The sequence below is a fragment of the Pristiophorus japonicus genome, chromosome 8, assembly GCF_044704955.1.
Source record: "Pristiophorus japonicus isolate sPriJap1 chromosome 8, sPriJap1.hap1, whole genome shotgun sequence".
Classification (NCBI taxonomy): domain Eukaryota; kingdom Metazoa; phylum Chordata; class Chondrichthyes; family Pristiophoridae; genus Pristiophorus; species Pristiophorus japonicus.
In genome coordinates this window covers 199,434,378-199,578,556 of record NC_091984.1, presented here as the reverse complement: position 1 = coordinate 199,578,556, position 144,179 = coordinate 199,434,378, and the positions used below count along the sequence as shown (strand labels likewise).

The 144,179-nt window shown below is 44.2% G+C and overlaps 1 protein-coding gene across 1 annotated transcript; it reads right to left on the bottom strand.

The window, feature by feature from the left end:
• Positions 1-58,323: 58,323 nt before the first annotated feature.
• On the bottom strand, positions 58,324-118,770 carry LOC139268279 (calcium-binding protein 7). Its single transcript, XM_070886331.1, has 5 exons — positions 118,662-118,770; positions 117,457-117,600; positions 83,371-83,483; positions 63,585-63,738; positions 58,324-58,451 (listed from the first exon to the last, which is right to left on the bottom strand). The coding sequence occupies exons 1-5, from the start codon at positions 118,768-118,770 to the stop codon at positions 58,324-58,326; spliced, it is 648 nt and encodes a 215-aa protein (XP_070742432.1).
• Between the last annotated feature and the right edge of the window lie 25,409 nt (positions 118,771-144,179).

The following is a 144,179-nucleotide window of genomic DNA, read 5'->3' as shown; positions in this document are numbered from 1 at the left end:
TGCCTCAGTATTTACCCGGGAGATAGAACAGATTGACATGACATTGGATCATAAGATTAGTAATGAAATAAACTGCATTTAAAATAAAAAGATGAGATATATTAAATAAACTAATCAAACTCAGAGAAAAAAACCTTGGTCCCAATGGATTACATCCACGCATTTTAAAATAATCTAGGGAAGAGATAGCAGAGGCATTACTACACATATTTAATAATTAATTAGAAAAACTAGTAACTAGTGGGGTGCAGCAGGGATCAGTGCTGGGACCCCAACTATTTTAAATCTATATTAATGACTTGGAAGAAGGGACTGAATGTTACATAGCCAAGTTTGCTGACGATACAAAGATGGGAGGAAAAGCAATGTGTGAGGAGGACACAAAAAATCTGCAAAAGGACATAGACAGGCTAAGTGGGCAAAGATTTGGCAGATGGAGTATAATGTTGGAAAGTGTGAGGTCATGCACTTTGGCAGAAAAAAATCAAAGAGCAAGTTATTATTTAAATGGAGAAAGATTGCAAAATGTCGCAGTACAGCGGGACCTGGGGGTACTTGTGTATGAAACGCAAAAGGATAGTATGCAGGTATAGCAAGTGATCAGGAAGGCCAATGGTATCTTGGCCTTTATTGCAAAGGGGATGGAGTATAAAAGCAGGGAAATCTTGCTACAGCTATATAAGGTATTGGTGAGGCCACACCTGAAATACTGCGTGTAGTTTTGGTTTCCATATTTACGAAAGGAAATACTTGCTTTGGAGACAATTCAGAGAAGGTTCATTAGGTTGATTCTGGGATGAGGGGGTTGACTTATGAGGGAAGCTTGAGTAGATTGAGCCTCTAGTCATTGGAATTCAGAATAATGAGAGGTGATCTTATCAAAACATATAAGATTATGAGGGGGCTTGACAAGGTGGATGCAGAGAGGATGTTTCCACTGATGGGGGAGACTAGAACTAGAGGGCATGATCTTAGAATAAGGGGCCGCCCATTTAAAACAGAAATGAGAAATTTATTCTCTCAGAGGGTTGTAAATCTGTGGAATTCGCTGCCTCAGAGAGCTGTGGAAGCTGGGTCATTGAATACATTTAAGACAGAAATAGACAGTTTCTTAAAAGATAAGGGGATACGGGGTTATGGAGAATGGACGGGGAAGTGGAACTGAGTCCATGATCAAATTAGCCATGATCTTATTGAATGGCAGAGCAGGCTCGAGGTGCCTATTTCTTATGTTCTTAAAAAGGCAATAGTGCCAGAGGACTGGCAGATAGCTAGCATAATACCTATATTTAAGAAGGGAGATAGAACATGTCCAGGGAACTATAGACCAGTCAGCTCAATATCGGTAGTAGGAAAAATAATGGAATGCCTACTAAAGTAGAAATTAGAACATCTAGAAACCAAAAATATAATAATGAATAGTCAGCATGGATTTCAAAAGGAAAAGTCTTGCTTGACCAACCTCATTATATTTTTGAAGAGGTAACAGAGATAATAGACCAGGGTAATGTTGATGTAATTTATCTAGATTTTAAAAAGGCCTTCGATAAGGTACCCCATAATAGACTGATGAACAAGATCAGAGAATGCGGAGTCAGGGGACAAGATGCAGAATGGAGCTAGCTGGCTTCAAGACAGAAAGCATAGAGTAGGGGTAAAGAGTAGCTATTCACATTGGCAGAATGTGGGTAGTGGTGTTCCACAAGGATCAGTGCTGGGACCACTGTTGTTCACAATTTATATTAAATTATCAAGGAACATAAAACCACAATTTCTAAATTCACGGATGACACCAAATTAGGAGGATAGTTAATACTGAGGAGGACTGCAAGAAATTACAGGAAGACATTAATAAAGTTGCAGAACGGGCATATAATTGGCAAATTAAATTCAGCACAGATAAATGTGAGCTTTTACATTTTGGTAGGAAGAATAGGGAGGTTACTTATTACTTGAAGAGTGCAATTCTGAGTGGGGTAGAGGAGCAAAGGGAACACTAAGTACAAATACACAAATCACTAAAAGTAGTAACGCAGGTTAACAAGGTCATAAAAAAGCAAACTAAGCACTAGGGTTTATTTCTAGAAGGATAGAATTGAAAAATAGGGAAGTTATGCTAAACTTGTATCGAACCCTGGTTAGGCCACACATGGAGTACTGCGTACAATTCTGGTCACCATATTATAAAAAAAAATAGAGGTACTGGAGAGGGTACAGAGAAGATTTACAAGAATTATACCAGAAATGTGATGGTATACCTATCAGGAAAGGATCAATGGGCTAGGTCTCTTTTCGCTTCAAAAAGAAGGCTGAGGGGTGACCTAATTGAGGTCTTTAAAATTATGAAAAGTTTTGATAGAGTGTTTCCACTTGTGGGGAAAAACATAGCTGGAGGCTATCAATACAGGATAGTCACCAAATAATCGAATAGGAGTTCAGAAGAAACATCTTTACCCAGAGAGTGGCGAGAATGTGGAACTCTACCAGAGGAAGTAGATGAGTCAAATTGTATAGATGCATTTAAGGGGAGGCTAGATAAGCATATGATGGAGAAGGGAATAGAGGGTTATATTGATAGAGTTAGATGAGGAAAGATGGGAGGAGGCTCGAGTGGAGCATAAACGCTGGCATGGACTGGTTGGGCCAAATGGCTTGTTGCTGTGCCGTATATCCTATGTAATCCCCTTCAGGTGTTCCATGGTACATATGACTACAATGATGTTGGAGATGTACATTCTCTGCCAGATGCTGCAGGCTGCTCATGGCTGATTCAAAGGATGTCAGAAAGGCCTTTTGGTCCTCCATTAACTCCCTCTAAAGACCAGTAGATACAAATCCCTTGCCAATACAACAGATATATGATACAGACGCTTGCTCTAGCGTGCTCTGTCGTATTCCTCTCTCACTACCGCCAGTTGCTGCTCATCACTTCTGAGTTGTACCCTCCTCAAACTCCTGGAGTGCTAGGATCTGTGCTGGTCCTTGGGATGGATCGAATGCTTGACACAATCTGCTGTGATGTGCCAAACTCTGTTGTGTCACTTGCTTTCCCTATTGGAAGAGGAAAAGAAAGATGAATTACTATGCATCCCTAAGACAAAGCCTTGAGAGAATAAGAGCTCCAGTATCCAACTCCAATTTGCTGATGCATGAGGTGGTTGTGAGGAGGGTAGTTGCCTGTTGCTGTCCAAAGCACCATCTCCATAGGTCAGCATTACAGAATGACTGCAAGGAGTTGGAACCAAGCTTCAGGACACTGCTGACCATTACTGCCACCAGATGTACCAGCCTCATGCTGCATTATAGCAGCCAGCGTACCTGCATCAGATGGCACATCTGTGCATCTGGCTCTCAGCTGACCCAGATCTTTAAAGGAAGTGGCCCCTGGTCATGGCCAGATAAGTGTCTCAGGTTATGTAGATATGGTTGCTAGCATCTTCATGGATTGTGGCAAGTCAGCACACTGGCTGTTGATCACCCTGGCATACCTTTTTTCATGCCGAAAGTACATGTACTGTGATTGGGGTGCTTCTTAGGCAATATCTAAAAGTGCAGTTAGTCAGGTTTCACATATCTTAGTGATCTGCTGTCCCAGTTTCCTTTGGGAACAGGACTCTCGTCCTGCTAATCATCTACTAAAGCGAGGTATGTTCATTCTGAGTGCAGAGGTGGCTGTGAGGATACTGATAGGTGGGCACAGAGCACCTTGCATGCAGCCTGAATTGCCTGGCATCTTTTCATTGGTCCTAATACCTCAGATAGTGGATCCTCATTAAGAAACCCAATACGTGCGAGGGAAAGAATAAATCATTTATAACAACTGGCACAAGGACACAGGAGAATTAAAGTGCCACTGGAAAAAAAATGAAGAAAACAGTTAAAAATGGCTCACATACATTTACCTTGATATTACTGTGCTCTTTCCGTGATCTTTTGCAAACATACCGCTGTAAGCAATCCTTGACAGCCACTTCACAAGGGCATGGTTTGGATCTGACATCCTGCACTTCAGAACAGCGGGAAATGGCACACAGGACATAAACACCCAGCAACTGCACAGAGACATTCATTCCCATACACAGAATTTATGCTCTGAGCTGTACATTTAATCATCAAATACTAATCCATGCATAAGTCTGCAGATATAGGTTCATGACCAGCACCTGTGCACAGCATTCGGGGCATGATTTTAAATGTTATGTAATAGCTTAAAGGACTGTCTATCAAAACCCATGGAACACTTTGCCAGTAACATTAGCCATTCTTGTCATTTATTCAACCCTCATTGCAGTTAACAGACAAAAAAGAAATGAAATGTGTGTGCATTTCTCTCATTTAAACTCTGCGAATGAATGTCCCACCATTTATAGTAGATTACACAGATTACATTTTATATATAGATGAGCCAATTCAGTTATTGCAAAGGTTTCCACATACTTGTTATTTGAGTATTAAAAGTGATCCTGCGGAATCGATCCCTTCCTGACTTTCTTACACGTACTTTCAGGCACAATTAAATGTTTCTCACATCTGTCACTGCTGCATCCAGAATTCATTAATGCTCAATAATTTGTAATAATCTCAATGTTTCCATCTTATAAATCTTATAAGGTTATTGCTATTCTTTTATGTAAAAAAGACCAGAATATTGATCCACGAAAGGTGTTCTGCAGTGAATTACTTGCAGATGTTTTCTGGAGGACAATTGTATGATTACATATGGAAAACTAGTAGTGATTATATCACTGTTACTTCCACTATGAATACAGTGGGATACCTCTCTTTTTATAAAATCTTACTAAATTTTTCAAAGTTAGCTTCTTAATATGCTTTTCCACAAGGTGTTTTTGTAGCTGTTATTGATCATTTATTACATTGATCTAGACAGTAAGTTCTGGCGTCTAGTTTAGTTACTGACTTTTAAAGACTAATGGAACTTATAGGTGCTTGGAGGGTTGTCCACGTTACACTGAGAGGTTTATATGAAAATATTAATATTCTTGAATACTTTAATATGTACCTCAGCAAAGTGGAAAACTAAGAACTGGCACTGGGTGGGCTGTGCCGTATATCCTATGTAATCCTATATAGTTGGGAATAAATCTACTTGTTCCTTTTACACACTAACTTTGCTTCCCTGTCTCTTGCTCTCTAATCTAATTTTTTTCATCTGTCCTGTAATTGTGTAATATTGCTGTTCTTCATTCTCAGCTTGCTGCACATACTTGTACACCAACCTTCTTCATCCATCCTTCTTACAATAAAGCTTCAGCCTTAACTGGGTCTTTGCCAGTTGTGCCCTCTGCCATATCACCTGTATCTGCTCTTATACAACCTGCATTGCCACTGAAAGTCTTATGCATGTTTTTGTTATCTCCAGATTTGACTTCTTCAACACTCTCCTAGCAGGCCTCCTGAGATTCATTCTATACAAACTCCAAATAATTCAGAACACGATTGTCTACATCCTGTACCACACTAAGTCCCATTAATCCCTTACCCCCATCTTTGCTGACCTCCATTGACTCGCTATCCCCCAATGAATCAAACTTAAAATCCTTTTTGGAATTTGCTAGTCCTTCCTCTGGAACCTCCTCAACTCTACATCCCATCCCATGTTGTTGAGTCCTCTGACTCTGGCCTGCTGTGCACAACCCCCACCCTCTGTTCCACCATTTTGGTCCTGCTCTGTGGAACTCTTCATAAACCTTCCACCTCACTGCTACTTTTTCAATCTCTAAAAGCCTTCTCAAATTCCTTTTGACCGTGCTCTCTCTTAACTCTTCCACTGTTGCTTGGCCTCCATTTCTCTTCGGTGAAGCAACTTGGAATGTTTTCTATATTAAAGACGCTATATAAATGAAATTGTTGTTGTATTGCAATGTATTACATGGATTTAAAACTTATTCACACCAAGTTAGAGGCAGGGAGGGTTGACCTACAAAATCGTGAGGCTAGCTGCTTCCACTCATTGTGATAAGTCACCAGTGCCTAGAAATAAGTTCTCAGAACAAAGGCCAACAATCACTAAATGGTAAGAAAAGTTGGTAAAGAAACTAAGGGAATATGCAAAAATGACAGCTGTCCCTTCAAAATAACTTAATGTAGGCAGCAAAATATAAGTCAGTATGTGTGCTTACATCAAAACAGACACAAATTCCAATGTACTTTCAGAATGGAGAAATAGCTTTAAGAATCCAGCTACAGCAGGCTAACTAATTCGCCCATCTTTATATGGGCACAAGAAATGAAGCTTGGCTGAACATTGTTAATTTTTGCAGTGGGACCTCATTAATGGTGCTTGGCAAGGAGACTGATGGTGGCCAGCATCACAGCCTCACTTTGTACCACTGTTTTTTCTACTCTGAATTCTGATGCACAGTGACTCGGGCATACACCCAAAATCCCAGACTGCACTTGCTCATGATGTAGTCCCGCACTGCTCATGGAGCCTCACAATTTCAGGACTAATATGTTGCAAATAGCGTAGATGCATTGAAGGGGAAGCTAGGTAAGAACATGAGGCTGAAAGGAATAGAAGTTTTTGCTGATAGGGTTAGATGAAGTAGGGTGGGAGGAAGCCTGTGTGGAGCATAAACACTGGCATAGACCAGCTGGGGTGAATGGTCTGTTTCTGTGCTCTTTAAATTCTATAGAACAAATAAATACCAACATTTTAATTTGGGTTAATTACATTTGAAGAATATTTTCAAATTTAATTGTGACAAAAGTGTACTTTTATCGAGGGTTGAATTTTTAACTTGTATTTTCTATTGCTAGAAACTGCATGTAAAGGTTTAAGACTCAAGATCACAAAAATAATTTTTCAACTGAAAGTCATCACTTAGACCAGACAAGTTTGCTGGAGAGGGCTGCACAATGTGTGGAGCCGGAGTGGAGCTAAATTCTAGAACAGATGGGAATCTGTTCAACCTCCGCCGTCTCCAGGCCAGATCCAAAGTCGTTCCATCTTCTGTCATTGAACTACAGTACGCAGACGATGCTTGTGTCTGCACACACTCGGAGGCCGAACTCCAAGCCATTGTCAACACCTTCACCGAGGCGTACGAGAGCATGGGCCTTACACTAAACATCTGTAAGTCAAAGGTTCTCTACCAACCTGATCCTGCAACGCAGCACTTCTCCACGATTATCAAAATCAACGACGAGGCTTTGGACAACATGGACCACTTTCCATACCTCGGGAGCTTACTGTCAGCAAGAGCAGACATTGACGATGAGGTCCAACATTGCCTTCAGTGTGCCAGCGCAGCCTTCGGTCGCCTGAGGAAGAGAGTGTTTGAAGACCAGAACCTCAAATCCGGCACCAAGCTCATGGTCTACATGGCAGTAGTGATACCCGCCCTCCTATATGGCTCAGAGATGTGGACTATATACAGCAGACACCTCAAAATGCTGGAGAATTACCACCAGCGCTGCCTCCGCAAGATCCAGCAAATCCATTGGCAGGACAGACACACCAATGTCAGTGTTCTCATTCAGGCCAACATTCCCAGCATCGAAGCATTGACCACGCTCCATCAGCTCCGTTTGGCAGGCCACATCGTCTGCATGCCCGACACGAGATTCCCAAAGCAAGCGCTCTACGCGGAGCTTCGACACGGCGAGTGAGCCCCAGGTGGGCAGAGGAAATGCTTCAAGCCACCTTCAAAGCCTCTCTGACAAAGTGCAATATCCCCACCGTCTCCTGGGAATCCCTGACCCATTACTGCCCAAAGTGGAGGAAGAGCATCCGGGAGTGCTTTGAGCACCTCGAGTCCCATCGCCGAGAACATAGAAACATAGATATAGAAACATAGAAAATAGGTGCAGGAGTAGGCCATTCGGCACTTCGAGCCTGCACCGCCATTCAATGAGTTCATGGCTGAACATGCAACTTCAGTACCCCATTCCTGCTTTCTTTCGATACCCCTTGATCCCCCTAGTAGTAAGGACTACATCTAACTCCTTTTTGAATATATTTAGTGAATTGGCCTCAACAACTTTCTGTGGTAGAGAATTCCAGAGGTTCACCACTTTCTGGGTGAAGAAGTTTCTCCTCATCTCGGTCCTAAATGGCTTACCCCTTATCCTTAGACTGTGACCCCTGGTTCTGGATTTCCCCAACATTGGGAACATTCTTCCTGCATCTAACCTGTCTAAACCCGTCAGAATTTTAAATGTTTCTATGAGATCCCCTCTCATTCTTCTGAACTCCAGTGAATACAAGCCCAGTTGATCCAGTCTTTCTTGATATGTCAGTCCCGCCATCCTGGGAATCAGTCTGGTGAACCTTCGCTGCACTCCCTCAATAGCAAGAATGTCCTTCCTCAAGTTAGGAGACCAAAACTGTACACAATACTCCAGGTGTGGCCTCACCATGGCCGTGTACAACTGTAATAACACCTCACTGCTCCTGTACTCAAATCCCCTTGCTATGAAGACCAACATGCCATTTGCTTTCTTAACCGCCTGCTGTACCTGCATGCCAACCTTCAATGATTGATGTACCATGACACCCAGGTCTCGTTGCACCTCCCCTTTTCCTAATCTGTCACCATTCAGATAATAGTCTGTCTCTCTGTTTTTACCCACCAAAGTGGATAACCTCACATTTATCCACATTATACTTCATCTGCCATGCATTTGCCCACTCACCTAACCTATCCAAGTCACTCTGCAGCCTCATAGCATCCTCCTTGCAGCTCACACTGCCACCCAACTTAGTGTCATCCGCAAATTTGGAGATACTACATTTAATCCCCTCGTCTAAATCATTAATGTACAATGTAAACAGCTGGGGCACCAGCACAGAACCTTGCGGTACCCCACTAATCACTGCCTGCCATTCTGAAAAGTACCCACTTAATCCTACTCTTTGCTTCCTGTCTGCCAACCAGTTCTCAATCCACGTCAGCACACTACCCCCAATCCGATGTGCTTTAACTTTGCACATTAATCTCTTGTGTGGGACCTTGTCGAAAGCCTTCTGAAAGTCCAAATACACACATCAACTGGTTCTCCCTTGTCCACTCTACTGGAAACATCCTCAAAAAATTCCAGAAGATTTGTCAAACATGATTTCCCTTTCACAAATCCATGCTGACTTGGACCTATCATGTCACCTCTTTCCAAATGCGTTGCTATGACATCCTTAATAATTGATTCCATCATTTTACCCACTACCGATGTCAGGCTGACCAGTGTATAATTCCCTGTTTTCTCTCTCCCTCCTTTTTCAAAAAGTGGGATTACATTGGCTACCCTCCACTCCATAGGAACTGATCCAGACTCTACGGAATGTTGGAAAATGACTGTCAATGTACAGACCTCCAAACAGTAGTAGTGATGTTGGGGAGGGCATCAAACAGGAAATTAGGAGTGCATGCAATAAAGGTGCAGCAGTTATAATGGGTGACTTTAATATGCACATAGATTGGGCTATCCAAACTGGAAGCAATACGGAGGAGGATTTCCTGGAGTGCATAAGGGATGGTTTTCTAGACCAATATGTCGAGGAACCAACTAGGGGGGAGGCCATCTTAGACTGGGTGTTGTGTAATGAGAGAGGATTAATTAGCAATCTCATTGTGCGAGGCCCCTTGGGGAAGAGTGACCATAACATGGTGGAATTCTGCATTAGGATGGAGAATGAAACAGTTAATTCAGAGACCATGGTCCAGAACTTAAAGAAGGGTAACTTTGAAGGTATGAGGCGTGAATTGGCTAAGATAGATTGGCTAATGATACTTAAGGGGTTGACTGTGGATGGGCAATGGCAGACATTTAGAGACCGCATGGATGAATTACAACAATTGTACATTCCTGTCTGGCGTAAAAATAAAAAAGGGAAGGTGGCTCAACCGTGGCTATCTAGGGAAATCAGGGATAGTATTAAAGCCAAGGAAATGGCATACAAATTGGCCAGATATAGCAGCGAACCTGGGGACTGGGAGAAGTTTGGGACTCGGCGGAGGAGGACGGGGGGGTTTGATTGGGGCGGGGAGGGTGGAGTACGGGGGGGGGCTTGTGGGGAACATTAAGGCGGATTGCAGGGGTTTCTCTGTGGGTATGTGGGGAGGGGGGGGTTGGTGGAGACGGGCGTGGGTCCCCTGCTGTCGGAATCTGGGGAGGTCGTAGCAGGGGGCGGGGAAGTGGCAGACCGGTTGGGCAGGTACTTTGGTTCGGTATTCGCTGGGGGGGACACGGACGGCCTTCCGGATGTGGAAGGGGTCAGGGGGTCTGGTGGGGAGGAGGAACTGGGGGGAGTCTTTATTGGTCGTGGAATTGTGTTGGGGAGGTTGGTGGGATTGGGGGCCGGTGGGTCCCCGGGGCCTGGTGGACTGCGTCCCAGAGTGCTTGGGGGGGTAGCCTTGGAAGTGGCGGGTGCATTGACGGTCATTTTCCGGCATTCCGTTGACTCTGGATCGGTTCCTGTCGAGTGCAGGGTGGCCAATGTAACCCCACTTTTTGGAGAGGGAGGGAGAGAGAGAGCAGGGGATTGTGGACCGGTCGGCCTGACCTCGGTGGTGGGTGAGGTGATGGAATCAATTGTTGAGGATGTCGTGGCGGCGCATTTGGGGGGTGGTGACGTGGTGGGTCCGGGTCAGCGTGGATTTGTGGAGGGGAGATGGTGCTTGGCGGATCTTCTGGAATTTTTTGGGGGTGTTTCCGGTGGGGTGGACAGGGGAGTGCCAGTTGGTGTGGTGTATTTGGACTTTCGGAAGGCTTTCGACGGGGTCCCACACGGGAGATTGATGTGCGGGGTTGGAGCGCATGGGATTGGGGGTGGTGTGCTGGCGTGGATTGAGGGCTGGTTGTCAGACGGGAGGCAGAGAGTGGGGGTAGGTGGGTGCTTTTCGGGGTGGCGGGCGGTGGCTGGTGGGGTGCCGCGGGGTTCTGTGCTGGGGCCCCAGCTGTTTGCATTGTACATTGGTGATTTAGACGAGGGGATTGGGTGTGGTGTCTCCGGGTTTGCGGATGGCGCTGGGTTGGGTGGCGGTGTGGGCTGTGGGGAGGATGCTGTGGGGCTGCGGAGTGACTTGGGTATGTGGGCGGGTGCGTGGCGGATGGGGTATAGTGTGGATGGGTGTGGGGTTGTCCACTTTGGTGGTAGGGGCAGGGAGACAGACTGTTGTCTGGGTGGTGGCGGATTGGGGGGGGGGGGTGCGGCGGGGCCTGGGTGTCATGGTGCATCAGTCGTTGGGGGTTGGCATGCAGGTGCAGCGGGCGGTTGGGGGAGCGGGTGGCGTGTTGGCCTTCATGGCGGGCGGATTTGAGTACCGGGGCAGGGAGGTGTTGCTACAGTTGTACAGGGCCTTGGTGAGGCCACACCTGGAGTATTGTGTACAGTTTTGGTCACCTAACTTGAGGAAGGACATTCTTGCTATTGAGGGAGTGCAGCGTAGATTCACCAGACTGATTCCCGGGATGGTGGGACTGACCTATCAAGAAAGACTGGATCAACTGGGCTTGTATTCACTGGAGTTCAGAAGAGTGAGAGGGGACCTCATAGAAACATTTAAAATTCTGACGGGTTTGGACAGGTTGGATGCAGGAAGAATGTTCCCAATGTTGGGGAAGACCAGAACCAGGAGTCACAGTCTAAGGATAAGGGATAAGCCATTTAGGACCGAGATAAGGAGAAACTTCTTCAACCAGAGAGTGGTGAACCTGTGGAATTCTCTGCCACAGAAAGTAGTTGAGGCCAATTCACTAAATATATTCAAAAGGGAGTTAGATGAAGTCCTTACTACTCGGGGGATCAAGGGGTATGGCATGAAAGCAGAAATGGGGTACTGAAGTTTCATGTTCAGCCATGAACTCATTGAAAGGCGGTGCAGGCTAGAAGGGCTGAATGGCCTGCTCCTGCATCTATTTTCTATGTTTCTATGTTTCTAATGCATCCGCTATTTCCAAGGCCACCTCCTTAAGTACTCTGGGATGCAGTCCATCAGGCCCTGGGGATTTATCGGCCTTCAATCCCATCAATTTCCCCAACACAATTTCCTGACTAATAAGGATTTCCTTCAGTTCCTCCTTCTTACTAGACCCTCTGACCCCTTTTATATCCGGAAGATTGTTTGTGTCCTCCTTAGTAAATACCAAACCAAAGTACTTGTTCAATTGATCTGCCATTTCTTTGTTCCCCGTTATGACTTCCCCTGCTTCTGACTGCAGGGGACCTACGTTTGTCTTTACTAACCTTTTTCTCTTTACATATCTATAGAAGCTTTTTGCAGTTCCTCTTAATGTTCCCTGCAAGCTTCCTCTCGTACTCTATTTTCCCTGCCCTAATCAAATCCTTTGTCCTCCTCTGCTGAGTTCTAAATTTCTCCCAGTCCCCGGGTTCGCTGCTATTTCTGGCCTATTTGTATGCCACCTCCTTGGCTTTAATACTATCCCTGATTTCCCTTGATAGCCACGGTTGAGCCACCTTCCCTTTTTTATTTTTACGCCAGACAGGGATGTACAATTGTTGTAGTTCATCCATGCGGTCTCTAAATGTCTGCCATTGCCTATCCACTGTCAACCCCTTAAGTAACATTCGCCAGTCTATCCTAGCCAATTCACGCCTCATACCTTCAAAGTTACCCTTCTTTAAGTTCTGGACCATGGTCTCTGAATTAACTGTTTCATTCTCCATCCTAATGTAGAATTCCACCATATTATGGTCACTCTTCCCCAAGGGGCCTCGCACAACGAGATTGCTAATTAATCCTCTCTCATTACACAACACCCAGTGGCCTCCCCCCTAGTTGGTTACTTGACATATTGGTCTAGAAAACCATCCCTTATGTACTCCAGGAAATCCTCCTCCACCGTATTGCTTCCAGTTTGGTTAGCCCAATGTATATGCATATTAAAGTCACCCATGATAACTGCTGCACCTTTATTGCATGCACCCCTAATTTCCTGTTTGATGCCCTCCCCAACATCACTACTACTGTTTGGAGATCTGTACACAACTCCCACCAACGTTTTTTGCCCTTTGGTGTTCTGCAGCTCTACCCATATAGATTCCAGATCATCCAAGCTAATGTCCTTCCTAACTATTGCATTAATCTCCTCTTTAACCAGCAATGCTACCCCACCTCCTTTTCCTTTTATTCTATCATTCCTGAATGTTGAATACCCTTGGATGTTGAGTTCCCAGCCCTGATCATCCTGGAGCCACGTCTCTGTAATCCCAATGATATCATATCTGTTAACATCTATTTGCACAGCTAATTCATCCACCTTATTACGGATACTCCTTGCATTAAGACACAAAGCCTTCAGGCTTGTTTTTTTAACACCCTTTGTCCTTTTTGAATTATGATGTCGTGTGGCCCTTTTTGTTTCTTGCCTTTGTTTACTCGGCCTTCCACTATTGCTTTTTACCTTTCTACCATCTGTTTCTGACTCCATATTACTTCGCCCTGTCTCGCTGCATAGGTTCCCATCCCCCTGCCATATTAGTTTAAACACTCCTGAACTGCATCAGCAAATGTTACCCCCAGGACATCAGTTCCAGTCCTGCCCAAGTGCAAACTGTCCCTCTTGTACAGGTCCCACTTCCCCCAGAACTGGTTCCAATGTCCCAGGAATTTGAATTCCCCCCTCTTGCACCACTGCTCAAGCCACGTATTTATTCTAACTATCCTGCTCCCTCTACTCTGATTAGCACGTGGCACTGTTGGCAATCCAGAGATTACTACCTTTGAGGTCCTACCTTTTAATTTAACTCCTAGCTCCCTAAATTCAGCTTGTAGGACCTCTTCCCGCTTCTTACCTATATCGTTGGTACCTATATGCACCACAACAACTGGCTGTTCACCCTCCCTCTCCAGAATGCCCTGCAGCCGCTCCAAGACATCCTTGACCCTTGCACCATGGAGGCAACATACCATCCTGGAGTCTCAGTTGCGGCCGCAGAAACTACTATCTATTCCCCTTACAATAGAGTCCCCTATCACTATAGCTCTCCCACTCTTTTTCCCGCCCTTCTGTGCAGCAGAGCTACCCATGGTGCCATGAACCTGGCTGCTGGTGCCTTCCCCTGGTAAGTCATCTCCCCCAACAGTATCCAAAACGGTATATCTGTTTTGGAGGGAGATGACCGCAGTGGACTCCTGCACTACCTTCCTGCTCTTGCCTTGTCTCTTGGTCACCCATTCACTATCTGTCCTAACCCTTACCTGCGGTGTGACCAACTCACTAAATGTGCTATCCACAATATTCTCAGCTTCGCGCATGCTCCTGAGTGAGTCCATCCGCAGCTCCAGTGTCGTCATGCAGTCTGACACTGGAAGTGTCCTTGATTTCCCACATAGCACAGGAGGAGCATGACACAGGTCCGAGCTCTCCTGCCATGACTTAACCATTAAATTAATTTACTTACTAAAATTTACTTAAACACCAAACAGCTACTTAGTAGTTCGCTGCCAATTAAACCAATCTAAAAGTCAGTCTAAAAGAGAGTTATACTTACCAGTCGAACAGCCAACCACTTACCAGCTTGGCTGTGACGTCACCTCTCGATTTCGCACCCCTCTATCTTTGTCTGCAGCTGGTTGGGCTGGTCTCTGGGCCTCCATCTCCTACTCTCACACTCCTTATCAGCTGCTCTAGTGTCAGCACTGGTAGGAAAAACAAGACAAAACAGCACCTGCCATCCCCACTTACCCTTAAAACTCACCCACTTACCAAACTCACGAATGCCACTCTATGCTGCTGCACTCAGTGCTCTGCACGAGCTGCCTCTTTTTAAACTGTACCTAGGTCAGATGACTCACTACTGGTCAGTCATTTACAGAACTGGTTTTAACTAGCTGCTAATTGCCTCCTACTGGAGAGTTACTTTGTTTTTCTCTGCCTAAACCTGAAAGATTCCCAACCATTTAACTTTTCCCCTCAATCAGAAACTAAGCATAGACAGCGGAAGGAGCGTGCAGCAACTCAGGCTCCTCAACCACCCTTTCCTTCAACCACTGCCCCACCTGTGACAGAGACTATAGGTCCCGCATTGGACTCCTCAGTCACCTGAGAACTCACTTTTGGAGTGGAAGCAAGTCATCCTCGACTCCGAGGGACTGCCTATGATGATGACAAGATGTGGGTTCCTGGGACAAATACAATAGATTATCGAAAGTATTGCTTGTTTAATCAACCCAGTAGTATCACATTTATCACAAAAACCTTTGCTATTGTCAATAGTTAGCTTTCTATTCAATATTGATGAATGGCTGTTTGATCTAATGTAATTATGAGAGATTCAGTCATCAACTACCTATTTCAGTACAGTTCCAGAGGTGATCTCATGCTATCTTGATACAGAATGATGAATGAGACCTTAGCCTGGGGTAGTGCATTTGATTGACAGATGTGTCTGAGATCCTCCACTGAGAGACAGGGGAAGGTTTGCTTTAAGATTTTGTAGGCTCTTGTTGAAAACCTTTCTTATTGCACATCTTTTGGTTGTTCATTATATCCTATACTAGAACTCAGTCTGGTTGAGGATGTTTTAGAATTATTTGACTTAAGTAAATTCTGAGAAATTCCAAATATTTGACCAAAGATCTTTTTTGATTTATATCCTTTGGTAATCTATGAACTTTTTGTTATAATCACAAAGGTAAGTGTAATGAGGGAAACCATTCAGCCATTTCAGTGCTTCCTTCTACAAAAACCTTAAATCCCTCCCTTCACAGCATTTAACTGCCTCTTTAAGGATTCCAGAGCATTTTCCACCACTACCCTAACCAGAAATTCCTGGTATTAAGCACTCGGAATAAAGAATCAATCCTGAACTTACCTTGTACCTATGTTCCATATCCTGGTTTGTGGTTTAACTTGGAATAGTGCTCAGGAGTAACTTTTTATTCCACCTGATATCATAGATACCTCTAATTTACCTCCTTTCAAAGCTGAAGAGCCCATTTTTCCCTTTAATATTTTCTCATAATTCAGCCTGCTGACATTCAGGATGAGCTTTAAAATTTCAAGCATTTGCAGCTTTTTCTTTTAGATAAGGTGTTAAACTTCTGTCTCAGGTGGGCGTAAAAGATCCTAGGTTCTATTTGAAGAAGAGTAGGGGAGTTCTCCAGGTGTCCTGGCCAACATTTATCTCTTAATTAACATCAATTAAAAAAACATTAGCTGGTCATTATCACAGTGCTGTTTGTGGGATCTTGCTGTGCATAAATCCTGCATTACAACAATGACTACACTTCAAACAGCACGAGATCGGAGGGGGAGATAAAGGGGAGAGAGCCAGGAGATTCAAACAGCACGAGATCGGAGGGGGAGATAAAGGGGAGAGAGCCAGGAGATTCAAACAGCGCGAGATCGGAGGGGGAGATAAAGGAGCTAACTGGGAGCAGCGCAGACAGACCTGTGAGGGGATGGAAGTAAAAATAAATCAACGCGTGACATCACAGGAAAGCATCCATTACAGAGACGTGGTTTCAAGGTGACCAAGTCGGAGGAGCCAGCTGGTGCAGGGGCAGAAGGTAAACAAAGGAGTAAAAAAAAATCGAAGTGTGACGTCACAGCCAAGTGGGTAAGCGATTGGCTGGGATATTGGTGAGTATTTAATCTTTTACTTTTTCTTTTCTGATCAGTAAGAAACCTTTGGCGTTGTTATTAATTCGGTTAATTTAAGGGTTAAGTCATGGCAGGAGAGCCCAGATCCATGTCATGCTCCTCCTGTGCTACATGAGAAGTCAGGGACGCTTCAAGTGTCCCTGACGGCTACATGTGCAGGAAGTGTATCCAATTGCAGCTCCTGACAGACCGCATTGCGGCACTGGAGCTGCGGATGGATTAACTGTGGAGCATCCGCGATGCTGAGGATGTCGTGAATAGCACATTTAATGTGTTGGTCACACTGGAGGTAAAGATTACACAGACAGATAGGGAATGGGTGACTATCAGGAAGAGCAGTGGCAGGAAGGTAGTGCAGAGGTCCCCTGCGGTCATCTCCCTCCAAAACAGATACACCACCTTGGGTACTGTTGGGGGAGATGACAGCAGCAGCCAAGTTCAAGGCACCATGAGTGGCTCTGCTGTACAGAAGGGCAGGAAAAAGAGTGGGAGAGCTATAGTGATAGGGGGATTCTATTGTAAGGGGAATAGATAGGTGTTTCTGCAGCTGCAAACGAGACTCCAGGATGGCATATTGCCTCCCTGGTGCAAGGGTCAAGGATGTCTCGGAGTGGTTGCAGTGCATTCTGGAGGGGGAGGGTAAACAGCCAGGTGTCGTGATATATTATAGGTAATAACGATATAGGTAAAAAACAGGATGAGGTCCTACAAGCTGAATTTAGGGAGCTAGGAGTTAAATTAAAAAGTAGGACCTCAAAGGTAGTAATCTCAGGATTGCTACCAGTGCCATGTGCTAGTCAGAGTAGGAATTGCAGGATAGCTCAGATGAATATGTGGCTTGAGGAATGGTGCAAGGGGGAGGGATTCAAATTCCTGGGACATTGGAACCGGTTCTGGGGGAGATGGGACCAGTACAAATCGGACGGTCTGCACCTTGGCATGACCGGAACCGATGTCCTAGGCGGGGTGTTTTCTAGTTGGGGAGGGTTTAAACTAAAAAGGCAGGGGATGGGAATCTATGCAGGGAAGCAGAGGGAAGTAAAAAGGGGGCAGAAGCAAAAGGTAGGAAGGAGAAAAGCAAGTTTGGAAGGCAGAGAAATCAAGGGCAAAAATCAAAAAGGGCAACATTACCACATAATTCTAAAAGGACAAAGAGTTTTAAAAAAACAAGCCTGAGGCTCTGAGTCTCAATGCGAGGAGCATTTATAATAAGGTGGACGAATAAACTGCGCAGATAGCTGTTAACAGATATGATGTAATTGGGATTATGGAGACATGGCTCCAAGGTAACCAAGGCTGGGAACTCAACATCTAGGGGTATTCAATATTCAGGAAGGACAGACAGGAAGGAAAAGGAGGTGGGGTAGCATTACTGGTTAAAGAGGAGATTAGTGCAATAGTAAGGAAGGACATTAGCATGGATGATGTGGAATCTATATAGGCAGAGCTGCGAAATACCAAAGGGCAGAAAACATTAGTGGGAGTTGTGTACAGACCACCAAACGTAGTAGTAGGGAGGTTGGGGATTGCATCAAACAGGAAATTAGGGATGCGTGCAATAAGGGTACAGCAGTTATCATGGGTGACTTTAATCTGCATATTGATTGGGCTAACCAAACTGGTAGCAATACTATGGAGGAGGATTTCCTGGAGTGTATAAGGGATGGTTTTCTAGACCAATATGTCGAGGAACCAATTAGAGAACAGGCCATCCTAGATTGGATCTTGTGTAATGAGAGAGGATTAATTAGCAATTTGGTCGTGCAGGACCCCTTGGGGAAGAGAGATCATAATATGGTAGAATTCTTCACTAAGAGGGAGAGTCAGTTAATTCAGAGACTAGGGTCCTGAACTTAAAGAAAGGAAACTCCGACGGTATAAGATGTGAATTGGCTAGGATAGACTGGAGAATGATAATTAAAGGGTTGACGATGGATAGACAATGGCAGACATTTAATTATCACATGGAGGTACATCCCTGTGTGGCGTAAGAATAAAAAAGGGAAGGTGGCTCAACCATGGCTAACAAGGGAAATTAGGGAAAGTGTTAAATCCAAGGAAGAGGCATGTAAATTGACCAGAAAAAGCAGCAAACCTGGGGACTGGGAGAAATTTAGAATTCAGCAGAGGAGACCTAAGGGTTTAATTAGGAGGGGGAAAATTGAGTATGAGAGTAAGCTTGCGGGGAACATAAAAACTGACTGCAAAAGTTTCGATAGATATGTGAAGAGAAAAAGATTAGTGAAGACTAATGTAGGTCCCTTGCAGTCAGAATCAGGGGAATTCGTAATGGGGAACAAGCAAATGGCAGACCAATTGAACAAATACTTTGGTTCTGTCTTCACTAAGGAAGACACGAATAACCTCCCGAAAATACTAGGGGACCAAGAGTCTAGTGAGAAGGGGGAACTGAGGGAAATCCTTATTCGTCAGGAAATGGTGTTCGGGAAATTGAAGGGATTGAAGGCCAATAAATCCCCAGGGCCTGATAGTCTGCATCCCAGAGTACTTAAGGAAGTGGCCCTAGAAATAGTGGATGCATTGGTAGTCATTTTCCAACATTCTATAGACTCTGGATCAGTTCCTATGGACTGGAGGGTAGCTAATGTAATCCCACTTTTTAAAAAAGGAGGGAGAGAGAAAATAGGAAATTATAGACCTGTTAGCCTGACATCGGTAGTGGGGAAAATGTTGGAATCAATTATTAAAGATATAATAGCAGCGCATTTGGAAAGCAGTGATATGATTGGTCCAACTCATCATGGATTTATAAAAGGGAAATCATGCTTGACAAATCTTCGATAATTTTTTGAGGATGTAACTAGTAGAGTGGATAAGGGAGAACCAGTGGATGTGGTGTATTTGGACTTTCAAAAGGCTTTTGACAAGGTCCCATACAAGAGATTAGTGTGCAAGATTAAGGCACATGGTATTGGGGATAATGTATTGACGTTGATAGAGAACTGGTTGGCAGACAGGAAGCAAAGAGTGGGAATAAACGGGTCCTTTTCAGAATGGCAGGCAGTGACTAGTGGGGTGCTGCAGGGTTCAGTGCTGGACCCCAGCTATTTACAATATACATTAATGATTTAGACGAAGGAATTGAATGTAATATCTCCAAGTTTGCAGATGACACTAAGCTGGGTGGCAGCGTGAGCTGCGAGGAGGATGCTAAGAGGCTGCAGGGGAACTTGGACAGGTTAGGTGAATGAGCAAATGCATGGCAGATGCAGTATAATGTGGATAAGTGTGAGGTTATCCACTTTGGTTGCAAAAACAGGAAGGCAGATTATTATCTGAATGGTGACAGATTAGTAAAAGGGGAGGTGCAACGAGACCTGGGTGTCATGGTACACAAGTCATTGAAGGTAGGTATGCAGGTACAGCAGGCAGTAAAGAAGGCAAATGGCATGCTGGCCTTCACAGCAAGGGGATTTGAGTATAGGAGCAGGGAGGTCTTACTGCAGTTGTACAGGGCCTTGGTGAGACCATACCTTGAGTATTGTGTGCAGTTTTGGTCTCCTAATCTGAGGAAGGACATTCTTGCTATTGAGGGAGTGCAGCGAAGGTTCACCAGACTGATTCCCAGGATGGCAGGACTGACATATGAAGAAAGACTGGATCGACTAGGCTTATATTCACTGGAATTCAGAAGAATGAGAGGGAATCTCACAGAAACATATAAAATTCTGACAGGATTGGACAGGTTAGATGCAGTAAAAATGTTCCCGATGTTGGGGAAGTCCAGAACCAGGGGTCACAGTCTAAGGATAAGGGGTAAGCCATTTAGGACTGAGATGAGGAGAAACTTCTTCACTCAGAGAATTGTGAACCTGTAGAATTCCATACCACAGAAAGTTGTTGAGGCCAGTTCGTTAGATATACTCAAAAGGGAGTTAGATATAGCCCTTACGGCTAAAGGGATCAAGGGGTATGGAGAGAAAGCAGGAATGGGGTACTGAAGTTGCATGATCAGCCATGATCATATTGAATGGTGGTGCAGGCTCAAAGGGCCGAATGGCCTGCTCCTGCACGTATTTCCTATGTTTCTACTTCATTGGCTGTGATGCATTATGGGACATCCTGAGGTCCTTAATGGTGCTACCCTGTATATCAATGCAAGTTTTTACTTTCTTCTAATGATATACCCTTATTTGTCAGCAATATATGTATTCAAATTCTTCATGCATTTATGCAATAAGCTATCTATTACATTTTGAACCTCATGATCTGTTGTTCTGAATAATTCAGAGACCATGGGCTGAACAACGTTCAAAGAAAAACGGAACATCGACCAATATAGACATTTAATTATTAAAAAAGCAAAGGAAAAAATCTCCTCCCTTGCCTCAAAGTAACACTCAGAATGATTTTTTCCTGGCTTCAGGGTGGAATGTGTCATGAAATGGCAGTTCACTCTGTGATGGTTACCTACTTGGGATTGAAATCACAATACAGTTTCTTCATGTCAAACAAGCTCAAGTAAACACTATAACAGAGTGACTGCTTATTCTGTGGGGGATGACTAACAAGAGTTGTGTCAAAAAGGAACATACCAGCAAACAAACAGCACATTTCTTTTAAGTTGAGCCTTGTGATCAACAAGAAAAAGTAAGATTTTATAGTGGCAGGAAAAATATAGAATGGATATAACTAAAATAGTGTCCTGAACAAAGAGAGAAGCAGTGAGAAGATGATTTGTGAATCTACTGGGAATAACAGAGAAGAGTTATTTTTTTCATAAAAATCATGGATCATTTGTCAGAAATTCTGAAGATTAATCAATTCTCCAATATTGGGAATGTATTACTTTGGCGTTAACTTTGCTACATAATTTTTGACTGAAGGAACTTGGCAGGTTTTCTGGATTCACGGAGAAAGAAGTGAGAAAACAAAGGCGTCAAGACTGATCTCCTTGTTTACTGAATTGAATCGTATCTGACACTAACTTTAGAACAAGCTCCCAAACTCAGGTATAATGTAATCTGCTAAACAGCCATTAAAGTGTTTCCCCATAAAAACACATGTGAAATATGCCACGATCACAGAAGCACTAAAGTACAGTAATTATTAGTGCTCAAGGAGGGCGATTGGAGGTTGTACATCATTGTAGGGTTAGCTGCTGACAAGTAGAAAATTGAAATATTAATGATTCTATCATCAAGTAGTAAAACAAATCAATCCAACCAAGAATTGCTGTTCATCTTTATACCAAGGACAGTGTACAAAGCTATACTTTATTGTAATAATCGTCAGTTGAGATAAATATTTGGAATAATGTTTCAATTATTTGTTTGCACAATTAAAAGTGCAGTTTGTGCAACACAGTTTTAAACATTTGTTTAGGCAGCAGCGTATGCAGAACTTGCTGAAATGTATTTTCCTCACACATTCCCATATTTGGTCAAGCATTTGAAGTAATCATGTAGAAGTCCAGTTATAGTATCAAAAGCAATCTTAGCTCTGTCATGTATGAACATTCCAAAATTAAAGGTTATCTGGAGACATTTGGGTAACCCCCGAAAATGGGAGCGCGATTAACCCGTGCCCGTTCATTGGTGCTGCCTGCTGTTATCCATGATTGTCGTGTGCAGCTAGCACTACCTGCATCAGCAGGGGGCCTGATATTGTGGGTGGCTAATGCTACTTAAATGTAGCCTGCACCTCTTAAAGGAGAGGCGCATTGTGCCTGCAAGAAGTGCTGTGAGTCCTTTGTGAACTGCATTTGTGCTGTACTATATTGAAGAATGGCTGAACAGGCATCAGGTTTTCTGATAATGCACTGGAGGCCTTGGTGCCAGACATGGAGAGAAGGAGGGACATCCTGTATCTGCAGGGAGGCTGGAGGCCCTTAAGACATATGCTTAGGAGGCAGTGGGAAGAAAAGCCTCACACCCACAACTCACAGCTCGAACACACGAGCAGATGTTCAACCATGACAGCCATATCACCCAAAATATTGCAGAACACTCACCAACACACTTCCCTCTTTCTTGCAGGAGAAGGTGGCACATAACAGGAGGCAGAAGAAAAAATTTGGAGCAGGATAAGCGCGCCTGCATGCTTTAATCCCCACGGAGGAGACAGTGCTTGCCATCATGGGAAATGTTGTATCCACTGCCACTGTCCCTTTAATCCTATGGGCTTTAATTTTGCTAACATCTGTTATGTGGTACTTTATCAAATATCTTTTGAAAGTCCATATACACAACATCAACTGCACTATCCCCTCTCCGTTACTTCACTGAAGAACTCAATCAAGTTAGTCTAACACGATTTTACTTTTGCTGATTTATTGGCCCAAAGTGCCAATTAATTTTGCCCTGGATTATTGACCGGAATTTTCAGAGGTAAGAACGAGTGGATTGGCAGCATGGGGGGAAGTGAAAATTTAAAAATGTGAACACTGATCCCAACCCACCTCCAACCCATCCACTTTCACCTTTAACTCCGGCAGGACTGGGGGCAGGCAGCTAACCTGCTGCCAGGAGGCAGATTGTCAATTTAAATATTATAATGAGGCCTGAAGCCTCTACTTTAACCTGCTTTGTAGATTTTAATGCAGGCGGGCGGGGATCCTGGGGCTCGGGATTCCCGGTGGTCTCAGCCTCAGCATGCCGGGACACCCGAACCTCCACGTTTCCCGGTGTCTCCCGGGTCCCCCTGCATAGTGCAGGTGGGATCAGGGACAATCCAGCCCACTGTCTCTTAAAGTTTCCCTACCACTGTAGTATATTAGGTTGGCTTGTCTATAATTGCCGGTTTATCCCTCTCCCTTTTTTGAACAAGAGTTTAACATTTGCAATACTCCAGTCCTCTGGCACCGCTCCCATATCTAAGAAGGATTGGAAGATTGTGTCCAGAGACTCTGCAATTTTTGCTTTTACTTCCCACTGTAAGAATATTGCAAATTTGCTCTAAGTTGACCAAACTTAAAAACTTGACCAAATTCAACAAACCAGCATGCTTTGGGAAGCCAAGGGACTGATTCCTGTGAGAATATTTTTAAGTTGTTGGAGCAGCAAACTGTTTTTTCAGATAAGAAGAAATCGACCTTGAATGGGAAGAGACTGTTGAGCTATCACAAGGCAAAACAAGACCATCTGCAGACAAAGATTTCTTTGAGGCTACTGAAGTAAAACATAAAACATTTAATTAGCTGACTGTTGATAAGGAGAAATGAAGACATGCACGCAGTGGGCAAGTTACCAAGTTTTGGGGTGTAAACAGTGCTGCAAAAAGACATTCTGGGCTACAGTCGCGAGGGCAACCTGATCAGTTGCCAGTTAAAATCGTACGTCTAGTCATCACCGAGCCAATCACTCGCTGATGTTAGTAGAGTGTTTGCTTATGATAGCTTGATTTTAAAGTAAGGGAATAATCCTGTGCATGCTGATAAATTGTTAAACGGGGTGAAGGGTTATTTCCGCAAGTACTGTTGTGTTTCTGTAGGATGTGCGGAAATAACCCCTTGCTTGTAATTTCTTGCTGATTTTTAAGTAAAAAGAAGTTTTTCACAGATTCATTGTTTTTTGTGTTGTTCTGTTCCACGGATCCGAACTCTATAAACTGTTGGATGGGGCGAGGGGTTATCACCACATGATGACCTGTTGAACGCAGATAGTGGCAAAAACAATGGATGAGTTAGTCACAAAACATGTGGCAGGGAAGTTGCCGCTTCGAGAGAGGTGGATACAGGTCATTATAGATGGTAATGATCTGGTTGTGGAGGCGGAGAACTGGACCCAAGGGTCCATGTGTTGGCCGGGGTTGATGAAAGCCATTTGGTTGTTAGTCTATCAAAGGCAGGTTAAGAATGATGAGTGTGCAAAAGATAAGTTATGAAAGGAGATAGAGGATATGACAGAAAAAGCCAATGACAGAGAAGTGGTAGTAAACCGACTTCTAAAGGAACTAGAGGAAGAAAGAGAGAGGAGTAAGAAGGAGTTAGAGGAAGTAAAGGAAAGTAAGAGGCAGCTCGAGGAAAGGTTTGAAAAAGAGAAGGAGAGATGGTGTTAAAATGAACAATAGCTCAAAAGTCAGTGTATCAATAATCAGAATCGGTGCGATACGTGGGGCATGAGGGAAGCCAATCAGTGGCATCGCGCAGAACAGGCAGTAAGGGCTAATGAGGACCTGAAAGCCACATATAGGGTTGCTCAGGAACAGACCCGGGAGGAACAGAGCGCTATGGGGGATCACAACGAATGCAAAAGGAAGATCGAGGGTTTGGAAGCTAAGTTGCAGGTTCAAAGGGATATTGTGTGTGCAATGACTCCTTGATGAGAAGAAGAAGGAAAGGAAAGTGAAGAGAGGGATAGTGAATGTGATGAAGGGAAAGCGGAGGTGGAACAGGGGCCAAGGAATGGCCCACCAAAGGGAGTTTGGCCACTGCCTATGGTCCCGATGTGCCGAAGACAGTATGCGCCACCAGGAGTCCTGGGGCCACTAGATCGGGAATTTGTGATTCCGTATAATATGGAAGATTTGAGAACGATGTCTAATAATATGAAGAAGCTAGAGATGGGAGGGTCCGCCAAAGGCATTCCTAGAGGTAGAACAAATGGCCGCCCTGAACGGCCTGGATGATGAGGAGAAGAAGCGCTTATGAGAGGGTTACCTTATGATGATAGATTGAGTAGACTGGGTCTTTACTCGTTGGAATTCAGAAGGATGAGGGGTGATCTTATAGAAACATTTAAAATAATGAAAGGTATAGACAAGATAGAGGCTTCCACTGGTCGGGGAGACTAGAACTAGGGGGCACAGCCTCAAAATACGGGGGAGCCAATTTAAAACCGAGTTGAGAAGGAATTTCTTCTCCCAGAGGGTTGTGAATCTGTGGAATTCTCTGCCCAAGGAAGCAGTTGAGGCTAGCTCATTGAATGTATTTAAATCACAGATAGATAGATTTTTAATCAATAAGGGAATTAAGAGTTACGCGGAGCTGAGTCCACGGCCAGATCAGCCATGATCTTGTTGAATGGTGGAGCAGGCTCGAGGGGCTAGATGGCCTACACCTGTTCCTAATTCTTATGTTCTTATGGTCTTATTACTATTCACCAAAGTCCCAGTGTTTTTGCCGGCCTCCCACCAGAAAATAAGAGAACGGGTGGTGATTGTGAGTGTCTGAAATTGAGAATTGCTCAAGTTATGGAGGCAGGAAAGGAGGATCCTTTTAAGGCTATAGCGGACATGGAGCATATTCCCATTGAGTCCCCAGCGACATTTGCTGACAGACTTTGGCCCACCCATTTCGCGGCCATGGGAGGGGCGCTGGGAAATAGGGGACAACTAGCAGGAGCAGACTGCCCTATATACAAGTCGCTATGTCAGAGTTTGATCCAGAGGATGTGAGTGACGGAAATACTGAGGCCGGGCGCTTGAGGAAAATGACCCTGCGCTTCGAGGCGCGCCAAGCAGATAAAAAGAATACGGGGATGATAAATAAGCCGAAAGGCGAGGTGTCTGAAAAGAAGGGTGGAACAGCTCATAAGTGGCAGCAAGAGGGAACTGCGCCAGGAAAGGGGTGGGGTCAGGATAAGGAATGCTAGAATTGTGGAGAGCTGGGACATTTTCTGCCTAACTGCAAAAAACCTAAGAAGGGGAAGGCTGAGGCTCCATGATCAGCAGGATCTCAGCCTAGCGCCCCCAGTTATGAGGAGTTGATAAATATGTTGCTAAGCATATGAAAGAGAATGAGACACCTCAAGGGAAAATCCACACGGCACATGGGGAGGACCGTGGGGAAACCCAGGCATGAAGGGGCCGCACCTAGCCCGAGTACCTATGTCCACTCAGCTACGATGATTTCGGAAAACCATGTATAGACATCATAATTGAGGGGACTATCTGTTAGCCACTGGAGCACAGTAGTCCACTCTCCCTCCCCGATGAGGTCACCTTAGTCAAGTGGGGTCCCCTATACTTTAGCCGACTTCACGGGCGATTCAAAGGCCAGGGCGGTGTCAAAACCTTTAAGCTTCAAGGTAGGACCCCTCCAAACAAAGTGGACATGTATATTAATGAATTGGGGCCCGCCAGGAATGGGAGTGTTGGGCTCTGATTGGATATTGGCCCATAATGTGATTGTGGGTATGGATAACAATTGTTTATGGGGCGGGGTGGACCGTAGAGAGGAAATAGTTGTTATACCCCCGTGACATGGAGAAGCGTGGGTGGTAACGCCCGCAGGACCCTATGATTTGGAAACATTAACTGCGAGGGTGCCTGAAAGGTATTAAACCATAGTGCGGGGGTGTCACGGAAGCTTCTGCTACCCATAAACATGATTGTGGCAGGGTGGCAGGAGTTGAGGTACGCGTGGATGGAGAGCCCATGTCCCAGCCCAGAAACAGTACATGTTCCCTAGGGAAGCCGAGAGGGATCTAGCAAAAGCCGTGGTGTCCTTAGTAGAACAGGGGATACTAAGACCTATTGCAACACACGTTAACTCTCCCATTTGGCCGATAAAGAAGCCAGACAATTCTTGGCGGATAACTGTAGATTATAGGGTTTTGAATAAAAACATTCCTGCTTGTGCCCCTATGGTAGCAGCCATGGGTACTATGATCGGCAATATCCCCAGCTCTGCTACTGTGTTGACAGTATTGGATATTTCAAACAGGTTTAGGTCAATTCCCTTGCACCCGGAGGACCAATACAAGTTTGCTTTTACCTTTAAGGGACAGCAGTATGCATGGACGTGATTGCCACAGGGATTCCACAGATTCGTCCGTCTATTTTTCATCAGAATATGGCCTGTCTATCAGAAATCAGTCAGCCAGGACAGCTGATACAGTACGTGGATGATTTGCTGCTGTTTTCAGATAGTGAGACGGAACATGAGGAGTTATTGCAGGAACTGTTAGAACTGCTTAAAGCAACAGGTTTTAAAGTAAACCCCAAGAAGATGCAAATAGGGCAAAGGGGAGGTTCAGTTTCTTAAACTGACTCTTCGGCCAGGAGAGATGAAGCAAAGCCCAAAACAGTGCAGGAGCTGCACCGTCCGGGTTCGATAACTGCCCTCTGGTCATTCTTGGGTCTGACAGGGTACTGTAGGAAATTAATTGAGAATTATGTGGCTCCTTTGCTGAGATTACTTGGCAAAGGATTAGAATGGGAGTGGGATGAGCACTGTGAGGAGGCTTTAGTAAAATTGAAATGGGACCTATAGACGGCCCTACCTTTGGGGGTGGTAGACGCTACAAAAGACTTTGTCCTGGAAGTGGCAGCAACCGATGCCAGCCTGGGCGTTGTTTTAATGCAGGAAGTGAATGGGCATCTAAGACCAGTAGCTTATGCCTCCAGGGTACTAACTATCCGAGGTACTTGTGAGAGGCATCTGCTCACCACATTCTGGGCAGTAAAGCATTTTGCCATAATTATGGGAACTCAACCCATCACTTTTCTCACTCACCACACACCAACCCGTCTCTTGTTAGACGGACGAATTAAAGAGGGAACGGTGTCAAGCATTTGGGTAGCTACATGGACCCTACAGTTGGAGGGAATGGATCTGAGAGTAAGGGCATTGAGCGATCCAAAGCTAGCGGCCAACCTTCAGGGTCTATCTCGTACCTGTACAGTAGAAGCGGTGTGGGAAACGGAAGGCGGATTTAAATCCGGTATCCACCCGGAGGGGAGGAATATATATGTGGATGGGTCTAGTTTTCTAGAGAAGGGCAAACGTAAAATGGGGTGCGGAATTTGTGACCCATAGAAGGGGGTGGAGGTGGCGATTAAGCTACCCACCACTCTTAGTGTCCAGCAGGCAGTATTGGCAGCTGTAAACTATGTAGTAATTCATTCCACCGAATTTCCCACACCGTATACAATATGTTCTGACTCCATGCTCACTTGTAATTCCTTCAAAGAATACTTGCCGATCTGGGCTAGAAGAGGCTTTGCAATCCACAGATGGTAAACCGTTAGTTACGACACCTATGCGGGCACCTATAGTAGAAGTTGTAGAAAAAGGGGGTGAAGGTTATTACATACACAAAGTAAAAGCACATTCTAAAACCGAAGCCAGGTAGGAGGGGAACAGGAAAGCAGATGAACTGGCTAGAATGGGAGCGGAGAGGGGAGCCTTGTAGGACCCACATCAATCAGGAATGATGACAATCATAACCCCAGCAACTGAAACTATTCCGCTCACCCCGGATCTTAAAACGGTACAGTTAGCCGATATAGTGTTAAAGCTCTCCTTAAAGAAAAGGAGGCAGGTCAGTCTGTGGAAGGACTCTACGGCACCAGTGACATGAAGGTCAGGGAAGGCATGTTGTTTAAAGGGGATAAGTGGATTGTCCCCGAGGGATAGCAGAAGGAATTCATGCAGCTTGCTCATGTGGAGGCTTATTGTAAAAACAGTTTCGTGAACGCAGCTAACAATCCTGACCCGCACAAGAGGAAGGCTCCCCTGGGACATACCTGTCGACCAGAGAGGCTGTGACAGTGTGTCCAGATAGAAGGAAGGCTCCCCTGGGACATACCAATCGACCAGAGGGGCTGTGGCAGTGTGTGCAGATAGATTTCATCGGGCCCCTGCCCAGCACTAAGAAGGACAATAAATACTGTTTAGTTCTGGTGGATAATTTCACCAAATGGGTAGAAGCTTTTTCGTGCAAGTTGGCCACAGCATTGTGGACGGCTAAGACTCTAGTCAGGAAAGTATTCTCCAGATCAGGACTTCCTCAGGTGGTAGAATCAGATCAGGGGAGTCACCTTTCAGGTCAGGTTATGCAAGCCACTCTGAAATTCCTCGGAATTGAGTGAAAGTGGCACGTGATCCACAACCCACAATCATCAGGAGTTGTAGAAAGAATGAATGGTACACTAAAGTAAGCCTTGCGATAGTAATTAAATGAACAGCACACAAAGTGGGATGAAGTACTTCCCCTCATCCTGATCGGAATCCGTAGTAATAGATCCAAAGGGACGGGCTACTCCCTTCATGAATTGGTAACCGGGAGCTCCCACACTTTTATTGGTCCCCATTGTAACTAACAACAGATTAAGGATGTGACTCGGGACAAGTTCTTAAGTGACCTTTGGGAAACTTTAAAGGAATTGAACCTGAGGGCTGCCCACCCCATTGGGAGGGTACACACCACCGCAACCGACTACACTTGGCTCCGAGTAAACCCCAGAATTGGGAGGTGGCAAGCCAGGTAATGGTACGAAACTATGCGAGGGTGGGAGTGTTTCAACCCCTGTACAAGGGACCGTACAGTATCGTTGACAAAGCCAGTCCCATGGTGTATGCAGTTCGGTTACCTACGAAATTCAACTGGTTTCATATTAACCAGATTCATTTTTTTCAGCCCACCAGTAGGTCAAGAAGACAGCAAGCTGCGCTCATGAGCGCGATGAGCCAGATTCATTCTCTTCAGTGGGATGATGAAAAAGGGGTGCCTCACGGGACACCCCCACCCAATGAGGTGCTCCCACCTGAAAGGGTGGATCCTCAGCTACAGTATGATTCAAGGGAAGGTGGACAGGACATGGGAGTTGTGGGAATCTCTCAGTCCTCAGACCCGGAACCATCTCCTGTCCACAGACAAGCTCTACAGGTCCTTCCAACTCTACGATGTAGTAAAAGAAAAAAAAGACACCCCGAAAATATTGTGAGTGGTAGAAGTAGGGACGGCCGAGGGTATAGTGTGGATGGAAATGGGATGCAAATCCAGGGGTAAAATTCCGACTTTTTGTCCATTGGTCTCCACAGGCAAGAACATAAATAGCATAAAGAAATTATTCTGGCCCATAATCGGAATTCTGCTTTATCTAGAAGATGCAACACCTGCCTATTCTGCATACTAGGTCCATACTTAGTTACTCCCATTATAACTGCTCAATCACAATTGCCCAGGCAATACTACCCCAAGGTGAGGCCGAGATAATTACTCTCCAGTCCCTCACGGGTAATTGTGAAACCGTGTGCTCGGGTACAGTATGGGTTACCACCTATGAGGTTCAAGAAGGTAGGGGGGGGGTGCATAAAATGCAACAATTGCCCTACAGTATATCCTAATCAACTAAAGGTGTGGTTCGTACAGGCGGAAGTGGGCGATCATTCAATGGAACCACCAAGTAGGCGACCCTAGGGGACCCAATCCCAAGGCACTGGATATACCCAGTTGTGTTGGACCCGCTGATGGAAAACTCATGAGGGAATTTACGGGAGTGATAACCTATGGGTTTAATTCGGAACCGGACAGTCCAGCTGCAGATCAGGAAATCAGGGAGGCGGTGACTAGCTGTAGGATATTTGCTCACAATAGGGCCAGGGAACTCTATCAGTGGTATAGTAACAATACCAGTGTTGCCACCTATCATGTAAAGGGATGTGGTGATGGGAATGCGGTTATACATGTAGTGGTGTTAAAAACTCCTCCGGGAGTTCCTCCCCCTGTGAATAAATCACAATCATGGGAAAAACAACGTATAACTCAGGTTGTTTGCCCAACGCATCCCAGGACCGACAAATGGGCTTGTGGTAATCCCAACTCGGATGATATTGTACCATGAAGTGCATCATGAGGTGGTGCCTGTAATATTGAATCTGACTGAAGTGGGACTACTTGGTTAGTGCAAGACTGAGACAGCATGATTGTATGGAAGAATGATATGGGAATTAATCAAAGGATTTTGGGAGAGGGCCAGTATAATTTTGGCGGAATCAGAATTAGAACTGTTATATATCATAGAATCCAAGGGAGGGGGGGGGGGGGTGGTAACGACACCCTTGAAAAGAATAATATTGAATCTATTAAAGAGAATCATAACATGAGACGGCGAGGCCTGATAAATGATGACGTCACTGCTTTTAATACTCATTTGGCTAGCCTAGATCAGTCCATAAAGGCGGTCAAAAATTGTTTAAAGGAAATTTTGGATGAGATGAATGGTCTGGAACAAGAGGAATTGGAGGAGGGCCAAATTATAACCATTCATCTGTAGGATGTGGTTAAACATTTAGGATCCCATGCTAAAAAAAATAAATCAGATTATAGAGGAGAATGGGAAAATCTCTAATGAGGAGGTGTGAAACGATGTATGTGTAATGTATGGATCTTGGAACAAGCCCGAGAAAACCTGCGGTGTATTGCTGAGGGGAGCTCCCCTCGTGGGTGACTGATCGAAATCTGAGGGCAATGTCCACTTACCAATTTACCATGAGTATGTGCCAAGTCAGAGTTGGTACAGGTGTACCCGGTGAAACACGAGTGCCATCTACCGGAACAGAACATCGTCTTGTTGGGGATAGTATTATATTATCCCATCCTGCCCGAAAGAGCAACCCCAAATCATTTGTTCCATGTGGAGAACATAAGAGGATGTCAGGGAGACAACTTAGTAGAGCATAGTGAACTTCCGAAGTATGTGAACCTGGGTGGATGGGACTACATGGGTGGCCCCAGATCTTACCGGGTGAGCTCAAGCTCGGGACACGTTCATTTGCTCTTACGACGTAGTAGACCATGCAACCCCTGCGTGCGGGTTTGATTGGGATGGGATAGCATGGAACTGCACCATGAAGGTGATTGCTGGACAGCATTTCCCCGTATGATCTGCATACAGAGGGAAGGGCGAATATTATGTCACTACCATTCACTGAGAATATCAGTACGGTAACAACCTGACTTACCTTATCGCGGCAAGAACATTTTGCTTTACCACAGTCCAACTATGAGACTTGGGGTGCAGGTTCTATTAAGCATTTATTCGCATAGGCAAGTAGATATCACAGTAACAGCTAAAAGAGCAATTACACCAGTGTGATCCACAGCAACCACATCTGCAGTAAGTGTCTACAGCTCGAGGAACTTCGGCTCAGAGTTGATGAGCTGGAGTCCGAGCTTCGTATACTGCAATGCATCAGGCAGGGGGAGAGTTACCTGGACACTGTGTTCCAGGAGGCAGTCACACCCCTTATGTTAAATACTTCAAATTTGTTCCGTGGTCAGGGACAGGAGGTTGTGACTATGAGTGAGGCAGGTATTGGGATCCTGAAGATAGCGTTGGCGGAGCCTTAGCCCTTGCACTTCTCCAACAGGTACGAGATTCTTGAAGCCTGTGTGGATGAGAGCAGGGACTGCAGGGAGGATGAGCAAACTGACCACATCACCATGGTACAGGGGGCCGTTCAAGTTGGGGGAGTAAACAGGAATGTAGTTATGCTAGGGGACAATACAGTTAGGGAGATAGATATCGATCTCTGCAGCCGGGGGTGACTGTACAGTCCAATTCAGGAATTACAGTCCCTGTCACAGGTGGGACAGACAGTCATTGAAGGAAAAGAGTCTGATTTGCCGCACGCTCCTTCCGCTGCCTGCGCTGGTTTTCTGCATGCTCTCGGCGACGAGACTCGAGGTGCTCAGCGCCCTCCTGGATGCTCTTCCTCCACTTAGGGCGGTCTTTGGCCAGGGACTCCCAGGTGCCGGTGGGGATGTTGCACTTTTGTTTGCTCTAATGTTTGAAGTAGCTCCTGATACCCCTTCTGTTGTATTTTGTTATGGTTTCTATGTCCTAGTGATGCAGTGGACAAATGATCATTCCAACAAAATGTGCTATTTGTTGTTGCTTAAATCTCAATTGTCTTCATGTGTGGCATTATCCACACATATATCAAACCAACATGCTGCAATCTTAAAAGTGTGCAAATTATTCGAGGGCCAGATAGAGTGAGAGACAAAAAGAAAAGTTGCAGGCTTTCCTCTTGTCAAAGCAAAAGTCAAAGGACTCAATTTTGGCCATGGCTTGCATCAATTTTTTTGGAGTAAGTTGTTTTTTCTGGTGTAAGTTAAAAAATGCCATTTTCCCCCAAAAATTTGCTCCAGAGTAAGTCAGTTAGGTACGATTTTTTTTAGTTCAGTTTTTTTTCCAAAAGGGGGCGTTCCCAGATACTTACGCCGGTTTTGGCCATTTATGCCACTTTGGCCAGCTAAAACTTACTCCAAATTGACTTAGGTCAGCGCATGTAGCCAGCTCTGAAAAACACTGCGGGCAGTTAAGAATTCGGCGCAGGTTAGTACATTTAAAGCACCAAGACTTACAAAGCACTAAACAAACCACAAAAAGTAATAAGCAATCAATCAATAACAAATAAAAAATAGAAGTCCTACCTTTGTGCCAGAATCAAGTTTTTTTTTTAAAGTCCCCCCCCCCCATCAAAACACTTTTTCTCCCCCCGCACCCCCCCAAACTCTCCTCCTCGCCTCCCGCCCCCCCCCAATCAAAACTCTCAAGTACAACCATCAATAAATAAAAATTAAAACTGAAGTCCTACCTCGGTCCGTGAAGTCAGCGGGCCGGCTGATGCGGGAGGCCACTCGGCTGGGGATAGGGTGCGGTGAAGATCGGGGCATCCCTTCACCCGGGGATAGGGGCTGCGAGCATCGGGTCCTGCTCACAGCCCGCAGGACACGCTGGGAGGGCAGGAGCATGCGTGCAGCTCTCACTGAGCATACGTGCAGGTGCCGGCAGTGCTTTCTGCGCCGGCCTGTTGCTCCGCCCCCCCCACTTCACTAGCTATGCCATGCTGGGACACCGGAGAGTCGGCAGAGCGGGCAGGATGGGCCCCTTTTTTTCGGGGCCGTTTCCAGCGCGCAAAGTCGGCGCATTTAAGGTAAGTGCGCCGAAAAAAGGGTTGGGGAAAATTCGGCCCATAGAGTCAGGATTTTCCAAAACCATCCTCTCCAAATTCTGTCAAAAGCTCTATATCCTAGTGCCCCAATTCCAAGCCCCTCTCCAGGTGCCTACTCAGACTGTATTTGACACTGTGCAACCTTAGTGTGCTGTCTGTCCCTCAGCCAACTTCAAATGCATTACTAGGCCTAGCTATTTCACCTGCGTAATATTATCTGTGTCTCCACCTCACTCTTCTATCAGCTGAAACTCTCACCCACACCTTTTGTCACCCCCCCAGCCTCATCAAGTAGTGAGCCCCAGTGAAGGTAGATGCTTTTGTACAAGGCAGAAAGTCAGCAGATGTGTTGCCCTGTTTATATGGTCACACCTCTTAATGGGTAATTACATAGCTGGAATGGCAGGGGCCTTGGTCGGCCAGATGTGATCTCTGCCAACGTTTGTTGTGTGGGAGATTTAGGAAAAGACAAGAGCAGGAAAATACAAAACAAGGCTGGAAATTCCCCAACCTTGTGCCCAGTTTTTTGGCGATATTTCACCGTTTTTGGCGAAAAACGGCTTACTGGGAAATCTGTAGAAGTCTTGCGCCGTCGGTTTTTAAATACTGCTGGGGAGCGGACCGCCAACGTGCAAGCCTAGAAAAAACGCTTTTGCCTAAAATTTGGCTCGCAGCGCACCCGTAGATAGGACCAAAAAAAAACGCCCGGGAAAAACCTGCATTGCAGCCCTTGGAAGAGTGGTATGTATGAAGATCTGCAAAAAAGGTAAGTCAAAGTTTTTATTTTTTAATTCTTTTGCAGTGATTCAATAGTTAAGTGTCTTGTGAATGTTTGGTGATTTTTTATTTTTTGGAATTTTTTTGGGGGGTGTTTTCCCCCCCTCTCCAGGCAACGATGATTTTTACCGCTGGGCGCATTTTATCCCGAATGTTAGGCCTCGGAATCATAGCGGAGTCCTCGTGGTATTTTTGGTGGAAAAATACCGCTATGATCAAAAATGGAATTTCTAGCCCACAGTGAGTGAATGTGTGTGTCAGTGTAGAGCAGCAACATTAGAAGCTGACGTTCTGGATTGTTTCAACTTTCCAGTTGAAGGAGGACATAGCACAATGATAAATGATATCACTGGAAGTTATATGGAGAGAGGCGGAGGGGAGAGAAGGAAACAGGCAGATACAAATTGTATTGCGTTCTCGTTCCTTTTAACTAATCAAAATGTTTGAAACTTCAACCTTGAATTCTCATTATAGTTTGAAAATGACTGTGAACAATACTATAGTATGAAGGCTAAACTCATTTAAATGACATTTCTTACTGTAATTTCCAGGCTAATTTTTTTCAAAATTTGTTCATGGGATGTGGGCGTCACTGGCAAGGCTAGCATTTATTGCCCATCCCTAACTGCCCTTGAGAAGATGATGATGAGCCGCCTTCTTGAACCGCTGCAGTCTGTGTGGTGAAGGTTCTCCCACACTGCTGTTAGGGAGGGAGTTCCAAGATTTTGACTCAGCGATGATGAAGGGATGGCAATATACTTCCAAGTCAGGATGGTGTTTGACTTGGAGGGGAAAGTGGAGGTGGTGGTGCTTCTGTGCACCTGCTGCTCTTGTCCTTCTAGGTGGTAGAGGTCATGGGTTTGGGAGGTGCTGTCGAAGAAGCCTTGGCGAGTTGCTGCAGTATATCTTGTAGATGGTACACGCTGCAGCCACGCTACGCTGGTGGTGGAGAGAGTGAATGTTTAAGGTGGTGGATGGGGTGTCAAGTGGGCTGCTTTGTCCTGGATGGTGTCTGTTATGTATGTAAACATTACCAATGTGTAAGACTTGCCACCAGGGGGCGCACCTGTGGGAGACTCAAGGGTCACCTGCACACCCTGGGCAAGCAGGTATAAAAGGCAGTCTACCATGCTGCCTCCTCACTCTGGAGTTACAATAAAGAGACCAAGGTCACAATGGTTTGAGCTTAAGATATACAGTCTTGTGGAGTTATACGAAACGTAACAATTGGCGCTGAGTAACAGATCACGAACTTTCACGCAGTCATGGCTGCCGTTGGCATTCTTAAGAGATTTGTTGAGGGTTATAATTGGGAAGCCTTCGTTGAGCCTCTTGACCAGTACTTCGTGGCCAACAAGCTGGAAAAGGCAGAAACCGTGATCAAGCGCAGGGCGATTCTCCTCACCGTTTGCGGGTCCACGATATATGGCCTCATCAAAAATCTGCTGGCATCGACAAAACCAACAGACAAGACATATGAAGAGTTGTGTATGCTGGTTCGGGAACACTTCAAGCTGAAGGAGAGCATCTTGATGGCCATGTATCGCTTTTATATGCACCACCGCTCCGAGGACCAGGACGTGGCGAGCTATGTCGTCAACCTAAGACGCCTTGCGGGACCCTGTGAATTTGCTGGATTTTTGGGGGAAGTGTTGTGGGACTTTTTCAAACTTGGAATCGGCCACGAGGTCATTCTTCGCAAACTGCTATCTGCCAAATTGCTAGATCTGAGCAAGGCCATCACGATAACCCAGGCTTTTATGCCCATGATTGATAACACTAAACAGATATCATTGCAGCATCGGAACTCACCGGCAAGTACTGTGCATAAAATAACGCCTTCAGCAGGCAGAACTGTACATACACGCCCACAGAGGCCAGACCTAGGATGACTGAGAGTCCGTTGTGGGGCGTGAATGCGAATCCATTAACACCATGTTGGCACTCCGGGAGTAATCATTGAGCCCATCAATGTCGATTCAAGCACTACATGTGGAAGGGCTGTGGAACAATGGGGCACCTCCAGCGAATGTGTAGACATGCTGCGACTCACCACGTGGCAGAATTGGCAGAAGATGATCGATCCGGGACGGATCACGCTGAACGAATAAGAGTGGCAACTCAACCCGAGGCTGAAGAGGAAGTGTATGGGCTACACACCTTCACCACCAAAAGCCCTCCGATAATGTTAAAAGTCAAATTAAATGGCATTCCAGTTTCCATGGAATTGGATACTGGGGCAAGTCAGTCAATTATGAGCCAGAAGGCTTTTGAGTAACTGTAGGGCAACAAGGCACAAAGGCCAAATCAAAGTCCGAGACTCGGTTGATTGTTACCCTTGTAGTCCCCGCAGATTCTGACCATTCCATCGCTCTTCAACACCAGAACAATTGGACTGGCCCACTCGTTGAACTTGACTGGCGATATGATCCCCTCTTGTTGGAGTGTGTCCAACTCGATCTCGACTTTCTCTCGCATCATGCATGGAACCGCTCGGGCCTTGTGATGAACGGGTCGTGCATCAGGGACTAGATGGATCTGCACTTTGGTACCTGTGAAGTTGCCGATGCCTGGCTCGAATAACAACGGGAATTTGTTTAGCACTTGGACACACGAGGCGTCATCCTCCGAAGACAGTGCTTTGATGTCGTCCCAGTTCCATCGGATCTTACCTAGCCAGCTTCTGCCGAACAGCATTGGGCCATCGCCTGGTACAATCCATAGTGTTAAATCATGCACAGCTCCATCATACGATATCTTCACTGCCGCACTGTCAATGACTTACACCAAGGAGCTCATACCAGTCATTGGCAGTGCGGCAGTGAAGATATCGTATGATGGAGCTGTGCATGATTTACCACTATGGATTGTACCAGGCGATGGCCCAACGCTGTTCAGCAGAAGCTGGCTAGATAAGATCTGATGGAACTGGGACGGCATCAAAGCACTGTCTTCGGAGGATGATGCCTCATGTGTCCAAGTGCTAAACAAATTCCCGTCGTTATTCGAGCCAGGCATCAGCAACTTCACATGCGCCAAAGTGCAGATCCATCTAGTCCCTGATGCACGACCTGTTCATCACAAGGCCCAAGCGGTTCCATACATGATGCGAGAGAAAGTCGAGATTGAGTTGGACAGACTCCAACAAGAGGGGATCATATCGCCAGTCAAGTTCATCGAGTGGGCCAGTCCAATTGTTCTGGTGTTGAAGAGCGATGGTATGGTCAGAATCTGCGGGGACTACAAGGGTAACAATCAACCGAGTCTCGTTACAGGACCAGTACCCACTACCCAAAGCGGATGACCTGTTTGCAACGCTAGCAGGGGTAAGTAGTTCACCAAGCTGGATCTAATCTCTGCTTACATGACACAGGAGTTGGCTGAACCTTCGAAAAAATTGACGTACATCAACACTAACAGAGGACTGTTCATATATCATAGATGCCCCTTTGGGATTCGTTCAGTGGCAGCCATCTTCCAGAGGAACATGGAGAGTCTGCTGAAATCTATTCCGCGCACCATGGTGTTCCAAGACGACATCTTGATCATTGGCCGCAACACCACCGAACACTTGCACAATCTGGAAGAGGTTCTCAAGCGACTAGACAGAGTGGGACTCAGGTTGAAACGCTCCAAGTGTGTTTTCCTGATGCCAGAAGTCGAATTTCTGGGGAGAAAGATTGTGGCGGATAGCATCAGACCCATGGACACCAAGACAGAGGCCATCAAGAATGCACCCAGACTACAGAATGTGACAGAGCTGCATTCGTGCTTGGGACTCCTCAACTATTTTGGTAACTTTCTACCGGGGTTGAACACTTGCTGGAACCATTGCTTTTATTGCTACGCAAGGGTGACGACTGAGTTTGGGGCAAATCTCAAGAGACAGCCTTTAACAAGGCCAGAAATCTGCTATGTTCCAACAAGTTACTTGTATTGTATGACCTGTGTAAACGTTTAGTACTAGCTTGTGATGCATCTTCGTACGGGGTCGGTTGTGTGTTACAGCAAGCCAATGGGTCAGGCAAATTGCAACCGGTTGCATATGTGTCCAGAAGCTTATCTAAAGCTGAAAGAGCCTACAGTATGGTTGAAAAAGAAGCATTAGCATGCGTATATGGGGTTAAGAAAATGCACCACTATCTATTTGGGCTCTGTTTCGAGCTCAAAACTGACCACAAGCTGCTCATTTTGTTGTTCTCAGAAAGCAAAGGTATTAACACCAATGCTTCATCCTGCATCCAAAGATGGGCACTAACGCTATATGCGTATGATGATGTAATCGGCCACAGACCAGGCACGGAGAACTGTGTGGATGCCCTCAGTCGGCTACCATTGCTCACCACCGGGGTGGAAATGGCACAACCCGTAGACTTGCTCCTTGTAATGAATGCTTTTGAGAGCGAGGGGTCACCTGTTACGGCTCGCCAGATCATGACCTGGATTAGCTAAAACCCGGTGCTATCACTAGTAAAAAGCAGTGTCCTCAATGGGAGCTGGTCAGCGGTCCCCGGGGAAATGCAAGACAAAATCAAGCTGTTCCACAGATGCAAGGACGAAATGTCCATCCATTCGGACTGCCTCCTATGGGGGAATCATGTAATTTTGCCAAAAAAAGGCAGGGAAACATTTATACGCGACCTTCACAATACCCACCCAGGCATAGTCATGATGAAGGCTATCGCTAGGTTGCACGTTTGGTGGCCCGGCATTGACTCGGAATTGGAGTCATGCGTACCAATTGCAACACTTGCTCACAGTTGAGCAATGCACCAAGGGAAGCCCCACTGAGTCTGTGGTCATGGCCCTCCAAACCGTGGTCCATGTAGATTTCGCTGGCCCCTTTCTAGGAAAGATGTTCCTAGTAGCAGTGGACGCTTACTCTAAATGGATTGAATGTACAATAATGTTGTCATGTATGTCCACTGCCACCATTGAAAGCCTCCGGGCCATGTTCGCCACCCATGGTTTGCCCGACGTCCTAGTTAGTGACAATGGACCATGCTTCACCAGCTCGGAATTCAACGAGTTCATGACCCGCAATGGCATCAAGAATGTCAGGTCTGCGCCGACTAAGCCCGGCATCCAATGGTCAAGCGGAACGGGAAGTCCAAACCATCAAGCAGAGCTTGAAACGCATGACGGGCGGTTCCCTGCAGACCCGGTTATCTCAGATTCTGCTCAGCTACCGCACGCGACCCCACTCGCTTACCGGGGTTCCCCCTACAGAATTGCTAATGAAGAGATCACTCAAAACCAGGCTCTCCTTTGTCCATCCGGATCTCAATGATCATGTAGAAACCCGGCATCACCGGCATAACATGTACCACGATCGCGCGGCAGTATCACACGATATTGAAGTTAATGACTCTGTTTGTTCTTAATTATGGTCATGGACCCAAATAGGTTGCTGGCACTGTGTTAGCCAAGGAGGGGAATAGAGTGTTTGTTGTCAAACTTTTGAACGGACAAACATGCAGAAAGCACTTGGATCAGACCAAACTGCAGTTCACTGACAACCAAGAACAGTTTGAAGAGGACATTACCATCATTGATCCACCCACACACACCTGACCAGCATCGACCTCGCAGTCAACCACAAGGATGAACCCAACATGCCCGACCGTCCGATGAGACCAGCCACACCGCAGCGCAGCAATGATCTGACCGACTCACCCATGCCAGGACTTCAACTCAGGCGATTAACCCGGGAATGCAGACCCCCGGATTACCTCAACTTGTAAATAACTTGTACATAAGACTTTGGGGGAGGCGAATGATGTTATGTATGTAAACGTTACCAATGTGTAAGACTTGCCACCAGGGGGCACACCTGTGGGAGACCCAAGGGTCACCTGCACACCCTGGACAAGCAAGTATAAAAGGCAGTCTACCATGCTGCCTCTTCGCTCTGGAGTTACAATAAAGAGACCAAGGTCAAAACAGTTTGAGCTTAAGATATATAGTCTTGTGGAGTATTCTAAATATAAGAGTGTTGAGCTGCTTGAGTGTTGTGGGAGCTGAACTCGTCCAGGCAAGTGGAGAGTATTCTATCACACTCCTGACTTGTGCCTTGTAGATGGTGGAAAGGCTTTGGGAAGTCAGGAGATGAGACAATCACTGCAGAATACCCAGCCTCTGACCTGCTCTTGTTGCCACAGTATTTATGTGGCTGGTCCAATTAAGTTTCTGGTCAATGGTGACCCACAGGATGTTGATGGTAGGGGATTCAGTGATGATAGTGCCGTTGAATGTCAAGGGGCGGTGATTAGATTCTCAATTGTTGGAGATAGTCATTACCTGGCACTTGTGTGGCGCGAATGTTACGTGCCACTTATCAGTCCAAGCCGGAATGTTGTTCAGGTCTTGCTACATGCGGGTATGGACTGCTCCATTATCTGAGGAGTTGCAAATGGCACTGAACACTGTGCAACCAACACCGAACATTCTCACTTCTGACCTTATGATAGAGAGAAGGTCATTGATGAAGCGGTTGAAGATGGTTGGGCCTAGGACACTGCCTTGAGGAACCCCTGCAGCGATGTCCTGGGGATGTGATGATTGACCTCTAACCAACACAACCATCTTCCTTTGTGCTAGGTATGACTCCAGCCAGTGGAGAGTTTCCCCCCGATTCCCATTGACTTCAGTTTTACTAGGGCTCCTTGATGCCACACTCGGTCAAATGCTGCCTTGATGTCAAAGGCAGTCACTCTCACCTCACCTCTGGAATTGAGCTCTTTTGTCCATGTTTGGACCAAGGATGTAATGAGGTCTGGAGTCGAGTGGTCCGGGCAGAACCCAAACTGGGCACCGGTGAGCAGTTTATTGGTGAGTAAGTGCCACTTGATAGCACTGTTGATAATCATCAGAAAAGTGATGGAAGATGTCAAGAGTAGACTGATGGGGTGGTAATTGGCCGGATTGTATTTGTCCCGCTTTTTGTGTACAGGACATACCTGGGCAGTTTTCCACATTGTCGGATAGATGCCAGTGATGTAGCTGTACTGGAACAGCTTGGCTAGAGGCGCGGCTAGTTCTGGAGCACATTCTTCAGCTGAGGTGTTGTCGAGGCCCATAGCCTTTGCTGCATCCAGTGCATTCAGCCGTTTCGTGATCTCACGTGGAGTGAATTGAATTGGCTGAAGACTGGCTTCTGTGATGGTGGGGGCTTCAGGAGGAGGCCGATATGGATCATTCACTCGGCACTTCAGACTGAAGATGTTTGCAAACGCTCCAGCCTTGTCTTTTGCACTCACTTGCTGGGCTCCATCATTGAGGATGGGATATTCATGGAGCCTCCTCCTCCTGTTAGTTGTTTAATGGTCCTCCACCATTCACAACTGGATGTGGCCAACTACAGAGCTTTTAATCTGATCCGTTGGTTGTGGGATTGCTTAGCCTTGTTTATAGCATGCTACTTCCGCTTTTCAACATGCTTGAAATCCTTTGTTGCAGCTTCCCCATGTTCGCATCTCACTTTCAGGTATGCCTGGTGCTGCTCCTGGCACACTCTTCATTGAACCAGGGTTGGTCCCCTGGCTTGGTAATGGTTTATATTTCCTCTCAGAACCTGATGAGTAGATGATGACACCAGCACTAATGTCAAACCTTGTAGGAGAGGAGAGAAAGGATGAAAATTGCAGTGAAAAAAAAACTTCAAGTTGGAACATTATTGATTAGGTAACAATCTCATCCATTATCTCTTTTTCATCTGTTCCGATTATTCTTACAAACCAAATCATCTTTGGAGATGTCAAATTCATGTCTGCTCACTCATAACACTCATCTCTAATTAGACTGAGGCCAAAACATTTTCAACCCCAACAGCACTTTTGTTGAAATTCACCTGACAACATGGACTGTTCCCTCAGGTCGGCACCTGTAAGGAAACCGCTCTGACACAGCTGCCATGTTCACACTTTACAGTCCCACTAAACAAGTACTGTACCCTAATTATACATAGGGATAGAGGACAAATTTGACTCTACCATACTGTAGAGCATAAGTACTCTACCAACACTGTTAGGCATATACCATACCCAAGATAGATATTACAAAAAATTGGATTTTATTTAAACTTTAAAAATATTTGTGCTCATTTAAATAAAGTGCTGAGTTACCAACTTTGTGTATAACTTTTTGGACCCATTCTCCAGGCACTTCTCAATTTGGCATTACATTGCTTACCTAAAAGGCAAGCCTCCCTTTACTCCTCCCAGTACTGTGCCTTAATACGAACGTGCAAACACACATACAACAATGTTGGCCAGGAAAATGCCAGCTGGTTCCTCTAGCGTGTCCCTCACCTTATGCATCACAACTAAAGATATTCCCTATTCACTAGGTTCTCAGAGAATGGGAGGTTTAAATGCTTCCAGCTGGCCAGTTTGCTCTTAGATGTTGCCTGTCAGATTAGTGACATGTTCCATGATGCCAACATAATCCTTTTTTGACATTTTATTAGCATCTGTTGAAAGAATGTAAAGAAATACAACTTTGTCAGGAAGTAATTACCCTTTTATTAAACAATTTTCTTATACCAAATTTTGAAACATAAAACATTTTAATAAAAAAATTAAACATAGATATATTTATTCAGTATTGCAAATAATTTATTAAAAATAAGTTCATGCACTAAAAGCAACTCACAAATCAGTTCTGCATATATATATATATATATATAAATAAAATTTAAAATCCAGACTTTTAAAATACATGCATAACAAGTTAAAGAGTAATTTTTTTTGGTCTTCAGGTTTTATTTAATGCTGTTAGAAGTCAAATCTACCCAACATTTTCTTTTTATATATGTGTCAGTTTTTACAATTCATCTACTTTGAATGTTAAAAGTAGCATACAAGCCCGTGATGTTCATTTCACTTGCTATGACTCAGTTTAATGACAATATAGTGGCTTTGACATTATACTGCTTATTAATACCTGTTTGTCTGAAATTCCTCACTAAACTAGCAAAGGCATAAGCCCATTATTGTAAACAGCCTAATGCCCCCATTAGAATAGCAGAGAGTGCAATTTCAGATGAATTCATTAAATATTCACGTGAAATTATCCAACAAAATAATTTCAAGGTTAGGCTCCCAGTACACTATACCACTAGCACAAGGCACACTGAGATTTTAATTGTGTTGGAGCTAGAAACACAGTCTATCATAACCAATGGCAGCAAAATCCTTTAATGTATTGGTGTCAGTGACACTGACTCCTAGAAGTTGCTTTCCATTTGTTCTGCTTTACAGACCTTCCAACTCGAGGAAACTATTAGGAAGGTAATGTTTCAGCCAACTGCCGAAGGTACAAGAGTAGCCAAATTTTCTTGGGGTCCTCAGAAGCCTTGGGTTGCTATATTGTTTGATAAAAATGCACTGTTCAGAAATTAGGCCGTCACCTTCAAAAAGTGAGGTTTTTTTTCTGGTCATGACATGCATGGACACCCACGTTTAAGAATATCCAAATCAAGTTACTGATAAATCTACCACCACCTAAAGGATTTTTGATTGTCCATTATGGAGTGGACACTCCTTTCCTGTAGGGACACATGCACTTACTCAAACCTAAAAAGTTGGCAGAACCAAAGCTTAGTGACCCACACATGTGTGCAGGAGTATTGCTGGAATGTAACCAGTTAAAACTGCACAGCTTCTCTCCACTGTTTGTCCAGCTAGGACCAGCTTACCAATTGGGGCATTGCTTGCAGAGTTATCTGCAATTGAGTGAGAAAAACCTCAGAACAGATCTAACCCTCCATTGACCATTAGCAAACCAGCTTGGCTATCGAGTCATCAACATTCCCCGGGAAGACTGCAGACCCACCAAGTGCAGGTATTGGAGTACTGAATCAGCCACAGAGGGTTGGCTTGCTTCCCAGCTTCTATTGTCAGGCATGTCTCCTTACCCTCTTACAATGAGGATAAGTTGGAAGGTCTGACTTCACAGTGTTTGAAGCCTGACTTTTATTTGAAAACTTTGTTGGTACAGAAGGGCATCTATCTATTAGCCACTAAAAGAGCTGGCTATCCTGTCGCCTCAGTAGAAATCTGATCAGCAGAACAGGAAGCTGTTAAATCGCAGTCACGTATTTTGAGTGTGCACATGCAGAGCCCTCCCCTCAAAGACAGTACAAGTGAACATTTTTGACCAAAAACTGCATGGGACTAGACCAAGACTTGTAAAAAGAAAAGTTGTGTTGTTGATGTTTAATTCTACAATCGAGCCAACCTCAAAGACCAACAAAAACGTTACTGTTTCTTTAAAAATATAGCTTTAAATATTTGAAAATTACATTTTGATATAAGCATTATATTACCCATTAGTTAGCCACATTAAAAAAAAAACTTCTAATACACCTGCCCCTTTATTTATTGAGGGACGTAATAATGCAGAGCCCTTTCAGTACATTGTCCATTTTAGGATATACCATCTATAGCAGCAACTTGCATAGTAAAAGCCCATACAATTTTGAAACACTCTTTGTAGACGACTTGGAATCCATTACTTGTTGACATATGGCTACTTTCAGTATAATGATGAATCACAGTTATTGGAGTCCTACTTAACCTCTGCTTGAAGACGTTATCTGTTTAAAGGCAGCCATCATTGATGAGACCATCAAAGTCTTTGTTGGCGTCTCTGGCGGGATCCAGGCAGTGCAGTGGGAAGGGAAAGCTCAGAAGCTGCCTCTTCGTATAGACTTCAAAATCATAATGATAATTGAAGAAATCTCAGTGGACAGAAATTTATGAGTAAGGGCTGATCTCAATGAAGACAGATCCTTTTTTTTTTAATCAGTGTGTTTATCAGTTTTGGTTTGATGAACTAAAGACCAAAACAGGCTGCTAATTTAAAGGAGGAATTTGTGTTTGCAAAATCCTAGAATCAGCCACACTATAATATGAAATAATATATCAGTGGCAGTGTTTCTCACATATGAAATGCAAAGTCTTCTGAAGTTTGATCTGATACTCAGATTTTTGCCAAGTCTTGTACACATGACATGGCTTGGGATAAGATTTAAACTGGTTGACATAGTATATCTGATATATTTTCCTGTATATGAATATTTATTTCAGTTCATATGCCAACCATGTGACCTTGTCTGCTGCTTTTACCTCCCTTTAGATTACTTCTATTCTCACTGCTTGATGGGATTTTGCTGGATTGAGAAAATGGCCTGAATACTAAATTCAGCACTAATTCGACCAGACACAGTTCACTCCACACACAACGGTAAACAATGTAGACTATAGGTACTGTATATATATATATACACAACATAACAATCAACACTTCTATTAAGTCGAACTTAGGATGTGCATAAGCGACATAGATATAAGTGGATTAGTATTTTAGATAGGAATTACAAAAGGGGATAATAGCATTCGTTTTACATTTTCAACAACTCTATTAAATATAAATTTAAATTCACATTTCATGAATTATAGGGCAGTGAAATGGATCACTCACAGACAACAAAGCTGCTGTTTGGGGTGACTGTTTCCTGAACTTCTGTTGGATCCAGCTAACTACTGACACCGTAAATCATACATCACACTTATGCACAACTTCAACATAATTTGCTGTGTTACAGTTGATCCAATTCATTATGCATTGACAAGAACATACAAGGTACAAAATTAAAGGCATTCATAACTGATGTTCATAACTGACGCTGGGATAAAGAAACATTGGTGTTACAGTTAAAGTAACATTTTCTACACAAATGCAAATGTAAACTTAAAACATTTTATCAAACGAAATATACACTTCTCTAACATGTATTTTCTATATTGTCAGGCAGAGAAATGTAATATATTGCACAAAACACTTTTTGGTGGCTTATGGTTCATACATTAGGCTTTCTCTGTTGTGTTACCTATATTGTGATATCCCTACTCAATGTTTAGGTGGTTTAACAGTGTAAGTAAGCCTACTGTAGATGCCATTGGAGTTACGGAACACATCCTTAGTGATGGATGTCACTGAATCTTCCCAGTTGATGCACGGGAAGAATGAGCAAAATTTAGGGCATTATCCCTAAATCTGAATTTTCTTTATTTTTCTTACAAAATATGTACACATGATCTTTTGTCATTATCTAAAGCTTCTAACAAATTAGGAACAAAAAGAAATGATAAATACTTTAAAACACTGTAGCTACAAGTGACTTTAGGAGATGATTTCATATTGTTGCAGTTTACTGTGATAATATTGCACACAGTGCAGATACTATTGCTACAATAAATAAAACATCTTTAAGGTAAATTACCAAACCGTTCACTTTTAAATTCTGACTATTAATGTGTCCCTTAGTAACCATATCTGTAATAAGTAATATTCAGCATTGGGCTGAATTTTGAGACTTCCCGTCCAGCACAAGCGGGCGCAATGGCGAGGAAAAACTTACTGCCCCATTCCCACCATCGTTGTGGTCAGCTCTATTTTGTCAGGGTCTCTGAATAAGCAACCCGGGTGACCGCCTGTAAAGGCCAATTGATTCAGATACTGTATTTAAATCAGAGCCCTATGACAGCAATAATGCTTGATGCTATTTTAGGACTGAATGTGCGCTGTGCATGTTCCGCCCAGTATCAGCTGGAGGCTGGGTTTAAGAGAGCTGATGGGTTGTGGGGCCAGGAGAAATAGGAATGCTCCACTGGGTTGCACCAAACCAGCCTGGGCCACTGCCACTCTGAATTCCCTCCTCCCCCCCCCACCTCCCCTGATTCCCCTGATATCGGAGCCCACCTTCCATGGACCGACCTTCCAGCGGCCTGAGACTGGTCAGCGCCGCCTGATATTGCAAGCTGCCTCGGGCGCTTTATTTTCCCGCCTGCAGCCCGATGCTAATCAACACCGGCCCTCAAAATGGAACGGGCCTGTGACCGGAATGGTCAGGCCACTGGCCTGTGCTCACTGCCAGTCCGCCACCTGTAGTCCACTCGGAGGGCAATCAACCCCATTCTCTCAATGAGATGCAATCTGATTAGCTGGGCGGCTGATGAGATCATTTGTCAAGCAAAGGCTTCCCTATTTGGTTGCATCGAAGATTAGCTTGTTTATGGTATAGACGCGCCTTTCGAACAATTTCTTCCAGTCGTGCAATACTAGTATTTCAGCATCATAGGGAGCCTGGAGTTTGGCAGTACCTGAACTTTGTCCTTGGGATACTAATGCTTAGTGCAGCTGTCTGAAGTTACTCTTTTTGCTATTTTAGCAGCGGCATTAATATATTCAAAATAAATGGGTTAATGTCTCTGCTAAAATACCAGAGGGAGGGATCACATGCGAATGCGTTTTACGCGACATATTTTCAGGGCCTAAGAGTTAAACCGCAGTGCTCAGAAGTACAACATTCTGAACTTGGATGTGAGGTTGAAATTCCCTCCCTTTAATACAAACTGTTCCATTTGATGAGATACCAATTATTGAGCAGATAATTTCACGTTCATGACTGCAATTCAACTCTCAAGATAATGGAACAGTTGTTTGAAAATTGGATGCATCATAAATATAGCAGCAAAACAAAGCAAAATATTTGGAATTTAAGACACTTTCAACATTATAATTTTTTGGCCATTTTCTTGAATTTTGTTTTAATAAAATATCAAATAATAGGCTTTTTAATTTTAACAAGGAATCATTTACATGACAGTATTATATAAAGTATTAAATTAAATTGGGGCTTTACTCTAAAGAAAGATTTAAATCTACTCTCTTGTCTTTTGATGTGCAGTGGGATATCTTGTTTCCATTTTAAGTGCACTTTTTGCCCCCATGATTAATTTTAGTAGATATGATTAATACATCCCTAAACAATAATGTGTTAATGCTTTTTATACATAATGAAAAACTATAGTTTACACAAGCTTACATTGGCAGTTCTACTATACTAAATCATTGACAATGCTAGATTCTCATACTTAAACCTAAACCACAGCGTTAACTGTAATGGTAACCTGAGTTGTTTGCTACAGCTCAATGTGCTATTTCATTAGCTTCTGTGTACCTCCAGATTTTCTATGAAATATGAAGATTGTCAGTACAGTAAATAGGTTGAAATAATAATAGAATTAAAGTGTTTGGGGCCAAAATTGCCCTGCGCTGGGTTTGAATGACCTGAATGGTTAGCGCCGGCCAAGATGGGCAGGATGACATTTGGAATTTCGGCACTTTGTTCATGAAATCTGAGAGCTGCGCTGTTGGAGCATTAAATGGCCTCTGTGTGGCACTGGAGAGGTGCTGTAGGGGGCGGTGGAGGAAATGAGCAGCCAATTTCAGGTGAGTTTGATTCACTCATAACGAGTCACCTGGTTGTAATGTCTGTAAGCTTGTAATGTTTGTAGCTCCACATTGTGGATGTGGACGTATTGTGTACTGCAGCTGCATAGTTAATCATTAAACAACAGGCAGCTTTCCGGAGAGTTCCGAGAGAGCAGCCTGCATCTTAGGAAGCTGTGTGTGCAGTGCTCTGTGAAGATATCACAGTCGGCGGCGAGATGGGAGATTTTTCGGATATTTAAAGCTTAATTTTTGTTGGTGAAGGATGCAGCCAGCCGACAGAGAGACTTTGGAAGTTTCTGTCTTTGAAAAAAAAGCTACAAAATCCGAGGTAAAAAAATAGCACACGGTGTGAACAGCTAGAGATTAAAAATGGCAGGTGTAATTGGATATTTGGGTGAATATAGACACGACCAGGAACGTTTTAAATCATATGTGGATCGGCTAGAAATGTATTTCACTGCAAATAACATAATCAAAGTTCCAGACAATGCAATCCAGAACCAGGCTGTGTTGGAACGTAAGAAAGCGATCTTCTTATCAGTGGCAGGTCCGGCATTATACGAAACCCGTGTAAATCTGTTTGTGCCTGACGAGCCAAAGGACACAACGCTTAAAGAGATTTTAATGAAGCTGGAGCAGCACTATAATCCCAAACTGTTAGAAATTGCTGAAAGCTATCGTTTCGGGATTCGGAATCAAAAGGCGGATGAAAGTATCGCTGATTACATCATAGCATTAAAAAAGCTATCGATGCACTGTAATTTTGGAAACTTTCAAAACCGAGCATTACGGGATCATTTTGTTTGTGGGATCAGAAGGAAGTTATTGATGACAGATGACTTAACTTTTGAGATTGCTCGTCAGACAGCGAGGTCAATGAGCATGGCCGAACAATATTCCTGAGAATGAAATAATAATTACGGTCGTCAGTCAACCGAGGTAAATCCCCTACAGGTTCAAAGTAAAAGACGGCCATGGCCGAAAGTCTCAGAAACTGGAAATTCTACCAGAGCGTCAAAGTCGTGCTATAGGTATCTGGGACAACACATTGCTAAAAGTTGTCCATACGTGAAGGCGGAGTGTTTCTTCTGCAGAAAGACTGGACATCTTGCGAAGACATGCCGACTGAAGGGTAAACCAGTTTTTAAAGCTATGAGTCCAGTGTTCAAAGCTATGAGTAGTAATCCAAAGAAACTACATAGCTTGGAAGAACAACAACAGGACGAGGAGATGTTAGAGTTACACGTCATCAGGAGCACGAGGTTAACGGACAGCGATTCGGAAAGCAGCAAAATCCACATAGATGTTGTGGGATTCAAGATACCAATGGAAATTGACACGGGTGCCTCCGTGAGTGTAGTACCGGAGTCACTGTACCACGACAAATTGAGTGATTTCCAACTGGAGAAATCCAAGATAGAGCTGCGAGGTTACTCGGGAGAGAAAATTCCTGTAGTAGGCCGTATCACCGTACTGGTGAAATATAAAGATCAATTTCAGAACTTGCCTCTAATAGTAGTGAAAGGAGACAAGACTGCTTTACTAGGAAGAAATTAGTTGAGCTCACTGAAGCTGGATTGGAGTAAGATTTTCTGTGTGGAAGCGAGATTTTCGTCAACGGAAGAGGTAATCAAGCAGTATCCGAAGGTGTTCTGCGAAACGGGCAGTCCGATCCAAGGCTTCAAGGCGAGTGTCAGGGTACAGAAGGACGCTAGATCGGTTTACTACAAGCCACATTCCGTACCATATGCACTCAAGGAGAAAGTTAAGCAAGAACTCAAAAGACTAGAGACTGAGAACATTATTTGTAAGATAGATCGATGTAATTAGGCTACCCCCATTGTTGTACCTAAGTCTGATGGTAAAGTAAGATTGTGTGGTGATTATAAGGTAACCGTAAACCAGATTCGAGAGGGTAATGTCCCCAATACATTGCCAAATATAGAAGATTTGTTCACAACACTGACAGGTGGTCAGATCTTCTCAAAACTAGATCTTACGAATGCCTACTTACAGCTTGAACTAGATGAGGAGTCCAAGTCATGTTTGACTATAAATACTCATCTAGGCCTATATCAATTTAATAGGCTACCGTTTGGAGTGTCTTCCGCCTGTGCCACATTCCAAGGGGTGATGAACCAGATTTTGCAAGGTATTGAAGGGGTAGTATGTTATTTGGATGACATACTAATTTCAGCACCGAATAGGCAAATTCATAATAAGATATTGAATGAAGTCCTCAAACGGCTAGAGAAGCACAGAGGACGAGTGTCTGCTCGTAAGTGTGAGTTATTTAAATACTCAGTGGAGTACTTAGGGTACAGAGTAGAAAAAGATGGGTTACATCCAACCATGCAATTAGAAATGCACCCACTCCAAGAATGTCACTGAACTTCATTTATTCTTGGGTCTTTTGAACTATTATGGGAAGTTCCTACCAAATTTGGCTACAGTATTACATCCACTGAATGAACTTTTGAAAAAACAGGTCCAGTGGAAGTGGTCAAAAGAATGCGAAACAGCATTCAAGGAGTGTAAAAATAAATTGGGAGAGAGCACCATGTTAGTTTACTACGACATATCTAAGGAGATTAAACTAGCATGTGATGCCTCTCCGTATGGAGTTGGGGCAGTAATCTCTCATGTATTAAGTAGTGGGGAGGAGAAACCAATTGCTTTTGCTTCACGTACTCTCAGTGCCAGTGAGAGAAATTATGCTCAAATTGAAAGGGAAGCTTTAGCATTAATTTTTGGGGTCAAGAAGTTTCACAAATACTTGTATGGTCGTAAATTTACCATCGTTACGGACCATAAGCCCTAACAGCAATCCTCCATCCAAAGTCCCCAGTTCCAACATTAGCTGCAGCCCGAATGCAGAGATGGGCTTTGATTTTGTCAGCATATACATATGATATTGAATACAGACGATCAGCTGATCACAGTAATGCTGATGCCTTCCCCATCACAGGTTACACCCGATAGGGAAGAAGTGTTTTATTTTTCATACATTGATGAACTGCCAGTCACAGCTGAAGAGATTGGTAGAGCAACCAAATGTGACCCAGTGATGTCAAAGGTGTATGAGTATATTGCAAATGGATGGCCAAGCCAGGTAACAGACAAAGATACACATCCATTCTTCATTCGTAGGAATGAATTATCAGTCGATAAAGATTGTATCATGTTTGGTGCAAGAGTGGTTATACCAAATAAATTCAGGTCTAAATTATTAGGAGATCCCCATGACCCCCCAGCACCTGGGAATGTGCTTGACCAAGAGTTTTGCACGCAGTTATTTATGGTGGCCAGGTCTTGATAAAGATATAGAGTACATTGTGAGTCAGTGTACGACAAGTCAATCGGTAAGCAAGCAACCACCACCAGTACCATTACAGCCATGGAAATGGCCTCCCAGGGTGTGGCAAAGGCTACATATTGATTTTGCTGAGTTAGATGGACAACAATTGTTCATTGTAATTGATAGCCATTCAAATTGGGTTGAGGTGTTTCCAATGTAGAAAATAACAACAAGTAAAAGATTGGACATTTTACGAAAATTATTTTCTGCATTTGGCCTCCCTGAAGAAATTGTTTCGGATAATGGACCACAATTTCGTTCAGAAGAATTTGCACCATTCATGAGCAAAAATGGTGTGAAACATACCAAGGTTCCACCATACCACCCTGCTTCGAATGGTGCAGCAGAGCACACTGTACAAATTGTAAAACGTGCCATCATAAAACAAATGTTAGATCCAAATCCAAGAAAACGACAGTTGTCATTGGATCACAAATTGGCTAATTTTTTGATTACATATCGAAATACTCCTCATACAACTACTGGTAGAACACCAGCAGAGTTGTTTCTCAAACAACAGCCACGAACCAGATTCTCATTGTTAAAGCCAAATTTGGCACAGTCTGTAGAAGAGACACAATTAAGACAAAAAGAGAATCACAATAAAGGGAGAGTAAAAGAGAGAAGAGTGAAATTAAACCAGAAGGAGAGAGTGAAGAACCATCACTATAAATGGTTAAAGTGGTTACCCGGAAGAGTGGTGAAGATATGTGGTCCTCGCACATATTTGGTAAAGATGTTTGATAATGGACAGGTTAGGTTTGTCCATATTGATCATATTTTACCTACAGACATGGAAGGAGTTGAAGGTGGGAATGATTCAATTATTTCTGACTTTTCAGATAGTTTTGATATAGCTGTAGCAAATCCTAAATCCAATGTACTTGAAACAAATCCAGGAGAGAATCAGAATGAAAGTCTGAATCCGAGTCAAGGAAACAAAGAGCCTGAAGTTAAAATGAGTTCAAATGAAAATCAAGGAAATTCCATGGAGGAAAATGTTCCTCAGGATGAGCCTCAAATGAGTGTGAAATCGACACCATGTTTGGAAGGTTCTGTTCGAGAGCGAAGGTATCCTCTTCGAAACAGAAAACAAGTGGTAAAGTTAAATTTGTAAATATGTGTAAAAATGAAAGTTATTTATGATGTTTATTATGATGGCTTTTTCATTAAGGAGGGAGAAGTGTAATGTCTGTAAGCTTGTAATGTTTGTAGCTCCACACTGTGGATGTGGACGTATTGTATACTGCTGCTGCATAGTTAATCATTAAACAACAGGCAGCTTTCCGGAGAGTTCCGAGAGAGCAGCCTGCCATCTTAGGAAGCTATGTGTGCTGTGCTCTATGAAGATATCACACTGGTCATCAGGCTTCTTAAAGAGGACGCCTAGCAGGTTTGTTCTTCTGATTCTCTTGTTCCTCACAGTCCAGTAGCTGCTTGCTGAGGGTCATCATGGCAGCTGGGAGATGCAGCACAAGGGTGACATGGGGAAACTGGTGGGGGTAGTGGAGGACAGGTGGTGCATCCCTTTCCCTCCAACTGGGAGGTCCGCTCCACAGCTTCTGAGCACTATTTGAGCAGAGGTGGCTGCCGAGGTGTCGGGCACCTCTGTCCTTGACCGCACACCCACACAGTGTTGCAAGAAGCTCTGCGACCTCACTCGTGTGTTCAAAGTGAGTATATGTTCCCCAACTCTTAGCTATCAACCTGTTTGTTCCCACAAATCTTACAAGGCAACCTTTGTGCAGACTCAGCAAACCCACATTTAACTCAGGATGTGCTTACTCACAGTTATTGCCTCATTTGATACTTTGCTTAGAATCACAGCTGCGTAATCTGCCCATGCATTTCTTCCACATACATAAGTGCACTGTGCCTCACCAAACTTCCTTTCTTTTGCAGGTCAAGATGGCCCATAACAGGCTGTAGCGCAGCAAACAGGAGGGGGAGGGGGGGAACCTGAACTGTGCCAGCTCACAGACCTGGAGGATCAAGTATTTCGCTTTGTGGGCCGCAGGTGACCATCCCCGTGGCAGTGGGCACCACTGAGTCCGCTGGGACCAACACTGGTAAGTGCAACAGCTATGTCTTTGGGTAATAGCTGTGCCTTCATGATTGCCAGGTTGTGAAGCATGCAGCAAACAATGATGAAGAGGGACAACTGGTCAAGCGAGTACTGGAGGACTCCTGCTGAGCGGTCAAGGCAGCGGAACCGTTGCTTTAGCACTCCGATGGTCAACTCAATGATGCATCTAGTGGTGGCATGACTGTCATTGTAAGAGTGCTGGGCAGGAGTGGTGAGGTTGCGGAGAGGAATCATGAGCCAGGTGCATAGCGGGTAGCCCTTGTTTCCGAAGAGGCAGCCCGAGGTTGGATTGGGTGGCTACAACAGAGCTGGCACATCGGTCTGGCGCAGGATGAAGGCATCGTGGCTGCTGCCAGGATAGCGGGTATTAACGGCCATTATTGTGCATGTGAGGTCACATTCCAACTGGACATTGAGTGAGTGGTATCCTTTTCGGTTTCGAAAGATCCCAGGATTGCGGTGCGGAGCACTCAAGGTGACGTGTTGCAGTCTATGGCACACTGCACCATGGGGAAGCGTGCCATCGTGACAAAGCCAGTTGACCGCTCCTGCTGCTTGTGTCTCCTCGTGGGGAATGGGGTGTATTCCCTCCTCCTTTTGTACTGACCATCTGTGACATCACAAATGGAGCAATGGACGGCACTCTGTTGGAGATGTCTGCAGTGGCTACCTGGAAAGATTCATTGGCATAAATATTGAGGGCGATGGTGACCTTCACTGCCACAGAGAGAGCTGTCCTCACCTTTTGTTTGAGGCTCAAGGTCTGGCTGCAGCAGATGGCACAGCTCCGCCACCACGCCTTTTGTAAATCGCAAGCTTCGGACACACTGTGCCTCAGAGAAGTGGATGTCGGAAAACTGTTGGCGAAACACCCTGGGTGCGTACGACCTTCTGTTCGCGCGTCTGTGTAATCGTCGTTCTCTGCCCACATCCTCATGGACCTCCTGATGTTGGTCCTGCTGTTGCCGTCCCAAGTGCATTCTCCTGCTGCTGTGCCTCTGCCTGCTGCTCTTGCTCCCTTAGCCTCTCCCTGTGACTTTCCATCTGCCCCTGCCTGTCCCGCTCCCTGTTCCTTTCTCTGATCCTCGGAGCATGGTCCTTTTCGTGGATCTCAGCATGGGCCTTTCCCAGTGCAGGTGTCTCTCCTAGTGCCAGCCTCTCTCATTCCCTCTCCCGTTGCCTCTGCCTGACTAAATGACGGCACCGTTGTCTTCTCCGAACCATCCTCCGATGGTGAAGCTGCAGGAGGTGGTCCATTGCCAGCACCGAGCCCATGATTTGCAGAGAATGTTATACTCTGCAAATGGAGCTGACTGAAGCAGGGGGAGTGATGGAAGCCAAAGGAAACTAAGGCCCAGCAATCAATGTTGGCCATGGCAGAACCAAAAAACAAAAACATTTCAAAATGTCCAAAAATTTGGTCGACAAAAAATTATCTCGACCAGTGCGCCTTTAAATCTCGCTGGCACTGCAGCCGGACGACTTCAAACTGACAGCAAATAGCTGTCGTTGGCACCAGCAAGTGTTAGTTGGAGGGGTGCGAGGCAAGTTAAGCTTCTGGAGCGGCCACGAGGCAATGCGAACAGCGATGACCTCATCATTGCTGTGCGCAGAGGAATGTCGTGAGCGACACTGGAGCGGAGCGCAAAGCCGTAGCGGCATTGGCGAAGAGGTGGGCAAATCCCGCGGGTCGATGTGGCCGCCATGCCCGGATTCTAACTGGCACTGCGCAAAGGGGCAATTTTGGCCACTTTATGTTTTGCCTTCAAATTTATCAAATAAATATTTGGTGTCATGTTGAGATATAAAATAAAAAAGCATTTGTAAATAGCTTGTCTGTTCTGTCTTCAAACCCTTTCCGACCCAGACATCTCTGTAAATTCCAGCCGTTTGAGTGACAATCGACTGTTTGTGATTCATTGTTTCGTGGAAGGAAAGGGTGAATACCTCACACTTAGCCCATACGATATCATTGTAAGAAAGCTTATAATAATACCACAGAATGTGATTGAATACATCCCACAGAACTGGCACATGGCTGGCCATCACCCATCTTCCAATGCATACTGTATTTTCCTATCAAGTGTATTTAATTCAATAAGAAAAAGAATCCTTCCTCTTCTTAGAAGTCGTTAGGACCCTGAAACCGCCAAGAATTTGGTTTGGTTTCTTCTAACGTTTTCGCATGTTCACATAGCAAACACCATCAACAGTGGCAATAAAATCCAATGCTGGAAATATCATTACCCTGTACCTCAAACATGTTTTTCTTTCTACCATAAATGAATAAAAATTACTATAGTAAATTATGCAAAAATATATCTGCAATTTTAATAAAACAACAGGCTAGGTTTCCTCATAACGTATTTTGCTAAAAAAATAAAAGTACTTTAAAACCGCTGACTCGAGGGTAGGGGCGTGGAAACAGCATTCTGCCAAATCGAGAATGAATCCAAACCTCTAACATTGCTGTTAATTTCCTCCTTAAACTTGATGACAGAGTGAAAACTTGGCTTCAGGTAAAACAAGTTTTCATATTTGTCATTAGAAAACTAAGCACAAGTCTTGAACAGGAATAGATCAATAATTTTTATTTTCTATCAAATCAGGTAAGTTTGGAAAAACTTGTATTTGTGCTCCTTCCCATTCTAGGAAGTTTCCTCTGTAATATTGCTGTAAAAAACACTGCATTTAATGCTGATATCCAGTAGTTGGTGCAAGAGTTTTTTTACACTTTCTGAACTATAGTTTTGTGAGTGAATACAGGATAATTATAAAGGGTTAGGCTGAAACTGTATTTCAAACTCAATCGTTACAGGTTTAATTACTTTCTGATAGTTTCTACCTATAACTGGTCATATTACTTTACCTTAGGAATTAAATTTTAAAAATGACATTTGTGCAATGCTAAAATATCAATGATGCACTTTAATGGTTTGTATGTAGTATCAAATTGTAGTATGTAAAGTTGTGTAATACAAATTAAAGTGTTCACTTTTCAACCAACAAAATAACGACTTGACTTTTTGCTGAAAAACAGCCAGGTTATGGAATAGGGAGACATTTTTTGATGTTTACAGAAAGTTTAGATTCTGTTGCAATGTTTTTCACAAAAAAACAGCTGGCACCATGACTGTTTTTCTATGGAGTTAATGAGAATACAATATTCAAAATCCTTTCACTCACCAGTCTTGTTTTTTTCTCTTTACGCGAACATGTTTGGATTCACTCTGCCACAACAGGAGCTCCTCCTGTCTTCACTATAGGTCAACGCCTATTCAATAGTGTCTTGCATACTGTGGATTTCATCTGCCAGTAGCGCACTTAGTGATATCCTTATGGGTATTGTTCATCGACATTGTAAAATTTCACAAAAAATAAAAGTTGTCACATCACCGTGTGTTTTAAAATCCATGCATTATCAAGCATCTAATTTCCTGTATTCCTGTATAGGCTGGATGTTCCTTCAGGGACTCCAAAATCAATAGGACTACCATGCAATTGGGCCGCTGTCTATCAGTTTCTTGGAATTGTCCAGGTGCAGGCTGATTTGAGGCTATGCTCTTATTTCATCCCACTCCGCAGCACCTGATTTGCTGCTATAAGCATCACGCTGATAATGAAAGCTATGGCGAACGCACAGATAAGACTTTTTCTTACACACGTCTGTTTGATCTGCTGTGTTGAACATGCTGCAGATAGAAACAAAAAGTAGTTTATTCTCCGAATTCGCTTGAAAACTACACCGCTTTTTGCTACTCAGGGCTATATCTAGTGGCCTGGCTGAGAACCGATGAAACCTGGCCAGTGACAGCAGGTAAGTTCAAATGTTAATTGAAAATGGTGACTTTCTGCTTGGAATTCAACTATATTTTAAATAGCTATTGCATACAAGAGACAGCTATGTACATTCTTTAACTAATATTTAAATGGTACATATATATCAGCAATACACGTTAAAAATTCAAATGTACTCAATGTTTTAAATCTCAAGTAAAAGGGGTAATTCGTAGGTTAAAGCACCTAATTCTAGAGTCAATACTACCCCATCACCAGAGCGACTATCACGTGCTCTGGAAACAATAAATATACATTCCATACCACAAAGTCCACATGAAGAAAAAAAGTGTGTAATTTTAAAATGTCATTATACCCATTTAAATATGTATTATAAGTAAAGCCTAACATTGTGAATAGTTGATCTCAGAAATTGAGGATTTGCATCATTAAAGATTGTTTGGAGATCACTTTCAACTTTACATCTTGGCATAAAACCAGTGCTGTGGAGTGGCCATCCATTATATAAACCGCCCGATATTCCTCTCCATTGAAATCAATGGGAGTGAAAATCAGGGGGTTTCTCTGACAGACAGCTAATCCACAATATCAGTCTTATGCCCAGGCGACAAGTTGAAAATGTACTCCTATATTTACATTTGGGATTTTTTTCCAGTATAATTTCAAGTTTTTTTCCCCATCAAAATCATAAAAATTGTTATAGGATCATTAACCCTAAATGTACTGTGACTTACCTTAGTGGGCGGTTTACTATCTAAACATATGGACCTACATTTTTTATGCCAATTTTTTGGGCAGTATAGCTGCCATCTCTAACTATGTATTACAAAAAAACATTATAATACATGTGGAATACTTTACAGTACAGTAGAATTCACCATGTTGTGCTGAAGTACGCATAAACTATAGCTATCTTTGTGTACCTAATACATATTTTCCCGTACTTTCAATGCTAGTGTGAAGTTGAGATAACTGGATAAATATTTATGCATTTGACAATTTTGGAACATTTCCCGTAGACTGCAATACAAAACAACTATCAACACACACATTAAAAAGGCAGAACAATGGGGAGTTTCATTCCAGTAGGAGATTCTGAAATGTGGTCTGTTATGATAAACACGCTTCCTTTCGGCATTATTCTTTATTATAGTTTTGATTCTCAGTATCATAAAGTGATTAATATGGAAACAATAACCCTCAGCCAAACATAATTAGATACAGTAAAGGTTGTACAAGACAACAAACAATATGAAGAATTAGCTATAAAATTTGAAATACATTGAGGTAATCTAGCTGTAGCTATATCTGAATTACTCATCTGTATAAAAGCTAGTGACCCAGACTTTAGTTGTTGCTGTTTTCCTCTATTGAAACTTCACAAGTTAATCACAAGGTGAAGTTAGTCATGTTAGTGACTTTGTGTGGTACAACATTTGTCTAGGTTTGGCTAAATCTGCTTGAATGTGCAACACTGCCCCTTCTCCACCCCTTGATGGAATAATCTCTTCAGTGACCACATCTGCGAAAGGTGTAAATCACCAAGCTTGGGAGGGAGTTTAGTCAGAGTATAGTGGGTTCGGTTGATTTTCTTTGCTATTGAGCTAAGAAGGTGAGGTGATAGAGGTGATTGTGGGGTATTCCTGTGACCACATTCAAGGCTGTATTAAAATGTATGTTTTTATAACTCCTGTTTTTTATGATTCCACACATGTTTTAAAATTCTTGGCATCTTCTGTAAGTTGTTCTTCCAACAGCTGGATATTTTGAAACAACTCTCAAACACATGTAGGATTCTATCTCCCCATTCTGTCTCCATCCCACCTGTAAAATCTTGAAACCCATTTTGAATAGGCCTATGAGTTAGCTATACAGAGCCCCTGAGTTGTACCATCAGGAGCTGAGTGAATTTTAGTGAATCCTGAATGTCTACATTTTCTATCACTACGTTAGGCAACACTCTCTACACATGGGTCTTATTTTAATAACTATTTAAGCCCTGTTAAACTGTTCCTGTATATATTTGTGGAAGTCAAATTTGATTGTTATTCTGGGATCACAGTGCCGAAAGTGAATGTATTGCAATCGTCTTGCTCTATATGCTTTTGGTATTATAGTTACACTGTCCCCCTCCACCTTCTCACCAATACTAATGACCCATTCATGTTGATGAAAGTAGAAAGTTATATTTAATGATGATTCTTAGTAAGTTTGGAATCATTTCAGAAAATTAACAAACCAAATCTTCCAAGTTCACAAGCTTTCAGATACAATTGAATTCAATATTTATTTAATTGAGAACATATTGGGCCCAAGTTTCCACATGATTTGCGCCTGATTTTTAGGAGCAACTGGTGGAGAACGGACTATCTTAGAAATCGCAATTCTCCACATTTATTTTTCTGCAGTTCTAGTCAGGTAGAACAGTTCTACTTTGGAACAGAATTTTTTCTTCAAAAGGGGGCGTGTCCGGCCACTGACGCCTGATTTGAAAGTTTCCACAGTGAAAACGTACTCCAAACTAAGTTAGAATGGAGCAAGTGAAGATTTTTGTAGAACTGAAAAAACCTGTTCTACACATTAAAAAATCAGGCGCAGGTTACAAATTAGGCGTCCAGAACGAGGTGGGGGGGGGGGGGGGTGGGGGAAGGGAAGTCATTAAATTCTATAATAAATCCTTATTTATACTTATACAAATATTATACAACAAATCCAACCTGAATAAACATTTATAAGCAAAGAAAAGATTAAATAAACCATCTTCCTACCTGTGTGAAAGTACTTCAGGCAGGTCTTTCGGGACCGAAGGCTGAACGGGCCGACCCGAGACTTCGGGCAGGGCCTGTCCCCAGCACCAGATTTACAGGTAGGTAGCGTTGGGTTGGGTCGGGTCGGGTCGGGTCGGGGGGGGGGGGGGAGAGGGGGGGAGGGGGAGAGAGAGGGAGGGAGAGAGAGAGGGAGGGGGGGAGGTCGGATCCAGTCCGGGAGCGGGAGTCGGGTCGGGTCCGGGGAGGGTTGGGTCGGGGGCCGGGAGCGCAGGTCGGGTTGGGTCCAGTTGGGGGGGCGGGGAGCGGGAACAGGAGCGCGGGTCGGGTCAGGTCAGTCGGGGGGGGGGGCGGGCGCGGGTGTCGGGTCTGGTCCGGAGGCAGTGGGGGGGGGGCGGGGAGCGGGTGTCGGGTCTGGTCTGGTCCGGAGGCGGGGGGGGGGGGAGCGGGTGTCGGGTCTGGTCCGGAGGCAGTGGGGGGGGGGCGGGGAGCGGGTGTCGGGTCTGGTCTGGTCCGGAGGCGGGGGGGGGGGGAGCGGGTGTCGGGTCTGGTCTGGTCCGGAGGCGGGGGGGGGGGAGCGGGTGTCGGGTCTGGTCCGGAGGCAGTGGGGGGGGGCGGGTGTCGGGTCTGGTCCGGAGGCAGTGGGGGGGGGGCGGGGAGCGGGTGTCGGGTCTGGTCTGGTCCGGAGGCAGTGGGGGGGGGGCGGGGAGCGGGTGTCGGGTCTGGTCTGGTCCGGAGGCAGTGGGGGGGGGGCGGGGAGCGGGTGTCGGGTCTGGTCTGGTCCGGAGGCGGGGGGGGGGGGAGCGGGTGTCGGGTCTGGTCCGGAGGCAGGGGGGGGGGGGAGCGGGTGTCGGGTCTGGTCCGGAGGCAGGGGGGGGGCGGGGAGCGGGTGTCGGGTCTGGTCCGGAGGCAGGGGGGGGGCGGGGAGCGGGTGTCGGGTCTGGTCCGGAGGCAGGGATGGGGGGGGGGGGGGCGGGTGTTGGGTCTGGTCTGGAGGCGGGGGGGCGGTGGGGGGGAGCGGGTGTCAGTTCTGGCCCGGAGGCAGGGCGGGGGCGGGGGCGGGGAGCGAGTGTTGGGTCTGGTCGGGGGGGAGCAGGAGCTGGCTGTGGGAGGAGCCTTATTCACGCAGCCCCAGTGAGGCCATTCAGCCAGGGCTAGGGGCTGCGTGCTTCGGGCCCCTCCCACACAGTTCGGCGCCTGGAGCTACTGCACTTGCGTGCCCACTGTAGCGCGCATGTGCAGAGGTCCCGGCACTATTTTCAGCGCAGGGACCTGGCTCCGCCCCCCCCCACAGCGCGTGCTGGCTGCGCCGAGGGCCAGAGGACCTACAAGTAGGTGGAGAATACCGAGGATTTTTTTAGGCGCACTTTGTGGCGCGAAAAGCGGGCGTCCAGGTCGGGACTGCGCCGTTTTAGGCGCGTGTGTAAACTTTGGGCCCATTGTGTCTCAATGCCTCCATCAAGTCCTCTAATTTTCCTTTATGTTCTTTAGGAGATGTCAAATATTCTGTTGATTGCACTTACTTTGTTCTTAGGGATTCCAAAAAGGTTATACTGTCAATTTAGCATCAGTGGAAACACGGAAACAAGTTCTACCAATATCAGTAAGAAAGAAAATAATTTCTGCAGTGATGTCTCCTACTGTTGGGGCAAGTGTGTACTAACAGTAGACTGTTTCTGGAATCTTAAACTGAATGTAATTATATTTTATCTTAAAGCCTACTTTTTCAGAATTGTGTGGTGGTGCAACATCTCAATGCTGTCAACACTGTGCTACAGGCATGTACTGTGTGGGTACACCCCTGTAGTTCCTCACGTGTTGAGTTCATGACCTCAATCATGCCATGAGGGTGAGGCAACAAGCAGAAGTGAGCTTGTCCATATTGAGGGATGTTAATTTAGAGTGGGAGTTTGCGCCTGTGTACTCAAATAAGGCAGGAGCAGGGGTCTAAGAGCCAGTTACTCCCCTCATGCCACATGACGTGGAAGAAACCTAAAAGAACCAAGGAAATACAATTTTAAAATTCGGCAAAGGAAGCCTTTTTGTTTCCACTTGTTTGTTATTTTTTTATTGCTTAAAGAGCAAATACTCAATCCAGTGTTGTAAGTGGGACTCAAAATCACACTGGAAAATATTCATCCATTTATCACATCCTATCAGCACGTGTGACATTCAGTCACACTTGTTGCATTTATGACCTTTGTAGGGATTTACTGGAAGCCTTAAAAAGATTGTATAGTTGTTGCATTATATTGAACTTACTGTCAATGTCAACAGGACATTCATCTGGGTTTTCCACATGGCTGGCTTCTTCTGTCATGATTATATTTTCTATATCTTTCATTGACAAATGTTCACAGAATGCCTCATAAAGGAGTCTCTTCAGCTCTTCCACTGTCATTCTCTGCATATCGCACTGCAGGACACAGCAAAGATCACATTGGTAATCCCAGAGTAGTGACATCATAACATAGTTACATTCATTAGACTGATCACAATTATAATTTCTCTCTTCCATGGCACTCTGTGGTTAGCTGATAAGAATTACTTAATTGTAACTTGACTAGGAACCTTTGTTGAGTCTCTTGCCTTCTTCTGCTCATCTGGACATTTTGCCCATTACAGTGTTTCTATAATAATGAATACTTTGGTTAAACTGAATTCATATTTTCATTACCGAAAGAGCTTTATTGTACCAAAAGACCTTTATGACAGGGTTCACTATAACCCTAAACCAGGGCAATATTGCGCATTTAAGGTAAGTAAAAGCAACGAAAACTTATCTGTTCTTCGGCAGCCTCCAGTGCATACTCCGCCCAGTTTTTGCTAAATTTGGCATTGGGACCTTAAATAGGCATTAAGTCCTTGATTAGCATCAGTGGAAATGTGAAATGGGGATTTCTACCAATATCAACCCGTAAGTAGAAAAATAATTTCTGCAGTGATGCCTCCTACAGTTTTAGGCGGGTGTCTTAGCCATTCAGAAGTCGTTGCCTGTCAATTTGGTGCATCACTGCGGGGACAGTGGAAAAGTGATCTTGCATGGAAATTCATCCACAAAACTCTTATTTTTCACTTGGAAATCGGGTATGCCGGGGATCGCTTTCTCTCTCACTGTTGCAGAATTCTTTTTCAATTGTACCAATCTATCTCTGCTTATTTCCTTTTAATGAGGTGTATTACTCAGATTGGTCAAAATGGAAGAAGATAGTTTACTTTGAGAATCAATGAATAAACTGGGGTAGAGTTTCTGCTTTGGGCACAATCCCAAAATATGCTCGAAATTGCATTGGCTAGGTTACAGTTCAAGTTTTCAATAAAATTCATTTGCATAATTACAAATGTAAAATCTTCAAGGAACCAACACAATCAGGTGCAATAATTTTCTTTTTTTGCATTCAAAAAAATTCATTGTATTTAAAAGTGGTAACTGTAATGAGATAATGTATAGTGCCCTCTAGCTAGAAGATATCAATATAATGTATAGCGCTCTCTAGCTAGGAGGTAAAGGGAGCTGTATTGAGAGAGAGGGTCAGTGAAGGAACGCCATCTTAAGCACCACATGGCTGTCTGAGATCTCCCAAATAAATAGAGTTATGTTGAACTAAGAATGTTCAAGAGACTATAAAATACACGATGACAGAAGCGGAGACTTCCGATCTTTCATCGAACGCATCTACGACTGAAATATTGGAACTAAGATATTTTCGAGCCAATTGAAATCGACGTTAAGCAGTGAAGTGCAGAGCGTGCTTCCTACACATCGCGCGTGGATCCGTGAAGAGCAATAGTCTTAAGCTTGTAAAATAATCTAGAGACATTAGTAAAGTAAACTTAAAGTGGCATAAGTTATTGTAGGGCCGCAATTGAAAAAGTATTTCTACAATTACATGGCCACGATATTTTACTATTAGACTTGTTCTAGTCCTCTGGGTATTTGAAATGTATACATGTATGTGACAAACTCAATGTCCTAAACTGTAACGAGCTAGCATGACCACCACAGTGCCATCTCCCGCACACATTCCTCTCCCACCTCCATTGCAGGTGACTGGCGATTTGAAAGCCAACTGGAAAAAATTCAAACAGCTGTGGGACTGTGGGAGAGGTATGAAATTATCACGAATATTGTGGAAAAACCAGATAGAGTTAGGGTTGCAATATATATCACTGCCATTGGCAGTAATGCCCTGGATATCCACAATAATCTTCCCTACAAATCAGAGGAAGACAAGCAGGAAATTGAGATTATTTTGAAGGTCTGGGAAGAGCACTGTAAAGGTAAAACCAAAATCATCTATGAATGGTATCAGTTTAACAACTGTGTACAAGGGGACTGTCATGTATGTAGACCATGTATACTATCTGTCTAGTTACATTAGGTGTGCCACCAGAGGGCACTGCAGTGGGAGACCTGAGGGTCACCTGCATAGGTGTGCAGGGCCCAGTACAAAAGGCTGCCCACCATGCTTGTGCCTCACTCTGGAGTTACAATAAATGGGACTAAGGTCACAGTAATACTATCACTATATGACAACCATACAACCATTCCAGTGGTAAGGACTTGTAATGTGCCACTGGAACATACAGAGAACAAGCAAAAGCACTTTGTGCCCTTTGTGATCAGTGAGGGCCAAAGTGCACCACTGATTGGCTCATGCACTGCTCAACAACTACAACTGATAAAGGTGCAGGAACAGAATGAACCAAGCGAATCGCAAACTATGAACAAGGCAAACGTCTCGCTAGCATCAAAAAATGATGTCAACAATGCATATCCGGATGTGTTTAAGGGACCTGGACACATGCCAGGGACAGTTCACCTTGACCTGAATGAATCAGCAACACCAGCTGTTATGCCACCCAGACGGGTGTCAATAGTGATCAAACAAATGCTGGAAGAGGAACTCGATCATTTGGAAAAACGACAAATCATCACGAAAGTGGTTGAACCGACGGACTGGGTATCCAGTCTAGTGACTACAAAAACCAAATGGAAAGATACGAGTATGTATCGACCCTCAACATCTGAACAATGCCCTGAAATGTGGACACTATCCACTTCCTGTGATCGATGACATCTTGCCACAGATGTCAAATGTAAAGGTCTTCACTAAAACAGACTGCAAGGAGGGTTTCTTGCTATGTGAACTAGACACAGAATCCTCCTACCTCATGACCTTCCAGACTCCATGGGGACGATATCAATATAATAGAATGCCATTTGGCAGCAGTCCTGCCCCGGAAATCTTCCAGCAGAAGCTAGATCAGAACCTCGAAGGTCTAGATGGAGTCTACAAGATTGCAGATGATATCTTGATCACTGGACGTGATGAGACACTTAGAGGCCAATCACGATCATGACACAAACTTACGCAAATTCATGCAGAGATACAGAGAGCGAAACATCAAACTAAACTTCGATAAGTTCGAATACAAGAGCTCCAAGTGAAATTCATGGGACACATACTGTCTAGCGATGGACTCAAAGCCGACCAAGCAAAGTGGTCGCAATCAACGAAATGCAGAAACCGCAGGATGTCGCAGATGTACAATGATTTGTCGGCATGATAAAGTACCTTGCAAAATTCTTGCCAGATCTTTCAGGCCTCAGTGAGCCTCTGCGATGGCTTACTCATAAAGACATAGTCTGGACATGGACTGAAGAACAAGACAAAGCATTTGATGCTATCCAACAACGTGTGACAGATTCTCCGGTGCTCAGGTACTTTGACCACAAAAACTTGCAACCGAAGGTCAAGGAGATGCTTCGAGCAAGGGTCTTGGGTTTGTCCTTCTGTAACAGGGACAACCAATTGCATACGCGAGCCGAGTGCTCACTCCAGCAGAAACGCGATACTCTCAAATCGAAAAGTAGCTGCTTGCTCAAGACTTCGGAATGGAATGAAGCCATCAATATGTATATGGTCACAAGATCATGCTATGGACAGACCCCTTTTGATTGCTATACGACGCAAGCCGTTATCTGCAGCATCCAAGTGACTATTACTTCTGCTCATTTGGCTCAACCATCATGACGTCGAAATAACGTATCAATCAGGAAAAGAAATGTACCTAGCAGACACCCTCTCGCGCGCATACCTCGAAAATGTGGAGAGATCACGGACAGAAATTGCAGTGGAATTTCACATGGTGGACTTTCTCCCACTCTCCAAACCAGGACTGACTATTATACAACGCGCAACTGCAAGCAACTCCACACTACAACTGGTCATACAACAAATCACAATGGGATGGCCAGAAACGTTACATGAATGCCCGCCTAAAACGTATGCATACTTCAAAGTTCGTGATGAACTCACAACACAGGATGGCAAATTCTTCAAAGGCTATTGCTGTCTCATACCAAAATCCCTGAGATCCGACATTCAGCAGCGACTTCATGCTGCTCACGCTGGAGTCTAGAGCACTCTTCGACGTGCCAGAGAATCCGTTTACTGGTCAGGACTGAACAGTGATATAAAATACTATGTTTCAAAATGTGAAACATGCAACACTTGGATAAAGAATCAATAAGACAAAGTTTTGTTGTTGTTTGTTAAACTTGTAGTTGTTTATTACATGTATTCATAAGAGGTTAATTACCAGTTTATATTGAAGCTAACTTTAATTCATTTTTGTTTGTTATGAAAGGAAAGGTGTAACGAGATATTGTTTGATCACTATTGGCACCCGTCTGGGAGACATTACAGCTGGTGTTGCTGGTATAGCGCCCTCTATCTAGGAGGTATCAATATAATGTATAGCGCCCTCTAGCTAGGAGGTATAGGCAACTGTACTGAGAGAGGAGGTTGGTGAAGGAACGCCATCTTAAGCTTCACGTGGCTGTCTGAGATCTCCCAAATAAATAGAGTTAAGTCAAACTAAGTGTTCAAGAGATTATAAAACACAGTAGCCTGGTGCAGTTTGATTAATACAGCTGAAAATGGCTTTGTCACCAAAAATAAGCCTTTTTAATAAGAGTGTCATGATCTCCACCTGGGGAATAATCCAATTTAAAATCACTGAATAGTTTCATTGGTCTACACTCTTAGTAAATTAATATTTTTTGATGTGAAAATTTTTTAAAATGTGCCTGCTCGCAACTGTGCACCTAAGAAAATGAGGGAAATAGGCAGAATCTTGCAATTTCTCTATCCTGGTATTTTTGACAGTTATACAATTTCAGATAGATAGAAGACTTTTGAGAGAGAGATAGAGAGAAAGAAAGAAAATACAGTAGTTCAGGGAGACTTGGATAAATCTGGAGAGGATTCCAAAAATTTGAAGTAAAGGATAACTTGTGAAACAGGACTTCCAAGCTGAGAAGTTTAAGAAACTCTACTTGCCAAATAGATCAGTGTATTACTTGTATGTAACAGTTAGGTTTATGAGAACAGAAGATTAGTTATGTGAAGAGAGAAAGACATTGGAAGAAGGAAGTAATACTACGGCGGCAATTGAAGATTCACCACGTTGATATCCTGGAGGTAAATACTACTTTACTGGCTCAAAAAGAACAAAGTTGTACAATACTCAGGAAGCATTGCCAAAGCTGCAAGTTTATGAGCAATAAACTGAATGAACTAGACTTGGACTTGTTATTCAAACTGTTGACTTGCCAGCAATACATTAAAATTGACCCTGAACGAACCATGCTGACTTTGGGCCCAAAATTCGCCACTATTTAGCTCCATTTTTTTTTGAGCTAACAGTGTTTTTTGGAGCTAACTTAATTTTGCAAGTTTTGCCAATTGTATAATGCCGTCCTTAACAGATAACAGCCATTTTTTTTTTTAAAGTACCGTTTTTCTGACGTCACTCGGGGGTCAAACCCACCCGTAACGCCATTTTTGCCCAGTCTTGCGAGTTTCGCCAATAAGGATTTTTTTTTTTTTAAAAAGGACAGCACAAGGTACCACCATGTAAAACATTACCTTATCAAGTCGGAGTCTGATTGAAATCGGCATTACGGACGTCATCTTGATTTGTTGTATTGATTTGTATTTATTATGTTCCTATTGAATGTAGTGATGCAATATTATCTTTGAATTACTTCATGATAAAAATAAATGTATTTTATTTTTAAGACTTAATATTTACTGTGATAAAACACTCGGCGGGCCATTTGGCCAGGAATAGGGGCGGCTGCGGCAAGGAAAACCTATCATGCTCAGTGATGGTAGAAGTCGAAGGATGTCATATTAGCTCTGTACAGTACAGTACTCATTTGTGAGCCGTCGGCAGAGTCTGGCGGCTTGGACGGGGAGTTCACGTTTCACCATCAAAACACCCCCAGGGCAGGTACAGCACGGGTTAGCTACAGAGTAAAGCTCCCTCTACACAATTATATAAAAGCAGCCCTCACAGCCCACATTTCCTTCCTCTGAGAACCGGAGAAAGACAGCTCAATCCCTCCCATTGTGCCTCGCGTTACCCTGGAAACCTAAATGCTTGGGCATGCGCAGAGAACGGGCCTCACTTTTTCGGTGCTAACAATTAGCTCCACCTTCAAAACCAGGTGTGTTTCTGCGCTGCGCCAAAATGAAAACTGATTTTGGCGAAATTTCAGACCTTGGGAGGTAGAAATTGGTCACTGTTGCACCCATTCTCGGGGTGGAAAGAGGGAGCAAAAATTACTTCTTCCACAGGGCTGTGCCCTGTGACCCAAGAACGCCTGAAAAACATCGAGATATTGGCCATGGACGATTTTCAGGTGTCTGGGGTGGCCGGCTAAGACAGGCATTAGGTTAACACCTGTTTTAGGAGCCCTCCGGGAAATGAGACGGTCCCTGCCGGGCCTTAGCTGAGGTCGTTGTCGATGAGGCAGGCAGCCCAAAATTCAATCCTGCTAAAGGACGAGCTGCCTGTGGGGGGGATGACAGATGCCGGAATATTTAGGTTAGGCCCGAGACCCAATTTCATGTCGACCTCAGCCCTCTCGGTTCGGTTGTGCACTGCTTGCGGAGTGCCGAGTCCAGACCTGAAAACGTGCCTAGTCTCATTTCTACTCCTTGTACTGACTGCCTTTGTAACCTCAGATACTAATTCTGGCAGTTAATAACATCTACCTAATGTATTTATAATGTTTAATCTTGGAATTCTACTAACTGTATCATAAATGTGTTAATCAAGAAATGTTAGTTCATGATTTTGTTGCTTTAATTTCTCTTTGATGATGTTGTCAAGAAGAGGTTAAGTCATTCACTCACTGGTGCACTGGTCATCTGGAGGGTGGTTGGCTGTGTAAAGGTTGATATAATTTAGACTAGGTAATGTAAGATACTTCAAGTGAGCCAAATGTAGGTATTAAATAATCTGCTAGATGTGGACGATAAATCCCCAAACGGATCTTTAACAAGAAGTCAGAGTGAAGAGTTAACAGTTCATCTGGTCATTTTTTTAGGTACTATCCTTTGTCAAGTTTATGGATTTATTGACCACAACATTCTTCTTCTTACATTTGTCACTGTTATTTTTGTGAGTTCTGATGGACCATACATCATCATAATGTTCTTGTGATTTACTGTCAAATGTTGAATAATTTGAGCATCCAAAACAGATCTACATCCATTTGGCACTATTTGAAACCAAATGCTATACTTCTCGTTCTTGGGGCTTCTAACACAGACTCTTCTTTTCCCCAGCAGCTTCATGATTGTTTTATTTATCAGCAGTAAATTGTAAAGTGTCCTGAAATTCTCTACAACTTGGATCATCAACAGTATTCATTCTCAAGTGTCACATTGACTATAGCATTGCAATATAGCTGGAACCTGACTTGTTAGTTGTTTATGCTCTGTCCCTGCTAAGTATTGCAATTATTCCTGGGTGCTTATTTCTTTTAGTTGCTTTGCTGGTGATTACACAAACTTTCGGTGTCAGTTTAGGTTCTTGTGAAAGACACTTTCTAGTACTATTGGCCCTGGTATTTACTGTGGATGTGAGCCGGGGGGGAGGCGAAGCAGCATTTCTAGACAGGAAACCTTGAAGTATGGGTCTCCTGGATGTCGTGCTGAAATTAACCGCAGGGTGTCTTTTAAGTTTCTTTAGCAGGTTTCCCGCCCGACAGCCAGCCTGATTGACAGCCTGGAGAGCTGGGGCGTGGTGGGGGGAGTCTGACCACCGGGGGGAGGCATTGTGGGCCAGGGAGTTGGAAATCGGGGGTTGGGGGTAGGGTCAGGGTAGTCAGAGATTGTGGAGGGAGGATTCTGAGATCATGTAGTGGTGGGGGGGTGGGGGGGGGGGGGGGTGTTGGTCGATTGCAAAGTCTGTAAAGAGATTAGCTTGTTGGGCCAGGGAAAACACTCCTGCTCATCCTGGCCCATAGGCAGTGCTGTAAATGCATTACCTCATGGATCCGACCTTTCTTGTCTGTTTTTACCTGCCGGGATTCCCGAGCCCCGGACTGACGGTAGTTAAAAATAGAAATCTTGGTAAAAGGGAGGCACGCAGCTTCCTTAAAAGCTTTTACTTATCAACTCGCCTCCTGAGAATGGGTTGGTCACCCAACCCCAAGCCGCCTCGGTAAAACTGGAAGTGGGCAGGGTTGGAGGCGGGTTGGGTTTGGAGTTGAGAATTAAAAAACAATTACTTTGCACCCGCCCCAACCCACCCACTCTTGGGGGTTAAAATTGTTCTGTAATTATTGTGGGGCGATTTTAATCCTACTCGGTCAGCAGAAACCAGGAGGGTGGGCAGTTGAAATCAGCTTGGCATTTACCTGTCCAAAGGCCACCATGATCGCAACATCTGCAATTTTAACCAGCCTCAGCAGGCAGCAAGGACACGGGTCCGGAGCCATCAGGGTCCTTCTTTACATTGGCATGTTGCGGCCCAATGACATCATTGAAACCGACTGTAATTTTAACTCAGGCCTGAGCAGGGAATCCAACTGGAGTTAAAATTGAGGTCAAATTGTCTCTGATTAGACTTTCCTCTAGAGCCCTGAAGTTGCATTTTCTGGATAAGATGTGGAGGTTTGCTACTTATTATAGAGTCACCAGGCTCTTGGTAAAGATTACTGAAAATACACCGTTCATAACTTTTATTAGTTTCTCCAACACAGAATTGTTCCATCCTGCTCAGAACAAACTCCATGCAACTCCTATCTTCATCTACCTCAAATAGAAGATCACGTACTTCCAGTGCCTCTCTGCCCATACTGGCAATTAGTGTAGCAGTTCTGATCTCTTTTGACTACTGACTGAGAAATGGCAAAAGCTCCGAGTGATGCCTTATCCTCCCAAAGCTTTCCCAACTGCTTGCTGCATTATGTGTTATCTGTAATTTAGCTGAGAGAACAAATTTGAAAAATTGTACGGTGCTGCATATCATTTTGAAATTTTAGTTTGAAATTACTTCAGCTGAAACAGCCACAAAGAGTCAACAAAAAACAATATAGGATCAATATTTGATTTTAGACAAATAAACTGCTTAGAGGGTTAGTAGAAGTAACAGAGAGGCTTGATGATGCACATCAACCGCACTACCCTCATCATCATTATAGGCAGTCCCTCGGAATCGAGGAAGATGTGCTTCCACTCTTAGCATGAGTTCTTAGGTGGCTGTACAGTCCAATACGAGAACCACAGTCTCGGTCACAGGTGGGACAGACAATGGTTGAAGGAAAGGGTGAGCGGGGAGTCTGATTTGCCACATGCTCTTTCTGCTGCCTGCGCTTGATTTCTGCATGCTCTCGGCGATGAGACCCGAGGTGCTCAGCGCCCTCCTGGGTGCACTTCCTCCACTTAGGGCGGTCTTTGGCCAGGGACTCCCAGGTGTCAGTGGGGATATCGCACTTTATCAGGGAGGCTTTGAGGGTGTCCTTGCAGCGTTTCTGCTGCCCACCTTTGGCGTGTATATGGACAACAACAACTTGAATTTATACAATGCCTTTAACGTAGTAAAACGTCCCAAGGAGCGTCACAGGATCATTATCAAACACAATTCGACACTGAGCCACATAAGGGGACATGAGGGCAGATGGAGGCAGGTTTTAAGGAGTGTCTTAAAGGAGGAAAGAGAGGCGGAGAGGTTTAGGGAGGGAATTCCAGAGCGAAGGACCTTGGCAGCTGAAGGCACAATGGAGCGATTAAAATTGGGGATGCTCAAGAGGCCATAATTAGAGGAGCACAGATAATGCAGAGGGTTGTAGGGCTGAAGGAGATTACAGAGATAGGAAGGGGCGAAGCCATGGAGGGATTTGAAAACAAGAATGAGAATTATTAAACTAAGGTATTGCTTAACGAGACGCCAATGTAGGTCAGCAAGCACAGGAGTGAGGGGTAAACGGGACTTGGTGCGAATTAGGACACGGGCAGCAGAATTTTGGATGACCTCAAGTTTACTTCCAAAAAGCGTTTGACAAAGAACCACATAATAGATTTGTTAACAAAATTAAAGCCCATGGAATTAAAGGGACAGTGGCAGCATGGATACAAAATTGGCTAAAGGACGGAAAGCAGAGAGTAGTGGTGAATGGTTATTTTCAAACTGAAGGGAGGTATACAGTGGTGCTCCCAAGGGCCAGTATTAGGACTGTTTTGATTTATATTAATGACCTCGACTTGAGTATGAACAGGGTAATTGACTACAGGGGTATGACACATGGCAGATGAAATTTAATGCAGGTAAGTGTGAAGTGATACATTTTGGTAGGAAGAATGAGAATATGAACTAAATGGTACAATTTTAAAGGGGGTGCAGGGGGGAGAAACCTGGAGGTGTATGTACACAAATCTTTGAAGGTGGCATGACAAGGTGGTTAAAAAAAGCAAAAGGGATATTTGGCTTTATTAATAGAGGAATAGAGTATAAAAGCTAGGAAGTTATGTTAAAGCTCCATAAAGCAGTGGTTAGGCCTTAGCTGGAGTATTATGTTCAATTCTGGCCACCATACATTAGGAAGGATGTCAAGGCCTTAGAGAGGTAGCAGAAATGATCTAGAATGGTACCAGGGATGAGGGACTTCAATTATGTGGAGAGACTGGAGAAACTGAGGTAGTTCTCCTGGAGAGGAAATTTATTAGAGGTTTTCAACAGTTTTAATAGAGTAAATAAGAAAAAACTGTTTCCAGTGGCAGAAGGGTCAGTAACCAGAGGACACAGATTTCAGGCGATTGGCAAAAGAACCAGAGGCGACATGAGGAAACATTTTTTTTACACAGCGAGATGTTGTGGTCTGGAACTCGCTGCCTGAAAGGGTGGTGGAAGCAGATTCAATAGTAACATTCAAAAGAGAGTTGGTAAATACTTGAAGGAAAATATCTACAGGGGAAAGAGCAGAGGAGTGGGACCAATTGGATCGCTTTACCAAAGAGCCGGCACATCATTATCATAGGCAGTCCCTCGGAATCGAGGAGGACTTGCTTCCACTCCCAAAGTGAGTTCTTTGATGGCTGAACAGTCCGATACGAGAGCCACAGACCCTGTTACAGGTGGGACAGACATTCGTCAAGGGAAAGGGTCCGGTGTAGCTGGTTTTCCGCGCGCTCCTTCCACTGCCTGTGCTTGGCCTCTTCTCGCTCTTTGCGTTGAGACTCGAAGAGCTCAACGCCTTCCCGGATGAACTTTCTCCACCTCGGGTGGTCTTCGGCCAGGGTCTCCCAGGTGTCAGTGGTGATGTCGCACTTTACCAGGGAAACCTTGATGGTGTCCTTATAACGTTTCCGCTGTCCTCCTTTGGCTCGTTTACCATGAAGGAGCTCCGCATAAAGCTTCATCCTGTGCTGTGTCGTTCTATGTTTAGCTGCGAAAGAAGCTTTCTTTTCTGCTTCAAATGTTTGTTTCTATTTCTTGGAGGTAAGAATTGACATGCCTTTGACACAAAGTGAGGATGTGCTGCTTGGATTCCAATAAACACAACAAGATTCTGTTCCATTGAAGATCTTTCCCAATACATCCCCGAACTGCATGTAGCAAGAAAACTGTGAGTTAGACAAACTGCGATAAACCATTTGCTCTCAAAGAGTGAATATTCTCCCGCAGGTGTGTTCTCTGTTATTGAAAGAAAAGGAAATAGATTTTTTTTTAGCTCAGTGCTGACCTGAGGCATCATTTTAATTGGCGCTTGGCTGACTGAAATTACCATATCCCATTGAAACTGAATTACACACTAACTCACAGGAGAATTCAATCCATCTGCATAGCCAGATATATCTGTACCTCTATTGCCTTTCTTGTTCCCATACTTTATGCTTTCAAACTGCTGGTTAGAGGCATTAAAGACACGATGTAGCCTATAAGCCCATCAGTTTAACATTAGTAATAGGTAAGATGCTTAAAGGAATCCTAAGGGATGCAATATATGAATACTGGAATAGGGAGGGAAATATTAGGGACACCCAACATGACTTCATAAAAAAGAGGTAATGTCTCCCAAATCTAATTGTATTTTATGAAAAAGTTACAAAGTTGGTGGATGAGCTACATCCAGTAGATGCTGTCTACTTAGATTTCCAAAAAGTTCTTGACAAAGTACTGCAGCCTCTGGTATTAGTGGAAATATATTGAGTTGGATTCAGAACTGGCTGGCAGGATGCAGGCAAAGATTAGTTATAGCTGGATTTGGATCTGTTTGGAGACTGGTCACCAGTGGTATCCCGCAGGGATCAGTGCTGGGACCATTGCTTTTTACTATTTTTATTAATGATCTGGATTCAGGGGTTGGCAGCACAATTTGCAAATTTGCAATGATCCGAAGATCTGTGCAAGTTCTAGAATTGTAGAAGATGCTCGTTTCTTAATGTGTTGGGAGATTGGGCTCAAGACTGGAAAATGATGTATAACTTAGATAAGTGCAGTGTAATGCATGCGGGCAGGGCAAATGCTCAATATTCACACACCCTCAGGAAAAGGCATTAAAGAAAGAGATTTAGGCATTCTAGTGCATACATCCTTAAAGGTACATGAGCCATGCTGTGCAGCGATAGCTGGAGTAAACAGGATGTTTGGGGTGTATCCATAGGTCAATTGAGTATAAAACGAGGCATACTGTTTTGTCCTTGTACAAGACCTTAGTCAGGCTGCACTTGGAATACTGTGTCCAGTTTTGGTCTCCTCACATGGTGGGTGATATTGAGGCTCTGGAAGGGTTCAGAAGAAGGCCACTAGACTAATTCCAAGTCTAAAGCATCTTAGTTATCAAGATAGGTTAAAAGAGTTGGGACTCTATATCTTAGAGCAACATAAACTTGGGGGGGGCGGGGGGGAGGGTTATGATTGAGGTTTATAAGTTAATGAAGGGAATAGACGGTGGGAGAGACAAAAAAAGATAAAAAGCCTAAGGGAATAGACGGTGTTCCATCTGACAGTTTATTTCAATTAAACAGGTTAGGCAGGACCAGGGGTCACAAATTTAAGTTGTATAAGGCTAAATATAGGTTAAACATCAGGAGGTGGTTCTTTTCCCAGAGAATAGTGGACCTCTGGATCAAGCTGCCGTTTTATGCGGTGGATGCAGGTTCACTGAACTCCTTCAAGCGAAAGCTGGATTTGTTTCTGGCTGCGGCAGAGATCACCTCTTACAGAAGGCAGGAATTCAAGGCCTGAGTGATCTCCTGGACGAGTTTCGATCGTCTAGATGGGTCGGAGAGGAATTTCCCAAATTTTTCCCCCCCCCAAATTAACCTGGGCTTTTTATCTGTTTTTTTGTCTCTCCCAGGAGATCACAGTTTCGGGTGGGCTGGAGTGTATATATCACAATTGTGTGGTACAGGCTCGATGCTGGCATTATGATGTCTGCTGCAGTCTGCCATGGATCCGATGGCACTATTTCAAACAAGAGCAGAGGAGTTTGCCCTGGTGTCCTGGCCAATGTTTATCGCTCAACCAACATCATTAAAACAGATTATCTGGTCATTATCTCATTGCTGTTTGTGGAACCATGCTGTGTGCAAATTGGCTGCTGCCTTTTGTACAACATTTGTTTTCCCCACTTCCATTCAACTACCAGTGAGTAGAACCTTAAGGGTGCCTCCCACTCTTATTTTGCAAGACTGAAAGAAATTGCACAGATATAAATATCCGACCAGGCTATTTACTGAAATAGATAACCAGAGATTGAATGCGTTCTCTGCTTGAAATTGGATGCAGCTTTCTCTTCCCCCGCAGATATGTGCTAGACATTTAACTTTAAGCAACTTTAAGCTGAACTGGACAAATTTCGGGTTCAGGATTCGGTTTGATACTTATCGAGGGGTTTAATTTTTTGTGTGTGCTAACTGTGTGTTAAGCTGTAGTCATTTTGTGCATTAACTTTAATGGGAGGGGTGCATGCATCTGAGATTACTCCTGGGAGTACATATTTTTAATGTATGTTAATGCATAGTCCCAGCATTAATGCTTTTTCTGGTTGCTTACTACAGGTACTTGTTAAACGGCAACTAATTTGGAATGTGTAATGTTACTCATAATTTATTTAATTCCCACAATGCAGTCATTTCATTTCTCCCATTTAAAGCTGGAGTTAGAGCACCAGAGGCTGTAGGCTGAGTTTGAGTGGCGAACAGATCATAATGTAATACTGAAAGGAGGAGTTTTTCAGGGAACTACAGCATGGCTAGTACAACAAATCTCTCCATGCTGAATATTATGGAGAGTGTTACGTCTTGAATAAAGAATCTGACCAGATACTGTAAGCTCAAAGTAATGTGTGACCGTAGTCCTTTATTACAGATCTCAGAGTGCCTCTCCAGCCTGTGAGGCCTCCTTATATACAGGTGCTCCCAAGGGATTGTGGGATCCCTTCGGACTCCAGGGGATGAGCCCTCTGATGGTTAAACAAGGTATTTACAGGTTTACATATATAACACTCCCCGCCCCCCAAAGTCAATAGTGTAACTATTTACAATGTGAGTTAATCTGGGGCCTTCTTTTCCCTGGTCGATCGTCTCGGTGCAAATGCTGGTTTTGGTGAGTCGTTTGTTGGGCCCTCATTGGGCTGTTGCGCAGCTGGCCTTGCTGGGCTGCCTGGTGTGGTGAGTCCTGCTGGGCTGCTGCAGGTGATGGGTTCTGCTTCGTGGTCAACCGCTAGGTCGGTTGCCACTTGTGTGTGTGTTGGGTGGTCAAAAAAGGTAGAGTCTACTGTGGGCTGTTCTGGATAGTCTGTGAATCTGAGTTTGGTTTGGTCCAAGTGTTTTCTGCAGGCGAGTCCATTTGAAAGTTTGACCAGAAACACCCTACTCCCCTCTTTGACCACGACAGTGCCAGGAAACCACTTGGGACCTCACCCATAGTTCAACACAAATACAGGATCATTAATCTCGATTTCATGACACATTTGCGCAATACTAATATGTATTCTGTTGAAGCCACCTGCTCTCTACCTGTTCGTGTAGATCAGGGTGGACTAACGAGAGCCTTGTCTTAAGTGCCCTTTTCATGAGCAGTTCAGCAGGTGGAACCCCAGTGAGCGAGTGGGGTCTTGTGCGGTAACTAAGCAGGACTCGGGATAGGCGAGTCTGCAGTGAGCCTTCAGTTACTCTCTTCAAGCTCTGCTTGATTGTTTGCACTGCTCGCTCTGCCTGACCATGGGACGCTGGTTTGAACAGGTCAGATGTGACCTGTTTGATCCCATTGCGGGTCATGAACTCTTTGAACTCGGCACTGGTGAAGCACGGCCCATTGTCACTCACAAGAACATCAGGCAGGCCGTGCGTGGCAAACATGGCCCGCAGGCTTTCAATGGTGGCAGTGGACGTGCTTGCTGACATTATCTCACATTCAATCCATTTGGAGTACACATCTACAACCACAAGGAACATTTTTCCCAAGAATGGGCCTGCATAGTCGACATGGACCCTGGACCACGGTTTGGAGGGCCAGCACCATAAACTTAGTGGCGCCTCCCTGGGTGCATTGTTTAACTGTGAATATGTGTTACATTTGTGCACGCAGGACTCTAAGTCTGCATCGAAACCGGGCCATCAGACGTGGGATCTGGCTATCGCTTTCAGACCAACTCCCATGGAGCACACAGTTTTTTTACTAGGACAGTAAGGGGTCCTGGCTCGTCCAGGTTCTAATCTGTTGGGCGGTAACAGGTGATTGCTCACTCTCGAATGCTTCCATTACCATAACTAAATCTGCAGGCTGTGCTATCTCCACCCCGTGGTGGGCAATGGCAGCCTAACGAGAGCATCGGCACAGTTTTCTGTGCCTGGCCTGTGGCAGATGGCGTAGTTATATGCGGACGTGAGCGCCCATCTCTGGATGCGGGCCGAAGCATTCGAATTTATCCCCTTACTTTCAGAAAAGAGGGATATAAGTGGTTTATGGTCGGTTTCCAATTCAAATTTGAGCCCAAACAGATATTGATGCATTTTCTTTACCCCATAAACACATGCTAACGCTTCTTTTTCGATCATGCTGTAGGCCCTCTCAGCCTTCGACAGACTTCTGGATGCATAAGCAACCGGTTGCAATTTCCCAGATTCATTAGCTTGTTGCAATACACACCCGACACCGTATGATGATGCATCACATGCTAGTACCAAACGCTTACATGGATCATACAACACAAGCAATATGTTTGAGCATAACAGTTTCCTAGCTTTCTCAAAGGCATTTTGTTGGCTTTTACCCCATACCCATTCATCTCCTTTACGCAGTAAAGAGTGCAGTGGTTCTAACAGTGTGCTAAGACCGAGTAAGAAGTTACCAAAGTATTCAGGAGTCCTAGAAACGACCACAGCTCCGTCACGTTCTGTGGTCTCGGTGCATTCTTGATTGCCTCTGTCTTCGAATCGGTGGGCCTGATGCCATCCGCCGTGATTCTTCTCCCCAGGAACTCCACTTCAGGTGCCAGGAAAACACACTTCGAGCGTTTTAACCTGAGCCCACACGATTAAGCCGACTAAGAACCTCCTCCAGATTCTGCAGGTCCTCGACGGTGTCCTGATCTGTAACCAAGATGTCGTCCTGGAAGACCACGGTGCGTGGGACCGACTTCAGCAAGCTTTCCATGTTCCTTTGGAATATCGCCGCGGCTGATCGAATCCCAAATGGGTATCTGTTGTAAATGAGAGACCTTTGTGCGTGTTGATGCAGGTGAGGCCCTTCGATGATTCCTCCAGCTTCTGCATCATTTAGGCTGAGGTCAAGTCCAGCTTCATGAACTTTTTTCCTCCCGCCAGCATCGCAAATAGGTCGTCTGCTTTTGGTCGTGGGTATTGATCCAGCAGGGAGAAACGATTGATAGTTACTTTGTAATCGCCACAGATTCTGACGATGCCGTCTTCCTTGAGGACTGAAACAATCGGACTGGGCCACTCATTGAATTCGATTGGCGAAATGATGCCTTCTCGTTGCAGCCGGTCCAGCTCGATCTCCACCCTCTCTCTCATCGTGTACGGTACCGCTCTCGCCTTGTGATGGATGGGTCGCGCCCCCGGAATCAAGTGGATCTGCACTTTTGCTCTTTGGAACTTCCCGGTTCGAACAGCGAGGGGAACTTGTTTAGGACCTGGGCACATGAAGTGTCATCGATGGATGAGAGCGCTCGGACGTCATCCCAGTTCCAGCGTATCTTTCCCAGCCAACTCCTGCCAAACAGCGTGGGGCCATCGCCCGGTACCATCCAGAGTGGTAAATTGTGCACCGCTCCATCGTAGGAGACCTTTACGGTAGCACTGCCGATTACGGGAATCAGTTCCTTTGTGTACATTCTCAGCTTAGTACGAATGGGAGTCAGGACTGGCCTTGAGGCCTTGCTGCACCACAATTTATCGAAAGTCTTTATGCTCATTATGGACTGGCTCGTGCCCGTGTCCAGCTTCATTGATACCAGGAGTCCATTTAATTCAACCTTCAGCATTATCGGGGGACACTTTGTGGTAAATGTGTGCACATCATATATCTCCGCCTCCTCAGTCTGAGGCTCTGGTTTGTCGTGATCCACTGTGGATCTGTCCTCTTCTGCAACATGGTGGTTTGCAAGATTAGCAGGGTTTTCAGCTCGCCTGCACATACGTTGGACATGTCCCATTTTTCCACAGCCCTTGCAAACGTAACCTTTGAAGCGGCATGAATGGAAACGATGATCACCCCCGCAGCGCCAACAAGGTGTTAATGGCCTTGCATTCACCACCCTTGATGGTGGACTCTGAGACATCTGCGAACGTGCAGCTGCAGGCATGTGAGTCCTGCCCTGTACGTTACGATTCGAAAACAACATCACTTTGTTCACAGTACTTGTAGCAGCACTCGTGTGCTGAAAGATTTGTTTGGTATTGTCACTGGTGGCAATGAACACCTGGGCTATCGCTATGGCTTTACTCAAGGTTGGGGTCTCTACAGTTAAAAGTTTGCGAAGTATTACTTCATGGCCAATGCCAAGTACAAAGAAGTCCCTGAGCATGTGCTCCAAGTGTCCTTCAAATTTGCAATGTCCTGCCAGGCGCCTTAGCTCGGCGATGTAGCTTGCCACTTCCTAGCCTTCAGAACTCTTGTACGTGTAGAACCGGTACCTCGCCATCAGAACATTTTCCTTCGGGTTTAGATGCTCCCGGACCAGTGTGCACAAATCATCATACGACTTCTCTGTGGGTTTTGCTGGAGCGAGCAGATTTTTCATGAGGCCATACGTTGGTGCTCCGCAAATGGTGAGGAGGATCGCCCTTCGTTTGGCAGCGTTCGCTTCTCCTTCCAGCTCGTTGGCCACGAAGTATTGGTAGAGTCGCTCCACGAAGGTTTCCCAATCATCTCCCTCCGAAAATTTCTCCAGGATGCCCATGGTTCTCTGCATTGTTGCAATGGGGTGCGTCATCTGCATCTTGTCGCCAGTTGTTATGTCTTGAATAAAGAATCTGACCAGATACTGTAAGCTCAAAGTAATGTGTGACCATCGTCTTTTATTACAGGTCTCCAGAGTGCCTCTCCAGCCTGTGAGGCCTCCTTATGTACAGTTGCTCCCAAGGGATTGTGAGATCACAAGGGCCTTAGAGACGATAGGAGATTTTGCAGGATCTGTTACCACCCATTGCACAGCAACACCCAGTGAGGAACAGCATGTAAGGTGGCTGCACCTCGACAGGTATGTGATCTCAGACCAGTCTCAGCAAGGAACTACTGCATGTTCGGAGCACCAACAGGAGACATCACTCGGAGAAGCCAGTATATAATTCACAGCTGTTTTACTGAGGTAACAGATATCCTCTTCACTGTGCATTGTCATTCATCGAGTTCAACAGTGACATGCAGTCCAATTTTACTAGACACGGGAGATTCCCTCGGTACAAGGCGGCAATGATTGCACTAATGTCGCTGTTCATCTATCAACAGAAAGAGTTATTGCTCTCTGAATGTTCAGATGGTAAGCTAATTTTCTGAGGCATCCTCATGACCGACACATCTTGAAGGAATCACGGGTTTTGGGCAGGGTGGGCAAAGGCAGAATGCAAGGTTGGTCCCTGGTAGACATGGGTTACCTGGTCCAAACATAGTGCTGACCGCTGTGGAAATGCCCAAATACCCCAAGAAAAGTCCTGTAATGATGCACATTTATGAGGCATAAATATAATAGAGCAAACCTTTAGCTTCCTTAAACAATGTTTGCAATGTCTAGACCACTCTGGAGGGGCCTTGCAGTATGATCCAGAGCAAGTTGGCAGAATAACAGCAGAATCTTGCATGGTGCATGAGATTGCCATTGAAAGAGCCCGGGAAATAGAAGTTGCCATGAGGCAGTTTTCAAAGAGGTTGAGGGAAACATGAATCCTCTGCAGCTCATTAGCTAGTGTCCGAAGTGACATGGATGCGATAGCCACTCATTAACAATTTTTTTGTTTGAGAAATTTGTAAATATTTTTAACTTAAAGTTGTTTTATTGGCACAAGTGCCTGTGTTAAAATAGCAGAGAAATGAATTTCGGACAAATGCATTACTGTTCGTACTAGTATCCCACAGAGTAATTTCAGGGCCAATGTGGAAAAAATACTCCAATTCAATGCATAATCGTAGCTATAAGAGCAAATTAAACCCTGGGACATTTTCTCAGTTGCAGAATGTTGCTTGGGTTTATGTTGATATTTTTCCCTTAATGCCTTACCTTCCAAAAAACATTATCAAACTCAGTCCCATGGAATTTTTCTGGAAGTGCAGCTGACGACAATTTGGGTCCTAGCAACGTCACAAACTCTTCAAAGTCCACCTGTCCATCACCTGAAAACATAACACATCCAGTTAGTTTTGAATGTTCTAAGATGGTCATAACAGCAGCTAACAGTAACATAACTTGAATCATGTTGCAATATTAATGCCAGCATCAGGTAGTGGCCTGGGACAGCAATGAGAACAGTGCTCGTCTCCCATTACCAACAACATGGGTTTGAGTCCCAGGGAAGTCTGTCACTTGTATCCACCTGCCTCTGTTTAACAGGATCACCAAGTGATATGTTGGTCTAGAGATTCGTTCATGCCCGGAAAGGGATGCGCTGAGTGTGTGCGTGTGGGTGGGGAGGCGGGGGGGGGGGGGGGGGGGGGGGGGAGGGGAGGACGTTTTGCATGTGTCTGTTTACGTGGGCACTGGGATCACATGCAATCGTGTCCAATGTGCAGCCAGCGTTACCTGTGCTGGTTATTGGCTGTGTGCCTGTTGGGATAGGGGTGGGTGGGGTGCTGGAAATTGGGAATCTCTGATGTCACTTAAAGGTGGCCTGCACCTTTTAAAGGGGTGATGCACTCAGATTAACTCAAATATAAAGTGTGTTTGTCCCCTCCCTGATATAGTGGAGCACAGCAAACTGGGAGATGTTGCTGATGTCACCTGCTGCAGCCTGCAATGACCCTGTGGTGTAAAAGTTAAAAGCCTCAGTGACTTTGAGAGCCACAGGCCATGTCCTGGTTTGAGGCTCCAGTTGTGCCTGCAACAGGTGACATAGCTCAGTGACATCCTCCTTGGTGAAGCACAGGCGTCTCACATTGTTCGTCGATGAAGTTCACTTATGGGAAGTACTCCCTTGAGACCCATAATAGATATAGCCTCCTGAACAGCAAAAAATAACGGTGCAGATGTTAACATGCGGCCTTAAGAGGACAAACCTGCAACTAACTATGGAGAGGATAAGCCCTTTAAATAGTGCTCCTGTGAAGCTGTTGGTAACTGTTAGTACCACTAGGGCAGACAATTTTCCCGAAAGGGTCCTAAAACAAGCGTTAGGACCCTTATCGTAATATTACAATGAAGCTTTTTAATACTTATTGCGCGCAGCCTGGACAGCTACGGAGCAGCCCGATCCATTATGGTGGGTGCTGCACTTCTGCTGCGGGACAGGCAGTTGTGTGCCATCCTCATTATCGGTCTCTTGGGCGTCTATTTTTGCCTGTAAAATGAGCGCAGTGCGATCAAATTCTAGGCTGTTAAGAATTCAAGGCCAGGCACTGGATTGCAGATAAATAAAATAGCATTGTTCAAATACTGCTTCATAGCCATCAGTTATAAAGCAGCGGGTAAATCGTCATGCCAATGCCTATGGTTCTGCCTAGTGTACCCTCCTGGTTAGAAAGACCATTGAAATAGGATAAAGCAAAAAATAAATTTAGTAAAATGGGCCAAACTTTCAATTCCTACCAACTTTCTAATTCCTGAATGCAATATTCATTAAAAGTGTTTTCATTTTGACTCTGAATATGTAGTAATGATATAAATAAATGGTATTTACTGTCAGAGATTTTACTAGTAATTGTTGCATTATTATTGCTACAATGTTAATAACACACTGAACCTTCACTCTTGTATAGCTTAGCAAAGGACTTTACTTCCCCTGCAACTTCTGAAAAATACATTCCTGCTAATTGCATGTAGTAAATAATATATTATGTGCAGATTATGTTCCTGTGAATTTGATCCTGTGAAATCTTTATCAATCCCAATAGTGTCAGCTTGGCTCAGTTGGGGAGCACTCTTGCCTCAGAGTCAGAAGGTTGTTGGTTGAATTCCAACTACATAGTTTAAGCACACAATCTAGGCTTACATTCCAGTGCAATACTGAAGGGGTGTTGCATTGTTAGAAGTGCTTTCTGATGGATGACATGCTAAATTGAGGTCCCTCCTGGTAGTTAGGATAGATGTAAAATAGTCAACTGTTGTCCTGGCCAACAATCTTTCCTCAGTCAATACAGTTTACACACTTTAAATGGGGTGGGGGGGGGGGGGCAGTTTTTGGCTGGTTTCCCCCTCCCCTTTCCTCACCACCACATTAAAGGGGCAATGTCACAAGCTATTCCAGGAATTACTCCTGAATAGGCCCAGATGTAATTCTGGTAGTGTACATATTTGGAATTTGCAGTGCTACTAAAAGTAAATTGATATGTTTAGTTCACCAGCAATTACATTTATCACCACGTCAAATTTATAGCAGAATGTGTTACAAATGTTAATATCCCCTTCACCTTAACATTTACTGCACAGTTTTAAACCATTATAAAAACTATGCAATAGTGTCTTAGAATTACTGAATCATCTGCATTTGAGAAGTCTGACACTATAGTGAAGCTTGCATATAATGACTAACTGTGGACAGGGATCCAAATCTGAATTGCTAATGTACCATTGAGCCTTTTATTAAATGTTCATTACAGAGATCAACTTTCTGTACAGATAGTCTTTACCACAGATTGACCATTATATAAGATTGTTATCCATTTTATTATAGATTTAAATTGTAGACAGTAATCATATAGCCCGTGAATATCAATATTGAGCCACAGTGACTGACTAATGAGTCATTTACAGAAGTGAGTGACAACACCAGCAATTACTGGATGTAATCATTAGTGACCCATTAAAGTAAAAGCAAGAGAGCACATGCCTTTACTATGCAGAAGGTACAGGTTCAATCTAACGGTTTATCCTTCAGGTAATCAAATCTACTTGGCTCAATTATGATTGTTTTAATGAATTCTTAGTAAATCCATCTGGCAATACCTGTAGTTTTAAATTGCATCACTTTAGGAGGGAGTGACGTTAACATCCCTGCATGTATTAAGAATGAACATTAAATCAAAAGTGATAATCCAAAAATAGTCTAAATTGTCTGTCCTCTTTGGATAATTTGCTTTAGGTACACTGGCTTATTTCTCCTTTGTAACAATGGTAAATCAATACATTGAGGACAAAATTACCCTTTATGCATGTTCCAACTTCAAAATGGCAGGTACTTGACTTTGTGCATGAGGGACATGGTGTGGTTATATGTCTGAGTCCTTGGCAGTCTAGTGACGGGTATGTGTCAGAGTCTCTGGTGGTCTAATGGATTCTTTTCTCTGTTGTCAGCTGGAATGTAATATTAAAACTTCAGATCACCATCGGGAAGGATTCTGACTGAACCTGGATCCCGAGTGCAAAATGCAATTAATGTGAAGCAGGAACAGATGTGAACAGCACAAAGGCTCTTTGCCTTACCATTTGGCTTTCTAACTCACACTAACACTACGGTCATTATTTTACTGGGAGATGAAAATACCAATGAAAACTCTACTTTATCTTGCACACAGTAGATTATTCTATTTAGTACATGCTCTATGTTTATTTTTGCATTCCCTTTTGGTGAATTTTTGTGCTCAGCAAGGCAAGGGTTATCTGTGCTGGGAAATGGAACATTTATTATACTTTAATCACTTGAAGGGGTTAGAATTTCGCCAACATTCCGCCCATTTACCATCCATTTTACCGCTGAGGAAGAGATTACTGCCCAAATGACGGTCAAAGTGGAAATTACTGCCCATATATCGCCGGTAGTAAATTTGGCAGTCAATTACTGCCAGCGGCAAACGATACCGCCCGCCCATTTTTTTTCATGGATTGACATAATTTCTCGAGCACTGCCCAAATACCGCCGGCGGTAAATTCAGCAAATCGCCCATTTTTACCGCTGGACTAAAATACAACCCAGAAAAAGCTGCACTCACCTGAACTTAACCCAGTGGTATGGACGTCATGTTTTAAATCGGATGAACTTGCAGAAAAGGCTACTTTAAGTTGATGGAAGCATTAAAGTCATTGGTGCGTAGATTTTAAAGATGTTTGAAAATATTGCAGATTATCTAAGTACATGATTTAGAGTACATTTCTGGCTATTTAAGGACAATTGAAGAATTTTGATGACAGTTTAGGACATTCAAAGGAATGGGGCCTGTAATTCCTCTGCCAATATTGCTGACTACTTACATGCTGTGGAATAGAGCTGGAAGAAGGTTCATTGAAGAGCATTATGTGCCCAAAGAGGTGGCGGATTGCTGAGGAGGAGGAGGCCTTACACCCAACGCATTTACAGAGAGCAGCGCTCATATCTGCACCTGTCCAATACAACATGCATTAGAAGGCTGCGCTTTCAAAAAGAGGTCATCAGTGGGATATGCCAGCTCATTAATGGAGACCTGCAGCCTACCAGCACCATCAGGACCGCACTGCCCATCGAGGTTAAGGTGACTGCGGCACTTTCCTTCTATGCATCGGGCTCCTTTCAGGCATCAGCTGGCGACAGTTGCTGCATCTCTCAGCACGCCACACATTTCAGTCACCTGTCGAATGCAGCAATGCTTTAGGCACACAGGATGGACCTTATAAACTTCTCAATGACCAGGGAGGCACAGAGCGAGAGGGCTTTGGGTTTTTTGAGAATAGCAAACTTCCTCAAGGTCCAGGGCACAATAGATTATATGCACATCGCCCTGCGAGCACATTTAGAGGAGCCAGAGATGTACCGGGACCGAAAGGGATTCCACTCCCTGAACATGTAGCTCGTTGTTGACCACAAGCAAATAATCATGGCAGTAAATGCCAATTTTCCAGGGAGCATTCGTGATGCGTACATCTTGCGTGACAGCACTGTCTCTGACCTCTTTAAGAGTCAGCCATAAGGTCACTGCTGGATGCTGGGGGACAAAAGATATGTCCTCGCCATCTGGCTCTTGATTCCCCTTTGTAAGCCCCAGATGCCGAGCATCGATACAATGACAGGCACATAGCCACACGCAATATAATCGAAAAGACAATTGGAGTGCTGAAGCAGCGCTTCTGATACCTTGACCACTCTGGAGGCAGCCTACAATACCACCCTGAGCAGGTTGCTGAGTTCATTGTGGTATGTTGCATGTTGCACAAGTTAGCAATCAGAAGGGGACAGGAATTGCCACAGGGGACTGCAGGACCACCTTAGGATAGAGGGGAGGAGGCAGAGGAAGAAGCGGGGAGGAGGTGGAGGAAGAGGAGGTCGAGGAGGACGAGAAGCCTAGTGATGAATCCATGCCACCAAACCCCCCGACATCACAAGGTAAGCCTGTGGTAGTTACGCAGCAGCAAAACTGTTACGTCAGCAGCTCATAAATGAGCGCGTTACTTGAACGGTGAGAGTTACGTTTCATCCTTGCCTGGCCATTGTTTGCAACCCTTTTATTGATTATTACCCCATATTGTGTAAAAGTGAGTGAGACACTGCACAAGAATTGTTACGTTGAATACATTTTAATAAATTTTGAAAAGTGAAAAACTTTATAATCTTTTGAAATAAAATAAATTAATAAATAATTATTTTTAAATGAAATGTGATACATAATTTAACCAAAACAACCATTAACAAGAACAAGCAGTGAAAACATTAAAAACGACAAACACCCACAACATCCCCCCACCCGGCAGAAATTCTACCTGTGGCCACCATTCCCATCGCCTTTCCCCCCCGCCCTCCACCTTACACCCAATTGTTTTTTGCCATTATCCCTACCCCTGCCTCTGCTCGAGTTGGGACCACGGCATGGTGCAGCAGGGCGCCTCGAGGGGGGGGGGGGTGATTCTGGAGAAGTTGAGGGTTCTGAAGACCCATCTTCAGAGTCGGAAGCAATGGATTGCTCCCAACTCCCAGGTGCTACCGGCAATGGTGGTATGACACCTTGGGGTGCAGTGCCATATACCGATTCCATCGTTTGCCGCACGGCATCAACGGAATCGGTGGTTTGCTGTATCACCGCAATCAGCTCCGCCATATCCTCTGATTGACATGCCGATTGTGTGGTGATGTTCCTGGCTAAGCCACCAATGGCCTGGAGGAGCTCGAGACAGTCCCACCATTTCCACGTTGAAGTCTGCCTGTTGTCGAGCATGCCTGCCCCGCTGAATCAGCCTCCACGGATTCGGCACAGGGGCTGGAACACTCGGTGTGCGCCTCTGCACACTGCTTGGTCCCGCAACTTCCTCCGAGCCAAATCCATGAAAGTTGGATTCGCCGGAGGAAGAAGTGGCCGCAGGTGGAATGGACCAGTGAGTCCCCGCCTTCCCCTCCTCTACATCCCCCTGCACATGTTGTGCACATGACACAGCTTGAGGAGGATCGTCAATGCATATGGTGTCATCCTCCTCCTCGGTGGTCTTCCCTCCGGTAAGCACCACCTGCACCAGTAATGGTGAAGCTTCAGGGGGCTCAGAAGGTCACTGAAGGTCCTGGGCAAATAGAAAATATAATATGAGAGATTAGCAGCAGGGGAGGGGAGGGTCAGGGTAACATGAGAATGCTTACGTTGCGCAGGCATATGTAGAGGAGCAACACTGCTGCATTATATATCACCGAGAGACACTACATGAAATTAACATGAACAGAATGGACAGAAACTGCATGGCATTAGATTTAGATTTCGTGGTCCCAGCATTACAGTACATTACATTGCAGAACTGTGGCGAGTGTTTTGTGGCGGAGGAGTGGTGAGAGATCGTGGCGGAGGTGCGGCAAATGAGGGTACTGGGCCCAGAAGAGCCGAGGGCCCAAGGGGCAGCACGGGCCAGCCCACACTGCGATGTACGCGCGCACTAGGTCCGTGCAGCAGAGCAGGTCTCCAGTCGTCCTGGTTAACCCTTGCCACTGGATAAAGGCCCAGCTCTGTCAAGCCTGCGTGGTGGCTGATGTGCAACGGTCACCACACGTAAAAAAAATCCACGCACGGGCATCTTCCACCCCCTCAATTGGAGTTCAGAACTGGAACATCGGGTCCTTCATTGAAACATTTGTGAACTCATGTGGTAGCAAGTCATCCTCGTTCGAGGGACCACCTATGATGAAGACATTACATTACATTCACATAGCATTAAATTACATGAACGCTGCACAGCCTGGGGATTATGCATGACTTACCTGCTACTACCACAGAATCAGCACCACCACGGGTGGTCGAGCAATTATGCGTCCGCTCCTCCAGGTCTGAGAGTTCAGCCGGATTTGGTGGCCCTCCTCCCTTGTGCCGACGCTTAGCGCGATTGGAAGTTTTTTTTTTCCACAAAGATGACAAAAGCATGGTATAAGCTAATTGCCCAGGTACTGGTATGGAACACGCAGATAGACATCCACAATTAGCAATTCTCAATCCTTTTTCTCAGTGTTCCATTAATGTACCATTAGGATGCAAGTGATGCATGATGAACACATCTAAGTACAGAAAAACAATGTAAGAAGATCGTTGATAGGAAATAATGCGTGACACTAAGCTTACCAATCTTAACAACATTACAATGTGACACATTTACATTTTGAGTAATGAGTCAGTTCATGATTAAAGTTATTACTTACTCTCGCGGACGGAACTATGTCATTCCAGTGCTTGCGGCACTGGCTTGCCTCCCAATAGTCCTGCGCGACCGAGGACACTGCCACTGAAATCTCAGCCCATATCCGCTGGTAGACCACCGGGGCGGGTTTCCCACGCCCACCCCGGGTCAACGGAGTCCATCTCGCCTCTGCCTCATGGACCAAGGCCGCTTGAGCTTCCAGGGAGAAACACTTGGCCCTCTTCCTCCCTCTTACCTCACGTTCCACCATTCCTCTCCATTACTTTCTGATGGAGATCTATATATTTTAAATATATTCAATACAATCAGTATCGATTATAACTAAATGCAAATAAATGCTGAAATTCCAGTCTGGAAAGTCAAAAAAAGAATCAATTGCAGTGATTTATATATTATAGCTTCGAAAATAAACCACAGGCGTTCTTGTTCGTTCTCTCGTTCGTTCGCTCTCTCTGCCCCCACCCCTGCCCTCCCTTCCTCTTCTGTGTGGGCGACCCCTGAATCACGGGAAGAAGTTAAGTATGAGAAAAAAAATTGCGCATGCGCAGAAGGGCCGTTGTCAAGGACGCCAGCCTAACATGACCAAGAACAGTGCTACTGCCCGGCTCTACCGCTACCGCCACTGCAAAAAAGCCAAAACGAACAGCTTTGGTTCTTAGCGCGGTATTCTGGCAGTACAAAAAACTTGATCAGTGTATACCGCTGAGATATGGGCGGTGGCGGTAATAATGGAATTTTTAGCCCTTGAAATCATATAGTCCCAGTTCAGGGATAGCAAAGCCAGAAACAGAGTAAAGATCTTCTAATCTTTGTTAACAGCCAAGGAAGAATTGCTCTGGTTACTATGTTTAGTGATATTGTAAATGTACTTCTGGAGATTTCCTCTGGTCTCGACTTCTAGTAAAATTGTTACCGCATTCTTAAAGAATAGGTATATGATTTTGCTAGAAATACTGTTCCCCCTCAAATGTGCCTTATCTGCCCGAGAAGTTATATCCAACTGTACTGCTGTGAAATTTTCCATTTTCAGCATCAGCTATTCTTCTAGTTCATCCCAGTGAGATATCAATTCAGTGTTGATTTTTTTTTACCAAACTATAGACAATTGGTCCACACGCACTAGGAGCTGGGTTCAAATGGCTGAACTCACTTCATGTGGGATCCTTACAGGTGGCAAACATGGGGATTTTCATGCCTTAAATGTGGGCTGGATTTTAACCGAGTTCTGTACGTAAAAGGTAGCATTCCAGTTCAGTGGCCTGAACATAAATATTACTTGAAAAAGAAACAGATTGTGTTCCACAAATATTATTGGACTACAAGCAAACCTGGGGCTTTCCCTTGGTCTCAAAGCACCCCGCCCACAGTAATATATGATTATTAGCTGACTGGCAAACAAGGAATAGTAGTTTAGAAGAATGAGAGGGGATCTCATTGAAACGTATAAAATTCTGACTGGGTTGGATAGACTGGATGTAGGGAGGATGTTTTCCCTGACTGGGAAGTCTAGAACAAGGGGTCACAGTCTCAGGATACAGGGTAGGAAATTTAGAACCGAGATGAGGAGAAATATTTTCACTCAGAGGGTGGTGAACCTGTGGCATTGTCTACTACAGAAAGTTGTAGAGGCCAAATCACTGAATATATTTAAGAGGGAGATAGATAGATGTCTAGAAACAAAAAACATCAAGGGGTATGGGGAAAAGGCGAGAATATGGTGTTGAGATCGAGGATCAGCCATAATCATATTGAATGGCAGTGCAGACTCGAAGGGCCGAATGGCCTACTATTTTCTATTTTTCTTTGTTTCTCCCTTGGCCCAACTGCAGCCTCGGACTAAATTTTAAGTACTTACCGTCCATTCCAGTGAGAACTGCCCGTTTCACCTAGTTTCGCCTTTAACCGCCGAGAATCTTGGTGCAAGATCCACTTTCTCGCTGGGCGATATTTTTTACCTTTATTATGGAAATTTTCACCAGCGTTAGTTGCAGAACGTTAGCAGTGTTTCTGGGTGGCAATCGGGCGGTGAGGGGCTTTAGGGAAAGTCTAGCCCTTGAGAAAAGAAACTCTTCACAAAACTAATGCAATTTTTGGCACAATTTGCAGCAGGATCACCGATTACGCCCAAAGCAGAAACTCTATGTGTCGAAGTTTATTGCTTTCTATAAAATAGGAGCAAAATAAAGCATTTAATCTGCTCTATGATTACAACAGTTTAAAAAGAGAAAGAAACTCTGGAACTAAGTATAAAAGATATTGATTTGCAGTCCCCATATCTTCCTACTTAATTAACAATATCATCTCTTTCTTACTTTATCGAATGATATCTAAAAAATGTTAATCCAATAATCCATAATATTTTTAATTAAGGAAGTAGATAAATCTTTCAGAGAGCTGGCACTAGCGTGATGGGCTGAATGGCCTCTTGTACAGTAAACTACTTTGATTCTGTTTAATAAGCTAGAAATAAGTGATAGTAAACTTAGGATTGTATTACAATATCATACTGCATATTATATTGCTGCGGGGTTATTTTCTAAAGTTAAATCAATGATGCCTTATTGATATCACCCACGTTTCCCAATGATAGTAATACAGGTTTTGAGTTTTAAAAGGAAGTCTCTTTTCTCATTAAACAAACATGAAATGTAAATTAGCTCTAATTGGACTTTGTTAAGCCTTCCAAAGCCAATGACAGCAGTTGCCAATTACGTTAGTTAAACAACTATTGCCTCTTTCGTGACTTTTTCCAGGGCTCATTTTTCTGCTGAATTCTCTCTGTTCAAAATAAATTCATTCAATGCATGTTTAATTATATTACAACCAATCAAATACTTTAAAGGATTCTATGCCATGTAGATATAATCTGATTATCTGTTCAATTGCAAATATAATTTAAATTGCTTCTACAGTACATTTGATAAACTTTTGATCTTACTGTATTGAACCATCTTAGTTCATATCTAGTAACCAGGGTTTCTTACAAATTCTGATGTTGAAATCATTAGAGTAATACCATTAGCGTGTAGAATGAAAAAAGAATGATTTCAGTGTCGACAGCCTTACCCAGTAGTATATGAGTGAGTAGAAAAGTTAGTGGAAAAGAAAGAATTAATATGTACAGAAAATGGCCCAGAATTAGCTGGAGTGGGACTGCGTCCTCCGTTAATTAGACTTCTTCCTCACCCTCCAGCTTGAAAATTCTTTTCGCACAAATTGCTGGAAGTGTAAGCTGATAATGCGAGGGCAACAGGGCACCTGGGACCTAGATTGGTGACCGACCAACAATCTATTCCTTAACCAATGAGATTTAAGAAAAAAAAAGAAAGACTTGCATTTATATAGAGCCTTTCATGACCACTGGACGTCTCAAAGCGCTTTACAGCCAATTAAGTACTTTTTGGAGTGTAGTCACCGTTGTAATGTAAGAAATAGGAATGATTAGCGAGTAGAAAAGTTAATGGAAAAGAATGAATGAATATTTACAGAAACTGGCCCAGAATTTGCTGGAGTGGGACTGCTTGCTTCTTCCCTCACCCTGCAGCTTGAAAATTAATAAGGATTTAGAAAGAAAGAGAGGAATGATGGAGAAGAAGATTGTATTAGGGTCAAATCAGGTATGAAGAGAGAAATTATGGGTCCAAGTTTCCACATGATAAAAAACAGGCGCCCCTCCAAGCTGGGCGCCCGTTTTTCGTGCCTAAAACGGCGCCTAAAAAAAAGATTGCGATTCTGGAGCATTCTGCAGCTCCTTGTCTGCCTGGCACTGCGCCCAGGGGGGCAGAGCCTACACGCACGCCGATTTTGTAAGTGGGAGGGGGCGGGTACTATTTAAATTAGTTTTTTTCCTGCCGGCAACGCTGCGCGTCCGCGTTGGAGCGTTCGCGCATGCTCAGTGTGAAAAAAACATTGGCACTCGGCCATTTTTGTAGTTCTTTGTAGCTGTTTAATTTTTGAACATTTTTTTAATAAAAGCACATTGCCATCAGCACATGCAGCCTTCTCACTGTCTCCTCCCCCCCCCCCCCCGCGGAAAGAACGGGCGCCTCCTACCCCCCCCCCCCGCGGGAAGAACGGCCGCCTCCTACCCCCCCCCCGCGGGAAAGAACGGGCGTCTCCTCTCCCCTCCCCCCCCCGCGGGCAGAACGGGCGCCTCCCCCCCCGCGGTAAAGAATGGGCGCCTCCTCTCCCCTTCCCTCCCCGCGGGAAAGAACGGGCGTCTCCTCTCCTCTCCCCCCCCCGTGGGCAGAACGGGCGCCCCCCCCCCCGCGGGAAGAACGGGCGCCTCAGGCTGACTGCAGAATTCTCCGTGCCTGAAGTACTTTCACACAGGTAGGAAGATGGTTTATTTAATCTTTTCTTTGCTTATAAATGTTTATTCAGGTTAGATTTATTTGTATAATATTTGCAGAAGTATAAATAAGAATTTATTGTAGAATTTAATGATTTCCCTTCACCCCCCCCTCCACCCGCACCTCGTTCTGGACGCCTAATTTGTAACCTGCGCCTGATTTTTTAATGTGTAGAACAGGTTTTTTCAGTTCTACAAAAATCTTCACTTGCTCCATTCTAAGTTAGTTTGGAGTACGTTTTCACTGTGGAAACTTTGAAATCAGGCGTCAGTGGCCGGACACACCCCCTTTTGAAGAAAAAATTCTGTTTCAAAGTAGAACTGTTCTAACTGACTAGAACTGCAGAAAAAAAAATGTGGAGAATTGCGATTTCTAAAATAGTCCGTTCTCCACCAGTTGCTCCTAAAAATCAGGTGCAAATCATGTGGAAACTTGGGCCCAAAGAGAGGGAAAGAAAGACTTTCTGGACCTGAGAGGTAGAGTAGCATTGCAGGAACAAAAATCTCATAACTCAAAGTGTCTTTAAACTGTTAAGAACCAGCCCGAACTTTCTGCAGTGAGTTTAATTGGCAATTAATGTGCAAATACACAAGTTGCCATTTTTGTGAGGCTAAAGGTGGAGAGGTGCAAATCGTCTAGCAATTTGTGGTGATTTGCAACTCACAGGCTATACCTATCTCACCACTAATTGCTGGACAATTTACGCACTAATAATGGCGTGCACATTAAACTCGCTATTATTTTTCCCGTAAATTCTGACCAATATATGAGGATTTCTTCATAAAGTCTTTCAGGAATTTGTTTGCAGGATTTAATTCTCCTGTCCCCCTTTCTTTCATTCTCGATTTAATCTCAGATTTTCTTTTTCTATTTAAATCTAATCCATTACTTAACTCCTCCATACATTAAAGTAAAATATTGCCACATTGTAAGATAAAAATCTATTTGCTTGACTGTAGCACATAAGGTGCATCAGCCAGGCAAGCTTTGTCTGCACTCAGCTGGGTTACAAGATAGAACTTCGTGTGATAATGAGATTTGCCACCTTGAGGGGAAATGAGGAAAAATGGGCATTAATCAGCTGTCCTACTTAAACTATGCCTCCTGACAGCTAATCGTGAAGGAACATTGATTTGTGGAGAATTGGAGAATTCCACAGCAGAAGCCATTCCTTGCAACTTAATGTAGATATATTGTAGTAACTGGCCTAAACCACCTATTAGCTGAAATAGATGGAAGTTTAAAATCACCATGCACGGAAATAAAATGAAATCTGTTAAAAGTTAAACACAATCGCTTAGATACTGAGGGAAATGGAAATCCCACTTAAGACAGCAGATTTGCTACCACTCTTTAACGCCAGTAACATGTAGCTGAATTATTTGCTAATCTTTCATACACTACTGGGCAAGGTTATAGACTGTGAAATCATTTTTTAATTCTACATCCTAATGGTATTTCTCTAATGATTGCAACATTAGCATTTGTAAGCATCCTTGCTTACTGGGAACTAGCTATGATAGTTCAAAACTGTAAGATAAAGGCCTAGAAATTAATCATTGGGAAATCGGGGGGGGATGGGATCAAAACAGTGATTGGGAGGGGAATGCGAGTGGTAGCTGGAAGTGGTCCACTGCTTCAATGTACGGTTGGGAGGAGCATTCCTAATCCGATTCCTCCTGGCTCCACAGTCATGTATGCGCTTTTTACAAACTTACTCTTTTGAAAGCGCTGGCTGTTATCAGGGCAACCCAATTTTTCTCAAAGATCCTAACGCTTGTTTCAGACACTGGCCCTGGATGCCTATGTATTTTTAACTATACCAATGTGGCGGGCTGCATCCTTCCAGCTCGTAAAGAGCATGTGTTTCCTGCTCATCATTTTGGAAGCTTAGGTGCCCTTTTAGTTTCCCGAAAAACGAGCGCAGCGTCATAAAATTTTTTGGCTGAAGACTTTAGCAAATATACTATAGAAGCAATTAAAGTATATTTGCAATTGAACAGATAATTAGATTACATCTACATGGTATGGAAGTATTTTATTTGGAGTACTATATTTGTAGAAACATAATTAAATATCCATTGAGTAGATTTATTTTTAAAAGAATGAACTTGACAGAAAAATGAGCCCAGATAAAAGTCACGAAAAGGACAATAATTAGTAAAAATGTGATCAGCCAGGTTTCTGACATGCATCACGTTGAAGACTTTCCAATTCAAGCTACTGAGAATGCTACACCAACTTGTAGAATGTCTGTTTGCACCAATCTGTGGATCATTTCATCGATCTGAAGTAATGATTGTGCCTGTCAGACTATAACCAGCGCTCGGAGAGCTGGGGATAATGAATGTATCAACCACATGTATTCGCTGCCTCTGAACCACCAGCCACTTCATTAGATGTATTCGGTTTGAACCTCTCTCCCCTTGGGGATACCTCCAACAACAACTTTTAATTATATAGCGGACTTCAACATAGCAAAAACATCCTAAGCTGCATCTTACTTACCCAAATCCATAGAATTTAGGTATAATTTGGCAGAGCCAAAGCTTAAGAAACCCAATTGTGAGCATCGGAACAGCTCGAGTTTAGCCTACTAAAACTGTACAGCTGCAATGGTACGTTTCCTGCTGCTTGTCCGCCCTACTCTTTTGCAGGGATTTCTGGAGCCTAATCCTTTCCCCAACAGTAAGACCTCTCTCTCCAGGTCCCATTAGCGAGCCATGCTGGTTAATCACTAGCAGTGCAGTGCAGTACAAGTATCGGATTACTCCATCTACCCCAGATGGTGGAATGGGTACCAAGCTTCCACTGCCAGGCATGTAATCTTGGAGCCACCTTGACCCCAAAGAAACTGTGTTTATCTCCCTTCAGACAACTGACAAGTACAGATTTTAGCCCTTGCTAGGTGGACAGCAGGTACCAGGAGCTTCTCACAGACAACATGGGAGCAACGCAGTTCAGCATAACATCTGTGAATGCATAACCATCATCATCATCATCATAGGCAGTCCCTCGAAACTGAGGAAGACTTGCTTCCACTCTAAAAGGGAGTTCTCAGGTGACTGTTCAGTCCAATAAGGGAATTACAGTCTCTGTCACAGGTGGGGTAGACAGTGGTTAAAGGCAAGGATGGGTGGGGAGTCTGGTTTGCCGCACGCTCCTTCTGCTGTCTACGTTTGGTTTCTGCATGCGCTTGGCGACGAGACTCGAGGTGCTCAGTGTCCTCCCGGATGCTTTTCCACCACTTAGGGCGGTCTTGGGCCAGGGATTCCCAGGTGCCGGTGGGGATGTTGCACTTTATCATAAGTGCATAACCCTCCTTCTGAAAACAGCTTGGGTACATACCACATCATATTGAACAATGCTTCTATCCGTTGGAGGGCTTCAGGGCTTCAGGAGCAGCTGCCTGTCTCTCTACAACCAAATCATGGTAGGTACTGAGCCTTGGATATATTAGCATGTTCTCATACCCTGTCTCCAGGTAACAGCTTTCAGCAGCTGTCATCCCAAGCCTCAGTTTCCTCACTGGATATCTTATTTCAACATGGCGGTAGGCCGTACAAAAGGCCAAAAACCTTGGTGTTCGAGATGGCACAGTCCAATGGAGTACCAGGTTTACTCATCATCAACAACTTATTCCAGATCCTTGTTGACGGGCTTCAGTAAAGTAGTATGCCTGCCTTGAGACTAACTCCCCTTTCAGTGGTGGCTGGGGCTCTCCCTCCCAGCAGCCACTTCCCCCTTTTTTCCCACAAATCCACCCCGCAACTTGATCCTGGATGTGGCACATGAGATGGAGGAAGGCTTTTAGTTTAATGCCGAGGAGTTCTGCGCCATGAAGGAGAACTGTTTGGTCACATGTCAGGGACAAGGAGATGTAGTAAACAGTTGTTCTAACGTGTGAATGGATTAAACTTTCTACTACCTGATAGCAACGTTTGATTCCTAAAGCCAAATAACACTCTTTGGATTTTATTTTCAGCTGCTTTTTTTGTGATACACTATTTGAATATAAAACTGATGGGTAATAATTTTACTGACAATGTCAGTGTGAGTATAAAATCATTTTCTGAATAAAAACTATTTGAGGATATGCCAGATACATAATATATTTTTAAAGAAATAGCATCAACAGAAATACAATGCTGAGAGATGAGGCTTCAGCATTCAATAACCGAGGCGGAAGGGTTATGGCTCATTAGTTCAAAATTGGAGAAAATAATGTAAAACATTGATTGTTTCACACAACCAGGAATGGAGTTACAAAAAGATCAATTGCAACAGAAAGAAACCCAATAGTTGTTCCATTAATATTCCAGATTGAACCCATTCTTTTTAAACAAAGGTCTGGGTCTCTGATCATTTCAATAGGCTAAGCCTAACAGATTTACATAGAAGATCATTGCAAACAAATTTACCATGAATAGGCAATAGAGTGCAAGCTACAGAATCATTGGAAATATTTCAATCCATTTAAATGCTAATTATGTTTATAAAATATTTCAGGTATGGCTAAAGATTCTCAATTCTCAGGCAAACATTTCTCAATTCATAAAAATCAGGTGTAAAGCTTTAACAGTCCTCAAGAAGTAAATATTTCTCCCAATAATTTCCTGAACACATATTTGCATAGCAGCAAGGTTCAGAGTACTGGTAAAACAAAAGATAGGTTTATTATTGCTTTCCATCGATTGTTTATTCAATTTACTTCTTTTATTAAAAAAACTAACATACCAGATGAAAATATGGCCATTCGATCTAAATGAATTGAATTAATAATGAGCTTAGTTAAATTGGGATAAAACAGTACAATCTTGCCAAACCATGGACAATTCATCATTATTCCTTGAAGCAATTTTTTTTCATAATGCTATAAATGTCAAATATTTTGTCATGCACTTTTTGATTGACAGATTGCATTAAGTGCCTGCAACCATAGCATTAAACCATGTTAACATCTGAACAAATATTTTTACAGTAAAATGAACAGAGGGACCAATAGAATCTTATTTTTATCATTTTGTAATTTTTGTTCAATATTAAATTATGAAAATGTAAAGGATTTGGCTTCCTATAATAAAGTGATATGGCTGGCAATTCCTAACAAAGTATACATCGAAAACACCGGAGCACCAGACAAATTGTAAAACATATATAATGAAGTGTTAGAATTAGTAGTAGGGACTTGGGGCCCAAATTTCCCCAGGAGTTGCTCCGTTTTTTTTGGAGCAATTAGATTTTTTTGGAGTAACTTAAAAATCGCAATTCTCCCCATTTAAGTTGCTCCAATGTAAGTGAGTTAGGTAGGTTTTTTTTTTAAGTTCAGTTTTTTTTTCCCAAAAGCGGGTGTTACCAGCCACTTATGCCTGTTTTGGCCATTTAAGCAAGCTTAGCCAGCTAAAACTTATTCCAAACTAAGTTAGGCCAGAGTAAGTGGTCACTTTTGTACGTTCTGAAAAACCCTGCGGTGAGTTACGAGATTGGTGCAGGTAGCCTCCAAATGAGAGTGTTCTTTAAATCCCAAGCAGCGAGACTGGACAGGGTGTTGATACTATCAGCCTGATTAAACTGAGTATATTTTTACAAAAGATAGCTAGATATTAAAGTACTGGAAAATCTTTAAAGATTCTTTTCTCCCCCGCCGGATCAAAACTCTTCCCCTCCACCCCCACCTACCCCATCAAAACTCTTCCCCTCCTCCCTCAATCAAAACTCTTCCCCCCCCCCACCCCCACCCCCACCAATCTGTCTCTTGTAGCCTTCAGTGCGGGAAGGCAGTGGCCGGCCTGTGTGGCAGGCCACTCAGCCCAGGATAGGGGCAGCGGACATCGCTTCGTCCCTTCGGCCAGGGATAGGGTCGCCCGGAGCCAGGACGCGCTGGGAGGGCCAGGAGCTACTGCGCACGTGTGCAGCTGCTGGCACTCTTTTCGATGCAGGGTTGTACCTCCGCCCACCATGCGTTCCGATGTGCTGCACCACAGGCCACGAACCAACGGGGAGAATATGGAGGTAGGAAATTGGCGCTGTACTACAAAGGCCGCGCACATCATGGAGGTGCGCCGTTCTAGCAGAGGGGGCAAACTTGGGCCCTTATATCTCAAAGTAAACCTCAAACTGTTTTAACCACTTAAACAGGGACTGGGGAAGGAGTTTAGAAATCAGTCAGATTGCAGAACTGCTCCAGCATCGAGACTTACTTTGTCTGTACTTATGATCTGTCAATGTGATTATTGGTAGATTTGGTATTCTGGAAGAATGAGATCAATGGGTTGAATGGTCTTTTTCATCCAAATCTATCTTGTGAACAGGAGCACATTTTGTTTCATCTTTAAAACTACAAACAACATTTTCAATCTACTGTATTTCATTTGCCATAGCAGTACATTTTGGATAAGGAATTTGAGTATCTTGGCTTAAGATCTTGGTTTTCCAAAAATAGATTATTACATTGACTGAAGTTCATCACTATATAAAAATCTATCTCTATATCTGAACACTACTAAGAAGATATTGGTATCAAGCCAGCTAATATTTAAGTTTCCATGCTAGGGACCTCTGTATCCCAATCTTAATAAACGTTTTCTGGGATTTTTGGCTGCATTATGCCCCATAAAAAGTGTACTTGAATTGCAATGTAGCACAAGTATGGAGAGATCACCTATGCCAGATTGCACATCACATGCATTCTGAAGAGCACTTGAATGGTGCAGGTGCTCCCACTAGATGGAGGCGGGAGCATTATTTTAATAGGCAGGTGGGAATGACATCTTATTAACAATCCTGCTATAACCCTACACTTAAGATTAATAAGCATCCAATTATAAAAACACCTAGGATTGCTAGTCAGCTATTCAACCCTAAAGATGGAGCACGCGGTGTCCACCGGTACGCTCGCGGCCTTCCGCGAGAGGTGGGCACCGGAGGGACTGGAGTGCATCATCACGCCCGGCAACCAAGTTTTAATTTGATTTTACGTTTTAAAGTTTAATTTGTTTTAATTGCTGGTGCTTTTAGTGTCCCCTTCCCTTTTATAGGGGGCACTGGGAAAATTGTGATTTTAGTGCCCAAAAAAAAAAATGAAAAACACAAAAAAAAAAACAAAAAAAGGAAAAAAGGGCCTTGTAAATGTCTGGTGTGTCAACCAGGTCGGGTGGCACGGTTTAATGTTTTATGTTTTTGCAGGTAGACTCAAAGAGTTTCAACCCTAAAAGAGTTTCAATGCAGAAGTTTTTTGTTTACTCCTAAAAGAGTTTCAATGCAGAAGTTTTGATTTAAAAAGAGTGAGACAAACGGAGTTCAGATTCTACCATGACAAGTTATGAAACGGTATTCCATAAATCTGGCAAATGGATCGGCACCAGAAAAATATCTATGAAAGCCACCAGATTGTTGCAAACAGTAAATCATTATGACACAGGGCACTCTCTATGAGCTATACTGGAAGAAGCTACCAGACCTTCCCAGGCCGCAGAATTGTTGCTTGAACTCGGCAATGTTCTGCTCAATGAACCACTGGCTCTAGCCGCCAGTGGATCTGGTAGTGACGCAGTTCGGCCGGCAACTTGTGAGTCAAGCGTGCAGGGGTTAGCTGTTGACCCCAAGACTTGTTGTGTAAGGTCAAGTGGATGTGCACTTAAAGTGCCGTAACCTACAGGGCTATGGCCCAAGAGCTGGAAAGTGGGATTCGGCTGGATGGCTCTTGGCCGGCTTGCGCGGACATGATGGGCCGAAATGGCCTCTTTCCATGTTGTAAATTTCTATGATTCTATAAAGTAGTGGTGGGATGGAGAATGGGCACAAGATAAAAAAGTCGTGGCCATGGCCAAGAAAATGGGCTGTTGATCACGCACTAGTTTTACATTAATGGAATGGAAGCCCTTGCGATTCGTGAAGCCAGCAGGCTTGCCCATAGAACCATGCGTGCGCAGTCAGTGACTCCCTGAACTTGGGAGAAGCCTGCAATCTGCATGAATCCCAGGGCCCTAATCCGTTGTTTCCGGTTGTCCATGGGGAACGTGATAACATTATTTGATTTAGCGAACATAGCATCAGTTAATGCAACCGTGAACTGCAAACTGACTGATGTAGATGATATGCCCTGCTGCAGCTTGGAAGAAGCTGAAGGCAAAGAGATTGGAGACTGTAGTAACCTTGACTGCAACAGGCAATGTGATATTATCTGTATCAGTGGGATGAAGGTCTGGTTGCAACACAGCTCCTCTGGAAACATCCTTATGCACTGCTCCTCTTAGAAGTGCAGGTATGTAAATCTGGGCCTGTATACGTTGTTGCGTGGGTAAGCATTTCTGTAAGCTCTCCTCCTCCTCGGTGGAGTGAGCATTGCAAATACCTTCTAAAGCTCCCTGAAGGTTATCCAGCCACCGCAAACAAAAAAACCCAGCAATTCTGCACCCACAGAGATCTCCGAACTACACTCAAGATGTCTGTCAAACATTTACAGAGACTTAAATAGAGCAGCTGTGTGCCCCTTTAAATACAGCTGAAATCGCCTAGTTCCTGCCCATAATTTGTGGGTGGGTTTAAGAAGTGTCAGGAACGGTGCTGAAATTGAAGAAAATGGCATCCAGGTCCTAATTGCGACATAAGACCCTCATTTAAATATATTTATTAGGTTCTTGCTGGTTTGCAGCAGCAGTGCTGCTGCCAATATTGAGGCCCACTTGAAAATGGCTATGGGTGGGGCTCTAGTGTTATAAGAACATAAGAACATAAGAATTAGGAACAGGAGTAGACCATCTAGCCCCTCGAGCCTGCTCCGCCATTCAATAAGATCATGGCTGATCTGGCCGTGGACTCAGCTCCACTTACCCGCCCGCTCCCCGTAACCCTTAATTCACTTATTGATTAAAAATCTATCTATCTGTGACTTGAATACATTCAATGAGCTCGCCTCAACTGCTTCCTTGGGCAGAGAATTCCACAGATTCACAACCCTCTGGGAGAAGAAATTCCTTCTCAACTCGGTTTTAAATTGGCTCCCCCGTATTTTGAGGCTGTGCCCCCTAGTTCTAGTCTCCCCGACCAGTGGAAACAACCTCTCCGCCTCTATCTTGTCTATCCCTTTCATTATTTTAAATGTTTCTATAAGATCACCCCTCATCCTTCTGAACTCCAATGAGTCAAGACCCAGTCTACTCAATCTATCATCATAAGGTAACCCCCTCATCTCCGGAATCAGTCTAGTGAATCGTCTCTGTACCCCCTCCAAAGCCAGTATATCCTTCCTTAAGTAAGGTGACCAAAACTGCACGCAGTACTCCAGGTGCGGCCTCACCAATACCCTATACAGTTGCAGCAGGACCTCCCTGCTTTTATACTTCATCCCTCTCGCAATGAAGGCCAACATTCCATTCGCCTTCCTGATTACCTGCTGCACCTGCAAACTAACTTTTTGGGATTCATGCACAAGGAAACCAAATTTTAATTTGATTTTACGTTTTAAAGTTAATTTGTTTTAATTGCCGGTGCTTTTAGTGTCCCCTTCCCTTTTATAGGGGGCACTGGGGAAAAATTGTGATTTTAGTGCCCAAAAAAAAAAAACAAAAAAAAAGAAAAAACAAAAAAAACACAAAAAAGGGGGGAAAAAAAAAATGGGCCTTGTAAATGTCTGGAGTGTCACCCAGGTCGGGTGGCACAGTTTAATGTTTATGTTTTCGCAGGTAGACTCTAAAAGAGTTTCATGCACAAGGACCCCCAGGTCCCTCTGCACCTCAGCATGTTGTAATTTCTCCCCATTCAAATAATATTCCCTTTTACTGTTTTTTTTCCCAAGGTGGATGACCTCACACTTTCCGACATTGTATTCCATCTGCCAAACCTTAGCCCATTCACTTAACCTATCCAAATTTCTTTGCAGCCTCTCTGTGTCCTCTACACAACCCGCTTTCCCACTAATCTTTGTGTCATCTGCAAATTTTGTTACACTACACTCTGTCCCCTCTTCCAGGTCATCGATGTATATTGTAAACAGTTGTGGTCCCAGCACCGATCCCTGTGGCACACCACTAACCACCGATTTCCACCCCGAAAAGCACCCATTTATCCCGACTCTCTGCTTTCTGTTAGCCAGCCAATTCTCTATCCATGCTAATACATTTCCTCTGACTCCGCGTACCTCTATCTTCTGCAGTAATCTTTTGTGTGGCACCTTATCGAATGCCTTTTGGAAATCTAAATACACCACATCCATCAGTACACCTCTATCCACCATGCTCGTTATATCCTCAAAGAATTCCAGTAAATTAGTTAAACATGATTTCCCCTTCATGAATCCATGCTGCGTCTGCTTGATTGCACTATTCCTATCTAGATGTCCTGCTATTTCTTCCTTAATGATAGTTTCAAGCATTTTCCCCACTACAGATGTTAAACTAACCGGCCTATAGTTACCTGCCTTTTGTCTGCCCCCTTTTTTAAACAGAGGCGTTACATTAGCTGCTTTCCAATCCACTGGTACCTCCCCAGAGTCCAGAGAATTTTGGAAGATTATAACGAATGCATCTGCTTTAACTTCCGCCATCTCTTTTAATACCCTGGGATGCATTTCATCAGGACCAGGGGACTTGTCTACCTTGAGTCCCATTAGCCTGTCCAGCACTACCCCCCTAGTGATAGTGATTGTCTCAAGGTCCTCCCTTCCCACATTCCTGTGACCAGCAATTTTTGGCATGGTTTTTGTGTCTTCCGTGAAGACCGAAGCAAAATAATTGTTTAAGGTCTCAGCCATTTCCACATTTCCCATTATTAAATCCCCCTTCTCATCTTCTAAGGGACCAACATTTACTTTAGTCACTCTTTTCCATTTTATATATCTGTAAAAGCTTTTACTATCTGTTTTTATGTTTTGCGCAAGTTTACCTTCGTAATCTATCTTTCCTTTCTTTATTGCTTTTTTAGTCATTCTTTGCTGTTGTTTAAAATTTTCCCAATCTTCTAGTTTCCCACTAACCTTGGCCACCTTATACGCATTGGTCTTTGATTTGATACTCTCCTTTATTTCCTTGGTTATCCACGGCTGGTTATCCCATCTCTTACCACCCTTCTTTTTCACTGGAATATATTTTTGTTGCGCACTATGAAAGAGCTCCTTAAAAGTCCTCCACTGTTCCTCAATTGTGCCACCGTTTAGTCTGTGTTTCCAGTCTACTTTAGCCAACTTTGCTCTCATCCCACTGTAGTCCCCTTTGTTTAAGCATAGTATGCTAGTTTCTGACACAACTTCCTCACCCTCAATCTGTATTACAAATTCAACCATACTGTGATCACTCATTCCGAGAGGATCTTTTACTAGGAGATTGTTTATTTTTCCTGTCTCATTACACAGGACCAGATCAAAGATAGCTTGCTCCCTTGTAGGTTCTGTAACATACTGTTCTAAGAAACAATCCCGTATGCATTCTATGAATTCCTCCTCCAGGCTACGCCGTGCGATTTGAGTTGACCAATCGATATGTAGGTTAAAATCCCCCATGACTGCTGCCATTCCTTTTTCACATGCCTCCATTATTCCCTTGATTATTGCCCGCCCCACCATGAAGTTATTATTTGGGGGCCTATAAACTACGCCCACCAGTAACTTTTTTCCCCTTACTATCTCTAATCCCCACCTACAATGATTCAACATTTTGTTCATTAGAGCCAATATCGTCTCTCACAACTGCCCTGATATCATCCTTTATTAACAGAGCTACCCCACCTCCTTTCCCTTCTTGTCTATCTTTCCAAATCGTCAGATACCCTTGTATGTTTAATTCCCAGTCTTGGCCACCCTGCAACCATGTTTCTGTAATGGCCACCAAATCATACCCATTTGTAATGATTTGTGCCGTCAACTCATTTACTTTATTTCGAATGCTGCGTGCGTTTAGGTGGAGTGTTTTAATCCTAGTTTTTAAACCATGATTTCTAGTTTTGACCCCTCCTGCAGCCCCTTTATATTCAGTGGCCCTTTTTGTTTTGTGCCTTGGGTTTCTCTGCTCTCCACTTTTACTCATCTCCTTTCTGTCTTTTGCTTTTGTCTCCTTTTTGTTTCCCCCTGTCTCCCTGCATTGGTTCCCATCCCCCTGCCATATTAGTTTAACTCCTCCCCAACAGCACTTGCAAACACTCCCCCTAGGACATTGGTTCCGGTCCTGTCCAGGTGCAGACCGTCCGGTTTGTACTGGTCCCACCTCCCCCAGAACCTGTTCCAATGCCCCAGGAATTTGAATCCCTCCCTGCTGCACCACTGCTCAAGCCACGTATTCATCTGCGCTATCCTGCGATTCCTACTCTGACTAGCACGTGACACTGGTAGCAATCCCGAGATTACTACTTTTGAGGTCCTACTTGTTAATTTGGCTCCTAGCTCCTTAAATTCGTCTCATAGGACCTCATCCCTTTTTTTACCTATGGCGTTGGTACCAATGTGCACCACGACAACTGGCTGTTCTCCCTCCCTTTTTAGAATGTCCTGCACCCGCTCTGAGACATCCTTGACCCTTGCACCAAGGAGGCAACATACCATCCTGGAGTCTCGGTTGCGGCCGCAGAAACGCCTATCTATATCCCTTACAATTGAATCCCCTATCACCATCCTCTCACACTCTTTTTCCTGCCCTCCTGTGCAACAGAGCCAGCCACGGTGCCATGAACGTGTTAAGCCAGCATTTTTATTTTTCTAATTTTATTCCCGCTGCAGCTCCATTATTGCTGTAAAACTGGGTGGAAGGACGCTGAAAATCAGCCCCAATTAGTCTACAGAAAAGGCACAAGAACTGACGATGATCAAATAGGTCAACATACTCATTTTTTCCCAAGGTGATGCTAATTTATGTCAAAATTAACTACTAAAAAGTTGTTAGATTGCATGTCTTGGAAATACACTTTAAGAATATGATTTTGTTAGCATTAATGAAACAAGCATTCAATCAAGACATTCTCTAACACATCTCAAGTAGCTATTGAACTACCAAACTGGTAAGAATGGTGCAAGGTTTAATGATGCAGCCGTGAAGTGCGCAACAGTAGTCGAAAGTGGCTGCAGAGAAAATCCTATTTTACAGATCAAGCTTTGTGAGTTCTGGTATGGAGCTTTGCAAGAACATTTTTGGCCGGGGGGATGGACTCCCAAGTATGTAAATGAAGTGGCAAGCATGAGAGTATATGACAGACATGGTCAAGTCTGTTGATTGTCAGAAGTGAGAAAGAAGTTGCAAGCCTTAAATTACAGCACAAAGGTAATGTATGAATATTATTGTAGAGCAACACAGGACATATATGCACAGTGGAAAGTTGAAGTTGTTAAAGGTGTGCAAAAATTGCTGTAGTGGCTGAGAAATATTAACGCTATTGTAAATTAGGTATTAATAGCAAAAATACTAGTTATACAAATTACATCATACATTCCACGATGGAAAAGATGTGATTCTGTGGCCCAAATGACCATATGCCAGTTCCCACAGTCTTAGGTTTAAAGTCAAAATGCACACAATCGGAGGGTTCAACAGGAGATGTTGGAATCCCAGACAATGAAGCACAGTAGCTGTTTGAGCAGGAAGACCTTGAAGGCATGTGGCCGGTGAATATTGGAAGATAGCACATAACTCATGGTAGGTAATTATCCAGACATTGAATTATTAGCATATATCACACCAGTCTCTCCCAACATAGTAATTGTGCTCAAGCATATAATAGAGCATCAGTGATAAGTGACATCAGTGACATTATTTACTCATAATGTATCATTTACCGTCACTGTCAAGCCAAATCTGAGGAGTATTATTCACTATAAAATACCAACAGTCACCACCTCCACTTGAAGCAATTACCTGCATACACTTCAGGAGAAGTAGAGGAAGCCTAGCGTGAGCCACCAAGCAATTGTGAGGAGTGGCGGTGATTGATGATGAGCCATCTAGTGCAGGGCAGAGGGCTAGGATGCTTTATTGCCGTTCCCAAGTTGTATGGACAGACATTTGTGAATAGCTTGGAAATAAAGGCTGTTAAAGGATGATGAGACCATATGGAGAAATCACTTGCTTCCTTGCACATGAAGGTAGCCTGGGCAGCATGGAGTTCAATTCGCAGATATGCATGACCAGCTCCCACCATACAAGTGATGTCATGGAGCAATGGTTACCAGCATTCAGCTTGCCATTAGACATCTGCAATGGAGATGTCAGATACGCAATTCTTGACATAGTAGAAGCATCTTCCATGAATGCTTCCATGGCTGTTAGAGAAGCTTTGTGGATTGTAATATGTGATACTGTTGTGGCCAGCTTCAACTTGCTTGGAGAATAATTAAAAACCACCAGGAAAGAGGGATTCTGAGATCCGATGGATGCCTGCTATTATATGCTCAGATAGTGAAGAAAAGCTCTCCAGTATTAGCACATGTGGAGTCACACAGGAGCAGTCAGTTGGTACAAAGATACTAGTAGGCGCTGTTTCTGTAAGCAGCAAACTCATAATTCCAGCAAAGGAGACCCCCGGTACTTAGAAACATAGAAACATAGAAACATAGAAAATAGGTGCAGGAGTAGGCCATTCGGCCCTTCTAGCCTGCACCGCCATTCAATGAGTTCATGGCTGAACATGCAACTTCAGTACCCCATTCCTGCTTTCTCACCATACCCCTTGATTCCCCTAGTAGTAAGGACTTCATCTAACTCCTTTTTGAATATATTTAGTGAATTGGCCTCAACAACTTTCTGTGGTAGAGAATTCCACAGGTTCACCACTCTCTGGGTGAAAAAATTCCTCCTCATCTCGGTCCTAAATGGCTTCCCCCTTATCCTTAGACTGTGTCCCCTGGTTCTGGACTTCCCCAACATTGGGAACATTCTTCCTGCATCTAACCTGTCTAACCCCGTCAGAATTTTAAACGTTTCTATGAGGTCCCCTCTCATTCTTCTGAACTCCAGTGAATACAAGCCCAGTTGATCCAGTCTTTCTTGATAGGTCAGTCCCGCCATCCCGGGAATCAGTCTGGTGAACCTTCGCTGCACTCCCTCAATAGCAAGAATGTCCTTCCTCAGGTTAGGAGACCAAAACTATACACAATACTCCAGGTGTGGCCTCACCAAGGCCCTGTACAATTGTAGCAACACCTCCCTGCCCTTGTACTCAAATCCCCTCGCTATGAAGGCCAACATGCCATTTGCTTTCTTAACCGCCTTCTGTACCTGCATGCCAACCTTCAATGACTGATGTACCATGACACCCAGGTCTCTTTGCACCTGCCCTTTTCCTAATCTGTCACCATTCAGATAATAGTCTGTCTCTCTGTTTTTACCACCAAAGTGGATAACCTCACATTTATCCACATTATACTTCATCTGCCATGCATTTGCCCACTCACCTAACCTATCCAAGTTGCTCTGCAGCCTCATAGAATCCTCCTTGCAGCTCACACTGCCACCCAACTTAGTGTCATCCGCAAATTTGGAGATACTACATTTAATCCCCTCGTCTAAATCATTAATGTACAGTGTAAACAGCTGGGGCCCCAGCACAGAACCTTGCGGTACCCCACTAGTCACTGCCTGCCATTCTGAAAAGTCCCCATTTACTCCTACTCTTTGCTTCCTGTCTGACAACCAGTTCTCAATCCATGTCAGCACACTACCCCCAATCCCATGTGCTTTAACTTTGCACATTAATCTCTTGTGTGGGACCTTATCGAAAGCCTTCTGAAAGTCCAAATATACCACATCAACTGGTTCTCCCTTGTCCACTCTACTGGAAACATCCTCAAAAAATTCCAGAAGATTTGTCAAGCATGATTTCCCTTTCACAAATCCATGCTGACTTGGACCTATCATATTACCTCTTTCCAAATGCACTGCTATGACATCCTTAATAATTGATTCCATCATTTTACCCACTACCGATGTTAGGCTGACCGGTCTGTAATTCCCTGTTTTCTCTCTCCCTCCTTTTTTAAAAAGTGGGGTCCAGAGTCAATGGAATGTTGGAAAATGACTGTCAATGCATCCACTATTTCCAAGGCCACCTCCTTAAGTACTCTGGGATGCAGTCCATCAGGCCCTGGGGATTTATCGGCCTTCAATCCCATCAATTTCCCCAACACAATTTCCCGACTAATAAGGATTTCCCTCAGTTCCTCCTCCTTACTAGACCCTCCGACCCCTTTTATATCCGGAAGGTTGTTTGTGTCCTCCTCAGTGAATACCGAACCAAAGTACTTGTTCAATTGGTCTGCCATTTCTTTGTTCCCCGTTATGACTTCCCCTGATTCTGACTGCAGGGGACCTACGTTTGTCTTTACTAACCTTTTTCTCTTTACATATCTATAGAAACTTTTGCAATCCGTCTTAATGTTCCCTGCAAGCTTCTTCTCGTACTCCATTTTCCCTGCCCTAATCAAACCCTTTGTCCTCCTCTGCTAAGTTCTAAATTTCTCCCAGTCCCCGGGTTCTCTGCTATTTCTGGCCAATTTGTATGCCACCTCCTTGGCTTTAATGCTATCCCTGATTTCCCTTGATAGCCACGGTTGAGCCACCTTCCCTTTTTTATTTTTACGACAGACAGGAATGTACAATTGTTGTAGTTCATCCATGCGGTCTCTAAATGTCTGCCATTGCCCATCCACAGTCAACCCCTTCAGTATCATTCGCCAATCTATCCTAGCCAATTCACGCCTCATACCTTCAAAGTTACCCTTCTTTAAGTTCTGGACCATGGTCTCTGAATTAACTGTTTTATTCTCCATCCTAATGCAGAATTCCACCATATTATGGTCACTCTTCCCCAAGGGGCCTCGCACAACGAGATTGCTAATTAATCCTCTCTCATTACACAACACCCAGTCTAAGATGGCCTCCCCCCTAGTTGGTTCCTCGACATATTGGTCTAAAAAACCATCCCTTATGCACTCCAGGAAATCCTCCTCTACCGTATTGCTTCCAGTTTGGTTAACCCAATCTATGTGCATATTAAAGTCACCCATTATAACTGCTGCACCTTTATTGCGCGCACCCCTAATTTCATGTTTGATGCCCTCCCCAACATCACTACTACTGTTTGGAGGTCTGTACACAACTCCCACTAACGTTTTTGTCCTTTGGTATTCTGCAGCTCTACCAATATAGATTCCACATCATCCAAGCTAATGTCCTTCCGAACTATGTGGGTGCATCAGGATTAGTCACAGTTGGATGTGCAGCTCCCCAGCAGTGTTTAACTATTGTAGCACCTACTAGAGACACATCTGCACAACCAGCACAAACTTCATGGCACATAAGAGGCAAAAGGTGGATGGGGAAATGAAGTGGTTGTTCTGTACCTTGACTTTCAGAAAACCTTTGACAAGGTGCCACCAAGGAGACTTTAGACAAGATTAAGGGTAATGGAATTAGGAGGAAGGAAGCAAATTAGATTAAAAACTGGTTAGAAGGGAGGAAACAGAGAGTATGAGTTACTCAGAGTGGTTGTAAGTGGCTTGTGGTGTCCCTCGGGAACTGCATCTGTTCACGGTGTAATCAATTACTAGGATATTACGCTAGATGGTGGCTAACTTTGAAGGTAACTAATTCTGAAGATCAAAGGAAACTGTAAAGGAAATTGTTAAATGGTGGGGAAAAAAAGTGGCAGATGACATTTAATGTCAGTAAGTATATATTTTTAAATTAAAAATGATACTTTGAATGTAGAAAAGCTGGGTTACAGGTAAGTACCGAGAGATTTGGTGGTTCAAGTTCATTAGACAATAATACCTAGAGATTGGCCTCCTTAGCACCGTTGATAACGGGACGCTAAGCACTTACCGACCAGACGCGACGAGAAGATTGACTCCAGCTATATTTGGCGGGAGGTTTGTGGCGGCGGTATGGCGTTGCGTCCCGATCTCCTTCGCCCGGAGATCATGACATCGCCCCAGTAGCGCCCCGCACCCGAACTTCGGTCCAGTCCCCTATAGCATCGCCGTGCGAAAACAGCTGCAGGAGGCGTTCATCGGGAGGCCGGGCGCTTTGGGAGCGATACTTAAAGGTGAGGTAGCCGAGGTACATTTAAAAAAAATCTTAAATTCTCTCTTTGAATTTTTTCTGGTCCTTTTCCCCTGCGATCGATCAGCTCAGCACTCTGCTGCAGTGCATCGGGATGATCGGGCCAGATCGCGGCTGCTGTTGGGGTGCAGGCAAGTTTTTATTTTGCAGAGCCTGCAGCGATGGCCCTTCCCTTTAAGGGAGGGAAGGAGCCTTCCAACGCGGCAGCGCTGCACAATGCACGCCTACCACACCGCCTGCTTGTCTTTGCGCTCCAGGAAGGAAGTAGAGTGCTTGATTTAGCGCTCCACTTAACTTCCTGGAGCGCAAACACCGAATTTTTAAAAAAGTTATTAAAACTTTAGCGCCAGGCACAAATTTTTTTCAACTTTTAAAAATTAATGCCCCAGATGGGGTGCTCCAGAATTTCTCCCCCTAAAGGCTTAATTCCAGTGGATAAGGCTGGAAAAATAGCTAATAGAATACTGGGTGTTATGGCAAGAGTGTGGAATGTAAATGTCAAGATGCAATAATGAATCTATACAAAACCTTAATAAGACCACAGTTGGAGCACTGTGTGCAGTTTTGGGCTCCACGCTATAGAAAGGATGTTAAGGCAAAGCACAGAGTTACTAGGACGCTGTCTGATATGAGAAAATCCAAATATGAAGAAAGATTGAAAAATTGGAGCTGTTTTCATGACAACAGAGGGGATTAAGGGTGATTTGATAGAAATGTTTAAAATTATGAAGGTATGGGGCAGAATAAACAAAACCAGACAGTTTTAAGTAATTTGGGGGTCTAAAATGAGAGGACATAGATAGAAGATTAAATGAGAGAAATTTAGGACAGAGAGGAGAAACTTTTGTTTATACAGGGGGTTGGGAGGTGTGGAATGTACGGCTGGAGTCAGTGATTGAAGCAAAAACTACATCAACATTTAAGGTTGCGGGAAAAGGGAATAAAGGGATATACAAACAACGCAAGGGAGATGAGGAATGGTAAAGAAAAAAAAGGACTTGCATTTATATAGTGTGCCCACAGGTTCATTCACAGTGCATGTATGTAAGTGGGGCAAAGATAGCAATGCACATATGATTATAGGGATGCAAAATACTCCCAATATTGACTTGCTTCATCAATTGAAATACAAACAACACTGATCGATATATACTTGGATTTTTAAAAGATCAATTAGTTGATAGATTAGTGGTAGTACGTTCAAAGTAAATACTAGTCCAGTGGGATCTAATTATCTAATTACTTGCTGTATTTTTCACTATAGACCTAACTGCCTAAAAATAAAATACAAGTGGTAATTTTTACACTGACTTACCAACATATAATAAATAGCAGTCCAGGTGTTAAGACTTATTTGAGCAGCATTAATGCCACTTAACAAATTCCAATATAAGTTTAACACAGCAATAAGTCATTCAACTAATTGTTAAGGACAGATGTTGCACATGCAATTAACTTTAGACACTTAATAAATCATGCAGCATCACTGCTGGAGATATTGGGACACAACACTCCTGAAGATGTAAAATCTGTTCTGACGTTTCCATGTCTTTCTTTTACAAAGTTGAGAGGCTGGGTGTATGGAGGGTTTATGTCTTAGCATCTGACTAAATGTTTCTAATATCACTGGTTGCTCACTGCATTAAGTAGATTATTGTTCAGTCATTCAGAGACATATGAACCTCTGAGAACTTTCTAAAGCTGAGGCTATTTGCATTTAATTGATTTAATGGTGTATTTGTGAAGTTTCTATGATAATTATGATTAGGAATTTTAAGTAGCATCAAATTTCTCGAGGTTAAAATAATTTGGAATTGTGCAATTCACTGAATTATAATACATGAATGAGCTTCTACATGAGGATATATAGTCAATGCATTACCATTGAGTGACCGTATCTGCTTGGCTTGATGGCAGCACCCTTGCTCCTGAGTCATGAAGGTTCAAGCTCCACGCCAGGACCTGAGCATGCTTCAGTACAGTACTGAGGGAGTGTCGCACTGTTGGATGAATTGCTAGGCTGAGGGCCCTTTCTACCTATTCAGGTGGAAATAAAAGATCTGGTGGTATTACTGAAAGAAGAAGAGGGGAGTTCTCCCAATATGCAGGCCAACATTCATCCATAAACCAACACCATCAAAAACGGATTAACTGATCATTTATTTGTTTTGGCTTTTGTAGGACTTTGCAGTGTAGAAATTGGCTGTTGGATTAGTCCATCTAACAAGTGTCTATACTTTCAAACCTACTGCATTGGCTGTGAATCACTTTCGGCCATCCTGAGGATGCCACATAAAGGCAAGTTCTTTCTTTTATATTTCTCAGCTCCACTGGAGTTGCCCCATTAACAATTCAAATCTCCTGAAGAAACCATCTATGTCCTCCAGGGTTATTCAAATTTGGAAGATGGTTAGATTTAGTAAATGTCTTGTGTACTAGATTATGGGTTGACTGTACAGGACCACACTTGCCTCGTTTGTAACCATGTCCTTTTCTGCCATGGTGAGAATATGCTGTGGCTTTTTCCTCATCATGGAACTGGGGTTCCTTCTTGTCAGATTTGTGTATGTGTTGCTTAGTCTTCTGTTGGTGCAATCCATGCTGGCATTGAATTTACCAGTTCATCTCGATTTTGTCTTCCCTTCAGATTGTATATTCCCATTACCTTCAGGCGTTGCATTTCATTTTCGTCTCACTGTTATGGCTTATCCATCGCCAATTCTGACTCCAGTTTGTGCACTTCAAGTTGTTTTTCATTTGTGGGCATTAACCTATTCTGATCTAATTTAAACGTTATAAAGAATCTGCCGGACCCGTGATTGATATTTTCCTGTCAGGCTGCCACCAGTTCTGCTTTGAACAATAACTCGAGTTTCCCCTCAACAAATCTCCTCTTCCAGAAGCGGCTATGCATCCGGCACAGAGTTATGTAGCCCGCAGAGTAACACTGGTCCGCATTTGCAATAATCTGCCTCCCGGTACACATGGTCTGGTGTTATCCTATCAATCGTTTTAACATAGATCACCCACCGCGCGTTTGCAGGCTAAAATAATTTATTTATTCATTTACAATTTTAAAAACACGAATGAAGCACTGGAAAAGACGATAACAGTCAACATTCGACTGAACAAGTATTTAGCGACACACACGAGAGATTTAATTGCCCTTTGGCATCTTCTGATGAAGACGACTCGAGGCTAAATTTGCTGTTCAGAGTTTCTTTAAAAAAACGCGGCAAATCAAGGCTCCCTTTCCCTCGACTGTTCGGAAACAATCGTGCTCGGAGATTGACTCACTTTCCATGAGCCAGAGACCCAGCTTTCTACCCAATGTTATCATTCTCTTAGCATTAAAATTGTGGCCAAGCTTAGTTGAGATCCACATTATCCAACCTCGCTGCCAATTGAATTTATCAATCAGCCAGCCCAAACATGATCAGCTTACCTCGGGACAATTCAAAAAACAGTTCAAATGAAGCTAGGCTTTGCCGTTCAGAACGTCTTAGATACACTTTCCTACAGTAGATAATGCGCACTCTGCTCGGTGAGCTGGAGACCATTTCCCTGATACCAGTTAAACACTGCAGGAGCAAGAAAGCAATTATTGGCATTTTAAATTGTGGTCAACCGCCATTGCTTCCATTAAAAAGTGCCCATTTTTTTTTAATCATTGGAACCAAGTGTTATTGCCTGGGACCCGCCAGGAAAAACAGCATGGAGGTTATTTTCTACCTCTTTACAGCGTGGCTTTTATGTACTTTGCTAACACCCTGTTCAGATTTTATGTAATTGTATTTGTTTGATTGAGCTGTATCATTTTGTTGTAAAACCTGTTACTTTCCCAGGCCAATATATATGAATTGGCAGCTGTGGACTTTAACCTTTCCATAACCCACTTAGCTCCAGGTTATTGAATCTCTAGTCAGACGGGACTGGGTTCTGGTGCAACAGAAAACGAACGTTTCAGAGACATCAAACGAATGACCAATTCAGCAAACATTTCCCAAAAACTGAACGCGACAGGAACCTCAATTGGCAGAGACAAATTATTACTGCTGGAGCTAATTCTAAATTGATCTACCTGAATTCTTGAATTTAAACCATCGTGTAGATTCAAAATCTAACTGAACCACATTTTAATTTTGACGCTTGGTGAGAGAGTGCCGGGATGCAAGAGGTTGTATTCTGCCTCCTACCGTCCATATCCAGTCTCTGGATGATCACCTCGAGTTCCACCTCATTGGGCATGTAACCCAGTGATCGCATCGCCATCCCCAGTTCCTGCTTCGAGATAAACCCGTTTCCATCGCGGTCAAAGACTTTGAAAGCCTCGCGGATCTCTGTTGGGAGGAACTCGGTTTAATGCAATTCATACTGAAGTTGATGTACAATCTGTAAGACATGGTAGTTCATTGAGAACATAGATAGAAGTTACATCAATGTCTGGAAAATACAGACAGGCGTGCAATTGGTCGCGTCGCTTTGGATTTAATTGTTTTCCGTGATCTTGGGTCGTTACTGATTGGGAACATCTTTACAAGATTCATTATCAAAGCTGCTGCTCTCTCGAACATTTATCTGTGTAGCTAATTCATGAGGATGATCAGAATTCTCAAAGACGCAGGCAAACATTGGTGTATATATTTAGCAGCAGGCTAGTAAAGAGGACGTTAAATTAGGACATTGCACCTCTTCAAACCCATGGCAAATTTCAATTACTGATTAAAGTTCACCAGAGAACGGAGAGAGAGGCATAGGAAATCCAGCAACGCGCTCACACGTTGCTACCAGATCGCTTCCTGCGCCTAGGCAACGTTTTATGATTTGCTTCTAATTTCTGGAGATTATTTGAGAGAATGATTGATGTGTGAGGATGGAGACACCAGACCTTTAGTGTAATCTGCCCTAAGGCGCATGTTGGAATAGATTGTCCCCAACAACAAAAGCAATTAAATCCACAAGGAAAATTGGTCTTAGTCTTCCTCCCACCAATGGCAAAGGAAAACTGGAACAGCAGACGCGTGCTGAATGTCAATGCTTTGAATTCCAACCAAACACCCAGCCCCCTCCCCATGATAATTCTTCCTTCATTTATTCCATATGTGTCTGTGCCAGTGTTTATCATAGGCTTCTGCCTCAGTTTATCTTCCCCTATCTAATGCACGCTCCCTAACACTCACCTGTCGAAAAAAAACGCTTCTATTTCTCGTACAATTAAACATGTCCACAGTCACAATCCTGTGTTATAACTACGGGAGAATACCGGATCCCTCCCAGCAACAGTTTCAGGTTGTGACAACGGCGTAAGCGCAGGTTGCGAGTGCAGCATAAAACAAACATGTTGCAGTCCTCGCAGGTAACGCGACTAAGATGTGAAATAAGAGATGTGAATAGCACTAACCTTCCAGTTCATCCTCAGGTATGTCTATAGGGTCTTGGTTGGTGAGGATATCAGGGATCGTATAGATACCCCTATACATTAAAGTCGCGGTCACTGGGTGCATAGGCATTTTTAATCTCTAGATCACAGAGAATCTTCACCCTGATCTTCATACGGCGAGTTTGAAAGAACCTTCCCTTTCTGTCACTTCCAGTAAATCAGCACTCGGGAGCCAAGCAAAAGACATGATGGTGTGGCGTTAATTTATTGCGAAGGAATCCGCTGCAAGACTCCATTCATTTCCTTGCGATTAAAGGAGCACCGAGCTCTCTGGTTTGTCCCCGCTCCTTCACAGTCTCTGACACGTGGCTTCCTCACTCAGGCAAATTCTATCTGACACTGACTGGGAACCAGGGAAGCGGGTGGAAATCAATCAGGTCACACACAGTCTGCGGATCTGCTCCAGCGCCGGGACTTGATCTGTAGTTAGAGTCCCCAATTGTGAAGTTTCATCTGCGAAAATAGCAGCTCGCCCCCTCCCCACTCCTCAAATCAACACTCCAGCGTTTCCAAAACATGAATGATTAATTTTGAAATCCAATTTATTTAACTTTCATATCCACAACAATCGGATCGTATGTAAACACCAATCCACCGTATGCAAACACATGGCAGCCTCTGCGATATATAAATACCTCGCAATGTATGTTTTAGTCACAAATCTTAATCTGGTTGAAGGGAGGCATGTAACGGAGCCCAGTCTCAGTAGAGGGGAGGTACACTCCACAGGGACCGTAGGGTCTTTCTGCTGAGGTTGAGGGAAGCTGTTATCAACAAATAATGGTGCAGACTGATCTCATGGGATCCAACCAGTTAAATCTGGAAGGGACGATAGACCCTCCCAGTTCAAATAGACACAGACGTATTGAATTCATTAGGAACAAGGCAGGCTAGGCGGGGAACCGAGGACGAAGTCAACAAAATGAAATCAATCCAAATCAATATTGTTCTTCTAAATTCATACATTAACTTTTATTTAACACACGGGTTCTGCAACGAGGATCCGCAAAGCTGGTTTTGCTGTAATCCTGAAACGCTGAGGTCCTGGGCAAGACCTCAGATCCCCGAACGATCTCCTCTAAGTCCCATCAACACTCGGTCGAATTGTATATTCTTGGAGCATTTTATGTTTTCAATGAGCGACCACGGTTCATCCGACTTAGGATCTCCTCTGGGCGAATAGTCTGAATTTCAATTGTTCGGTCGCCGTGGTGTTTGGAAGTAAAATGTACTAAACACAGCTTGAGAGTCGAGCCTAATTGGCTTTCCAAAATGGAAGTAGAATAAGCAAGCTGTCTCACACCTAGCTCCCCACTTACTCCCAAAATAGCCCAACGTTTTCAGAATAAGTTTCAAACTTTATGGGAACCCCCAGCGTAATCCGTGGCCAGATTGGAAACCGATTGCAACCAGGATCAATTCTACTTTGTCAAAAGCAATCATGTTAGTTTCAAGATAAAAGTTGTCTTGAAGTCTCCAGTACGTTAAATAATAATTAGGGACGCGATGATCCACTTGCTCTGAAATGAAAGTGATCATTCTGATAAAGCAGACGAGAAGGAAATCAACCGAAACTTCAGAAGAACGATGGCCAGGAATTGAAATTGATTCGAAAAATAGTTATGAGGACTGAGATATATAGTGTGTAATGAGGTGGAGCAGTCAAAAGGAACCATTTAGACAGTTGTCTCTAAAATATGACCCTGTTATTTAATAGGAAAAATGATGTTTGATTTACACGATTTAATTGGACTAAGATAGTTCCACCAGTAAGCCAGTGCTCATTACAACTGAATGTTGTAACGAGTCCTTTAGAGGGTGATCTATATGTGTGTACCGGTGATTTTTTTAAACATTGGTATGTTTTGGAAGGACTATGGTTATCAGTATGAATTATTGTTAAACAACGCAATTGATCCCTACAGAGTGGCGTAAAAATAGGCTTAACCCAGAGATGCGAGGCTGAAAAAAAACCAATGGAAACAATGCCGGACATTCCCACGATTATGAGAAGTGAATTAGTTATCAACTCAACTTCTATATTAAAAGAAAATTAAAATGTTCTTCGTAGTTGCGTTAATTTATTTCAATTACGTGATTTGTGACATTCTAAGTCACATTTTAGGTTGCATCGCACATTTATTCTAATTTATAGCTGGGCTGTATTACTCCTCAATCTTCAGATCATACCAACTGTAGGTAGAAATTGAATTAGGTGAGACATGTATTCTGAACGTAACTTTGAGGCATTTTCGGACAACTTTCAGTGCATCTTATGCTGCAAATTTATTATTATACACTTTTTTAATAGGAAATGTTGCTTCTTATCATTATGTGCTTGGATTATTTCTAAAGGATAACAATCAAAGCCATCACAAATGCCACAATGTTTGTGTGTTTAAGAATTAGGATGGCAAATCTTTAAAAGGAGTAGAGGAATAAAGAGATGTAGGGTCCTGATAGAAAAACCTTTAAAAATGGGAGTACAAATTGGTGAAATTGTTAAAATAACCATATGGAATCCAGGTTTAATAAAAGAAGTATCCAGCACAAAAGCAATGCTGAACCGATACATGTCATTGGAAAGGTCAAGTTAGAATATTGTGTGCATTATTGGATACCCTACTTTAGGAAGGATGTCAAGGCCATGGAATCATAGAATCAGAGAATGATACAGCACAGAAGGAGGCAATTCAGCCCACTGTGCCTGTGTTGGCTCTTTGAAAGAGCTGTCCAATTAGTCCCACTCTCCTGCTCTTTCCCCATAGCCCTGGAAATTTCTTCCCTTTGAGTATTTACATAATTCCCTTTTGAAAGTCACTATGCATCTGCTTCCACCACCCTTTCAGGCACTGCTTTCCAGATCACAACTCACTGCATTAAAAAAAACCACATTGCCTCTGGTTCTTTTGCCAATCACCTTAAATCTGTGTCCTCTGGTTACTAACCCTTCTGTCACTGGAAACCGTTTCTCCTTATATACTCTATAAAAATCATTTATGATTGACAAAACCTCTATCAAATTTCCTCTTATCCTGCTCTGCTCTAAGGAGAACCCCAACTTATCCAGTCTCTCCATATAACATTCGAGAAAATCTCTTCTACACCTTCTTTAAGGCCTTGACATTCTCCTAAAATGTGTGGTCCAGAATTGAAACAACAGATGAGGCCTAATCAGTATTTCATAACAGTTTAGCATAACTTTCTTGCTTTTGTACTCTATGCCTCAATTAATAAAGTCAAGGTTTCCATATTCTTTTTTTAAAATGGCCTTCTCAACTTCTTCTGCCACCCTCAAGATTTTTGTACATACAACCTGGGTTTCTGTTCCTGCACCCCTTTGAAATTGTACTATTTAGTTTATATTGCCTCTCCTCATTCTTCCTACCAAAATGTATCACATCACAATTCTGTCCATTAAATTTCATCTGCGATGTGTCTGCTCATTTCACCAGTCTGTCTTTGTCCTCCTGAAGTCTGTTACTATCCACCTCATTGTTTACTACATTTCCGAGTTTCATGTCATCTGCAAACTTTGAAATTATGCACTTTATACCCAAGTCCAGGACATTAGTATATATCAAAAAGAGCAGAAATCCTAACACCAATCCCTGGAGAAGACCACTATATACTTCCCTCCAGTCTAAAAAACAACCGTTCACCACAGACTCTCTGCTTTCTGTCCCTTCGCCAATTCCATACCCATGCTGCCACTGTCCCTTCAAGCCAATGGGCTTTACTTTTGCTTAAAAGTCTATCTTGTGGTACTTTGTCAAACGTCTTTTGAAAGTTCATACACACAACATCAACTGCACTACCATCATCAACCCTCTCTGTTACTTTATCAAATAACTCAGGCTAGTTAGTGAAACAAATCCATGCTAACTTTCATTTATTGGCCCATAAATTTCCAAGCACGAATTAATTTTGTCCCTGATTATTATCTCCAAAATGTTCCCCACCACCGACATTAGGCTGACTGGCCTATAATTGCAGTGTTAATCCCTCTCTCCTTTTTTGAACAGGGTTGTAACATTTGCAATCCACCAGTCCTTTGGCATCACCCCCATGTCTAAGGAGAATTGGAAGATTGTGGCCAGAGCCTCAGCAATTTCCACCATTACTTTCCTCAGTGACTTAGGATGTGTCCCATTTGGACCGGGTGACTTTTCTACTTTGAATACAGCCAACCATTTAGGTACCTCCCCTTTATCTACTTTTACCCTGTCCAATTTCTCTACTATCTCTTCCTTTACTGCTACATTGGCAGCATCTTCTCTGGTGAAGACAGATGCATTTAGTACCTCAGCCAAGACATCGGCTTCCCGTTTACTATTTATGTTTATAAAGAATTTTGGGTTCCCTTTTATATTAGAACATACCAAATAGAAGCAGGAGTAGGCCACTTGGACAACTGAATTCCACAGCTCTCTGGGGTACAGAATTCCAAAGATTCACAACCCTTGGAGTGAAGAAATGCCTCCTCATCTCTGTCCTGAATTGTTGACCTCTTATTCTGAGACTGTGACACCTAGTACTGGACTCCCCAGCCAGGGGAAATATCCTCCTAGCAGACACGCCGGCAAGCCCTGTAAGAATGTTATATGCTTCAATTAGATCACCTCTTATTCTTCTAAACTCTAGGTAATATAGGCCTAGTTTACTCAATCTAACCTCAGGACAATCCTCCCATCACAGATATCAGTCTAGTGAACCTTCGTTCCATCCCCTCAAAGGCAAGCATATCCTTAGTTAAATAAGGAGACCAAAACTGTACACAGTACTCCAGGTGTGGCATCATCAAGGCCCTATATAATTGTAGTAAGACATCTTTACTCTTATACTCCAATACTTTTGTGATAAAGGCTAACATACCATTTGCTTTCTTATTTGCTTGCTGTTACCTGCATGTTAACTTTCCATGATTCGCATACAAGGACACTCAGGTCCTTCTAAATACCAACATTTCCAGTCTCTCACCATTTAAAATATATTCTGTTTTTCTATTTTTTCTGTCAGAGTGGATAACTTCACACTTCTCCACATTATATTTCATCTGCCATGTACTCACTAACTTAATCTGTCTATATCCATTTGCAGCCTTTTTGTATCCTCCTCACAGCTTACTTTCCCACCTAACTTTGTATCATCAACAAACTTGGATATATTACACATAGTCCCCTCATCTAAGGCGTTGATATGAACTGTAAATAGCTGAACCCCAGTAGTTACAGCCTGACAACCCGAAAATGAGCTATTAATTTCTTCTCTCTATTTTCTGTCCTTTAACTAATCCTCAATCCATGCTAATATATTACTCCCAATCCCATGAGCCTTAATTTTATGTAATAATATCTTGTGTTGCACCTTATCGAATACTTTTTGAAAACCCAAATACACTACATCCACTGGTTCCCCCTTATCTACCCTGATTAGCTGCTAATCTATTCTCATCATCTCATTTTGTCCCTCATATTCCCTTTTTAGATCTCCTCTGTACTTTCTGTATTCAGCTCGGTTCTCTATTGTATTACCAACCTTACATGTGCCATAAGCTGCCTTTTTCTGTTTCATTTTAATCTTTATATCTTTAATCATTCAGGGAACTCTAGTTTTGGATACACTTCCTTTCAACCTTAGGAGAATGTGTCTACTCTGTACCTGAACTATCTCCTCTTTGAAGGCGTCCCATTGTTCAATTACTGTTGCGCCCACCAATTTTTGGTTCCAATCCACCTGGTTCAGATCCCTTTTTAACTCACTGTAATTAGCTTTCCTCCATTTAAGTAATTTTTTGCTTGATTGTTTCTTGTCCTTTTCCATTACTATTCTAAACTTGTTCCCCAAATGCTCCCTGACTGAAACATGCTCCACTTCTCCCACTTCATTCCCAGAACTAGATCCAGCACTGCTTCTTTCCTCATTGGCTGGAAACACAATGAGTTCTCGTACGCATTTCAAAAATTTATCCCCCTCTTTGCCCTCTACATTATTACTATCCCAGTCTATATTCGGATAATTGAAGTCCCCCATTATCACTACTCTATAGTTCTTGCACCTTTCTGTAATTTGTCTGCAAATTTGCTCCTCAATATCCTTCCTATTATTTGGTGGCCTATAGTATACGCAAAGTAGCGTAATAGCTCCTCTATTATTCTTTAATTTTAACCAATAGATTATCTCAATTATATCACCCCTTTCCAGTGCTTTATAGTATTTTTGATCGATACTGCCATCCCCTTCTTTTTTTCCTTCCCTATCTTTGCTGAATATCCTGTAGCTTGGAATATTAAGTTCCCAATCCTCCCCTTGTTTGAGCCAGGTCTGTGTTGTTGCCACTATATCATAGTCCAATCTAGCGACTTGTGTCAGCAGCTCACCTGTAAAGTCCTGACCCTGCAGTACAGACTTACACGAGGCACATGCTGAACTCAAGGTCACTCTGGACCTGCACCTTTATTTCACAGCTCTCGAGTGCCACACTTGCCTGAGAGCTGCCTTTATATACCTGTGTGGAACAGATATGCAGTGTCTCCTGCAAGTGCACCCCTGGTGGTAAAGTATGCTTGTGATTACAGTCATATCCAGTTACAGTCATGTATAGCATGGTAAGATACAGTTATATACAGTAGTGTGAGATACATGACATAACCCTCCCCCAAGGACTTATTGTCTTTATAGATTCACTCTCTCAGGTGGTCTACACTCTCGCGTGGAGCGTCTTAGTTGTGGTTCAGTTGTTTGCCTTGGTGCCTGTTTTTCTTTAGGTGTGATTGCTGGTATCTCATCTGGGCTGTCTGTTGAGACTGCCCTTTCCTCAGGTTGTTCCCTCTGTCTGTCCACCAGGTGTGGTGTGAGTTCCACATTGTAGTCTGCCTCTGGTTCTGCAGTGTTGTTGGTGAATCTACTTTTTACTTGGTCTACATGCCTCCGGCAGGTTTGGCCATTGTCCATTTGTACAACCAGTAGCCTGTTTCCTTCCGTGCCTGATACTGTCCCTGCAAGCCATTTGGGACCCCTGCCATAGTTTAGCACAAACACTTTGTCCCCTATCTCATTCCACCTCCCCCTCGAATTTCGGTCATGGTTAGCTTCCGGCACTTTGCCTCAACAATTTCATGCATGTCTGGGAGGATTAACGAGAGCCTAGTCTTTAAGGTCCGTTTCATCAATAGTTGCGCGGGGGGAACCCCAGTCAACGAATGTGGACGAGATCTGTATGTCAGCAGCAGTCGCGACAGGCGGCTCTGCAGCGTGGGATCTTGGATTTTTAGCATGCCTTGTTTAACGATTTGCACTGCTCGCTCCGCCTGGCCATTGGAGGCCGGCTTGAACGGTGCCGTCTTAACGTGATTTATGCCGTGGTCAACTATAAAGTCTTGAAATTCTGCGCTGGTGAAGCATGGACCATTATCACAGACCTATATATCAGGAATTCCCTGCTTTGCAAACATGATTCTAAGGCTCTTCACAGTGGTGGAGGTGGTGCTCGAGTTTAAAATGGTGCACTCGATCCACTTTTAAAATGCATCGGCGACTACGAGGAACATTTTGCCCATGATTGGGCCCACATAGTCTACATGCACCCGCGATTTGGTGGGCCAGGGCCAGGGGCTTAGGTGGGGCCTCTCTGGGGGCATTACTGAGTTGGGCACAAATGGTGCACCGCCAGATGCAGAGCTCCAAGTCCGCGTCAATGCCAGGCTACCAGACGTGGGACCTGGCTAGGGCCTTCATAAGAACGATCCCTGGGTGCTCGCGGTGGAGCTCCTGGACAAACGCTTCTCTGCCTCGCAAGGACATAACTATTCGGCTGCCCCACATCAGGCAGTCTGCCTGTAGTGATAGTTCATGCATGCGCCTATGGAAAGGTTTGATCTCCTCGGGGCAGGCATCGTGAGCCTCTGCCCAGTCACCAATTAAAACACATCTTTTGACTAAGGATAATGTGAGGTCGCTGGTTGTCCAGGCTCTGATTTGGCGAGCCATCATGGGCGAACCTGTGGATTCAAAGGCATTGATTGCCATGACCATCTCACAGTCCTGTTCGTCGGACCCTTCCGTGGTCGCCAGGGGTAGCCTGCTAAGCGCGTCGGCACAGTTGTCTGTGCTTGGTCTGTGCCTTGTGTAGTCGTAAGACGCCAGCATGGGTGCCCACCGTTGAATGTTGCTGTTTATTGCCTTGCACTCGGATAGCAGGGACGTGAAGGGTTTGTGGTCGGTTTCTAACGCGAACTTTGCCCCGAAAAGGTATTGGTGCATCGCGAGCTCCTCCTTCTCAACCATACTGTACCCGCACTCCGCCCGCGAAAGTGACCTGGAGGCATAAGCAATGGATTGTAATTTACCCGCCTCATTGACATGCTGTAATTTGCACCCGACCCCGTACGCTGACGCATCACATGTAAGAACTAGCTTTTTACCTGGGTCAAAAAAGGCTAAAACACTGTTGGAACATAGAAGGTTGCGTACCTTATTGAAGGCGCGTTCTTGGGCGTCCCCCCAAAACCAATCGCACCCCTTTCTGAGTAGCACGTGGAGAGGCTCCAGCAGCGTGCTCAAGTTCTGCATAAAGTTCCCAAAGTAATTGTGTAGCCTGAGAAAGGCGTGCAGTTCCGAGACATTCTGGGGCCTGGGTGCCAGACGAATTGCTTCGGTTTTGGATTCTGTTGGGCAGATTCCATCAGCGGCAATCCTTCAGCCCAAAAATTCAACCTCGGGCACGAGAAACAGACACTTGGATTTCTTAACTCTTAGGCCTACCCAATCTAATCGACTTAGTACTTCCTCCAAATTGCGGAGATGGGAGTTGGTGTCCCTGCCCGTGATGAGTATGTCATCTTGAAACACAACCGTCCCCGGGATGGACTTGAGCAGACTCTCCATGTTGCGCTGGAATGTAACAGCTGCCGACCTGATGCCGAATGGGCATCGATTGTACATAAAAAGGTCTCGATGTGTGTTGATGGTGGTGAGTAGCTTAGATTCTTCCATCAGTTCTTGCGTCATATACACAGATGTGAGATCTAGTTTCGAGAAAAGTTTTCCTCCAGCCAATGTGGCAAATAGGTCCTCCGCTCTGGGCAGCGGGTATTGGTCCTGTAGGGAGACTCTGTTTAAGGTAGACTTGTAATCCCCACAGATTTGTATGGGTCCATCAGGCTTCATGACAGGGACGATGGGATTTGCCCAGTCGCTAAATTCCACGTGTGAGATAATGCCTTCCTGCAGAAGCTGGTCCAGTTCGTGTTCAATCTTTTCCCTCATCACATAAGGCACAGCTCTAGCCTTGTGATGGACCGGTCTGGCATCCTATGTGATGTAGATTTTAACTTTAACCCCTTTGAAGGTGCCCACAACTGGCTGAAAGAGATGTTCAAAACGACTTAGAACTGTTGAGCAGGAGGTCCGTTCCTCTGACGACATGGCGTGAACATCATCCCATTTCCAATTTAGTTTTGCCAGCCAGCTTCTCCCCAACAGTGCTGGGAGATCTCCGGGTACAATCCACAGGGGAAGTCGGTTCACCATCCCTTTGTGTGTGACTGAGAGCATAGCGCTGCCAAGGACTGGGACGATTTATTTGGTATAGATCCTTAGTTTGGTGTCGATCCTTGTGAGTTTTGGTCTGTTGCTTTTGTGCGGCCACAGCTGTTCAAATTGTTGGACGCTCATGAGAGATTGACTAGCTCCCGTGTCCAGTTCCATGTTGACGGGTATCTCATTGAGTAGGACCCTCATCATTATTGGAGGCATCTTGTTGTAAGAACAGTGGACATTGATCGTGTTGACCCGCTGTACCCCGGTGTCCCGTACACTGTCCCCACCATCTTCTGGTCCACTTTCCGATCCTTCCGATTCGTATACCAGCCGAGCTGCTGTTTTTCTGTACATGCGAGCCAGATGCTCTGTATAGTTGCAGTTTCTGCAAACAGCATGCTGAAATCGACACCCCCTTGTTGAGTGCCTTCCCCCACATCTCCAGCACAGACCGCTTCCATTGTTTCCGAAGGATGAGCTGCGTCTGGCTGATCTCTCTTGAGCTTCTCTCAGTCTGTAGTTGATTGCTCGCATTGTGGGTTGATGAGGTGTGAACGGCCGTTCCTGTGGCCCTTGATGGCTTCTGGCGCCACTGCCTGCTGTTGAGGGCCTGCTCTCCTGCCTTTGTCTGTGTGTGGGGGTAACGGCTTGTTTCACGCTGTGAACCCCTTGTTCCGATGTTTTGTTCGTTGTCGTACCCGCAGTATAGATCAACCTCGTTTCTTCTTCTCCTACCAAGAATGTCTGTGCAACTAGTGCTGCTGCCTCTAGGGTCAAGTTCTTGGTCTCGATAAGTTTTCGGAATATGCCTGCGTGGCCTATTCCTTCAATAAAAAAGTCTCTCAGTACTTCTCTCCTTAGTTCATCGGAGAACTCACATAAACTAGCCAGTCTCCGAAGTTCCGTCACAAAGTCGGGTATGCTCTGGCCCACACAGCGTCTGTAGTTGTAGAACCTGTGTCTGGCCATGTGCAGGCTGCTCGCTGGCTTCAGGTGGTCTCTCACCAGTGTGCTCAACTCCTCAAATGACTTGCTTGCTGGTTTCTCGGGTGCCAGTAGGTCCTTCATTAAGGCGTATGTTTTTGAGCCACAGCTGGTCAAGAGATGGGCTCTTCTCTTGTCTGCCTTATCATCGCACAACCAGTCTTTGGTTACAAAGTTTTGCTGGAGCCTTTCTATAAAGTCCTCCCAATTGCCTCCAGCATGGTATTTCTCATCTGAGCCGTTGGTAGCCATTCTGTGGATTCTGTAATCCCATCCTCGTCGCCACTGTAAAGTCCTGACCCTGCAGTACAGACTTACATGAGGCACATGCTGAAGCCAAGGTCACTCTGGACCTGCACCTTTATTTCACAGCTCTCGAGTGCCACACTTGCCTGAGACCTGCCTTTATATACCTGTGTGGAACAGGTATGCAGTGTCTCCTGCAAGTGCACCTCTGGTGGTAAAGTATGCTTGTGGTTACAGGTCATATCCAGTTACAGTCATGTATAGCATGGTAAGATACAATTATATACAGTAGTGTGAGATACATGACATCAGCAGATCACCAACCTTATTTATTATGCTACATGCATTTACGCACAAGCACTCCAAACCCATCTTAGACTACCTTGTGTTTGTATCCTTCCCGATCCCTCCTATTTCAGAACTATTCTTTATTCGAGAGCTGTTCGAATCTCCCTGTCCTCTGCACACCTGTGTTCTCCTCTCAAATCATAGAATCATAGAATACTTACAGCACAGAAGGAGGCCATTCAGCCCGTCGAGCCTATGCCGGCTCTCTGCAAGAGCACTTCAGCTAGTCCGACTCCCCCACCCTTTCCCCGTAGCCCTGATTTTTTTTCCCTTCAGGTACTTATCCAATTCCCTTTTGAAAGCCACAAATCTGCCTCCACCATCCTTTCAGGCAGTGCATTCCAGATCCTAACCTGCGTAAAACAGTTTTTCCTCATGTCACCTTTGGTTCTTTTGCCAATCACCTTAAATCTGTGTCCTCTGGTTCTCGACCCCTCCACCAATGGGAACAGTTTCTCTCTATCTACTCTGTCTAGAGCCCTTATGATTTTGAACACCCGTATCAAATCTCCTCTCAACCTTTTCTGTTCTAAGGAGAGCTTCTCCAGTCTATCCACATAACTGAAGTCCCTCATCCCTGGAATAATTCTCATAAATCTTTTCTGCACCCTCTCTAAGGGCTTCACATCCTTCCTAAAGTGCGGTGCCCAGAATTGGACACAATACTCCAGTTGAGGCCGAACCAATGTTTTATAAAGGTTCATCATAACTTCCTTACTTTTGTACTCTATGCCTCTATTTATGAAGCTCATGGTCCCGTAAGCTTTTTCAACTGCTTTCTCAATCTGCCCTGCCAACTTCAATGATTTGTGCACATATACCCCCAGGTGTCTCTGTTCATGCACCCACTTTAGGATTGTACCCTTGAGTTTATATGTTTCATCCTGGTGCCCAACCCCTTGTCAAATTAGTTAATCTTCTCCAACAGCATTTGTTAACCTCCCCACGAGGACATTGGTAGAGGAGCAATCCATCCATCTTCTGCCCCAAAACAGCAGCCAATTCCCCGGGACTCTGCAGCCTTCCTTCCTTACCATTCCTCCAGCCATGAGTTAACCTGTTTTATCTTACTATTCCTATACATTGTGTGGCATTGGGACTAATCTAGAGATTGCTACATTTGTGGACCTGCTTCTTAACTTCCTCTAGCTCCTGAAACTCTGACTGCATGACCTCAACCCTTTTCCTTCCTAGGTCATTGGTTCCCACATAGACCACAGCTTTTGGCTGTTCCCCTCCCCCACCTCCCACAAAATGGTCTGCATTCTCTCAGTGATGTCCATTACACCAGGAGGCAACACACCATGCATAACTCTTGACGGTTGCAGAAACTAAAATAACCAATTCAATATTACAATTTGCTATGGTGCAATTTGAACTCAGGATCTTTTGGTTGCTAGTCCAGTACCATAACCACTAAGCTACTTTACAGAAGAGATTCACTAGAATAATAACAGGGGATGAGAAGCTTTTGTTATGAGGATGGACTAGGGAAAATGGAACATTCTTCATTACAGCAGAGGTTACGAGGAGATCTGTCAGAGGTGTTCAAAATTCTGAAGGTTTTTGATTAGGTAAATTGGAATAGTTATTTCCACTGGTTGGTGAGTCAATAACTAGAGGCTAGGAATTTAAGAATAGCATCAAAAGGACAATGGCAGGGGATTGGAGAGTTCCTTTTAAGCTGAGGATTGTTAGGACAAGGAATTCCTTACCAGAAACAGTGATGGTAGCAGAATCTGTAATAGCTTTTAAAAGGGAATATTTGGAAAAGAAAAAGAAAGTCCAAATGTATGAGGGAAAGCCAGTAGAATGGGACTAAGTGGATAGCTCTTTCAAATAATCTCCTGCTGGTGCAATGTCACAATCTCAGTATTTTCCTGGTGATTTCAGAGACTGGGAATAAATCAAGAGTGCATGAATTGCATGCTGATAGCTACATGGTGGGAAAAAAGTGATAGGAAATTATTACTTAACATCAAAAGCTTTTATCTCCCGCTGGTCATATTCTATTTAACATAAAATATTTGCCATTTATGGTATTTATGAGACGAGTTGGCTGAGAACTAAAACACACAATAATGCCTGAAAAAAGAATGATTTGTTGCTGAGACAACAACTGTTGTCCTAAAAGTAGTAAAGCCAGTAACTGAATGACAAAAATAAATTCAGATCATGATGTGTAAATGTGTAAACTTTAACATATCAGCAGACATTTTAAAAGAGCTGATCTTTTCCTGTAAACCCAAGCTACAAGGTAAATCACAACCCCATTTGGTGATTAGTGCAGGTTGCCTTTGGATGATGTGTCAAGAGTGAGTAATCATAAAGATATATGGGCTATGCCTTCCAATATACTTGCAGCCAAGTTCTTGAACAGTCAAAAGTCATTTAAAGAAGTATGCATTATTATTTGATTTCCACCTTTTCAATAACATATAACCCGTACTGTTTTGTAAATAGCATTAAACCCTTTGCTGTATGTCTGCACCTTTTTACGTTTCCATATGTCAAGGTTCCTTTGATAGTTACAGTCACATCTCTTTTGTATTCTGCACTATGTTTCTAAATAGAAATTCTAGCCTTGCAGCCATACCTATGTACATTCACTCACTTCCATTAGAGAAGCTTTCTTCATCTGATTTATTTTGAAATAATGGACCTTAGTTCACATTGTGTCCTGCAGTTTGAAGAATAAGACTAGAAGAAGGCAAGTAGGAATCTTTATTCTATCTTTACAGTTTTTATTCTGATGAAAGGATGAGTAAAGAAATCCAACCAGAAGTTTGAGGCCAGTTCACCTTATGTTCTTTCCAAGTATTACACTGAATAGAGCAATTTTATTTATCTGTTTATGATAATAAGTCAGTAACTTATAAGTGAACATAAAGCAAACTGAAGCAGAGAGTCTTCAGATTTTTTGTTGGCCCTGAATTTGTGGCCCCTACGGGCGCATACGAGGATGTGCACGCACCTGTATGGGACCCACGAGTTCCGGGTTCAGGTGTGCGAAGCGCATGTGCCTAAACCCGGAACTTGCGATCCTCTTGACAGATTGCACACATCTGGAAGTAAAGGGTTTTCACGGGTGGCGGGTTGGGCTATTTGCCCAACTTCTGCCAAGCGAATGCCCTTGAAATTTTTATGACTGATAAAAGCAGGAATAAAGCCTTGCAGCAATACCCATGTACATTTTCTAACTTCCTTTAGAGAAGCTTTCTTCACCTGATTTAATTTGTAATAATGGACCTTATGATCTAGTTCACATTAAGCCTGCTTTTATCAGTGTAAGACTTTTAAAAGACAGAAAAATAAATTTTTCCAATAATATAAACATTTAAAATCCGGTTAAATAAGGTAAGTTTATTTTTAGACCCTTTAAAATATGTAAATTTATTTTTCAATCAATTACATTTTTATTTTAAATAATTAATTAAATTCCATTTTGACTAATTTTAAATGTGATTAAAAAATATATATTTTAAGTGTTTGTGTGTTTTTGGGGGTGTTCCCATTCATACTTAGGGTGATTCTGAATCATCATATGTATGAATGGGAATACCCCAACTTGGATTGGTTGGGCCGGCCCACGTGATCGCAGGGATGTGTACGAAGTGCCTAAGTCCCCGGGATACGTAGGTCTCTAAACAAGCCTTCACAAGGAGTCTCAGGACCGCAAGTCTCCAGACCACCAGGTAGATTCATAAAAATTGTTCAGGTCGGAGGCATCTGCCCGTGGGAAGCCTCCGACCACAATTTCTGGGCCTGGTGTTAGGTGACATACAGCCAAGGCAACTGAGGTCAGATTGACCATGGGGATTGTTGAGATTGCAAAGTAAATTGTCAGGGTTTACGTTGGATTACCACTGGATAAGTCCAGGGACCCGTGTGCTCCTGTAAGTGATGGATAAATCTATATTTGGATTCTAAGAACAAGCAGAATTTCAGATGATACTGATATTTCTAAAGGCGAATTAAGTTTTTGCCCTCTGAAAATATGGGAATATATAAGGATCAGTGCTGGGACCACTGTTGTTCACAATTTATATTAACCATTCAGACTTTGGATTCAAAAACACAATTTCTAAATTTGCGGATGACATCAAATTGACATTTGGGAGATAAACAATACTGAAGGGGACTGCAACAAATTAAATTAAGACATTAATAAACTACAAACATATGAACATACGTGTCATGTATCCTGAGGAAAAGTGTTTGAAGACCAGGCCTTCAAAAACTCGCCAAGCTCATGGTCTACAGGGCTGTAGTAATATCCGCCCTCCTGTATGGCTCAGAGACATAGGCCATGTACAGTAGACACCTCAAGTCGCTGGAGAAATACCACCAACTGTGATGTATGTAGCACACAAATGACTGACTCCACACGGTCTGGTGTTGATCTAACTGCTGTGACCTTGGTCCTTTATTGAACAGCTCCAGAGTGACTCTCAGGTGCGGTGGTCAGCCTTTTATACTGCCTCTTGCAGGTACTTTCAAGTCTCCCACCACAGCGCCCTCTGTGGTGTACCATTGTGCTTATTATACATTTAAGGTACCAGGACGATATACACATCAATACATAACATCTCACTTCCCCCCCAATCCCGAAGCCGTTGCCGGGGATCTCGGCCTTGTTTGTCCAACAGAAGGCATGTATGCATAGACAGTGCGTTTGTATGGTACATGTTATCTGGTACAGATGTTGCGTCAACGGGTTGCGGGTACACTGAGCAGTTACTTTAAATAGTTATTAAATCCCAGCTCCTCTGGGTGAGGTGCAGTGACATGGTAACGGATCCCTGATTTCCTTATTAGCATTTATCATTAATTGTACTTCATATCCATTATTTTACACAAACAGTGACCATTCAGCATTAAAATATTAATTCTTATTATAAATCCGTCATCTCACATTAACATAGCTCATTTTAGACTCGCTCTTGCCTTACAAAAGTCACTTTGTGGGGACCACCACGTGGGAAGGCCCTTTTAAGACTCCCGGGCCCATTTCCTTTTTAAGGCGCCATCTTGGATTTCACGAGGCTTCTCCTTGGGCGCCGCCATCTTTGATGCTCTGCTGCTCTGGACACGAGGCCGCCGCCAGCTTGCTCTCCGCCGCTCCGGATGCCCTCTGCCGCCGCAGCCTCCACTCCCCTCCGCTGCCACCTGACTTGCCGCCTCTCCTGCGGCCATCGTCGTCGCTTCTCCGGCGGCCACCGTAGCCACCTCCCCTGTGGCCGTCGTGGCCTCTCCAGCCGCCGCACTTGCCACCACCCCTGCAGCCTCCGTAGCGGCCTCCTCTGCGGCCGTCATGGCCGCCGACCTCCAGTTGCTACCGCCGCCTGACTCTCCCTCTGTGTGGGCCCCTCCGATACGCCGGCCATCCCGGATCTCTCGCGCCCCGCCCCCCCCCCACTAGGCCCGCCTCTGCAGGGCTGCTTGCCTGTGGGGGCTAAGGCTGCAGGATCTCTGTGGCTTGAGGTCCGGGGCTGGGGCTTGCTCTGCTTGCCTGTGGGAACGGCAGCACCCCGGGGAGCAGCAGCCTGTGGAGTGGTGAAGTCTTCCCAGCTCCCACAGACCGTCCCCATCCACCTCCGGCCGAGGAGCGTCGGCCCATCGCCTGTAACGACCCACAAAGGTAAACCGTGCATCTCGTCCCCGTGGGATACCTGCACCATCGCTCTGCCAAGAACAGGTATCAGTTCCCTGGTGTAGGTACGCAGCTTCACCGTGACTGGGACCAGCTTGGGTTGTGCAGCTGGGTTAATCCACAGTTTATCAAAAGTTCTCTGACTCATCAACGACGGACCCAATCCCATATCCACTACCATGCTCACAGGGACTCCGTTGATTTTTACTTCCATTCTCACTGGGGGCGAATTGTTGGTGCACGTATACAGTCCCAACACCTCATCTTCTGCCTGCCTGCTCCTCGCTGAACAGTGGATCATCCCCCATCTCCTCAGCCACATGGTGAGTCCAATTTCTTTTACACATACACTGAAGGTGGCCTTTCAGGTGGCATGTATTGCACGTATACTCCGCAAACCTGCACCGGTGAGCCCCATGGCTTCCTCCGCAGAGCCAGCATGGTGCTGCTTGATTGGCCCGCCTCAGCGGACTCTGAGTTCCAGGACCCCGAGGTCCGTGCTCTCTGCCCTGGGCAGATCCACGTTCTGCAGTTTTGTCCGTGGTGGGTGCTATCCTGTGGACAGTGCCTGCCGGGTTCGAGACTGTGTGGATCATCTGCTTGGTGCTGCAAGTCGAGATCATATATGCCCGGCTGATGGTGATGGCCTTTGTCAGGGTGACTGTGGGTTCCGTGGCTAGCAGCTTGTGAAGGAGGCCCTCATGGCCAATCCCCATGACGAAAATGTCCCGCAACACCTCGTCAATGTATGTGCCAAAATCACACGGCGCCGCGAGTCTTCTGAGATCCGCAGCATATTTGGTGACATCCTGACCCTCGGGTCTGTAGTGATGGTAAAATTTGTATCTGGCCATGAGGATGCTCTCCTTTGGTTTCAACTGGTCACGAATGAGTTCAGTCAGCTTCTCGTATGACTTGTCCCTGGCGCTCCCGGGTGCCAGCAAATCCCTGACGAGACAGTAAACCTCATCGCCACAACTGGAGAGCAATATCGCCTTACGCTTATCTCTCATTGCGTTCGTGTCCTCTGTCAGATCGTTTGCTGTGAAGTAGTACTCGAGCCTTTCCGTAAAGGCGTCCAAATCATTGCCCATGGTAAAATCCTTTAGCGAGCCCAGAGTAGCCATGGTTGCATGGAATTCGTCCGCTTCCTTGTCGCCAATGTGATGTATGTACCACACAAATCACTGACTCCACACGTCTGGCGTTGATCTAACTGCTCTGACCTTGGTCCTTTATTGAACAGCTCTAGAGTGACTCTCAGGTGTGGTGGTCAGCCTTTTATATTGCCTCTTGCAGGTACTTTCAGGTCTCCCACCACAGCGCCCTCTGTGGTGTACCATTGTGCTTATTATACATTTAAGGTACCAGGACGATACACACATCAATACATAACACCAATGATGTCTCCGCAAGATCCTACAAATCCCCTGGGAGGACAGACGCACCAACATTAGCGTCCTTGTCCAGGCCAACATCCCCAGCATTGAAGCACTGACCACATTTGATCAGCTCCGCTGGGCAGGCCACATAGTTCGCATGCCAGACACGAGACTCCCAAAGCAAGCGCTCTACTCAGAATTCATCCACGGCAAACGAGCCAAAGATGGGCAGAGGAAACATTACAAGGACACCCTCAAAGCCTCCCTGATGAAGTGCGACAACCCCACCGACACCTGTGAGTCCCTGGCCAAAGACCGGCCTAAGTGGAGGAAGTGCATCGGGAGGGCGCTGAGCACCTCGAGTCTCATCGCCGAATGCATGCAGAAATCAAGCGCAGGCAGCGGAAGGAGCGTACGGCAAACCAGTCCCACCCACCCTTTCCTTCAACGACTATCTGTCCTTGTGACACTGTCCATTCCCTTCATTATCTTATAAACCTCAATCATATCCCCCCCTAAGTCTATGATGCTCTAAGGTATAGAGTCCCAACTCTTTTAGCCTATCTTGATAACTAAGATGCTTTAGACTTGAAATTAGTCTAGTGGCCCTCTTCTGCACCTTTTCCAGAGCCTCAATATCACCCACCATGTGAGGAGATCAAAACTGGACACAGTATTCCAAGTGCGGCCTGACTAAGTCTTTGTACAAGGACAAAACAGTATGCCTCGTCTTATACTCAATTGTTTTATGGATACACCCCAACACCCTATTTGCACTAACTATCGCTGCACAGCATTGCTCATGTACCTTTAAGGATGTGTGCACTAGAATGCCCAAATCTCTTTCTATCTCCACCATCTTTAATGCCTTTCCCTGAAGGTGTGTGAATGTTGAGCATTTGCCCTGCCCACATGCATAACACTGCACTTATCTAAGTTATACATCATTTTCCAGTCATGAGCCCAGTCTCCCAACACATTAAGATTTGCCTGAATCACAGTTCTTGCACTTGCATAGATCTTGATATCATCTGCAAATTTGCAAATTGTGCCCCCAACCCCTGAATCCAGATCATTAATAAAAATGTGCTTGAACTGAATAAAACATTGGTTAGGCCGCAGCTGGAGTACTGCGTGCAGTTCTGGTCACCACATTACAGGAAAGATGTGATTGCACTGGAAAGGGTGCAGAGGAGATTTACAAGAATGTTGCATGGACTGGAGAATTATTGCTATGAGAAAAGATTGGAGATGCTAGTTCTGTTTTCTTTGGAACAGAGGAGGCTGAGGGGAGACCTGATTGAGGAGTATAAAATTGTGAGGGGCCCGGATAAAGTGAATAGAAAGGACCTGTTTCCCTTGACAGTAGGGTCAACAACCAGGGGGCATAGATTTAAAGTAATTGCAGGGAGGTTTAGAGGAGATATGAGGGGAACATCTTCACCTAGAGGGTGGTGGGGGTCTGGAACTCACTGCCTGAAAGGGTGGTAGAGGCAGAAACCCTTACCGCATTTTAAAAATACTTGGATGTGCTCTTAAAGTGCCATAACTACAGGGCTACGGACTAAGAGCTGGAGAGTGGGATTAGGCTGGATAACTCTTGGTCATCCAGCGCAGGCACGATGGGTCAAAATGGCCTCCTCCCGTGCTGTATATTTCTATGATTCCATGATTCTATGAATTGGCAAATGAAATTCAACACAGGTAAGTGTGAGGTATTACATTTTGATAAGAAAAATAAGGAGGTCGCATATTTAGAAAATAAGAATTTAAATGGGGTACAGGAGCAAAGGGATCTTGGAGTACAAATACATAAATCACTAAAAGTAGTCGACACAGGTTAATAATGCCATAAAACAAACAAGCAGGGTTATTTCTAGAGGGATAAAATTCAAAAGTAGAGAATTTATTCTGAACTTGTATCAAATCTTGGTTAGACCACACTTGGAGCACTGTGTACAGTCTGGTTGCCATTTTATAAAAAGGATATAGAGGCACTGGAGAGGGTGCAAAACAGATTTACAAGGATGCTAACAGAAATGTGAGGTTTTATCTATCAGGAAAGGATGAACAGGCTGGGTCTCTTTTCTCTTGAAATGAGAAGGCTGAGAGATGACCTAATGGTGGACTTAAAAATTATGAAAAAAGTAGATTTGATAGAGTAGATACAGAGATAATGGGCCCAAGTTTCCATATGATTTGCGCCTGATTTTTAGGAGCAACTGGTGGAGAACGGACTATCTTAGAAATCGCAATTCTCCACATTTTTTTTTCTGCAGTTCTAGTCAGGTAGAACAGTTCTACTTTGGAACAGAATTTTTTCTTCAAAAGGGGGCGTGTCCGGCCACTGACGCCTGATTTGAAAGTTTCCACAGTGAAAACGTACTCCAAACTAAAGTAGAATGGAGCAAGTGAAGATTTTTGTAGAACTGAAAAAACCTGTTCGACACATTAAAAAATCAGGCGCAGGTTACAAATTAGGCGTCCAGAACGAGGTGGGGGGGGGGGAAGGGAAGTCATTAAATTCTATAATAAATCCTTATTTATACTTATACAAATATTATACAAATAAATCCAACCTGAATAAACATTTATAAGCAAAGAAAAGATTAAATAAACCATCTTCCTACCTGTGTGAAAGTGCTTCAGGCAGGCCTTTCGGGACCGAAGGCTGAATGGGCCGGCCCGAGACTTCGGGCAGGGCCCGTCCCCAGCACCAGATTTACAGGTAGGTGGCGTTGGGTTGGGTTGGGTCGGGGAGGGGAGGTTCGGTTCGGGTCGGGGGGGAGAGAGAGAGAGGGAGGGAGAGAGAGGGAGGGAGAGAGAGGGGGGGGAGAGAGAGGGGGGGGAGAGAGAGGGAGAGAGGGGGGGGCGGAGGGAGAGAGAGAGAGGGGGGGGGCGGAGGGAGTGAGAGAGAGGGAGGGGGAGGGAGAGAGAGAGAGAGAGGGGGGGAGGGAGGGAGGGAGGGAGAGAGAGAGAGAGAGGGGGGGAGGTCAGATCGGATCCAGTCCGGGAGCGGGAGTCGGGTCGGGTCTAGTGGAGGGGGGGGGTCGGGTCGGGTCCAGTCGGGGGGGCGGGGAGCGGGAACAGGAGCGCGGGTCGAGTCGGGTCAGTCGGGGGGGGGGGGGGGCGGGTGTCGGGTCTGGTCCGGAGGCAGTGGGGGGGGGGGAGGGGAGAGGGTGTCGGGTCGGGTCTGGTCCGGAGGCAGGGGGGGAGGGGGGGAGCGGGTGTCGGGTCTGGTCCGGAGGCAGGGGGGAGGGGGGGAGCGGGTGTCGGGTCTGGTCCGGAGGCAGGGGTGGGGGGGGGGAGCGGGTGTCGGGTCTGGTCCAGAGGCAGGGGGGGGGGGGGGAGCGGGTGTCGGGTCTGGTCCGGAGGCAGGGGGCGGGGGGGAGGGAGCGGGTGTCGGGTCTGGTCCAGAGGCAGGGGGGGGGCGGGGAGCGAGTGTCGGGTCTGGTCGAGGGGGGGGGGGGAGCAGGAGCTGGCCGTGGGAGGAGCCTTATTCACGCAGCCCCAGTGAGGCCATTCAGCCAGGGCTAGGGGCTGCGTGCTTCGGGCCCCTCCCACACAGTTCGGCGCCTGGAGCTACTGCACTTGCGTGCCGACTGTAGCGCGCATGTGCAGAGGTCCCGGCACTGTTTTCAGCGCAGGGACCTGGCTCCGCCCCCCCCCACAGCTCGTGCTGGCTGCGCCGAGGGCCAGAGGACCTGCAAGTAGGTGGAGAATACTTAGGATTTTTTTAGGCGCACTTTGTGGCGCGAAAAACGGGCGTCCAGGTCGGGACTGCGCCGTTCTCGGTGCGTGTGGAAACTTGGGCCCAATGTTTCCATGTGGGGAAGAACATAACTAGAGGCCATCAATGTAAAATAGTCACTAAGAAATTAAATGGGGATTTCGGAAGAAACTTCTTTACCCAGAGAGTGGTGAGAATGTGAAACTCGCTACCACAGGAAGTGGTGGAGGTGAATAGTGTAGATGCATTTAAGAGGAGGCTAGATAAATATATGATGGATAAGGGAGTAGAGGGTTATGCTGATAGAGTTAGATGAGGAAGGATGAGAGGAGCCTCGAGTGGTGCATAAACGCTGGCATGGACTGGTTGGATCGAATGGCCTGTTTCTGTGCCATATATCCTATGTATTTCTATATAAAATAAAGAGAAACTCTTTCCAATGGCAGAAGGGTTGATAACCAGAGGGCACAGATTGGTAAAAGAACCAGAGGCAACATGAGGAATAACTTTTTCAGTTTTCTATGATTCTATAATTATATATGCAAAAGAAAAAAAATGTTTATATGGAGCAAAATGCTTCACAGCTGAAATCTAAGTAATTTTGCAAGCTTCTAATTTTAGAATAAAGCTTCCATTTTAGAATAAGGCTTTCTATATAAATATTGTAGTTTAATTAGGCAGTTAAAGACTGGAACTTTGTCTAGTCAAGCATGTCCTTGGCGCATTCCAAGTAAAGAAGGCATTCAGTCATTTTTACTGGACCTGAATGCCTCCGAACCGCAAGTAAAATCCATACTTAATGGCCTGATGGCCCCGGGCCTACGACGTCTCTCGCTCCTGGGCCTGCGGGCATGTGCCTGCGTAAAGGTCCACGTATCTCAGGGGTGCAGGCGGTTCGCAAGTATAATGTGGGCTGGCCTAACCAATCACAAAAGAGGAATCCCATTATGTCTATGGGGATTCCATTTATGTACGACCTAAATAAAAATAAATCATCACATTTTTAAAATACAATTTAATTAAAACAAAAATTTAATTTTTTGGAAAATAAATTTTAACATTTTTAAAGGGGTCAAAAATAACCTAAACTAATTTTAAATGTTTTTGAATGTTTAAATGATTTAAAAAAATTATTTTAACATTTATTTTCACCCGTATGCTGATAAAAGAAGGCCTCACGCATGCTTTTACTGGGTGTAAGAGTTCAGTGGGCATTCGCTGGGCAGTAGTTGGGCAAATAGCATTTTGAACTCAGATTGGAACTTCACATTTTAAACTCGTTTTCCTGATTGCCAGATTGAAGCAGAAATCCTCATGATATACTGCAATTAGATGGAATAACAAAGAAAAAGATGGGACAAAACAAAAAATATATAATCTGGACTGAAAAGAACAAAAATAAATTAAATATAATCCATGGAATGATATAAGTTATCAGACCCAATTAACCAACTCAGGAGTCACAGTATCACCTCATCTCCCGAATGCTCTTCCTCCATTTAGGTCTTTGGCCAGGGACTCCCAGGTGTCGGTGGGGATGTTGCACTTTATCAAGGAGGCTTTGAGGGTGTCCTTGAAATGTTTCCTCTGCCCACCTGGGGCTCGCTTGATGTGTAGGAGTTCCGAGTAGAGCGCTTACTTTGGGAGTCTTGTGTCAGGCATGTGGACGATGTGGCCCGCTGAATGGAGCTGGTCGAGTGTGGTAAGTGCTTTGATGCTGGGGATGTTGGCCTGATCGAGAACACTGATGTTGGTGCGTCTGTCCTCCCAGGTGATTTGCAGGATCTTGCGCAGACATCGTTGGTGGTATTTCTCCAGCGATTTGAGATGTTTACTGTATATGGCCCACATCTCTGAGCCATACAGGAAGGTGGGCATCACTATAGCCCTGCAGACCATAAGCTTGGTGCCAGATTTGAGGTCCTGGTCTTCGAACACTCTCTTCCTCAGGCGACCGAAGGCTGTGCTGGCGCACTGGAAGCGGTGTTGGGCCTCGTCGTCGATGTCTGCCCTTGCTAATAGTAGGCTCCCAAGGTATGGATAGTGGTTCACGTTGTCCAAGGCCGCCCCGTGGATTTTGATGACCGGGGGGCAGTGCTGTATGGTGGGGTCAGGTTGGCGATAGACCTTTGTCTTATGGATGTTTAGTGTAAGGCCCATGCTTTCATATGCCTTGGTGAAGGTGTTGACAATGGCTTGGAGTTCAGCCTCTGAATGTGTGCAGACGCAAGCGTCATCTGCGTACTGTAGTTCGATGACAGAGGATGGGACAGTCTTGGATCTAGCCTGGAGACGACGAAGGTTGAACAGGTTCCCACTGGTTCTATAGTTTGGTTCCACTCAAGCAGGGAACTTGTTGAGCGTGAGGTGGAGCATTGGAGCGGGGAAGATCGAGAAGATGATTGGCGTGATGATGCAGCCCTGTTTGTCCCCGGTCTGGACTTGGATTGGGTTTGTGGTGGATCCGTTGGTCAGGATCACGTCTTGCATGTCATCATGGAGCAGGCGGAGAATGGTGACAAATTTTTGGTTGGACACAGAAGCTCATATTGGTGTGAAATTGATCTTCCACTTTATTGCTAGAAACATTTGTGTGATGCATTAACTTTGAATGTAATTGCACATTTGAGAAATAATAGTTAAACAAAATGATTACCTTTACAGTTGAAATGAATTCATATCTGCATTATTCTCAGGCACCCATTTATTCCCTGTATTTGAAACACGGTTAATATAGTTCATTAAGCAGGTTTCAACCGAATCCCACAGATAAAAGATAGGGAACAAGTGAGAGAGTGCAAGATCTTTAAAGTAGAAAAAGATTAAACCTGGACACTTTGAACTGAAGAATAAAAATTAAATGTGAAATGAATGACCTTGAAATGAATTCATGTATTAGAGTGTATATACAGTTTTCATTTGGTTCACTGGATTAATACAGAGTTTACCTAAAGATTCCATATTATGATACTATTTTTCAAAGAATTCATTCCAATTCCGGTGCTTAGGGATATGTAAAAAATATGCAAGAAGGGAAGGTGTGAATTTTGTTGGTCAAAGATTTTATATAATCATATTTAAATATTTGGATTCTACATCATTACACTGGAGGTCTGGATTTCAACCTCAGCTTGTCATTGTTTTAAACTTCTTTGCGACTAATGGATACATGAACAGTAATCTAAATGAGTGTGCAGATGATATAAGAGTTGGGGCAATTTATAACTATATTCTTAACTCTGATTACACCCTTAACATATGTTATTTTAAACAATTATATATAAGCATTATATATTGGCCCATAATCTGCTGGAGCGGGGCATCTTGTTGCATGCCCCATTAGTTAGATTTTTTACTCATCCTTCAGCTCGAAAAAATGCTTGCACTGTAAATTGCTGTAAGTGCGAGCTGATAATGGTGGGATGAGGGCAATGGGGCATCTGGGACCTTGGTGAATGATGGGATTAACAGGTTATCTCCTTAACCAAGGAAATTTAAGGTTGGAGAAAGAAACAGAGAAACGATGTAGAAGGAAATAGGGTGAATTAGAGTCAAATTAAGTACGTAAAGAGAAATAACGAGAGGAAAAGAAAGAT

What these genes read in the sequence shown, in the direction of transcription:
- LOC139268279 (XM_070886331.1), bottom strand. Translation starts at nt 118,770, where the DNA reads ATGCCTATGCACCCAGTGACCGCGACTTTAATGTATAGGGGTATCTAT. An exon ending in TTGATAATGTTTTTTGGAAG is followed by an intron (nt 63,739 to 83,370) that starts GTAAGGCATTAA and finishes TGTGTCCTGCAG; the next exon opens with TGCGATATGCAGAGAATGAC. An exon ending in ATGTCCTGTTGACATTGACA is followed by an intron (nt 58,452 to 63,584) that starts GTAAGTTCAATA and finishes TTCTATCTGCAG; the next exon opens with CATGTTCAACACAGCAGATC.